Source organism: Ornithorhynchus anatinus, chromosome 9 (assembly GCF_004115215.2).
Source record: "Ornithorhynchus anatinus isolate Pmale09 chromosome 9, mOrnAna1.pri.v4, whole genome shotgun sequence".
Lineage (NCBI taxonomy): Eukaryota > Metazoa > Chordata > Mammalia > Monotremata > Ornithorhynchidae > Ornithorhynchus > Ornithorhynchus anatinus.
The window spans coordinates 5,374,854-5,517,686 of record NC_041736.1 but is presented as its reverse complement, the minus strand read 5'-3'; the positions used below and the strand labels follow the sequence as shown (position 1 = coordinate 5,517,686).

The 142,833-nt window shown below is 50.7% G+C and overlaps 3 protein-coding genes across 16 annotated transcripts in view; 1 reads left to right on the top strand and 2 right to left on the bottom strand.

Moving 5' to 3' along the window:
* The window catches only part of MMADHC (metabolism of cobalamin associated D), a 17,925-nt gene extending 14,701 nt beyond the window's left edge, over positions 1 to 3,224 (top strand). The window contains exon 8 of the mRNA XM_001509955.5: positions 134 to 3,224. Coding sequence (XP_001510005.3) covers positions 134 to 328 — 195 coding nt within the window. The 3' untranslated portion in view covers positions 329 to 3,224. The remainder of the gene's footprint in view (positions 1 to 133) is intronic.
* A 10,868-nt stretch (positions 3,225 to 14,092) lies between these two features.
* Positions 14,093 to 48,837, bottom strand: LYPD6 (LY6/PLAUR domain containing 6). 8 transcript variants are annotated; one of them, XM_039913161.1, is made up of 9 exons: positions 48,755 to 48,829; positions 44,195 to 44,237; positions 43,092 to 43,320; positions 42,718 to 42,916; positions 27,179 to 27,304; positions 25,234 to 25,417; positions 20,038 to 20,136; positions 17,416 to 17,546; positions 14,093 to 16,017 (listed from the first exon to the last, which is right to left on the bottom strand). In XM_039913161.1, the coding sequence occupies exons 6-9, from the start codon at positions 25,349 to 25,351 to the stop codon at positions 15,829 to 15,831; spliced, it is 537 nt and encodes a 178-aa protein (XP_039769095.1). In that variant the 5' UTR covers positions 25,352 to 25,417; positions 27,179 to 27,304; positions 42,718 to 42,916; positions 43,092 to 43,320; positions 44,195 to 44,237; positions 48,755 to 48,829; the 3' UTR covers positions 14,093 to 15,828. The 8 variants fall into 8 exon arrangements, with proteins under 8 accessions (XP_039769095.1, XP_039769096.1, XP_028927374.1 ...); XM_039913162.1 differs by having other exon boundaries at positions 42,718 to 42,890; XM_029071541.2 differs by having other exon boundaries at positions 42,718 to 42,880.
* A 22,220-nt stretch (positions 48,838 to 71,057) lies between these two features.
* Positions 71,058 to 137,152, bottom strand: LYPD6B (LY6/PLAUR domain containing 6B). Of its 7 annotated transcripts, XM_029071528.2 has the most exons (8): positions 113,512 to 113,554; positions 100,702 to 100,797; positions 100,265 to 100,327; positions 80,627 to 80,679; positions 78,394 to 78,546; positions 74,392 to 74,490; positions 72,561 to 72,691; positions 71,058 to 72,097 (listed from the first exon to the last, which is right to left on the bottom strand). In XM_029071528.2, the coding sequence occupies exons 2-8, from the start codon at positions 100,791 to 100,793 to the stop codon at positions 71,933 to 71,935; spliced, it is 756 nt and encodes a 251-aa protein (XP_028927361.1). In that variant the 5' UTR covers positions 100,794 to 100,797; positions 113,512 to 113,554; the 3' UTR covers positions 71,058 to 71,932. The 7 variants fall into 7 exon arrangements, with proteins under 7 accessions (XP_028927361.1, XP_028927370.1, XP_028927364.1 ...); XM_029071537.2 differs by lacking the exon at positions 100,702 to 100,797 and having other exon boundaries at positions 113,512 to 113,610; XM_029071531.2 differs by lacking the exon at positions 72,561 to 72,691 and having other exon boundaries at positions 74,392 to 74,471; positions 113,512 to 113,565.
* Between the last annotated feature and the right edge of the window lie 5,681 nt (positions 137,153 to 142,833).

Here is a 142,833-nt window from a genome sequence, read left to right as displayed (position 1 = left end):
CGTCCGACTCGATTTGCTCGTATCCACCCCAGCGCCTAATACAGTGCCTGGTACGCAGTGAGCGCTCACCAAGCGCCGCAGTCATCAGTCTGGTGGCGAGCGTTGACCCAGCCGCTCTGTCCCTCCCCGGCAGTTCTTCGGACCGTACACCAACACCACCCTCTTCGAGACGGACGAGCGTTACCGGCACCTGGGGTTCTCCGTCGACGACCTCGGCTGCTGCAAAGTGATCCGCCACAGCCTCTGGGGGACCCACGTGCTCGTCGGCAGCATCTTCACCAACGCGGCCCCCGACAGCCAGGTCGTGAAGAAGCTGAGCGGGAAGTAGCCACGCCCCTCGGGATGGAGAAGGCCGCCGGCTGCCTCGTCTGTACTTGACAATTTATCTATAAACCCTGTCGAGAGACTGCAGTTTTTAAAATGCTCATTTATACGGGGGGGAGGCGGGGGAAGACGTGTTATTTGTCTGTCTCTGGATTACACCTTCACCGGTTGCTTGGCATCGTCTCGGTAGGTGACGGCTGTCGTACGTGGGGAAGACACTAGGAGAATGCGGCGATTAACACGCGGTTAATCGATGATCCTGTCATTTGTCTTTACGATTGGGTTGGGGATCTTTTCTGTATTTTGGAAGATTTTTAGGAACACTCTGTCCTTCTAAAAATTCACCCACCGTTCAGCTGTGACAACTGTTTTGTCCCTGGCACCTCTCTGGTAGATGCTAAGGAAACTCAACCCGATCAGATTGCACAGACCTTTATAGATCCGAGTTGAGCTTTCAGTTTGACGTCTTCCCAGTCCAACGTTTACTTGAAGAGCCACGATTTTGTTTTTCCGTGAAGTTTTCTGCTGCGGCTGAGCGCCGATGAAGCGTGACCCTTGGAGAATGGGTGCACGCAGAGAAAAAGAAGTACCGTGAGACATTCGTGGTACTCAGTCTCGTATCCCGAAACCTTAAAAGCCATGACAACCTCGCCGTACCACCCAAGAGGAAGCAGAACGCGGTAGACCGAACCCGGTAGCGTGGCGACTCCCCGCCCCGTCTACTTCTGATGAAATGAAGCGGCCGCTTCCTGCAGGGGAAACCTCGAACCCACCTGCGGTCGGAACCCCGAACCACGACGAGCCCGGTACCGGTCACGCGGTCTAGAGCGGGATCACGCGGCTGTGATCCGAAGGCCCGCCCGGGAACGTGCCCCTTCCGGCAGCGGCGGCCGAGCCGTCGCCCAACAGGAGGGTTGACCGACGCCTGTCAGCGGTCCTAGAGAGAGACGGGCGGCCCCGGCCTACCCCGGGGAAAGCGGCAGAAGCGGAGCTTGGCCGCTCTCTCCGTGGAAATGGGTGCTCCTACTGGTTGGCCCAGAGCCAGGTTTCCTAAGCGCCCCTGCCCCCGGGGGGAAGAGAGAGCCGTTCGACTTGGCCGTCGCTTCCAGGGGGAACGGGGCGGGGATCCGGATTAGCCCGCGCCCGGGGCCCAGCTCCCCTGCCCCGAATCCCCCGGGCGGGTTCGGACCCAGGCAGGACTGAAAAAGCCTGTGATCTTGTCAGGATTCACCAACGGGCCAGGGCCCTGAGCACAGAAGACGCCGAAGTTGCTCTGTTTGGGATCTCTGAAATGGCCGGAGCAGCCGTTCTCGGTGGAAACAAAGATGCCTCTCTCGGGCTCGTTGGTCGCTTGCCTAAAGAGATCGTTTTGCTCCCGTTCCGATCTTTCCCTTTTGCACTGGGGGAGCACCCTTTGGCTCCGGTCTCCCATCTCCCGCCCGTCAGGTGGGCATTTGGCCAGCCACGCAGTTCTTTTGGGATAAGGCAAGGCCTGAGGCACTACCTGGCTTTAGTCGGCATCCCCCAGGTCGACCGGCCCAACGTCTGACCGCTTTCGGTTCCGTCCTTGACTGTCACAGAGACGTTACCCGCGTGATCGAGCCATGGGACGCATCCTTCCTCGAAGTTCCTTTTCCGAAAGAAGCGAAGAGGTCCTTATTTCTCAGGAACACCGCCGATCTATTTCGAACTGGCCCCAGATGCACAGAGCTAGGACGGGCTTACGGATGTTTGACCGCAGCGGCGTGAACCGGAAGAGAATCGGTCGCTCTCCCGTTACCGAGAAGCAGCACGGCGTAGCGGATAGAGCACGGGCCTGGTCAGAAGGTCGAGGATTCTAATCCTGGCTCTGCCACGTGTCTGTGTGACTTTGGGAAAGTCACTTGGCTTCTGTGTGCCTCGGTTACCTCATCTGTAAAATGGAGATTGAGACTGTGAGTCCCACGTGGGACGGGGACTACGTCCAACCCGATTTCCTAGTATCCGCCCCAGCGCTTAGTACAGTGCTTGGCACATAGTAAGCGCTTGTCATGGGTTTGAGTCCCGGCTCTGCCACTTGTCAGCTGTGTGACTGTAGGCAGTCGCTTCACTTCTCTGTGCCTCAGTTACCTCATCTGTAAAATGGGGATTAACTTTGAGCCTCACGTGGGGCAACCTCATGACCCTGTATCCACCCCAGCGCTTAGAACAGTGCTCTGCGCATACTAAGCGCTTAACAAATACCAACATTATTATTATTATTATTAACAAATATCACAATTGTTATTATTAAGATCCTTTTGGGGGGAGTTTTTGTGCGATTTTTTTTTTGGATCTGAAAAGGGGGCGATTTATAAATAAGGCTCATCACATCCTTCGAGGTCGTGGGTCAGCGATTCCGAAAGATCCTTGTATTGCTGAAATCTGCCGTGGTTGTGAGTTTGTGGGTTCCCGAGCATGTCTGTTCAAAGAGTCCCTAAATGCTCATTTTTAAAGGACACTGAGATCACTCTCTCTTCCCTAGAAATTCTGACAGCAGCTGTAGCATTTTACGGGGTGGTAGTAAGTCTTTGAGCCAACTTTTGAACAAGTGCAATAATTACGATAAAGGTGCTGCGATCCGGGGGTCTTCCGCTGCCTCTTCCCTTGGATCTGGGTTGGGATCCTGAGCGGATTTCAACCCCGGAGAAAGCGGACTGCACACTCTCCCTGAGGCCATGCCACTTGCAGAGAGGCCGGGGAGATCCCGAGAAATTGTAACCTTCCCGTTTTGACTTTCCCAAATGCCTACAGCTTGAGGGGTGTTTTGTCTTTTAAACTTAGATCTACACGGTCATGGCTTTTTTGCTTCCCTCATTTGGAAAACGCGGCCTGAGTCATTTCTTCAACACATCAACTAAATAAACTTTTTTTTTAAAGCTTTTAGTTCTCCACCTTCCTAATTCTTAACCTCAGAAGAGAAAGACACCCGGTCCCAAGCGAGCCCGGCAAAGAACTCTGATTTTAAACTACCGGCCGCCGAGTGATGCCGTGTTTACTTGAGCGAGGGGGTCCAGGCCAGATTTTGGAATAGAGCCCCCGGGTTAGCTTCGTTAGCTCAGTGGTATTTACTGAGCGTATAGTGTGTGCAGAGCACCGGGCTAAGCACTTTCTACATGCCAGGCACCGTGCTAAGTGCCGGGGTAGGTACAAGGTAATTAGGTTGGATAGTCTGTGTCCCGCATGGCATTCACAACCTTAATCCCCATTTTACAGATGAGGGAACTGAGGCCCAGAGAAGTTACGTGACTCGCCCAAGGTGACACAGCAGCAAGTGGCAGTGCAGGATCAGAACCCAGGTCTCGATGACCCCACGGGGCCACACCGCTTCCATAGAACCGGTCGACACGATCCGTGCCCGCAAGGAGTTCCCTGGACCGTGAGCTCGTTGTGGGCAGGAAACGTGTCTACCGAGTCCGTCGTCCTCTACCAGGTGTTTGGGACAGTGCCCGCGCCCAGGAAGCATTCCCAAAATACCAGCGACAGCCTGATACTGGAGGAGACTGACGTGAAAGTAAGTTTCAGGTAGGAGACGTAGCAGAGCATAAGGGCATCCGCAAGAGGGCCGGGGCTGCCGGAAGAGGGGAAGTTCCCCGCAGGGGCCGAGACGGGGACGAGAAAGCGGCTTCGCAGCCCGCCAGCCGAGGCCGGACCCAGAGTCTCTCCCCGGCGTGGGGCCTGCTCCATCTTAATCCCGTCGGAGACCCGGGGGAGCACTCGTGCGAGAGAAACGAGCACCGGGGCGTGGCCGGTGACCCGGGAGGGCCGGATGGTCTCACACGGATAAGCACCCGCCCCCCGCCTTTCCCACCCCGTCCCGCTCGCCGCAGGGCCCCGAGTTGAGAGACGTGGAAGGCAGCCCCGTGGGCCCCGTGCCCTCCCGCTAGCCAGCCGACCGCTTGAAGATGACGTCGAGGTGCCGAGGTGTGACGTCGGGAGCTGGGGAAACTAGGAATCGGCGAGCAGATCACATTTTTTTCTAGCGCCGGCCCTTCCCCCGGTCTCGTCTTTTGGTCTCCGTGACCGCAGAGTGCCGGAGCCGGGGAGGGTCCACCGGGTTCGGGGGCAGGTTATTCGGTACTCTGGCCACGTGGCTGGCAGTGACCAGGCCCGTGTTTCTCCCACCCGGGTTTGCTGCAAGATTCGAGTGCTTGGGGCCTTTTGCCCTCCAACTCTTGCCCTCCTATCGGTCCCACCTGGTACCTCCCAGAGAGTAAGCCAGCACTGGCCAAATGGGAGAGATGACGTGCTAACTCCCCCCGACTCAGTTGTATCTGTTGAGCACTTACTGCGTGCGGAGCACCGCTCGGTGAAAAGAGCCCGGACTTGGGAGTCAGAGGTCGTGGTTTCTGATCCTGGCTCCGCCGCTTGGCAGCTGTGTGACGTCGGGCAGGTCACTTCACTTCTCTGTGCCTCGGTTACCTCATCTGGAAAACGGGGATGAAGACTGTGAGCCCCACGTGGGACAACCCGATTACCCTGTGTCTACCCCAGCGCTTAGAACAGTGCTCCGCCCCTAATAAGCGCTTAAGAAATACCACTGTATTAATCACTTGGGAAACTCCTCACCTCTCCACCTCCCCCTCTCATCCCGTTTCTGCCACTTCCTCTTCCCCGGTCCATCCCATCCCCCACTCAGGGCAACTGGAATCTGCTCAGTTCTTCCCGTATCCCTTTCCCCGACGTCACCCCAAAACTCTCCAAGGGTCTCCCGTAACCACTGTGGCAAACTTAGGCTAATCCAGACTCTCTTCTGCCCCTTTCGTTCCGCATGGCAGGTTCTCTAGAGTTTTCTAGCTTAGCAAAGAGCCTAGTGGGAGAGAGCACCGGAAGTCTAAACCGCTCAGATCCAGAGCAGAGCAGCCACTGACTCCATGGGTGGGGGGAGGTGTCCAGAATAATAATAAATCATTAATTATCGAATCCCCATTTTACAGATGGGGAAACAGGCAGCGAGAAGTTGAGTGAGTCGCTCGAGGCCACACAGCGGGCAGCGGCAGAACTAGGAGTAGAACCCGAGGCCTCCGAGGCCCAGGCCCTTTCTCGTCATTTGACCCAGGCTCGGGTTCTCTGCCCATCAACGAGGCTGATGACGTTGCAAGGAAGAAAGACGCAGAAGCCTGCAGTGTGCCCTAGTGGAAGTAAGAACTGTGGTATCTAAGTGGCTTTTTGGGCGTCAAGCACTGTACTAACTGCTGGAGTAGGTACGAGATAATCGGGTCCCACATGGGACTCGTAAATAGGAAGGAGAACAGGTATTGAATCCCCATTTTGCAGACGAGGGAACTGAGGCGCAGAGGAGTGAAGGGACTTGCCCAGGTTCATACAGCAGATAGATGGAAGAGGCAAGATTAGAACTCAGGTCCTCTGACTCCCAGGCCCCTGCTCTTCCACAAGGGAATCAGAGGTCGTGGGTTCTAATCCTGACTCCACCACCTGTCTGTTTTGGGACCTTGGCTTTGTTCCCCCTCAAGCTTCCTCATGTATAAAATGGGAATGTAATTCCTGTCCTCCCTCCCACTTAGACTGCGAGCCCCGTTTGGGTCGGGAACCGTGTCTGCCCTGGTTCCCCTGTACCTACCGCAGTGCTTCGGTACGGTGCTGGGCACAGATTAAGCGCTTAACCAATTCGAGACAACATTCTGCCAGTGAAACGCCACGCCGCAGGGAGGGAAGGTACCACCCAGGGAAGATACCTGGTTCAGTGACTGCAACACGTCTCTGCGTCAAGAGTTCAGCCCACTGTCGCTTGGAAAGATGGCTTCAGCTTCCGGAGCTAGGCCAAAATGAGCAGGGAAAGATCAACTGCAAATAACCTATAAAAAAATAAGAGCAACGCAATCGTTTCTGCTCTGACCAAGTATTGGGGCTTTTAAAGAACCTTGCCTTCTGGGGGAATCAGCCCTCGAGACTGTGAGCTCGTCGTGGGCAGGGATTGTCGCTCTTTATTGCTGTATTGTACTTTTCCCAAGCGCTCAGTACAGTGCTCTGCACACAGTAAGCGCTTAATAAATACGACTGAATGATTGAATGAATAGTAAGCACTAAAACAAATACTATTATCATTATTTTCTCCCTGGTCCTCCTCTCTCCTTCTCCCATCGCCTCCTTCTCCTCAATTCCTTTCATCTCACACCTCCCGCCGTCCCCCATCAGGCCTGCTAAACCTGCATCACCTATGTACCCTTTCAACGCTCGATATGCACGCCACCCTCAGCCGCAGCACTTACGTACGTAGCCGTAATTTATTTTAATGTCTGTCCCCCTCTAGGCTGTAAGCTCCTTGTGGGCAGGGAATACATCTACCAACTCCAAGAACACGGGTAAGTACTCAATAAATACCACTGATTGTCGGATTGACTGATTGAAATACTTACTGGCATCCTGATTGCTCCCCTTTCCACCGGCGAATTTCAGGCTGATGTGAAAAATTCCATCTGCCTCAGGTTTTTCTTTTTCATCGGATGATTTCTTTCCTCACGCGCCGGAGCAGCGTCTGTGAACGGCTCAATCAGAAATGACCAGTGGGGAGGAGGGAGACATTTTAAACCTTTCCTTGAATAAAAGTTTATTATTCATTCATTCATTCAGTAATATTTATTGAGCGCTTACTATGTGCAGAGCACTGTACTAAGCGCTTGGAACGGACAGATCGGTAACAGATAGAGACAATCCCTGCCCCTTGACGGGCTTACGGTCTAATCGGGGGAGACGGACAGACAAGAACAATAGCAATAAATAGAATCAGTATTATCGACGACGCCTCAAGTTTGGTGCCCGTAGACTTCCCAGGACTTAAGGTTCAAGAACTGAAGGAACGGAACCAAAAGGCACCGGTCTTTGGGGCCCGAGACTCTTTTGGGAAGAAAATAAATTTTCGTTTCTTCCAAACTCCAGTGTGAACATCCCGTCTTCGCCAAGCTCTCGGTGACCGGGAAAAGAGTCACGGTCCCCACAGAATTCACAGCCTGAGAGTTCCTCGTAGACGGGGGATATATCCTAAAGAAGAAGAGCGTGGGCCTGGGAGTCAGAGGACCCGGATTCTAAATCCGGCTCCGCTTCTCGTCTACTGTGTGACCTTGGCCAGGTCTCTTCATTTCTCTGTGCCCCAGTTACCTCATCTGTAAAACGGTGGATTGGTCTGTGAGCCCCATGTGGGACAAGGATTGTGTCCAACCCGATTATCTTGTTTCTTCCCCAGTGCTGAGTACAGGGCCTGGTACACAGTACGTGCATAACAAATACCGTTTTCAAAAAAAGGACTTGCCCCTTCTTTCTTTTGTATCTTCTAAGTTTTTAGTACATTACACCCAGCAGACAGTCAGCAAATAGCATGGTGGCTTGAACTTCAAAAGGCCTTACAGCTCAATCTGGCATTCCATTTCGTGGCTTGAAAGAGTTTCTTTTCATTCCGATCAGAATTGCTCAGCCAGCAAGCAAGCCTGGGGGGTGAAGACCGAGCTCCCAGACCACGGGGACGAATAAGGAAAAGCCCACGGAGATTGGTGCCAAATAAACACGGAACAGAACAGGCCGTTGAATTTTCACTTATGACTTCACCTTACTGATAGGAGCTTTGGCCTTCACTGGTGAAAACAATCCAGAAAATATTTTCATTCAGGGAGAAAAAAAACGTGGCCTTTTATGAAGTCAAAAATCTGTCATCATTAGAGGGAACCCGAGTACAAGTTTGGGCTGGAATCACTTGCTTGAGGGGGTGTAGAAAGCCTCACCTGTGGAAAGGAAGCCCGATATTCAATGGCTTGAGAAGCAGCATGGCATAGTGGATAGAGCGCAGGCCCGGGAGTCAGAAAGTCATGGGTTCTAATTCCAGCTGTGCCACTCGTCTGCTGTATGAATTTGGGCAAGTCACTTCGCTTCTCCGGGCCACGGTTACCTCATCTGTAAAATGGGGATTGAGACTGGGAAACCCACATAGTCATATAATAATGTTGGTGTTTGTTAAGCGCTTACTGTGTGCCGAGCACCGTTCTAAGCACTGGGGTGGATACAGGGTAATCGGGTTGTCCCACGTGAGGCTCCTAGTCTGCACCCCCATTTTACAGATGAGGGAACTGAGGCACAGAGAAGTGAAGGGACTTGCCCAAAGTCACACAGCTGACAAGTGGCGGAGCCGGGATTAGAACCCATGACTTCTGAATCCTAAGCCTGTGCTCTATCCACTGAGTCACGCTGCTTCTCTAATATAGTAAGTACATAGTAAGCGCTTAATAATAATTAATAATGGTGGTATTTACTGAGCGCTTACTATGTGTCAAGCACAGTACTAAGCACTAGGGAGGATACAAGGAAATAGGTTTCGACTCAGTCCCTGTCCCACATGAGTCACCGTCTCAATCCCCATTTTATAGATGAGGAAACTGAGGCAAAGAGAAATGAAGTGATTCGCCCAAGGTCACACAGCCGACAAGTGGCAGAGCCAGGATTAAAACCCAGGTCCTTCTGACTTCCAGGCCTGTGCTCAATCCACTAGGTCACGCTGCTTCCCTAGATCTGGATTCTAATCCCGGTTCCTTGTCTGCTGGGACACCTTGGGTAAGTCGCTTCACTTTTCTGTGCCGCAGTTCCCTCATCTGTAAAATAGGGATTTAGACTGTGAGCCCCCATGTGGGACCAGGATCGTGTCCGACCTAATAACCTCGTATCTACCCCCAGTGCGTGGTACAGTGCTTGGCACGTAGCTCTAAATAAGGATCATTTGAAAAAAAAGAAACGGCAGTATCTCTGCGACATTCCATCTTTCCCCACCGACTTTAAAACCGATCTAATTCCTAATTCTGACTTTTTTGTGTTCTGGTGGAAAAGCATTTCCACGCTTTTTCCACAATCCTTCCCCCTCCCCGCTGGCTCCATCCGCCACACCGGATCCTCCTATTCCGTAGACCCGCTGCTAATTTACAGCTCCTATAAACCTCGGCACTTTTCTTAGGAAATCTTCCCATATTGTGTAGCGGCCCTCTCTGACCAGAAATGTGCATTTTCCTTTGGGTCCCTTGAGAACATTTACAGTAATCAGTGAGGTAGGATTCTGGCCAGTACAATTAAGAAAGGTAGACAAGCTACAGAGAGGTCACGGCCCTGGTCCTCCTCCTCGTTGCTCCCCTTCTCCCTGGACCACCCCAGGCCGGTGGCGTGAAATTTCAGTCACGTAATCCCGTTAGCGTCTCGGCCGAGACCGTGATCAGACCGGGCATCTCCCGGAGAGCAGCTAAGTCGCTAGGAGGAAAATAAAAAATAGCCGCTCTCTGCTTTGCGGAGAGTCAGAGGCTTAGGGGGTAGGGAATGGGCTTGTCTGACGGAGATTCCTGAAAAAAATCCCAGACCCTCTTAGACTCTAAGCTCATTATGGGTCGAGAACATGTCCGCTAATTGTCATCCCCTCCCAAGCGCTTAGTCCGGTGCTCCGTGTATGGTAAGCGCTCCGTAAATACCATTGAATGATTGATTGTGATCGTGGTATTTGTTAAGCGTTCGGGCAGGCACCGTACACTAAGCGCTGGGGTGGAAACGAGAAAATCGGGTTGGACACCATCCCTGTCCCTCGTGGGGCTCACAGTCTCAATCCCCATTGCACAGGTGAGGTGACTCACCCGGGGTCACACAGCAGACGAGTGGAAGAGCTGGGATTAGAACCCAGGTCCTCCAGACTCCCAGGCCTGGGCTCCAGCCCGTAGGCCACGCTGCTTCTCTGCTTGCCCTGTGCCACCCTCTACCTTCGGAAGTTAAAGCGGCAGGACCTCTCTGGTTACCTGGGATGGTCCCGGGAACCCGAGGCCCTAGTGGACCCCTGAGAAGGAGCCTCGTGATATTCATTCGATAGTATTCGTTGAGCGCTTACTACGTGCAGAGCACTGTACTAAGCGCTTGGAATGGACAAGTCGGCAACAGATAGAGACCGTCCCCGCCCGTATGACGGGCTCGCCGTCTAATCGGGGGAGGCAGACGGACAAAAACAAGACAACTTAATTACGATCAATAGAATCAAGGGGATGCCCGCCTCATTAACCAAATAAATAGGGGAATAAAAATATAGACAAATGAGCACAGTGCTGAGGGGAGGGAAAGGGAGAGGGGGAGGAGCAGAGGGAAAGGGTCGGGGAGGGGGCTTAGCTGAGGGGAGGTGAAGTGGGGAAGGGGAAGGGTTATCTCAAGTCACCAGAGGAAGCTCCCCCAGACACCAAGGCGTAGAAGGGCCCGAATAAAGACCGCTCCCTCTGGCCAGGGGGCTGCAGTTTTAGCAATTTTGGGGGGGCGGGGGGGGGCATGGGGAACCTTTCTTCTCAAGCCGGTGGCCCCCCATGGACCTACCGGTTGGAGGAGGGTCACAGAGGATCCTTCCCCCTCTCCCCCTACAAAGCAGCTCATCCCTGGGGCTTCCAGGAAACTTTAGTAATAATAATGATAGTGATAATAATAATTGGATCTAAGTGCTTACTATATGCCAAGCCCGGTACTAAGTGGCGGGATAGCTATAAAATAATCAGGTGCTGCCAGGGGCTCACAGTCTAAGTAGGAGGGAGAGCAGGTGTTGAATCCCCTATTTTGCAGAGGAGGCGCAGAGAGGTTCATTCATTCGGCCGATCGTATTTACTGAGCGCTTACCGTGTGCAGAGCACCGTACTAAGCGCTTGGAAGAGTACGATAGAACAATAACAGAGCACGGACCCAGGAGTCAGGAGGTCACTGGTTCTAATTCCGGCTCCTCCACTTGTCCGCCGTGTGACCCTGGGCAAAGCACTTCACTTCTCGGTGCCCCAGTTCCCTCATCTGTAAAATGGGGATGAAGACCGTGAGCCCCACGGGGGACAACCTGATTAGCTTATATCTACCCCAGCGCTTAGAACAGTGTTTAGCACACAGTAAGCGCTTAACACATACCATCGTCACCTGTAAAATGGGGCTTGAGACTGAGAGCCCCGGTTGGAACAGGGACCGTGGCCACCCCATTTGCTTGTGTCCGCCCCAGTGCTGGGTAGGGTGTCTGGCACATAGTAAGCACTTAGGAAATACCACAGTCACTGTAAGCAGGCACATTCCCTGCCCACAACGCACTGACGGTGGAGTGAAGTCGAGTGACTTGCCCAAGGTCACACATTCTTCTCTTCTACGAGCCGTTTCCGGTCGATTCCAGCACCAGACCCCGGGCTGTCCCAACCCGTTGGCCAGCACACGGTAGGACTTTGGTTGCCAGTTTGGACATTTGGTTCTCTGGAGGCCTGAGGTGAGTCCTGATTGGGTTTCGACCTGCACGGTAGAGCGAGTCAAAACAGAGAAGGGCGAGACGCTATTCCTACGAACCTTCGTCTCTCCCGTCCCTTACCTTTTTAGCGCCACCGGTCTTCTCCACTTTCCCAAGTGCAGAGTCCAATGCATTACCCTCAGCGGGCGTTCAGTACGTAGCACCACTGCTAACCCAATGACTAGACCTTCCTCGGCAGGGGAGGGATTGTCGTGCTTTCCGCTCCGGGCTCCTCGACGTCGCACGTTCCGCTGGCTAGGGCCCGCTGCTGGATTCTTGAGCCCAGGCTCGTTTAGGTGACACCAAAGAGAAGCGGTGGGGCCTAGTAGAGAGTACACGGGCCCGGGAATCCGAAGGACCTGGGTTCTATTCCCGCCTTTGCCTCTTCATTCATTTAATCGCATTTATTGAGCGCTACGTGCAGAGTACTGTACTAAGCGCTTGGGAGAGAACGACACAAAAATAAACAGACCCATTCCCTGTCGGCACTTCGCTAGGCCTCGGTTCCCTGATCGGTAAAATGGGGATTAAGACCGGAAGCCTCAAGTGGAACAGGGACGGTGTCCAAAATGTTTGGCTCGTATCTATCCCAGCGTGGCTTAGTGGCAAGAGCCCAGGCTCGGGAGTCAGAGGTCGTGGGTTCTAATCCCGGCTCTGCCACTTATCAGCCGTGTGACTTTGGGCAATTCACTTCATTTCTCTGTGCCTCAGTGACTTCATCTGTAAAATGGGGATTATGACTGTGAGCCCCACATGGGACATGTAACTACCCCAGCGCTTAGAACAGTCCTGGCACATAGTAGGCGCTTAACACCATAAATCAATGAATTAATTACAGTGCCTGGCACATCGTAAGCACTTAGCAAATACCAGAATAAAAAACAAAGCAGCCAAAGCGTCCCCCGAGGTAGCTGCCTCGGGGGTATCCGCTTCTGGCGGTCACTTTTAAGGCGCCCCTTGCCCACCTCCCTTCCCAGGCCCGAACCATCAGGATTCCCCATTTTGGCAGCTGGAGGGGGCAAAGGAGAGGCAGGAAAGAATAGGAAAGTCGGGGGGGTTATAGCTCCATGGGGAAACCCTGTCGGCCGGTCCTTCCTGACCCACTCAGGTCCTGGGAAATCACGGCCCCAACCGGGACATCTCCCGTATTCCGGGCCAGCGGCCAGTGGATAGCCGGCTCGCCCTGGACCGCCCTGTGGGAGGGAACGGCGAGGAGGAACTCACGGGACATTTTCAGACGTCCAATTTTTCGAACCTGGATAAGAGAAATGACCCTTTCACGGTACTTGTAAAGTGCTCACTACGCGTCAAACATCGTTCTAAGCGCCGGGGTAGATACAAGTTAATCAAGTTGCCCACAGTCCCTGTCCCGTACGGGGTTCACGATCTAAGTAGGAAGGAGAACAAGAGAACCGAGCCACAGAGAAGTTAGGTACTTGCCCATGGTCACACAGCAGGTAAGTGGCGGAGCGGGATTAGAACCCGGGTCCTCCGACCCCCCCCCCCCCCAGGACCGTGCTCTTTCCACTAGGCCACACTGCTTCTCAAAGTGCCCAGAACTGTGCTAAACACCGGGGTAGATACAGTATAATCAGATCGGACACGGTCCCCGTCTCCCGGGGGGGGCTCGTCGGCGACGCTCTGGTCTGAGTTTCCTTCCAGAAAACAGAAACGTGAGAGGCAGAGCGACCTGGTGGGAAGAGGAAGGGGCTGGGTGTTAGCAGACTTGGGTTCGAATTCCAGCTCTGCCCGGGCCTGCTGTGTGACCTCAGGCAAGTCGGCTCACCTCTCTGGATCTCTGTTTCCTCATCCGTAAAATGGAGCTAAGCCCCCTACTCCCCTCCCTCAGAGCATGAGCCCTGAGCCGTCCCGATTGCCTGCATCCAGTCCAGTGTTTGGCACGTGATAGGGGCTTAATAAATACTATACCGTCTCGTGCTTGAGGGCAAGAGGAGATGTTAAAGATCAGGCCAAAGGCCGAGGAGGAGGTGGGCGAGGTGGTCTTTCCCTTCCGGACCAGGACAGGGTTCTGGGATATCGCAACTCTGGAGCGGGAATCATTTGCAGACGGCGGAGCTGTAGATCCTTTATTCATCCATGTACAACATGTACAGTATATACAGGGCAGGACAGGGGCGCCGGGAGAGGGGAAGGGGCCGCAGGCTGAGGGAAGGAGGAAAAATAAATAGGGGCAAAGATGGGGGAGGGTCTCTGGATGCCCACCGGGTTCTCCGGGGAGCCTGGTGGGGGGTGTGCCCGAGGGCAGGGACAACATACACATACACTCGCGCATGCATGCAGACCCCTCCTCTGCGGTACTGAGTCATTCATGCGGTCTGCCAAGGAGGGATTGGCGAGAGGTCCGCTTGTCGACTCCGTGACCTTGGGCGAGTCACTTCCCTTCTCTCTGCCTCAGTTCCCTCGTCGGCAAAATGGGGATTAAGACTGTGAGCTCCATGTGGGAGAGAGACTGTGTCCGACCTGATCAGCTTGTACGTACCCCGGCGCTTAGAACCGTGCTCGACGCCTAATAAGCGCTTAACGAATGCCATTATTATCGTCATTAGGCGCTGAAACATTTTGTCACCCAGCCTCCTCGGCACCGAAGTCCCAGATGCTCACCCAGTTTTCCCAGGGGGAGAAGAGTCCATTGCTTTCTCTGGAAATCGTTTCCCTCGAGGAGCCCCTGTAATCCCAGGGCCGGGGCTAAGCCGGGGACGCTGGTGTGGCCAGGCAGTTTTACACGAGCTCTCACAGGTCCCTTCTAACCCAGGGTCAAGATGTTTCTCATCCCCTCTAGTCCAGTCCCAACACCTGAAGCCCCCAACCCGCACGGGATCAAGGCAGGGAATTTATCCCGGGATTGCTGCGGGCAAAATCGCCCAGAAAGCCTGTCCGGGATCAAACCCTGCCCGATCCGCACCACCTACGGAACTCTTTCGTACGGCAAAGCGTCGCACTGCTGATCATTTAGAACAGAGCCAGGTGAACCGGCCGAAACGACTTCTTCCAAAGAAGCGGTTCAATCTGGGTGCGCCGGTCTGAACGGTGGACCGTCTCGCACAGCGTGAGAGTCTCCTCGCACAGCGTGAGAGTCTCCAGCGGCGGTCTACGGAAATCAATATCGCAGGGACGATTTACAAGCAGGGACGAGTCCCTCTAGACTGTAAGCTCCTTGTGGGCAGGGAACGTGCCTGCCGACTCTGTTGTAATGTACTCTTTTAAGCACTTAATACAGTGCTCTGCACATAATAAGCGCCAGTAAATACCACCGATGATGATAATCAGAGCGAAAGCCAAAAGCGGAGACAAGCCGGACCTTATAACCACTCAGATCCACATACTCGCTCGGACCTAACACCTAGGAGACTCAGATTCCCACCTCACCCTCGCAAAGTGCTCCGGCATCCCCTCCCTGCGGGAAACTCTCACTCGGGCCCAGGAAGCCCCCGGGGATTGACCTTCTCAATGCCGGGGGGCTTCCCTTCCCAATAGACGCAGCTAAGCGCCTTGCTGAGCATTAAGGAAAGCTGAATTCCCCTCTGGTTCTCCTCAGCGGGAATTCTCCCTTCCAATAACCCCACGACCCAGAGAGGAGCATTCCTACCTGCTGGAAATAGGAGTGACTTCTTGCAACTGGGGGGAGAGCGTGGGGGGAATACATCCACATCACCCAAGGCAAATCTATTACAGTCCCCCTTCCCGGCCTCCCTTACCCCGAAACACAAGGGGAGAGAAGAATCTGCACCCAGCTGAGCCTCATCCTTGAGTGAAAAAGTCAGTTTTCCTTTGGAAAAAAACCACCCAGCTCCAGGTTGAAGGCGCAAACCCCAGTGCTCAATCAGGAGTCTCCACAAAGACAAATTGGGGGGGCAGAGGGAGGAGATCTTTAACAAAAACAGAAAGATCCAGCAGGCTTTTGGGACCTCCTCCTAAATAACAGATCCAGTTGCTGAGCGTCTGAGACTCTGTCGCTTCCGTGGGTTGCTCCAGGTAGGGGGCTGGCTTGGAAGGGGCTCTGGCCTCCTGAAGACGGTCAGCCTCCGGACTCCTGGAGACCGTTGGCCTCCGGCCTTCTGGAGACAATCGGGCCGCTTCCCCGGGCTCGCGGCATCTCAAGGCAGGGAGCCCGAGCCGAGTCGACCCCAGAACGTCCACTCCACGGCGAGGCTTTTCCCTCTCACCCCGCCTGCTCGGTCGGTGCCCCGCCAGGCGACGCGGCGTCGCTACGACGAAAGCCCCAGCCACGCGCACAGACACGAGGCGATCAGGGCCAGGCCGTGCCCCTGCCGCCCGGTGCGGCCGATGGGGGACGTGGTGGCGAAGGTGGCGTCCGACGCGTTGCGAGGCAGCGGCAGGTTGCAGATGTTGCCCTGGCAGCAGGCGGTGCAGACCTGCAAGGGAGAGCCCGGGGGCTGAAGGCAGAGCCGGGGGGAGGGGGTTTTAGGAGGGAACAACCCCAGCCTGGGGGCGAGGGGGGCGACTCAATAATAATAATAATTATTATGGTATCGGTTAAGCGCTTACTATGTGCCAGGCACAGTACTAAGATCTGGGGTAGATACAAGCTGATCTGGGCGGACACCGTCCCTGTCTCACGTGGGGCACAATCCCTACGAGGTAACAGAGGCACAGAGACGTGGAATGACTTGCCCAAGGTCACAGAGCAGACAAGCGGCAGAGCCGGGATTAGAACCCGTGACCTTCCGCCTCCCAGGCCCGGGCTCTATCCACTATATCACGCCGCTTCCCGGGAGGCCAGGGAGGCCGGGGTTTTCCACCGCGACGACCCTATTCCCCAGCTAACCCACAGCTGTCCGACGTCAACGCCCCATCCGACCAGAACGATCTAATAATGATAATAATTACAACGATGATGGATCTGATGAGCGCTTCCTATGTGTCAAGCTCTGTTCTCAGCGCTGTGGTAGATACAAGCTGCTCGGGTCGGACCGAGTCCACGTTCCCCATGGGACTCAGTCTTAATCCTAGATTGTAAACTCACTGTCGGCGAGGAATGCGTCTGCTACACTGTGGTATCATTCAACCTCGCTGCTTTTCTAAATCACGCCGGTGGTCATATATATCCATAGTAGAAGACTTGGAGTATACGTATATCCATATCTAATTTTCCAAGTGTTGTATTTCACATCCTAATCAGCAAATAGACAGCTTGTGCTCACACAGTAGAGGTGCCGTCATCTAAACTAACCAGCGCGGAAGTGGCCTAGAGGAGAAAGCACAGGCCTGGGAGTCAGAAGTCAGAAAGACCTGGGTTCTAATCCCAACCTCTGCCACTCGTCTGCTCTGTGACCTTGGGCAAGTCATTTCACTTCTCTCTGCCTCAATTCTCCCGTTCTCCACGCGGGACAGGGTCTGGGTCCAACCTTATTAACTTGTCTGTATCCCAGCACTTAGAACGATATCTGACACACAGTCGTCGTTTAACAAATACCATAGAAGAAACCTTACTTTAACATCCACCTCCCGTTCTAGCACGTAAGCTCCCTGTGGGCAGGGAACACATCTTTCAAATCCATCATAATGTCCTCTCCCAAGTGCTTAGTACGGTGCCCTGCACACAGTAAGCGCTCAATAAATAATCGATCGATTGATTCGCCCGTGGCCAGAAGCCGCCACGGAAGCCAAAGGGTGGCTGCGTCGGGAAGCCGACGGCGCTCTAGGATGCAAGCTCGTTGTGAGCAGGGAACGTTTCCTTTTTTTGTTATACTTTACTCCCCCAAGCACTTAGTAAAGTGCTTGGCACACAGTAAGCGCTCAATAAACACGACGGAATGAATAAATCCTCAGACCTTGTGTCCTTCGACCTCCAAGTCTACACATCCGGTGGATAGGCAGTCCTCCAGGGCCACGCAGCGCTTGGTGACCGAGACGCTGTTTCCGGAGGCCGCCATGGTGTGCTGGGTGTAGCAGTAACGGGCCTCTGCCGAGAAGGAAAAACATCTTCGTCGAGGGTGCAAACGGGGGTCGGAGGGCTGGGGAAAGCTGGTCCTTCAGGGAGCTCTCGGCCAAGGAAACCGAAGGGGAAGGGGCTGGGGTAGAGGGTCCCTCTGCCAGAAGAGAGGTCGTTCTCCCAGCCCGCTGGACTTTATTCAGAATGCAAGCACGGGAAGGGCACCGACTCACCGCCTTCTCCATTTCCTCTGGGCACACACTCCCTCCCTTTCCCCCTCCAGTCTGACCTTAGAAGGGGGAGTGGCGGGCTCCATTGAGGATTCAGAGAAGAGCCCGGCCAGGGATGGGCGAGTTGCTGAGGAAACCGAGGGAAGCCTCGGGATGGCCTCGCTCTGAGGCTCGTGCCTAACAAACACAGCATTCGCATGGATGTCGCCATTTGCTTGGAGGCAGGGGCACGGCCTAAGAGACCCCTCAAGACCCTTGCCTCTTCTAAGGTTGTCTGAATTCTCTAAGTGTCCTCCACGAGCTCAACCAATAGTATTTATAGAGCACTTACCAGGTGCACAGTACTTAGCGCTTGGGAGAACCCCCGAGGAATCAGAAAACAATCAGAGACAGGGCTCTGGCAGTGTTACTTTTGGGAAGAGGCAGAATCTTCCTCCACCTCAGGAAGGAGGAATCGGCCTTTGGAAAAGTTCACTGAAGAAGCTGGGAACTTGCATTCTATCACAGAGGAAGCTCTCTTCCTCTGAACCCAGCAGAGCTGCGGCGGCTCGCCTTCGGGTGTTATTTATTGGCCAATAAAGGCAGGCTGCTGGCAGCTGGTGTGCTTTTAGCAGTCAGGTGTGGGAGAGAGGTTCCCAGGGCAATTACCAGCACCACACGCAGACCCCACTGGCTAATAACTGTGGCATTTGTTAAGAGCTTACTAGGTGCCAGACACTGTACTAAGCACCAGGGTGGGCACAAGCATACGAGGTGGGACACAGTCCCCGTCCCACATGGGGCTCAGAGTCGTAATCCCTATTTTACACAGGAAGTAACTTAGGCAAACTTAGAAAATGAACTGACTTGCCCGGGGTCACACAGCAGACAGGTGGCAGAGCTGGGATTAGAACTCGGGTCTTTCTGACGTCCAGGTCTGTGGCCTTTCCGCTAGATCATAATGCTTCTCTGAGTCGTTAAAATGCAGCGGATGGTTAACGAAGTCTGCAGATCTTTCCCCGGACCCAGCTGTCCCCCTCCCACCCACCCACCAGGTGAACCTCGAGGTCAGCCCTTGAGCTACGTGAGAACTCAGCCTGCCGATAACACACTAAAAGGATTCTGGAGCCTTTGTTCTAAAGATTGGGAATGGGTTTGAGTTTCTTCCCCGTCCTGGGCTCCCTAGCCTGAGGTTCAGACCATTCCCACGGAGGGGCAGGGAGTCTCGCCCCCAGCGGAATCGCGTTGGCACCTAGCCGGGGCTGGGCCGGGGGAGGGACCCGGGGAATGGGCTGGAGGGACACAGGCCCCGAAACGGGATTTTCCAGGAGCCAAACAGACCGCGACATCCCATTAGCAACTCTGCTTCTAGCCGGCCTCCAAGTGGGGAAACGTTTCACCCGTCAGAGTCCACCAGTCCGTCTCTCCCCCCAGCCGGCACGCACGCTGTCTTGGACGCCTCCCGTCGGCCACCTGCCTTCCAGGAATAGTGATGGTATCTACTGAGTGCCCCCTGAGTGTAAGGCACCGCAGTAAGTGCCTGGAAAGTACAATAAGGAGAGGGGACACGGTCCCTGTCCGAGGGGAGCTTCCAAAGAGACGTCGAAGGAATCCCTGGCCTCCTCAGGAAAACAAACATTTGCTGCCTACCAAGTTCAGGCAGTTTGGGCTTGCAATCAGGATTTATCATCGTGTCCCCTTCCTTCCTTCCTTCCTTCCTTCCTTCCTTCCTTCCTTCCTTCCTTCCTTCCTTCCTTCCTTCCTTCCTTCCTTCCTTCCTTCCTTCCTTCCTTCCTTCCTTCCTTCCTTCCTTCCTTCCTTCCTTCCTTCCTTCCTTCCTTCCTTCCTTCCTTCCTTCCTTCCTCTAGCGGGCCCCAGAGGGAGGTGAAAGCTTAGCGTCAAATTGAAATAAATAATAGTGATGGGATTGATTCGGTTTTTGGCCAAGCCACCCGCTGTACTAAGCGCAGGGGCAGACGTGAGCCGGTGATGGTCGATTCGGTTCGGGGTTTAGATCCCTGAAAGGGATTTCAGAACTCTGGGGTCACGACGACCCCCACAAATGAATGCTGGGGATCCCGACGCCCCTCTCCGCCAACCCAGAATGCCAAGGATCTTGCCAACCACCACCAAAGCCAGGAATCCCTTTGACCGCCCCCACACCTCCCACCCTGAATGTCAGGAACCAGGATGACCCCCACCAAAGCCAGGCATGTCGACGACCTCCCCCACCGAACGCCAGTGACCACAAAGACCCCCACTGAAGCTAGGGATCCCGGCGAGCCCCCCAACCGTCAGAGATCAGGGCGTACCTCTGGGGCAGTAGACATCGGGGGCCCACCGGTTGCAGTCGTAGTTGTCGGCTGCCTTCTCGCAGGTGAAACACTTAAATCCACCAGGGTAGGGAGTGGCTGAGCAGAGAGAGAGAAATGAGCGGCAGGAATTGATCGCCTTTTCCAAATTCACGTTTCCACTCCAAGCCCTCCTCAACTTAGGCTCCATCCCGCCAGGCCGCGGCCCGGGAGTCTTCATCTCGCGCTTGGGAGGGAATGCGACGGGCCGGTCTTTAAAATCTGACCTTCTCGCGACCAAGTGCCGGGCAATGTTTTAGCTCCAAGGAAATGAAAATCTCCCAAGGCCGCTGGTTCTTCCCTCCACCTCAGCCGGGCTCCGAGCAACAGGCAAATGACCTCAACCTTTTGAGGTGAGGGAGGGGGTCAGGGGTAGGGATGCCAACTGAGAAATAGCCAAAGGGGATTCTTCACTCAAGATCTAATCTACACAAGATGTGGGGCTCTAAGGGCATGTGGCCTGTGTGGGATTGAGTGAGCTGCCACTCACCTTGAGAAACTGGGAAATTAAAACCTAAAGTTTCCATCTGGCATTGTCTGCCAACAATTTTCTCCAACTAAAATTCCTATCTGGCCTCTACAGCTGACTCCCATATGGTCCCGAGTGATGGATTATGCTAGCTTTTAAGAGACCACCCCACCCAGCTTTTTTATTTTTGTTTACATTTTTTTTAATGGTATTTGTTAACTTGTACATACAAGCTAATCGGGTTATTCATTCAATCGTATTTATCGAGTGCTTAGTGTGTACTAATCACTTAGCACTGTAAAGTGCCGTAGGTTAGACACAATCCCTGACCCACAAAGGGCTCCCAGTCTTAATCCCCATTTGACAGACGGGTAAATGAGGCAGAGAGAAGTGAAGTGACTTGCCCAAGGTCACACAGCAGACAAATGGCAGAGCCAAATTAGAATCCAGGTCTTCTGACTCCCAGGCTTGTGCTCTTTCCCCTAGGCCACACTGGCGGGGCCAAATCTCTTCTGAATGGTTTCTCCCTTCGTATCCTTAACCATTCTGACTATCATAAGAAACGGACTGTTCAAATCCTTTTTCCTGAAACCAAGGCCATAGTGTCGGCATCCTCGGCTCGTATACCTCCTCCCCGCTCACGGACCACGTGAAGTCGATAGGAGACAGTCAGTCAATAAAAATGATTTACTGACTGGAGGAGAGGAGGATAGAGGGCTGTGGGATTCAACCTGCCCAGAATTTGGAGTAGGACTTCCTCCTCATTTTACAGATGAGGAAACTGAGGCACAGAGAGGTTAAGTTACTTGTCCAAGGTCACACCGCAGGCAAGTGGTGGAGCCGGGATCAGAACACGGGTCCTCTGACTCCAACATCGGGTCTCTTTCCCGTAGGCCAAGCGGCGGGACCGAGCATACGTTCCAGCCTGGGCCCGGGAGTGGAAGCATTTGCAGTGAGCCAGAGGATGGGAACACGCGTCCCTTTTTCAAAAATAGCCCAAGATGGCCGACCGCGCTCCACGACCTCCAGAGGGTTTGGCCAAACACCCACGTCAGCCCTCCCCTGAGGCAGTGTGCCAGTTGGGAATGGATCATCGGAAAGATTGCAGTGGAAATAAACGCTCCCTCAGCTCCAGGCCCAGGTGATCGTGCCCAATCCCCAGCTAACCGATACTCGATCTGATAAAGAGGAAGCAAGGGTCTCTTAGAGATGCAGGCCATTTTTTTTGCCCATTGTTCCTTCAAAGCATTGCTCGAGCCAGTCGGCTTTCCAACTGGAGTCGCCACAGCTGCGAGCGGATCTCCCCTGGCTCCAGATCACACGGTTAAGAAGCTTAGCGTTCCTTGTTTCGGGCCCCGAGTCCAGGGTCCCTGAAGAGAGGGCGATTGTCCGGGAGACGGGGAAACTCCATCCGGCCTCCTTACTTCCCGTAACAATATCTGCCCGGCAGCTCCCAGGGTGAGCGACGGTCCGCCCGCAACTGATCCATTCGTGGGGATTAAGGCTTCACCAGCCTCTCCCAGACGCCCGGCTGAGCGGTGGGACAAAGTGGCTCTGAGGCGGAAGCATTTCTAAAATGGCAGCCGGGAAGGCAGGTGCAGTGTTTGAATTTTTTCAGAAACGCCCGTGAGAGAGTCTCTCCAGGAAAGGACCGGGTCCGTTTCCAGCACTGACAGCCCCAGAGCGGATAGCGGCCGGGGTTCTCTGCCTCCGTTGCCTCCTCTGAGGGGCATCTAGAAGCAGTGTGTCCTACTGGATAGAGCATGGGCTTGGAAGACAGAAGGACCTGGGTTCTAATCCCAGCTCTTCCCCTTATCTGCTTGGCTTGACTTGACTTCTCCGTGCCTCGGTTACTCGATATGGGAAATGGGGATTAAAACATTGAGCCCCACGTGGGACAGGAACCGTGTCCAACCTGATTTGCTTGTATCTATCCCAGTGCCTGGCGCGTAATAAGCGCTTAACAAATATCATTAAAAACAAAAAAAGAAGAGTCAGCCCAGGATCTATTCGTGCCGTCGACAATCCCGAAATCCTTCCCCAGCACCAACTCCGCATTTCCAATAAGATCCCAGCAAGCTGAGTTTCAAGCTGCATGGAGTATTTGGATAGCGCACGGGCCCGGGAGTCAGAAGGTCATGGGTTCTACTCTCAGCTCCGCCACTTTTCTGCTGTGTGGACTTGGGCAGGTCACTACAGTGCTTGGCACATAGTAAGTGCTTAACGAATACTATTATCATTATAAACTTCGCTGTGCCTCAGTTACCTCATCCGTAACCTGGGGAATGAGACTGTGAGCTCCACGCGAGACAGGAACCGTGTCCAATCCAATTTGCTCGTATCCACCCCAGTGCTCAGTACGGTGCTTGGTACATAATAAGCGCTAAACAAATATCACGGTTATTATTGTATTTCAAGTCGTCGAACACGATCCAGTGGTTAGTGGGGAGGAGGAAGTCCGCCAATCTGTAGAAGCCAGTGAGACTCTGGCAGCTTCCTCCTTGCTGAGAAAAATCTCCCCGTGAAAGGAGGCAGGTTAGGGAGATGAATCAAAGTGCTCTGAGGCCGGATGGAGCCACGACGGCTATAAATACGAGAAATAAACAAACAGAAAGGTGCCCTGGGGGTGCCAACCAGAGGACTCCGCGCTGAGCCAAATAGAAATGACATCTGGGTAGCTTCCAGAGTCAGCAATCTAAACCCAACAAAGCAATTCTGGCATCCATTAGATGACGGGGCACCTCGTTGAAGAGGCGAGGGGCATTCGGAAAGAACGGAGACCCTGAGATCGGGCCAGCCGGGGCGTGGTCGGAGAAGATCCCGAAATACAGAGGAAATAGAGCTGGGGAAGATCGGGAGGCCAGGAGAACGATCAGGAGAAGCAACGTGGCCTGGTAGATAGAGCACAGGCCTGGAAACTAGAAGGACTCGGGTCCCAAACCCGGCTCCGCCACTTGCCTGCTGGGTGACCTTGGGCAAGGCACTTCACTTCTCTGTTCCTCGGTTACCCCTTCTGTCAAACGGGGATTAGTACTCTGAGCCTTTTGTGGGACATGGACTGTGTCCAACCTGACTGACTCGTGTCTATCTACTCCAGTGCTTAGTTCAGTGCCTGGCACATAATTAAGGGCTTAACAAATACCATTAAAAAAAAAAAAAAAAGAAGGCCAGCAGAGGAGACCGCTCAAAAGGAAATGAGGAAGAAAACTGAGAGACTGAGGGAGGGCTGGGAAGACAGCCAGGGACTGAGACTCGTAGAGGTAAATCTCTTCCACTGGACCCTGGAGACTTGGGAGATGGCAGAAGCAAATCTCTTATACTGGTCTCTGGGAACTTGTGGAGCTGAGAGGAGGACAGAATATCTGCTGGAGAGAAATGATCTTTCATTAGCCGAGCTGCCTCCTGAGGGTCCAGCAATCCCCGCTCAGAGAAATGGTTCCTGTCTCATGAGGTAGGAGAGAAGCAGCGTGGCCCAGTGGATAGAGCACTGGCCTGAGAGTTGGAAGGACCTGGGTTCTCATCCCAGCTTCCCCCACTTGTCTGCTGTGTGACTTCGGGCAAATCACTTTACTTCTCTGGGCCTCGGTTACCTCATCTATCAGATTTCGACTGTGAGCCTCAGGTGGGACATGGACAGTGTCCAATCTCATTAGACTGTACCTACCCACGGGCTTAATAATAATAATAGTATTTGTTAAGCGCTCACTATGTGCCAAGCACTGTTCTGAGCGCTGGGGTTGACGCGGGGGAATCAGGTTGTCCCACGTGGGGCTCACAGTCTTCATCCCCATTTTACAGATGAGGTAACTGAGGGACCGAGAAGTGAAGCGACTTGCCCAAAGTCACGCAGCTGACGAGTGGCCGAGCCGGGATACGAACCTATGACCTCTGACTCCAAAGCCCGTGCTCTTTCCACTGAGCCACGCTGCTTCTCTAATACGGTGCTTGGCATTTAGTAAGCGCTTAACAAACACCATAAATAAAAGAGGGTGCAGAGAAAGCAGGCCGTCGCTATGGAAGAAGGCAAAAACAGCCTGTATAGTTGGTCTTAAAAAAAATAAATAACCTTCCCCAAGCCCCACAAAAAACCCTTAACGACTCTACCTCGTTAGCTTGAAAAATAAACTTGAGACTTCCCTGCCTTAAACCTCCTGCTTTTCCCCCAGATCTTTGGCCTGATCAATCAACAGTGTTTACTGAGGGTCTACCCCACTCCCCCTCGTGATCGTAAGCTCGTTGTGGGCAGGGAATGTGTCCGCTAATACTGTTGTACCATACTCTCCCAAGCACTTAGTAGGGTGGTCTACACATAGTAAGTGCCTGATAAATCCCACTACGCTCTGTGCGGAGCACCTTACTAAGTGCCTCGGGGAGTTCAACACTCTCAATCCCTGTACTCAACGGAATTTCCAGTCTGCTTTGTGCCCGGCACCGTACTTAACACCCGGGCATGTACAATCCAGTTCGTGGACTCGATCCTCGCCTTCAAGAGCTTGCGGTCTAGACCCAGTGAACCCGACCCCTCTAGACTGTAAGCTCAATGTGGGCGGGGACCGTGTCTTTTATTTTGTACTCTCCCAAGCGCTCAGTACAGTGCCCTGCAACGCAGTAAGCGCTCGAGAGATACGATTGACGGACTGACCCCCGAGCCCGCGGCGCCCCGGCCCGGAGGCCGACCGGCGGCTTACTTGAGGGGTGAAGGTAGACGATGTCCTTCACGGTGAACTCCTTGGACTGGGCGGCCTTCGAGCCGTCGGCCAGAGGTCCGAGGAGCAGGACCAGGGCCAGGCTGGGCCAGGGCTCCATCGCAGGCTGACCCCTCCTCGCTCATGCAGGATGCCTGGGTCCAGCAGCAGCAGTGGCCACAGACCCCTGAAACCCAAAGGAGACGGAGACGTGGGTCAGTGACCCCCCGAGGTGGCGAGCTCGGCGGGGGCTGGTCATTTCCTGGGCCGGAAGCAGGCACGGGAAGAAGCGGCAGGGGCTAGTGGATAGGGGCTTAGTGGATAGAGCCCTGGGAGTCAGAAAGGCCTGGGTTCTAACGCCGGCTCCGCCACGTGTCTGCTATGGTGACCTCAGGTGAGTCACTTGAAGTCTCTTGGCCTCAGTTACCTCATCTGTAAAACGAGGCTAAGCCCACTGTGGGAAAGGGACTCTGCCCAAACTAATTAGCTTGAATCTACCCCAGCGCATGAGTACAGGGCTTGGCGGACAGTTAGCGCTTAACGAGTACCATTATCATTATTATTATTCTCTGGGCCTCGATTACCTCATCTGTCAAATGGGGATTAAGACTGCAAAGTCTCACTGAGACAGGGACGGTGTCCAACCTAATTAACTTGCATCCACCCCAGCTCTTAGTACAGTGCCTGGCACATAGGAGGTGCTTCACAGATACTATCATTACTAGGGGCCAAAGTCAAGGAACGGCAGCCTTTCCTCTCTTCTCCACTTCCATAATCCCCTAGGCAATCTTAGGGCACCCGCTCAATTCCGGCGCAGAATCTCTCCCTGTCAGTCTCTGAGCCACTCGGTGGAAAAGCCCAGCAGAGACCCGTCGACAGAGATCGCGTCTGAACAGAAACCGGTTGTTTCCCTCAGGAAGCCGGGCCCGAGGCAGCCCAAGAGAGAGGGGATTATGAAGTCGGTAATGAAGGCAGAGGAAAAGGGTCCTGCCTGACTTCAACTGGTGGCCTGAGCCCCAGATCAAAGTCATCTGCGGAGTAAACACAAACTGGTAGGGAGGAGAGGGCAGAGGGTACTAAAAACGATAATAGCTGTGCTACTTGCTAAGCGCTCACTGTGCGTCAAGCATTCATTCATTCAAACATATTTATTGAGCACTTACTGTGTGCAAAGCATTGTACTACGCCCTCGGGAGAGTAAAATAGAACAATAAACAGACATACTCCCTGCCCAATACAGAAGGGCACTGTATTAAGGTAATAATAATAATAATAATAACGTAGGTATTTGTTAAGCGCTTACTATGTGCCGAGCACTCTTCTAAGCGCTGGGGTTGACACAGGGGAATCGGGTTGTCCCACGTGGGGCGCACGGTCTTAATCCCCATTTTACAGATGAGGTAACTGAGGCACCGAGAAGTTAAGTGACTTGCCCAAAGTCACACAGCTGACAAGTGGCCGCGCAGACGCTATTGCACATGGGCCTCACAGTGTAGGAGGGAGGGCAGATGTTGAATTCCCATTTTACGGATGAAGAAGCTGAGGCACAGAGAATTTAAATGGCCTGCCTGAGGTCACCAGCAGGCAAATGCCAGAACCAGGAGGGATCGTGATTACGTTGTTTTGTTTTTGTCCGTCTGACTCCCCCGATTAGCCTGTAAGCCCGTCATTGGGCAGGGATTGTCTCTATTTGTTGCCGAATTGTATATTCCAAGTGCTTAGTACAGTGCTCTGCACATAGTAAGTGCTCAGTAAATACTGTTGAATGAATGAAATGAATTAGAACCTAGGTCCCCTGACTCCCAGGCCCGAGTTCTTTCTACTCTCGTGGTGAGGAACTTTGCAGGATCAGAAAGCACAATGGGCCCTCAAATCCCTCTTACCCAAGGAAAGAAATCAAATCAAGTCAGCCAGTGTTTCAATCCCCTTATCCGATATTTCTACTCACCCCAGGGAGAGGGGGTCTGGCAGTGGTGGGCTTTACAGCTTAATGGGATTTTTTCAAAATATTCTGGGCTCAGGCAAATCCAATCTCCACTCGGGTCCAGATCGGTACACGTCCCTCCAGAGCCACCTGGATTTGAAAAGAAACGCAAGCCCCCAACTTCAGCTCACTTCACTAGAGCCAGAATTGCAATATGGGAGCTACTGCCCACCCGAGTTCTTTCTAATCGGTTTCCCTGCAGAAGGGGATTCCATTCTTCCCGAAGCAAATCCGATAGCTGCCAAGTGTTTTCACGTCTCTCTGAAGCAGAACAGCTTCAAAACTTGACAGAGTGCTTTCCCCGGTCCCAAGGGACTAATGTGCTTTACCGTGATATCGATTTGATAAAAAGACTGTCGGAGCAAACATCGGCACTCAGAGGCCTCCACGATGCCAAAAATAAAGCGGGTCGGGTGAAGACTACAAAGGTTTTCGGGTCAATTCTCCCTCTCCATAGGGAAACCCGCTGTTTGGGGTTTTTATATCTAATGGTATTTGCTAAGTGCTCACTACGAGCCGGGCACTTTTACAAGCCCTGGGGTAGATACGAGCTAATCAGGTTGGACACGGTCCGCGTCCCACAGTCCTAATTTCCATTTTCCAGATAAGTGAACTGAGGCACAGAGAAATGACTTGCCCAAGGTCACACAACACAGTCACAGGTACTTTTATCATCTCCAGGAAGCTTTTCGTGATTCATCTCTCGTCACCCCTCTTCCCTCATCCTATTTTCACCTCTCCCCTTCCCCCTTCAATACTTCATATCACCTATGCACCTGGGCGCTCACCCTCTAACTGTCCCACGTGGGAGAGAGGCTGTATCTGACTTTATCATCCTGTACCTTTCCCAGTGCTTAGAATTCATTCAGTCGTACTTAACGAGCGCTTACCGTGTGCAAAGCACTGTACTACGCACTTGGGAGAATACAACACAACGATAAACGGACACCTTCCCTGCCCACAACGAGCTTACAGTCTAGAAGAGTGTTCAACACATCGTATGGGCTTAACAAATACCGCAGTTACCAAAAAAAGTGTTTGTTGAAAGTCCACCAGGTCCAAAGCATTGTACTAAGTGCTTGGGAAATACACAACAACCAGGCAACACGTCCTCTCAGATGTGAACTAGTTATCCTCCACTAAATGATTTTATTTTACTATCCATAATCTTTTGTTTTCGTTGCTAACCCATGGTCAGCATGAGAGGTGTAAGTTCATTCGGTAGGACCTTCTAAATATCTCATGTAGGCCTCTCCCTGATACAGTCGATTCTCTCTGGGATCAGGGAATTAGTCGCTTCTTGGTATATGCACTGAACCCAGCGGTTGCTTAATAAATCCTCCTGCTGCTATTTCTGCTGGTACCACGGCTTCTGGTATCACTGAGGCTAAGCCCATCCTCTCTGCCTGGCTCCGTTCCCGACAGAACAGGGTTTTTCAGGGGTCGGTACGTCGTCTCCGAACCCAGAGGCCTTAAGACGAATGCAAAATCTGGACTAATTTCCTTCCTCCAAAGGTGGGTGCTAAAAATGCCATCTTGAAGACCTCTGAGGCCAGAATGCACAGTTTGAAGTCTTAAGTCAGCTCTTGTGTTTTTTTTTTAATTAAACATCTGCAGTTACAATGGTTAATTACATGCTCCAGGGAGATTTTCTGACCCGTTGCCAAAATGTATTTACTTGATTTCCGTGCCATACTGCTGCCCTGACCCATGGGACCGTTAATGGTGCATTATACCCAAGGAAAACGATTTCACTGCCAAAACGTCCTAGCGGAAAATCATGCCGGTCTCCCTCCCAGCAGATACTTTCAGATAGCACGTATCTTTTCCCTGCAAGATAATGTCCCTCTCTCTCTCTCCCTTACCCTCACGCCAAAAGGAATTCAGCCTTGACTGGCAGAATACACAGTTCTTTTCGAGTTGTTTTCTGTTGAACTCATTCAGGGAGGAGAAGGAATTTAAATAATGTGGTTTTCTGGGAGCTCCTTGTTTTCTGAGTTTTAGTGGTTTTATTCATATTAATGTCTGTCTCCCCCTCTAGACTGTCAGCTCGTTATGGGCAGGGAGCGTATCTGCTGATTCTGTCATATTTTACTCTCCCGAGCGCTTACTACAGTGCTCTGCACGTAGTAAGTGCTCAATAAATACCATTGATTGATTGATTGATTGCCCTGGCTGGCTTCATTTAGCTCAGGAAAACATAAACAATCCCAAATACTCCCACTGGATTGCCCCCGGTGAAGCTTTTTAACTCTCAAGGCAAGATATTGGTCTAGTATTTCCTCCCTGCAGCGTCTCACATCACGGTGGCCAAGAATTCCGGACGATAGTAATAACACTAATAATAACTGTGGTATTTGTCAGGTGCTTACTACGTGCCAGACACCGTTCTAAGCACTGGGGTAGATACAAGCTATGTGGGTTGGACACAGTGGCTCTCACAGTCTTGATCTCATTTCACAGATGAGGGTATTCAGGCCCAGAGAAGTGAAGTGACTTGCCCGAAGTCACACCGAAGACAAGTGGCGGAGCTGGGATTAGAACCCAGGTCTTTTGGACGCCCAGACCCCTGCTCTAGCCACTAGGCCACACTGCTTTCCAAGCAACAGATGTGCATTTTAAAGCTAAGGGTGTCATCAGGACTTCCCTGGAAAAGTTCTTTGCAGGAAGTCCACAGAACCACCCCCTACGCAGAACTGTTGCTTCTCCTTTCCGCTCCCTGGGGCAGGGGGTGGAGGTTTTAAAGATGAAAATCCCAGACATAAAGGCATCCAGTGCCATGTCCGTGCCGGACAGGAGATAGTCCAGCTAAAAGTCAACGGCATTTATTTATTTTTTAGGGCATTTGTTATGCGCATACTATGTGCCAGGCACCGTACTATACGCCGGGGTAGATTTGAGGTAATCAGATGAGACACAGTCCACGTCCCACGGGGGGCGGCTCACGGTCTTAATCCCCATTTTATAGATGAAGGAACTGAGGCCCAGAGAAGTGAAGCGACCACCCAGAGGTCACCCGGCAGACAAGTGGCGGAGCCGGGATTAGAACCCAGGTCCTTCTGAGTCCCAGGCCCATTCTCTGTCCATTAGGCCACGCTGCTTCTCATTTATTTGTTTGTTAATATATTTTTTTATTGAGAGTTTACTGAGTGCGGAGCATTGTACTAAGCGCTTAGGAGAATACAATACAATAAAACCTTACAAGACTAGAGACTTACAAACTAGAAACATTCCATCTGATAAAAACCAGACAGTCAGCCTTACTAGCTACGTGGCAGGCCCTAGGAATGGAGTCAACCATCAGCTCTGTGCCTCAGAGCCCACACAACCACTATGTCGTCGTCTATTTATTGAGCATCTCCTGAGTGCTAGGCCCTGGGCTAGACGCTTGGGAGAGTACAGCCGCAAGAAGGATAGGTTCCCCTTAAGCAAGACTTGAGCAAACAGGTTTAATAGAGCCATCTGCCCTTCACTTGCTTCACCCCTCCCTGTCCTCTTGGGCACTCATGGAGAAGCAACGTGGCTCAGTGGGTGGAACACAAGCCTGCGAGTCAGAAAGTCATGGGTTCTAATCCCGGCTCTGCCACCTGTCCGCCGTGTGACGTTGGAAAAGTCACTTCATTTCTCTGGGCCTCAGTTACCTCATCTGGAAAATGGGGATTAAGACTGCGAGCCCGATGGGGGACGTGGACCGGGTCCAGCCCAATTACCTTGTGTCAATTACCCCAGTGTCTGACACATAATAATAGAAATAATAATGATTATGGTATTGGTTAAGCGTTTACTATGTGCCAGGCACTGTTCTAAGCACTGGAAAAGAGAAATGGGTTGGACCCAGTTCCTGTCCCACTTAGGACTCCCAGTCTTAATCCCCATTTTACAGATGAAGAAAGCGAGGCCCAGAGAAGTGAAGCGACCCGCCCAAGAGCACACAGCGGACAAGTGGCGGAACTGGGATTCGAACCCATGACCTTCTGACTCTCGAGCCCGTGCTCTATCCGCTAGGGCCTAAGTGCTTAACAGATACCATTACTATTATTAATATTATTATTCCTATAATAATCACATGGCCGTAAAGGACAGAGCATCATCTACGTGAACCCTAAAGGTGAGGGCGGAAGGGGGAAGAGGACGGGAAGAAAACCGGTTTTCTCGACTCACTCGAAAACATTTGCAGATTCAGGATTCCAGAACAATCCCAGCTTTCCGGATCAACTCCAGCAACTGGCGGAGGCCCAGAGTGGACAAGGTATTTTAACCACGTAGGACCTTGATAAATTTGGTCCATTCCGCCCGCTTGTCTAATGGAAAAATCGTCCCCGTGGGCACATATTTTCTTTACTCGTGCATTAATCCGAGGCTCCTTCAACTGTGCAAGCTTTCATCTTGAAACTGCACTTGGGTGCTCTCTCTTCCCCCTCCTCCCCCCCCCCCGCCACCAACCCCCAACCTGACCCCCAAAGTCTCTTTGACGTTTCCGAAGCGAAGGATGTCGAGTTTAATTCTCTGCTACTTTGAGAAAAGGATTAAGAGTCGGTCTGTGTTACAGACCAATCACCCCACGGATCTCAAACCTCCCCGCGAAAGGAAAAAAAAAGAAAGAATTCAGAAGTTGGACGGAGATCATCGAGGAGGAAGAATCCAAGGCCGTGAGGAGATCTCGGATAGGACTGGGATAAAGTACTAAACCCTCGCTAATCCAGTGTCTCCTCTCAGATCTCAGTGGCTTGTGGGCAAGGAATGTGCCTGCTAATTGACGCACTGTACTTTCCCAAGCGTTTAGTACAGCACTCTGCAGACAGTAAGCGCTCAATAAGTACGATTGAATGAATGAACGAATGAATACAAGCTAATCAGTCCGGACACAGTCCCTGTCCCACATAGGACTCACAGTCCTAATCCCCATTTTACTCCTAACTGAGGCCCAGAGAAGCAAAGTGACTTGGCCAAGGTCACACGGCAGACAAGTGGCGGAGCCAGAATCAGAAGCCGGGTCCTCCCGCCTCCCAGGCCCGCGCTCTAGCCGCCGGGCCGCACGGTTTCTCGCCGTCACGGGTTCGATCTGATTTCTTGTCCCCTTCCGCTCCTCGCTTTGGGCGCTTTTTGCCCGCCTACGTCCGTCCGTCTGTCTCTCCCATCAGATCGTCAGATCGTTGAGAGCAGGGCCCAAGCACTCCGCTGTCGCTGTCCTCTCCTGAGCGTTTAGTCCAGCGCTCTGTGCTTGGTGAACACCCCCAGAGGACCGAAGAGCTCCTCCAGAGCCAGAAATCCAGAACGGCCGATGCTGGTGCTTCTCCATCCGAACTCACAGTTTGGCCCACACGTTCTCCTGTCCAGTAGGGGGCAGTCCCCACCCTGTCCAGCAACGAGGATGATAATAATACTAAGAAATAATAATGGTACTTGTTAAGTGCTTACTATGAGCTACGCACCGTTCTAAGCGCTGAGATGGATAAAAGTCAATAGGTTGGATGCAGTCCCTGTCCCACATGGGGCTTCCACTCTTAATCCTCGTTTTACAGGTGGGGGAAACCGAGGCATAGAGCGGTGAAGTGACCTGCCCAAGGTCACCCAGCAGACATGAGGTGGAGCTGGGATTAGAACCCAGGTCCTTCGGACTCCCAGGCATGTGCTCTACCCACTAAGCCACCCTGCCTCTCAAGCAATCAATAGAATTCACTGAGGGCTCATTGTGTGCGGAGCACTGTGCTAAGCACTTGGGAGAGTACAAAACAACAGAATCAGCAGAGACGCTCCCTGCCCATAAGAGGTGTGCGGCCCCCTCCCCGTCCAGCGGGGGACAGCCCGCTTCACCTTTCTGGTCACCCTCATAGCCACTGGCCTGGGACTACTTGCCACCGTAAATAATAATAATGTTGGTATCTGTCAAGCACTTACTACGTGCCGAGCACTGTTCTAAGCGCCGGGATGGATACAGGATAATCAGGTTGCCCCACGCGAGGCTCACAGTCTCAATCCCCATTTTACAGATGAGGTAACCGAGGCACCAAGAAGTTAAGCGACTTGCCCAAAGTCACACAGCTGATGGGTGGAAGAGCCGGGATTAGAACCCATGACCTCTGACTCCGAAACCCGGGCTCTTTCCACTGAGCCACGCTGCACGCACGCTGGCTGGGGGGTGGGCAGTCGCTGTGGCCACCCCAACCTTATGCTATGAAGAAGCAGCGTGGCTCAGTGGAAAGAGCACGGGCTTTGGAGTCAGAGCTCATGAGTTCGAATCCCAGCTCTGCCACTTGTCGGCTGTGTGACTGTGGGCGGGTCACTTCACTTCTCTGGGCCTCAGTTCTCTCATCTGTAAAATGGGGATGAAGACCGTGAGCCCCACGTGGGACAACCTGATTCCCCTGTGTCTACCCCAGCGCTTAGAACAGTGCTCGGCACATAGTAAGCGCTTAACAGATACCAACATTATTATTATTATGCTCCGGGACCATTTGTGGATGACGAGAACGGTCTAACTTCAAATCTTACTCACGGTCCATTTTAAACCAAGCGCTAAGCCCCGGGGGGTACAGCAGGCAGCTTTCTCTGCCATGCTCGTGGCTCAGTGGAAAGAGCCCGGGCTTGGGAGTCAGAGGTCATGGGTTCGAATCCCGGCTCGGCCACTCATCAGCTGGGTGACCGTGGGCGAGTCACTTCGCTTCTCTGTGCCTCAGTTCCCTCATCTGGAAAATGGGGATGAAGACTGTGAAACTCACGTGGGACAACCCGATTACCCTGTACCTACCCCAGCGCTTAGAACGGTGCTCTGCACATAGTAAGCGCTTAACAAATACCAACATTATTATTTAGGCCAGCCTGAATTTCCCTCCAAGCCAGAACACATTCACTGAGAAAACCCCCGAGGAAAAAATCTACGCCGTTGCCGAAAAACTACGGCCTCCCAGCTGCAAAACGGAGCAAAGGCCGCATCTAATAATAATAAGCGGGGCATCCGTTAAGCGCTTATTGCGCGCCATCCACTGGACTAAGCGCTGGAGTGAATACAAGCAAATCAGGTAGGACACAGTCTCTGTCCCACAGGGGGTTCCCAGTGTCATCCCCATTTGTGATAGGTAAAAGTTGACAATTTCAGTAATAATAATTGAGAGACGGGGTCACTGAGGCCCGGAGAAGGGAAACGCGTTGCCCGAGGTCACGTAGCAGACCAGTGGCGGGAATCGGGATTGGAACCCATGACCTCCCGGGCGGGCCCCTACTCTATCCACCGCACCACGCTGCTTCGCTCCGGGGCTTATTTAAAGAACTTCACTGCCAGGCGAGTTGCCGTAATTATGCAGCAGCTGGCTTAATGTTGACAAAATAACTTTTAAGAGCTTGCAGAAGCCTTAAAGGCTAATCAATTAAAAGCCTATGAATAGCGATGTGCATTTTGCCCTTAACGGAGTGATCTGCAGTCAGCGTTTAGACCGAGAGGGTGAAGTCATCGTGAACTGATCGGTTCTAGCTCCCACTGTTAAACTCACCGGGTGAATAAGATTTGAACCGCGGCCAGGTGATGCCCTCCGAGACGAAAGGAAAAGACTCTTTCGAGGCTCCAGAAAAAACATTTCTACACGGGCAAAGGGAAGTGTAGAATTCTGAAACGGCTGCTGCTGGAACCAGGCTGTCGGCTTCCTGAACTGGGGCAGGTGGGGATACGGCGGGGAAATCTTTTTCTGGGCGTTCCCCGATTACTCCGGGGCCTTGCCAAATGTTGTGTCGTCCACTGTCACCCTACAGTGGCTTCAGCCACTCCATTGGCATCGTATTCCCTTATAAGCGGCATTTCTTGAGCCCTCACTACGTACCAGGCACTGTCCTAAGCGCCGGGGTAGATACAAGCTAATCATCGCGGAGCTCACAACATAAAAGTCCCCATTTTACAAGTCGAGGTAACTGAATCACCGAGAGGTGAAGTGACCTGCCTAAGGTCACACAGAGGACAAGTGGCAGAGCCGGGATCAGAACCCAGGTCCTTCTGACTCCCAGGCCCGGTCTCCATCCACCGGGCCATGCTGCTTCTCATCTGTGGCTGCCTAAAAGGAACTTAGAGATTACATTATCGATGAATATTATTTATTCATCATCATCATCGGTATTTATCGAGTACTTCCTCCGCACAGAGCACTGTACTAAGCAGGTGGGAGAGTACAACAGAGTCGGTTCCTTCCCAGCCTGCAAAGAGCTTACTTTTTCACACAAATTGCAAGTCACACTCATCCATCAGCCCTTTAGACCCCCTGCACATATTTATTTACTGATTAGACTGTGAGCCCATCGTTGGGTAGGGATTGTCTCTATCTGTTGCCGAATTGTACATTCCAAGCGCTTAGTACAGTGCTCTGCCCATAGGAAGCCCTCAATAAATACTTCTGAATGAACGACGCCCTCCCTCGGCACTTTCATCTATCCAAAGAGTCCATTTTTATTTAATCGGTACTTACGAAGCACTTGCGGTACTTACGGTAAGTACGTATGGTATTTTCGGTGCCAAGCACCATAATCAGCTGGGCGGTCAACGCACTTATTCCGATTACCCCATTTGCAAATCCTCTCTCGTCCGTCTCCCCCTGAAGAATCGAAGTTCCTCGCGGGCAAGGAATGTCTCGTGCTTCTGTTGTAACACCTTCCCAAGTTCAGAGCGTGGCACCCAGGAGCCATTTAATAAACGATTCCACTATCAATCCGTCAAATTTAAGGAGCGTGGCTCAGTGGACAGAGCAGGGGCTTGGGGGTCAGAGGTCATGGGTTCTAATCCCGGCTCCGCCACTTGTCAGCTGTGTGACTTCGGGCAGGTCACTTCACTTCTCTGGGCCTCAGTTACCTCAACGGAAAATGGGGATGAAGACTGCGAGCCCCATGAGGGACAACCTGGTCATCTTGTCTCCCCCCACAGTAAGCGCTTAACGAATACCAACATTATTATTTATTGAGCGCTTACTATGTGCAGAGCACTGTTCTAAGCGCTGGGGGAGATACAGGGTTATCAGGTTGTCCCATGTGAGGCTCACGGTCTTCATCCATCCCCATTTTACAGATGAGGGAACTGAGGCACCGAGAAGTAAAGTGACTTGCCCACAGTCCCACAGCTGACGAGTGGCAGAGCTGAGATTCGAACCCATGACCTCTGACTCCCAAGCCCGAGCTCTTTTCACTGAGCCGCGCCGCTTCTCTAGGTAGTCAGGTTGTCCCACGTGGGGCTCACAGTCTTAATCCCCATCTTCCAGATGAGGTAACTGAGGCACAGAGAAGATAAGTGACTTGCCCCAACTCACACAGCAGAGCCGGGATTAGAACCCACGACCTCTGACTCCCATGGCCCGGCTCTTTCCACTAAGCCACGCCGCTCCTCCCGCGGAGAGACGGGATTACTTTTACGGAGAGTTCAGAGGTACTTGAGATTCAGCCGGTAATCTCAGCTGGAGTACGAACAATTCTCCCATCGCAAATAAGAGGCTTTTCTCCAAGATGGCCAAGATGTTGCCACTGATATCTGCAGGGCCCTAAAAGCTAGGGAGCGAGATGGAAACTTAATGCTTTCTTTCATTAGCGAGAATTACAGCGAGTCAGATAAATCCTCAGAGCAGGTCATCAGCGGGTAACGATCGTCGTCTAGATCCCGGCAAAATGAGAACTGTTTTTCCCTCCGCGAAGACGACTTGCCCGCTCGCGGGAGACTGGTAAAAACCGATCGGAGCTGGGGAGCGTTGACCGCGAGTGGGGCGGCTGATTTCTCGGGGGGAAGGAAAGATGGGGATGCAGGGTTCTCCATGCACTGCTTCTCCCATTAATTTAATGCTGGCATTGGTTAGGCGCTTACTGTGTGCAGAGCACTGTTCTAAGCGCTGCGGTAGACACAGGGTAATGAGGTTGTCCCAGGCGACGCTCACAGTCTTCATCCCCATTTCACAGCTGAGGTAACTGAGGCCCGGAGAAGTGAAGTGACTCGCCCACAGTCACACAGCTGACGAGCGGCGGAGCCGGGATTCGAACCCATGATCTCTGACTCCCAAGCCCGGGCTCTTTCCACTGAGCCGCGCTGCTTCCCGTTAGAGTATGAGTTCCTTTTGGGGAAGGGCTTGTGTTTCTGTGAGATCTTACTAAGAGCCTAGTAGAGTGTAACTGCACTCAGAAGTTGCTCAACCAACACCGGTGAAATAGCACAGGACTGGGTGAGCCAGGTTTTAGTCCTGACGTTGCCACTTGCCTGCTGTGTGACCTCAGGCAAGTCACTTACCTTCTCTGAGCCTCGTTTCCCTCCACCGTAAAATGGATTAAAAGTACCAGTTAACACTCATTTTGGTACTTAAGAACTTACTACGTGTCAAGGAGTGTTCTAAGCGCCGCCGGGGTAGATACCAATTAGGTTGGACACAGTCCCTGTCCCACACAGGGCCCACAGTCTTAATCCCCATTTTACAGATGAGGGAACTGCAGCACAGAGAAGCTAAGTGGCTTCCTCAAAGTCACACAGCAGAGAGGTGGCGGAGCCGGGATTAGAACCCATGACCTTCTGACTCCCGGGCCCGGTCTTTATCCACTAAGCCCTGCTGCTTCTCCCTCACAGACTGAGAGCCTCACGCAATAATAATAATGGGGCATTTGTTAAGCGCTCACTCTGTGCAAATCACTGTTCTAAGCCCTGGGGGGATACCAGGGGATCAGGTTGTCCCGCTTGGGGCTCACAGTTTTAACCCCCATTTTACAGATGAGGTCACTGAGGCACAGAGAAGTGAAGTGGCTCGCCCAAAGTCACACAGCGGGCAAGCGGCGGAGCCCGGATTAGAACCCGTGACCTCTGACTCCCTAGCCCGGGCTCTTTCCGCTGAGCCACGCTGCTGTGTCTGACTGATGATCCTGTATCTATCCTAGCTCTTAGCACAGTGCCTGGCACACAGTAAGCGCTTAATCAATCGGTGGTATTTATCGACTGCTTACAGAACACTGTACTAAGCATTTGGGAGAATACAGCAGAATCAGAGGTCACATTCCCTGCCCATAATGAGCTTACAGTATAAAGGGAGAGACAGACCTTACTGTAATTAACTGGCAATGTGTAATTTAATGAGAAGTACCTAAATGCTGTGGGTTTGGGGTGGAGCGACTAGCAAGCGTCCAAAGATCACACAGAATCAGAATCTTAAGGCACAGTCCGCGCAGCGCTTAACAACCACTATCGTTACTATTGTCTTATTTAGTGAGTGCCTATTGTGTTGGATTTTGGAGCAAATTAAAGCAAAGTGGTCTTTGGAAGGCCAAATGACTCGATTTAAATTAGCATATTTTGGACACATAATCAGGAGGACTAATTCTCTGGAGAAGACGCTCATTCGAGGAAAAGGACAGGGAAAACGTGGAAGAGAGAGACCGGCAGTTAGACGGATAGGGACCGTAACATCGGTAACGGAAGAACCGTCAGAAAGGTTCATTCGTTCATTCATTCAATAGTGTTTATCGAGCGCTTACCATGTGCAGAGCGCTGTACTAAGCGCTTGGAACGAACAAGTCGGCAACAGATAGAGACGGTCCCTGCCGTCTGACGGGCTCACGGTCTGATCGGGGGAGACGGACGGACGAGGACGGTGGCGATAGATAGAGTCAAGATTGCGGATCATGGCAGAGGACGGGACGTTCTGGAGAAAGTATATCCGTGGAGTGGCCGGGAATTGGAATCGACTCGACGGCACTTAATAATAAATAATAACGGCGACAGAGCAGTGTAGCGTTAGAGGACGGGCCTGGGGGTCAGAAGGTCCTGGGTTCTAAACCCGGCTCTTTCACTTGTCTGTCGTGTGATGTTGGACGGGTCACTTAACACCTCTGTGCCTCAGTTACCTCATCTGTACAATGGGGATTGAGACTGTGAGCCCCCTCTGGGACAAGGACTGAATCCGACCTGATTACCTTGTATCTATGCCAGCGCTTCGAAGAGTGCCTGGCAGACAGTAAGGGCTTAACAAATGCCGTACCCCCCAAAAATCAGATCGGACACACCCCTTTCCCACATGGGGCGCGATCAATCAATCAGTGGTATTTCCTGCGTGCTCGCTGTGTGCAGAGCACTGTACTAAGCACTTGGGAGAGTACAATTCGACGGAGTAGGTAGACATGATCCCTAGGAAGGAACGGGTATCTTACCCCCATTCTGGGGATGAGGAATAGGGACCCAAAGAAGTCAAGTGGCTTACCCCAGGTCACAGAGCAAGCAAGTGATGAATGCTTTTATCTTTTTAGCTTTTATCTTCTAAAGCATTCTCATTTTATAGATCCAAAACCTAAGCAACGTCCTCAGAGTCAGAGAAGATATCGAAAAGGAGGAAAGTCTCCTACAGCAAGATATGTCCTCAGTCAGTCAATCGCATTTGTTGAGCACTTACTGTGTGCAGAGCACTATACTGAGCGCTTGGGAGAGTATACGACAGACACGGTTCCTGCCCACGATGGGCTTATGGTCTAGAGAGGAAAGAAAGGGTTCAAAAGTTCAAAGACTGCATTTCCGAACAAATCTGGCTCAGCACCGCGTCGTATCCCCCGAGACACAGACGTCGTCATTAGAAGATGGCGATGAAAGAATCCAGAACTTGATTCGCCGCCCGCCCCCTCAAAATGGGTGAGGGAAGAGGGAAAACCCAGATTCCCATCTGGCTAGACAAGCGACGATTTTTCTTACCTCACTCAATCAACGGCTCCTCCAGGGCGGGGAGCGTACCTACCACCTCCATCGTAAAGAGATCTCCCAAGCGCTCCGTACCATGCTCCACACACAAGTGAGCGCTCAATAAATACCGCTGATTGACTGACTGATCTTTCCCAACCAGAGGCCCGGGCAAACCTGCCTCCAAACCTGTAAAACCATTAAGGCCCCCGAACCTGCCCGGGGAGGGCCCCGTCAAGGCGGTGACGTTTTTCCCTCGGACCAAAAACCCAGGCTGATTCTTCTCCCACGAGATGTCGGTATTGATAGAGAGAACTTTATGGAAATCCCTCACCCACGGAGGGCCTCGGCATACCGGAGGGAGAATGAACGAACAAGTCGCAACGGATGCTACGACGTGACGGCATTACGGACGAGACTGTGTTACGTTTAGATAGTCCCTCCCCACCTCCAGCAGCGGCTAAACCACACACTGGCCTGGGGAGAATGACCTGGAGCATACATTTAGCTTTACAGGTAGTGAAATTCGACTTATTATTATTATTATTAATGGTACTTGTCATTCGTTCATTCAATCATATTACTCTGTGCGAAGCACTGTACTAAGTGCTTGGGAGAGTACACCGCGACCACAAACAGACACATTCCTGCCCACAACGAGCTCGCCGTCTAAAGGGGGAGACAGATGGGAACATAAAAACGTAAATTACAGATATATGCGGATATAACCGATATATACAGATATAGCACTTGTGAAGTGCTTACTATGTGCCAAGCACCGTTCTAAGCACTGGAGTGGATGCAGGTTTGTCTCTGTTGCTGAATGGTACATGCCAAGTGCTTAGTACAGTGCTCTGCGCGCAGTAAGCGCTCAATAAATATGACTGAATGAATAAATGAACACAATTTAGTCAGGTTGGACACAGCCCCTGTCCCAGATTGGGCTCACATTCTTAATCCCCATTTTCAGATGAGATCACTGAAGCCCAGAGAAGTGAAGTGACTTGTCCAAGGTCACACAGAAGGCAAGTGGCAGAGCCGGGATTAGAACCCAGGTTCTTCCGACTCCCGGACCTGTGTTCTAACCACTGAGCGACGCTGCTACACGGGAAGGAGGTATGGTGCAATGGTTGGACCACGGAACTGGGAGTCAGAAAACCGGAGTTCTAATCTCCACTCTGTCGTTCATTCAGTCGTATTTATTGAGCGCTTACTATGTGCAGAGCACTGTAACAAGCACTTGGGAAGAACAACTCGGGAACAAATAGAGACAATCCCTGCCCACAACGGGCTCACCTGTTGTGAACTAGGGAAGATCCCGATGACCCTGGGCCTCGGTTTCCTCATCTGCTAAAAGAGGATTAAATATCTGCTCTTCCTCCCGCTTAGGCTGAGATCCCTCTGCGGGGGTCTGTCCAACAAACTGATGGCATTATACACACCCCAGTGCTTAGCACATAGTAAGTGCCTAACAGATACTTCGGGCAAGTCACCTCATCTCTCTGTGCCTCAGCTTTCTCATCTGTCAAATGGGGATTACGACTGTGAGATGCGATCCGTGGACCGTGTCCGACCCGACAAGCTCGTATCTACCCCGGCGCTTAGAAATCGGAAGCGCTTAACGCACACTATTAAAAAATCCCACAATTATTGTTCATAGTAGTATTAATTAAGCAAGGAAAGGGAGTAGAAATTGGAGCATCAGTTCAGTCGTGCTCTAGGGTGACATTTAAAGTTCATCTGGAGTCTGGCAGGGATAGAGGCATCAAGATTGATTCCCCAGAGACGAATAAATCACAGGCAACATCTAAACATCCACGATCACCACCACCTTTCCGGGGGGGCGGGGGGGTGGAGGGCTTTTTATCCGCTACTAAGGACTCTACAAAAATGTCCTCTCCCTGCTTGCTGGTATTCACAAGACATACCGATAATTAATATTCGCTCCTCTATTCTCCAGTTAACAATGAATCGTAAATGTTTGGAAAGAGAAAAACTTGACAGAAATATCTGCCATCCCAGTGGATTACACGGGATGGAGGGAGTGGGAGGGAAAGCGGGCTTGGAAAAAGATGCTTAATATCGTACCCTGAAATGGCAGACGAGCTTCGTAAACATGACCGTGAGAGCGGCGTGCAAAATGAACCGAATTTGCTCAAGGAAATCACACCTAATCACCATCAAACGTTCACGATCATGAGAACCCAGCTTGGCGTGCCCAAGGGATTCAGCAGAGAATTACGAGGCTCAGCTATCTAAGGAGACACGTATTAAATACTCATGAGATGGAGAGAGCTTTTTCCGAATCTGTTCACGGTTTTCCCTTCCTCTTCCCGGTGATCTGTTCCTCTCATCGGTTCCAAAGTGTCAGTGTCAATATGGAAGTGGGGGAAGGTGACGAATGACCCTCTTGGGCAATATTTTCCCTCTTCTGAGTTAACGTTGGTTTCTCTACCGCTTAAACAACCGGCTCGTGCTGACAAAGCCCAAGTCAGTAAGTTCGCTATGGGCCGGTAACGCGGGCTAATTCTGTTATACCGTACTCTCCCAAGCGCTTAGAACAGTGCTCCGCACATAGCAAGCGCTCAATAAATACTATTGATTACAATGTCTACCTCTTGTATCATCGCCCTTTCCCCAACACCCTGCACAGCGCTCTGCACACAGTGAGCACTCGGTATATGCTACCGATGGGTTGACCGATTATTTAGGGTGGTTGCCAGAAGTCGAAAACCCACGCTCTCTGAGGCCGAGTTTCTAATCGACGAGGACCGCTTCGATTTAACGCGCTCTGCCCAGTCTTAGAGTGACTCGCTTCCCGCTTCCGCGGAATCTCGATACGTACCCGAACTCGACGTTATCCTCAAGCCGAACGCTAACGGGTGTCGGATCGAGACCCTGGCTTCCTATCGGCAGATCCGGTCGAAGATCTTTTTGACTGACAGGTTCTCGGCACCTGCCAGCTCAAAGACTCATTCCATCTAGTCGGCCCCTCTATCGATTCTGTCCTGAAGGAAGCTGAGTTGATTAGGGGCCACTAAATCCTCCGCGTGCCAACGGAAAGAAGAAAAAAAATCCCCTCTCAGAATCGGGCACAGATGAAATTTCATGCAAGGGAATCGGAATGGAGTTGGACTCATAAAGGCTCTCCTTGTTCGAACGAGAACATTTACATATTATCCGAATCCAAGAATCATAATCGCTTCCCAAATAGCTCACCCCGTCACTCAGTCGGCCTCGGGGAGATCTCATTCCCAACGGCTGAGTGCTGTTCTTCGGAGGAAATTTTGCTCATCTCGGCAACCGGATTCCTTGAGTCAGTGGCAGTTACCCCAGGCGAAGAGGAAATGAGCAGACCGTCCGGATTGGACATTTCCTTGATAGGTCTGATAGAGTCGGAAGGGTTCGAAGAGCGGCACAGAGAACATTAACAGGAGATTGTTAAGTCCTAGAGGAGAAGGGTAATGCTGAGTTTCAGTAAATTAATCCTGGAGAGTCTATGGGATTTTAAGCATCTAATATGACCCCCTAACCGCTGACTGACCCAGCACCTTGACCCCTCCTACCTCATCTCGCGGATCCCCTGCTACAACCCAGCCCTCAAACTTGGCTCCCCGCATGCAGAAGCAGCGTGGCTCAGTGGAAAGGGCCCGGGCTTTGCAGTCAGAGGTCATGGGTTCGAATCCCTGCCCTGCCCCTCGTCAGCTGGGTGACGGTGGGCGAGTCACTTCACTTCTCTGTGCCTCAGTTCCCTCATCTGTAAAATGGGGCTTAAAACTGTGAGCCCCACGTGGGACAACCCGATCACCCTGTATCTCCCCCAGCGCTTAGAACAGTGCTCTGCACATAGTAAGCGCTTTACGAATACCAACATTATTATGCCAGGCCTCCCTCTGGCCTGGAACTCCTTACCCCTTCCTAAATGACCTACCACCACTCTCCCCGCCTTCAAAACCTAGACTGTAAGGTCCCTCTAGACTGGAAGCTCCTCGTGGGCAGGGAACGTGTCTGTTCATCGCTATACTGTACTCTCCCAAGCGGTTAGTACAGTGCTCTGCACACGGTAAGCACTCAGTTAAAAAAAAAAAAAATCACATCTCCTCCAAGAGGCTTTCTCCACATCTCCTCTATCCCCCCTCCCTTCTGCCTCGCATGCACCTCAATCTGTACCCCTGAAGCACTTGATAGTTACCCTAACCCTCAGCCCTTATGGAAAATATCCATCATTTATCCTAACGACGTGTCTTCCAGCTCCGTTAAACGGCACCCTCCCGAGCGTTTAGTACAGTGCACTGTGATGGATTGATCGACCGAGCGATTACCTTCTATCTCTCCCTCTTCCGTTCATGTCTACAGAGATCAATCCTGAAGTGCAGAGAAGTGTGAAAACTCAGACACCGTCATCGATCCAGGGTATTTATTGAGGGCTCACTGTGTGCAGAGCACTGTACTAAGCGCTAATCATCAACCCCCTTCTATAAAACTAATAACAACGGTGGCTGTTAAGCGCTTACTATGTGCCAAGCACTGTTCGAAGCACTGGGCGAGATACAAGGTCATCAGGTTGTCCCACGTGGGGCTCACAGTCTTCATCCCCATTTTACAGACGAAGTAACTGAGGCACAGAGAAGTTAAGTGGCTCGCCCCAGGTCACACAGCAGACAGGTGGCGGAGCCAGGATAAGAACCCGCGTCCTCTGACTCCCAGGCCCGTGCTCTTCCCACTGAGCCACGCTGCTTCTCTGGTGAGCTGTCATAGGCACCTCTGGTGGGGCAAGCACTATTCTAAGCGCTTGGAAGGATATTCAGAAGTATAAGATAGGATCCCTTCCCCGGGAGAGATCGCAGGCTCGCTCAGTGAAAGAAAATGCACCAAAGATGCCCACACGAGAAGCAGCGTGACCTAGTGGTTAGGGCACAGGCCTGGGAGTCAGAAGGTCACGAGTTCTAATCTCCGCTCCGCCACTTGTGTGACCTGGGGCAAGTCGCTTCGTTTCTCTGTGTCTCAGTTACCTCATCTGTCAAATGGGGGTGAAGACTCTGACCCCCATGAGGACGGGACTGGGTCCAACCCGATTTGCTTGTATTTCCCCCCTGCCCCAGCCCTTAGTACGGTGCCTGGCTCATAGTCAGCGGCACAATTATTATTATTACATTTTGTAAGCCACTGAGTGACCTGATCTGGGCTAAGTCCAGAGATAGCTCCAATTCTGAAGAAAATGTGCTACTGGTGATAAATGGAGAATGCACTGACCGGGAACCAAGCAAAATGGTAGCTTGAAAAATAGCAGTGAGAGAAAAATCCACCCACTCAGCTAATAGATAGTCCTTCAAGAGCGAGAAAAAGGGGGATGACCCATCTCACTTCATTTGAGTCACATTTCCGAGCACCCGGAGCAAACAGGATTCTCTGAAACTTCTGGGTCTTGTATCCAATAAGATTCAGCAGTGTCTAGTGTAGTTGCTGGTCTCTTAACAGGCACTTCCCTTGTTTTTTTTTAAAATACCATTTGTTAAGTGTTAACTTCATGCAGGAACTGTATTAAGCGCTGGGGTAGATACAAGCTAATCAAGTTGGACACAATCCATGTCCCACAAGGGGCTCACAGTCTTATACCATCTTTTATTTTTTTGCGGATGAGAACAGTGAGGCATAGAGAAGTGATTTGCCCAAAGTCACGCAGCTGACAAGTGGTGGAGCCAGCATTCGAATCCAGGCCCTTCTGACTTCTGGGGGGTTGGTTTTGAAAGTGGAAAAAAGGAATTACATGGCAAGTTTTTCTTGTCTAGTCTCACTTGCTTGTGAGCCAGTGGTCAGATATTTAAATTCTACCATCAGATCCGCACAATAATAATAATGATGGTGCTTGTTAAGCGCTTACTGTTTGTCGAGCACTGTTCTAAGAGCTGAGTTGGAATCAAGCTAATCAAGTCGGTCACAGTCCCTATCCCACATGGAGCTCACGGTCTTAATCCACATTTTACAATGAGGGAACGGGGGTACCGAGAAGCCAAGTGACTTTCCCAAGGTCACACAGCAGACGTGTGGCGGAGCTGGGATTAGAACCCAGGTCCTTCTGACTCCCGGGCCTGTGCTCTATCCACTCGGCCATACCCAGGCTTAGCTCCCCGTCGAGAAGTTCCCCTAGATTGTAAATTCCTTGAGGTCAGGGACTGTGTCTCCTGATTCTACTGTGCTCTCCCTAGTGCTTATTATAGGGCTCTGCACACCGTAAGCACTTGATAAATACCTCTGCCTCGATAGGGCAGATACACAAAATCCACAGATCACCCCATTTAGCCATGGGTTTCGCCTTTCTCCTTCACCGTTCCGCAGTCAGAACCCCCAGCAACTTGAGACTACGTCAGCTTTATGCTCCCTTCCCGACAAGAGCATAGGCTTGAGAGTCAGGGGACCTGAGTTCGAATCCCACCTCTGCCATTTGCCTGCTGCGTGACCTTAGGCAAGTCGCTTAACTTCTCTGTGCCTCAGTTTCCCTTCTGTACAATGGGAAGTAAATCCCCGTTCTCCCTCCCCTTTTCGACTACGAGCCCCATGTGGAACGGGGACTGTGTCCGATCCACCTATCTTGTATCCACTCCGGTGCTTAGCACGGTGCTTGGCACATAGTGTTTAACAAATATCGCGGTTATTATCAATACCGTTATTAACCCTGCACAAAGCAGAGCAGAGAAATGACTAAACGACGAGGGAGCCGACTGGAGTTTGAACTGCATCCCGGATAATCTACATCCCGGCTGATCCACCCGGGTGTAATTAAGCCTTAACTGTACTGAACTCCCTTCACTGCATGCAGGCAACTCATATGAACTTCTTGGAAACTTGGTGCCCCTGAAGGAATAAATATTCAGAATTTAAGTCCAGAAGCTTCTCACAGAATCACAAAAAGCAAAGCACAAATCTAAAACCAGATGGCCTCGGGGTCTGGAAACAGCATCGCAGTTGTCTGGGGCGGCAGAGAGAGGGAGTAGAATAACGATCAGGTCATCAGGCTGGATTTTTAAAGTCCTGAGCGTATCAATCTCCAGATGTGCCCTGCGGCCAGGGTCGGGAAAGACATCATCCATATCATCTGGGGGCATAAGTGACGACGGCATTTTCTTTAGCGATATAGAAAGTCAGCGAAGAAAGGTTTTTGGAGAAGGTCAGCTCATTAGAAACGACTCCGAGTTATGATTCTCCGAACGTACGGAGAATCAACAAAGGTGAACCGGGTTTTTCTCCCTTAACCTGTGGACACGGAGGCCATTTGCCGTCGGCTCGCTGTGTTGCGCACGGCTCTTTAGGGTTTTCTTTTTCATTCATTTATTAGTATTTTTTGAGAGCCTACCGTGCGCAGGGCACGGTACCAAGCGCTTGGAAAGTACGATTCGGTTCGGTAACAGATAGAGACCACCCTTCCCAACAACGGGCTCACGTAAGCAGGTACCCTGTACACCGAGAAACGTTCCAGGGGGTTATCTGGGAATCCATCCACTCACAGAAACGAATGGGTAACTAGACAATTAAATTTCAAATCGGCAAAATATAAAAAAAAATCTAAACAAATAAGTTAATGTAAATAAGAGCGAGGAAACGTCGAAGGGGTTTGGGGAGGCTATTTTGCCGTTTGGGACGGGAAACTATCATCCCCGGGGCCAGATTTTATACCAAGCAGTACCAGATCCTTGTTAATCCCCGGGAAAAAAATAAATAAAGCTTTTTAAGGGTTCCAGACTTAGCTTCAGAAACCTTCCTAGGACGCAGCGGCATTTTTTCTCCTTGCAAAAAGAGGAATCGGTTTAGGACTTTTTAGCGCACGGAGCCCAAGAGCAGAAATAGAAGGTCCCATTTATATGCGTCAGGCACCCAGGGGCCGCAGAGCCAAACGGGCCGTCAGAGAGCCCCTTCGCTCCTGCGATTTTCCAGACCCTTTCCCGGGGAAAACCGAAGTTTCGCTGGCTCCGGGGCTAACGGGGGGACGGACCCCCGAAAGGGGAGCGCTGCAGCGAAAGGGGCCACCTTGTGCTAAACGCCCGACGATGGCACCGGTACCTTCGCAGGCGCCCTTCTTTGGAGACGCGATGCGCATTTGGAGACGCGATGCGCATCTGGAGACCCGATGCGCATTCGGGAAAGGGCCGGGAGAGTTTTCCAGGGAATCTCCGGAGAAGTACGCACCTCTGCGACGGCCGGCCGGACCAGGAGCGGGGGGCGTCCAGGATGCTCCCCGATATTCCGCCTCAAGGGAGGAAAAGTCTCTTCCCCCAAAGCGTCCCAGAGGGGACCGGCTGCGTTTTGGAGGTCACCCCTGGGGCTCCTCTTCCGCTAGCCGCCCTCGCCGCTCACTTCGGGGGGGGGGGGGGGGGGGGGGGGAGGTCCACCCCGCCGGCTCCCTGGATGGACCGGGAAGGGTCGCGGACCACGTCCGGGGGATCGTCACAGGGGACCGAGGCGTGCGGACGGGATGGAGAGGATGGAGGGGATGGAGAGGATGGAGAGGCACGGTACCTCGACCTCCAGAGGATGCAACACCAAGCGTGAAACGCCCCCGCAGTCCGACAGGCTGACCGACAGGCTGACCGACAGGCTGACCGACAGGCTGACCCCCCCCCACCCCCGGGGGTGGGGGCGCAGAGAGAAGAGGGAGCCCCCTGCCCTCTCCCGCCCCCACCACCCCCGGGGTCACCCGCAGCAACATGTGGCTCCTGTCCTCCCAAGTTGGTCCTTGGTGGCCAGGACCGGCCCGATGCCGGGGGGGGATTCCCTCCCCGCTTGGACCCTTGAGCTTGGGGGGGGGGGGGGGGGGGCCGGTCCTGAGTCCCCCCTCCCCCCCCCCCGGGATGCAGGGGGTGGGGGTGGGATGACGCCCCCTTACTCACCAGGGCTGGGGCTGGGCCGCTGTCCCGGTGCCCCATCCCAGGAGCGCTCTCCCCGCCGATCCTCCCCGGGGGGCGCAGTGCGGACCCCTCCCCACCCCGCACACCCCCGGACCCAGCACCCAGGACCCAGGACCCCGTCCGTCCAGCCACTGCCCACCCCGGGGGGGGGGGGGCGGCGGGGCGGGGGCGGGGCCGGAGGGGAAGGACAGGGGACGGGAGAGGAGGGGAGAGGGAAGGGAAGGGAGGGGAGGGGAGAGGAGGAGAAGGGAGGAGTGAAGAGAGGGGAGGAGAGGGGAAGGGAGGAGAGGGGAGGGGAGGAGAGGGGAAAGCAGGAGAGGAGGAGAGGAGAAGAAAGGAGAGGGGAAGGGAGGAGAAGGGAAGGAAGGAGAGGAGAAGGAAGGAGAGGGGAGGAGAGGGGAAGGAAGGAGAAGGGAAGAGAGGGGAAGGAAGGAGAAGGGAGGAGGGGGAAGGAAGGAGAGGGGAGGAGGGGGGAAGGAAGGAGAAGAGAAGGAAGGAGAGGGGAAGGAAGGAGAGGGGAAGGAAGGAGAGGGGAGGAGAGGAGGAGGGGGGGAGGAGGAGGGAGGAGAGGAGGAGAGAGGAAGGGGAGGAGAGGAGAGGAGAAGGAAGGAGAGGGGAGGGGAGGAGAGGGAAGGAGAAGGGAAGAGGGAGGAGGGAGCGGACGAGAGGAAAGGGGAGGGGAGGGGAGGGGACGGCAGGCCTCTCCCAAGCGCTTAGTACAGTGCTCTCCCTATCGTAAGCGCTCAATAAATACCACCGATCGATTGAGAAATGAGAGGGGAGGGGTGAGCCGAGGAGAAGCCGGCGGTGGATAGCGTACTCTCCCAAGCGCTTACTACCGCGTTCCGTCCATCCTGAGCGCCCAGTAAATAGAACTGATTGATAGATTGACTGATAGATCGATTGAGAGATGGGGGGGGGGCGGAGGAGGGCCAATCACGGAGCGGGGGGAGGGGCTTCCTCGTTGGCTGAGGTCGGGCCTCCCCCCCCCCCCCCCGGGAAATCACACCCCTCCCCCGGGCGGATTGTTCTCTTAATCGTCCTCCTCGTTATCATCGTCCTTATCATCAGCATCGTAATCATCAGAGTGATAATCATGGCATTCGTGAAGCGCCTACTATGTGCCAGGCACTGTACTAAGCGCTGGAGGAGACGCAAGCGGTCCCCGTCCCACGTGGGGCTCTCCATCCCCATTCGACAGATGAGGGAACTGAGGCCCGGAGGAAGTGAAGTGACCTGTGCGAGGTCGCACGGCAGACACGTGGAGGAGCCGGGATTAGAACCCACGACCTTCTGACTCCCAGGCCCGGGCTCTGGCCACTACGCCGTGCTGCCTCTCGACTGCTGTTTCTTAACCGTGATATCGATAATGATAATAATCGAAATAAAAATACTTGTTAAGCACTTACTAAGTGGCAGGCACTGTATCGTGCTCTCCCAGGGGCGATGTGCCGCGCATTCATTCGTTCATCTGTATCTACTGAGCGCTCACTGTGTGCGGTGCGCTGTATTAAACCCTCGGGGGAGTACGACACAACAATAAATAGGCTCGCATTCCCGGCCCACGAGAAGATGCCGGTTCAGAAGGGTGAGCGCTCAGTAAATACTACGGATTGAGTCCTCTGCCTCCGTGAGAATGAAAAGTGGACGGCTCTCGTAGAATCTCTTCGAGGGCGGGTACCTCACCCCATTCATTCATTCGGTAGTATTTATTGAGCGCTTACTATGTGCAGAGCACCTGACCAAGCGCTCGGAACGTACAAATCGGTAACGGGTAGAGACGGGCCCTGCCCTTCGACGGGCTCACGGTCTAATCGATTTTATAATCTGCGGTGTAGCTTTCGTTACACCCTGCACGAGTAGATGCTTGTCGAACAGTAGTGTTTACCGAGTGCTTCCTGCGTGCCGAGCGCTGCGCCGAACGCTTGAGAGAGTACAACTCGACAGAGTTGGTAGGCACGTTCCCTGCACACAGGGATCTTACGGCCTAGACGGGGAGACAGACGTTATTAGAGGCAGCCTGCTTAGCGGAAAGAGCACGGGCTTGGGAGTCGGCGGTTGTGGGTTCAAATCCGGGCTCTGTCACTCGTCACCTTTTCCCTCTACTCCCTCTACCCCCCCTTCACCTCTCCACAGCCAAACCCTCTTTTCCCCCCCATCTCCCTCCGCTCCTCCCCCTCTCCCTTCCCCTCCCCTCGGCGCTGTGCTCGTCCGCTCAACCGTATTTATCTTCATCCCCCTATTTATTTTGTTAATGAGATGCACATCGCCTCGATTCCATTTATTTGCTATTGTTTTAATGAGACGTTCATCCCCTCGATTCTATCTATCGCTATCGTTCTCGTCCGTCCGTCTCCCCCGATTAGACCGTGAGCCCGTCGGAGGGCAGGGACTGGCTCTGTTACCGATTTGTACGTTCCAAGCGCTTAGTGCTCTGCACGTAGTAAGCGCTCAATAAATACTATTGAATAAATGAACTGTGGGCAAATCATTTAACTTCTCTGTGCCTCAGTTACCTCACCGGTAAAATGGGGACTAAGACCGTGAGCCCCACACGGGACAACCTGATAACCTTGTATCTACCCCAGTGCTTAGAGCAGTGCTTGGCACATAGTAAGCACTTAACAAATACCATTGTTATTACTATAAATTTAAAAAAATTAGGGCAAATGCAAAGAGTTTTCTCAGAAGAAACATGAGACCATGGACTTTGCCTTTACTGGGTCCAAATAGAGAGGGAGCATGGCCTAGGGAAAAGAGCAACAGCCTGGGAGTCAGCTGACCTGGGTTTTAATGCCAACTCTGTCACTTGCACTGTGCGACCTTGAGCAAGTCACTTAACAGCTCCGTGCCCGTTACCGCACCTATAAACTGGGGGTTACGACTGAGCCCTACGTGGGACGGGCACTGCGTCCAACACGATTATCTTCTATCTACCCTAGCACTTAGTACAGCGCCTGGCACGTAGTAAGCGCTTAGTAAGGCGCCTGACACTTGTAAGCATTTAATGCATACTATTGAAAAAAAAAAAATTAGAGGCTCGTCCAGCTCTAAGTGGTGCCGGTATAGTGGATTGTTCCCAGCGGTACCGGGAAAGCAGTTATTTTCCTTGTGCTTGGATCCGACCGCTCCTTCGCTGACTCCCTAGACAGTCGTAGAGCATTCGAGATGATGCGCTATTTTTATAGTGGGCAAAACTGCTTTTTTGTTCAGTATTGCATTTCCTTTCCTCTCACATTCAATCTATTTCCTCTCCCCCTCAAGTGCCAGTTCCTCCCTTCTGGTTCACACCTACCGGGGTTCGAAGCTGCGAAGCCCCCCTGGCAAAGACTAGGTCTAATTCTATTCCAGGTGCAGTCCTGGTATTTGATAAAAAATCACAGCTCCCGTTTGTGGCTTTTCAATTCAGAGGGCTCTTCCCATGAATTTGTGGACCGAGTACAGCTGCCTGCGTGAACCTACTCTTCAATATTTCAGGGCATCTTCATCAGTTCTTTTACCTTCTTCATGTGCATGCAAAGCACGCTTAGCTTCTTTTGAAGAAAGTCTCCACGCAGATTCAAATGCACGCATTAGATGTTAACCAAATGCTTCCCGGATCGGGGTGTTAGCGTAGGCCAAGAGTTAGGGCTGTCTTCATATTAAAACCTTACCTAATGTGGGAAGCTTTTGGGTCCAAAAATGGAACTGTCTAAAAGCTGAAAGTAGGTTGTGCTCTCTGGAGAAAAGGCACGGAGTGCTTAATATAGTGCTCGCGAGGTGCTCGGCGCACTGTCAGCGTTCAATAAGTAACACACTGATTGCAGTCAGAGGCTTCAATAGTCAAGTTGAGGAGGTAGAAAGAACAGCTGCCTCCTTGGTGAAGCTGAGAGAGGCTTCACTTCATCCTCAACGGTGCGACATCAGATGACTTCGAGTAAGCATGCCTGCTTTTTTTCTATCAGGCTTTCCTGGGAAGGGGCCGGGCGTTTCACAGACTTGACTTAACATGTGTAGTTTATTGTCCCGGGATCAGCCGCTTAAGGGCGTGATTTCTGTTTTATTTTTAATACCCCTATGATAGGAGCTTTGTGAAACATTACACACATTCATTTCCCTCAAAATATTCATTTGTCAATGAATGGATTTTTTTTTCCCCTCGTAAATCGCTCTCTGATGAGGTTATTTTTGCTTTGTGAAGTAGTCAAGCGCGAGGGCCTATTTTATCTCTTTCCATCATCGTCGCAGTGGAAGCTGAGCATCTTTTGTGTACTGAGCTTTATATGAGACACGTGGGGAACAAATAGAAGTTAACCACTTGAATGTAAACTCCTGGGAGGTAGCTACATCATAATTGGACACCATCCTTGCCTTGCTCTGGGCTCACGGCCTAAGAGTTAAGAGGGGAGGCATTTTAAAGATGAGAAAATGGAGGTCCACAGAGGATAAGTGATTTGCCCAAGGTGAGGCCCCTGAGGGACAGGGATGTGTCTAATTCCCACCTGCGTATTCTCTCCTAGCACTTAGAACAATGGTCTGCACATAATAGGTGCTTAATAAATACTATTACTACTATATAGCAGCCAGTCGCACCGCCTGTATGGAAAGGAGATATTTCTCAAGCTTCTAATGTGCTTTCCCAGACACTCAGATGCTCGTTGCGGGCAGGGAAAGTGTCTGTTTATGGTTCTATTTTACTCTCCCACGCGCTTAGTACAGTGCTCTGCAGACAGTAAGCACTCAAGGAATAAAATTGAATGAATGAAGTACACTATACCTGGGGAGTGCTGGGAGGGTGTTCAGTAAATACATTATTTGTACCTCTCCTACCCTCAAAGAGCTTGCAGTGTAGCAGGGGAACCGGACACTGAAATAAATTGCAGGAAGAGAAATTGAGGCCCAGAAATGATGGCTTCCCTCCTGGGAGTCATTCATTCATTCAATATTCATTCAATAGTATTTATTGAGCGCTTACTATGCGCAGAGCACTGGACTAAGCGCTTGGAATGTACATTTGGGCAACAGATAGAGACAATCCCTGCCCATTGATGGGCTTACAATCTAATAGGGTGAGACTGACAGACAGAAACAATAGCAATAAATAGAATCAAGGGGATGTACATCTCATTAACAAAATAAATAGGGTAATTAAAATATATACAAATGAGCAGTCAGTCAGTTGTATTTATTGAGCACTTACCGTGTGCACAGCACTTGGGAGGGTACAATAGAACAATGAACAGATACCTTCCCTATCCACAATGAGCGGGGCTCGAGGGAATGGATATTGTACCTGTGATGCCCATATACCTTTTACGGTATCCGTTAAGTCCTTACTACTTGTCAAATAGTGTTTTAAGCACAGAGGTAGATATAAATTAATTAGGTTGGACACAGTCCTTGATCCGCTTAGTACAGTCTAACTAGAAGAACTGAGTCACTTTGGACAAGTCATTTAACTTCTCTGTGCCTCAGTTACCTCATCTGTAAAATGGGGATTAAGACTATTGGAGAAGCAGCGTGGCTCAGTGGAAAGAGCACGGGCTTTGGAGTCAGGGCTCATGAGTTCGAATCCCAGCTCTGCCACTTGTCGGCTGGGTGACTGTGGGCAAGTCACTTAACTTCTCTGTGCCTCAGTTCCCTCATCTGTAAAATGGGGATTAAGACTGTGAGCCCCACGTGGGACAACCTGATTCCCCTGTGTCTACCCCAGCGCTTAGAACAGTGCTCGGCACATAGTAAGCGCTTAATAAATACCAACATTATTATTATTATTATTAGTTCTACTGACACAACCTGATCGTCCTGTATCCCCCCAGCGCTTAGAACAGTGCTTTGCATATACTAAGCGCTTAACAAATAACACCATTATTATTATTATTATTATTAGAAGTGAAGCGACCCTCCCAGGGTCACCCTGCAAGCATTTGGCGGAGCGGGGATTAGAATCCACGTTCTCTGACCTCCAGGTCCATGCTCTTTTCACCGGGCCGCGCCGATTCTAACCTAATCTACGTCCCTCTAGATTATGTTCCAAACTCAGGTCAGTTTGCCAGACTGCCGCAGTCGAGAGAGAGCATTTCAAGGTCCGGTGATATCGTGACAATATCGACACAGCCCCTATCAGGGGAACCCACACGCCCGTCTTTGCCCTACCGTCACCATTCATCGCGGGAAAGGTGAACAACTCATCAAAAGAGAATTAGTGTCAGGTATTTTATGGGCTCTCGGTTCAGAGATGTTAATACATTTAGGAATTTCCTTCCTAAGGTGAGAAGGAATAAATCCTGCTTCCTTTGGAGTGAATTGGATCACGCATTGAAATTAAAAGGCATCCGCACAACTTCGTTAAATTCCCCTATGTAGCTCAAAATCTCTTCCCACAGATAAATAGAACATGGCCTAGTAGAAAGAGCACAGGCCTGAGAGTCAGAGGATCTGGGTTCTAGTCCCGGCTCTGCCATTTGCCTGCTGCGTGACCTTGGGAGAGGCACTTAACTTCTCTGTGTTTCAGTTTCCTCATCTGTAAAATGAGGATTGAATTGTACTCCCCTCCTCCTTAGACCGAAAGCTCCATGGGGCACAGGGACTGCGTCCAACCCGATTATCCTGCATCAACCTCAGTACTTAGTACAGCACAGCCTCACGGACACATTCACCCACACAGATACATAAACTCCCACACGTACACACACCTCACCCTTGATTCACCCACACAAACGTGGACCCCAAACTCCACAAACCCACACATTTTCTCCTCACGAATCTGGGTGGCAGCAGAAATCTCCGAAGCTCAAACTGTCAAAGAGGCCCAATTGAGCCAGCCGGTGATCCCGCTCACTGAGCCGATGCACAGAATCAGGATTGTTCCCAAGGGCATATCTGTGGGACGCCCTAAACCCTAGACTGTAAGCTCACTGTGGGCAGGGAACAATCTACCAACTCTGTTACATTGTACTCTCCCAAGCGCTTAGTACAATGCTCTGTACACAGTAAGTACTCAATAAATATATTCGATTGATCGCTCGCTCACCAGAAACCGTTTTCCCCAAAACAAATGCCTCGCACAAGCTCTTCCTCAACTTCCAGCCACTCTCCCGTTGGATATTTTATGAAAGTGAAACATATAGCCCCGCACATCGTAATGCCTTTCCCATTTGACTTTGCAAAAGCCATGAATCTCCATTGGCAGAATCTCCAACAGTCAAGAATCCACTGGATGTTCCATTTTAACTCATCTATGGGGGGATTTCATGAATAAAAATACTCCCACCAAGCTTTGCCTTGGGCCCACGTAATTCCCATTGTTTGGCTAAATGCTGGGTGAACCCATCCTTAACCGGACACCTCCAACTCATATCGATTCACAGGCTATAGTCTGGGATTTTCCTTCTATTCCCTCATCCCAGGAATAATGCTGCCTTTATTCAAAGCAGGAGAAGGATGGAAATTACTCCTGACATCCATCATCTCCCCATAGCAACTCCACTGACAGATTATGTATCTGTCGATCTAAATGGATCTACAATTATAATTACTGTAGTACTTGTTAAGCACTTACTAAATGCCAAGCACTGCACTAAGCACTGGGGTAGAAACAAGATAATCAGGTTGGACGCAGCGTCTGATCCACAAGAGGTTCACGATCTAAGTAGGGGAAGCAGCGTGGCTAAATGAATAGACCACAGTCCTGGAAGTCAGAGGACTTGGGTTCCAATCCCACCTCTGTCACTTGTCCGCTGTGTGACCTTGGGCCGATCACTTAGCTTCTTCGTGCCTCAGTTACCTCATCTGTAAAATGGAAATTAAGACTGTGAGCTCCATGTGGGACAGAGACTGTCCAATCTGATTTGCTTGTATTTACCCCGGTGCTTATTACAGTTCCTGGCACAGGGTATGTACTTAAATAATACCATTTAAAAAAAAAAGTGGCAGAGCCAGAATTGGGACCGGGTCCTCTGACTCCCAGGCCCGTGATTTTTCCATATGCTGGTATTTGGAATTTGGTACTTGGGTAATCTGTATTCCTCTCAGTCAATCCACAGTGGGAGGAAACCAGTGGTGAAATGCTTATTTTTTCTGGCTGTAAATCAAGCCTTCTTTGAAATGGTTATAATGTGGCAGAAATTCCGCATCAACTTCCAGCCCCCCCCCCCTTTTTTTTTGGACTAGTTGGTAACTTGATACAACCCTTAAGCGGGGTCAAAGGTGCTTACCTACCCAGAAATCCTGCAGGTCTTCTTTCAAAAAAGAACTTGGTTATATTTGCCAGATTTGGGGTGTTGGCTTGAAAATATTTCAATCCATGACTAATCCCTGCCGTTTTAGAGATCTGATTTCCTCCAAATAAATTAGACGCACTTTCAGGTTTTCATTCCTTCGAGTTCATTATGACTACAAAAATAGCTTTGAAATGGTACAAATTCTCTGGGTTAATGTTTTCCACTTAAAATGTCAGTAAAGTGCCAATCCTGGGTTCTAATCCAGGCTCTACCACTCGTGTGCCTGGTGACCTTGGGCAGATCACTTCACTTCTCCGTGCCTCAATTTCCTCATCCGCAAAATGGGGGCTCAACACCTGTTCTCCTTCCTCCTCAGACTGTGAGCCCCATGTGGCACCTGATTATCTTCTATTCTCGTATCTATTCTGGTGCTCAATACAGTACTTGGTATATAGTAAACTCAATTATTATTATTTTTAGAGCAATGAATAGAGCCGAGTGCTCAGGGACCAAAATGGAGAGGAACATGAAGTCAAAGGAGTGGAAAAGCTGAATTTCAGAAAAAAAGAAAGAAGGATGAAAACGAAAGGGGAACTCCTGTTTTGGCTTATTATGTGGGTTGCTTCTAAATCCCCGGGGGATTTATGATCTTCGTTGGAAAGTCACACTTTATCCTCACTCCGAGACCTCCTCCCACAGACCCCAGTGGGCCAACGAGCTTCTGTTTGGGTGTGGGCCAGAGGGAGGAAAATGAGGTAGCGTGTTCCAAGAGGGGATTGAGGCGGCAGGTAATCCTGGTGAGATTCAGAGGGCGGAGTACGTCGAGATTAATTTAAAAACCTTGGAAGAATTACAGAGGGCCTATTCAGATCTCCAACTTTGTTGTCCTCTGCTCCGGCGCTAAGTGGATTTCGCAACAGTTAAGGAGGATCCCTAATGCATGAGAAAGCATTAAGAAACCACAGAGTTTAGGGATGGAAAACCCAAAATGGGGCCAATTGCTGCTCAGTCGGGGCTGACAAGGAGCAGAGGAGGCGGAAGACTCCTCAGGAGAAAGCAGCTCAGCTCCTCACACCCCCAGCCAGAGGTTGCTAGTGAAGCAGTGTGGCCTAATGGATAGAGCACAGGCCTGGAAGTCAGGAGGACCTGGTTTCTAGTCCCAGGACCACAACTTGCCTGCTGTGTGACCTTGGGGAAGTTACTTCACTTGTCGGAACCTCAGTTACCTCATCTGTAAAATGGGGATTAAGACTGTGGGACATGGACTGTGTCCAACCTGATTAGCTTGTGTCTGACCCAGAGCTTAGCACAGTCCCTGACATACAGTGAGTGCTCAACAAATACCATAAAAAAGAAGAAAAGATGAAAAAGACAAAAGGAAGAAAGGCTCACTTCCATCCTTCAGTCACCTCCCCAAGAGGCTAAAAAGGCAGTCCACTGAGTCTGCTCACCAGGCCCAAGGATTTTCCAGGTGTGAGGGCAGTTAACTGTGAAATGAGAGCAGGAACCATACATAAATCACACCTCGAGCAAGATCTCTCCAGCAGAAAACAGATGTTCTCTGGCTCTCTACGCAAAATCCAGACCACGACTGGGCCTTCCCTTCATCCTCTTCAGGGGGTCACTCCTTTCCACAGAAAGCCCACCAAAACCCTTGGGTTTAGAGGGGTGGGAAATACCCTGAGAACTCGGCTGGGCCGGAGAGAGAGAGGTGAAAGGATTTAGAATGGGGTAGGACCTCCCTTGTTTTTCCTGTCGAAAGCTGGAGGCTCCCAAGGGTTCCTCCGAGAATTCCTAAAAATAGCTGGACCAGGTAGATAAATCTATCCATAATAATGATATTAATAACTGTGGTATTTGTTAAGCGCTTTCTATGTGTCAAGTATTGTATTAAGTTTCGGAGTAAATGCAATAAATGTAGATCGGGCACAGTTCCTGCCCCACATGGGGCTCTCGGTCTAAGTAGGATGGAGAACAGGTGTTGAATCCCCATTTTAGATATGAGGAAACTGAGGCACAGGGAAGAGAAGTGACTTGGACAAGGTCACACAGCAGGCGAGTGGTAGATCTGGGATTAGAACCCAGGCTTAGTGGAGGAACTGAATAAAGGGATCAATTAAGGTGATGCAGAAAAAGTGGGAGAAGAGGAAAGGGGAAGCTTAGTCAGGGAGGGCCTCTTGGAGGAGATGTCCCTTCAATAAAGCTTTGAAGGAGGGGAGAGTAATCATCTTTTCAATCTGAGGAGGGAGGGTGTTCCAAGTCAGAGGCAGGACTTGGACGAGAGGTCGGAGGCGAGATAGATGAGACCGAGGTACAGTGAGAAGGTTGGCATTGGAGGAGTTAAGGGTGCAGGCTGGATTGTAATAGCAGAGTAGCGAGGTGTGGCAGGAGGGGGCAAGGTGATGGATGCTTTAAAGAACGCAGGTGTCACGAATTCCAGTCCCATGCTCTTTTCACTAGGCCCCGCTGCTTCCCTGAAGCCTTTGCACGAAGCCCCTAACAGTTCTGGCGCACCCGGAGAGAGCTGGGCGGCGACAGGAAGGCCAGAGAAAACAGAGCCAAAAGCCTATTTTTTGCCACCCAACAGAATCAGGGCACACCTTCTCCTGGAATCTGCCCTCCAGCAGAGAAAATGGAATAACAATAACGATTACTCAGAGTCCCAAGGGGCCAGAGGGGTGGAGGAGGGGAGACACACTGAGAATCAGGCATCAAGTCAGCTGCTTGCTGAGTTGTTCCCACAGATAAACACCAAGGCTGAGGCATTGCCCGCTTCCCCCATCCTGCTCTCCCATTCGCCACCGGCCTGGCCTCTCTTAATCAATCAATTAATCAATCAATGGTACTTACTGAGCACACACCGTGTGCTTAACACTCGGGAGAGTACAATATAACAGAATCGGTAGATACTTTCCCTGCCTACGATGAGCTCACAGTCAAAAGGAACGGAGGAGGTGGGTAGTAAGAGGCAGAGAGAACTAGCAAGGGAGAGGCTCCCTTCTCATCACCCACTGAAATCCTAATAATTATGATTGCAATATAATTGTGTTATTTGTTAAGCACTTATTATGTGTCAGGCACTGTACTAAGATCTGGGGTTGATACAAGCAAATCAGGTTGGACACAGTCCCTGTCCCACCGTTGTAATCCCTATTTTGCAGATGAGGTGATTGAGGCCCAGAGAAGACAAGTGACTTGCCCAAGGTCACACAGCAAACACGTGGCAGAGCTGGGATTAGAACCCCGGTCCTTCTGACTCCCAGGCCCATTCTTTATCCGCTAGACCATGCTGCTTCTCTAGCAGTGTTCCCCAGCTTTTCCCTACAGTGGCTCCTTGGAATTCCTGGCCATCTCAGGCTGGAGACAAGATGGCCAGATTAGGGGACAGGAGATGATTGTTTCTGAATTCATCTGTCAGGAAGTTCTCCTTTCATTCATTCAATCATATTTATTGAGTGCTAACTGTGTGCAGAGCACTGTACTAAGCGCTTGGAAAGTACAATTCGGCAACAGATAGAGACAATACCCAACAACGGGCTCGCAGTCTCCAGCCTCTGGCCTTTAGCAGCCCTGCTCAGTGAGCAGAGTTTCCTTTCTTCTCTTGGTGAAAAGAGCCCGGGTGTAGGAGTCAGAGAACCTGGGTTCTAATCCCAGCTCGGCCATTTGTCTGCTGGGTGACCTTGGGCAAGTCACTTCACTTCTCTGGGTCTCAGTTTCCTCATCTGCCAAATGGGGATTCAGTAGCCGTTCTCCCTCCTACTTACACTGTGAGTCCCATGTGAGACCTCATTATCTTTCTATCTACACCAACGCTTAGTCCAGTGCTTGGCACATAGTAAGCCCTGAACAAATACCACAGTTATTGTGATTATTCCCTCCCCTGGGTGGGGTGTAATTTTGTCTCCCCTTTCCCTTCAGTGAGGCCCTCTTGCCCTCACTTCGGCTAGTTCATCTTCTCCAAAAGCTCCTCCTCCCAGAAGTACCCCCTAATTTCACCTTCTCTCCCTTTTCCAGGCACTTCAGCTCTCTGAGACCTACCTGTTTATTGATAATATTAAGAAAAATAATAATAACTGCAGTATTTGTTAAGTGCTTAATATGTGCCAAGCACTATTCTAAGCACTGGGATAGATACAAAGAAATCGGGTAACCAGGTTGGACACCCATATGGGGCTCACAGTCCTAATCCCCATTTCATAGATAAGGTAACTGAAGCTCAGAGAAATTACCCGCCCAAGGTCACACAGCAGACATGTGGCAGAGTGGGGATTATTGATCTACGTAGGCATTGGCATTTCACATTCATATTAAGCTCGCGCTCTCTGTGGTGTTTACCACATGTTCTGCTTGCCTTTTTTTGAACGGTATTTGTTAATCGCTTACTGTAGGGCGGGCACTGTTCTAAACGCTAGGATAGATACAAGGTAACCAGGCTGGACACCGTTTATGTCTCCCTCACAGTCTTAATCCCCATTTTACAGATGCGGTGACTGAAACACAGAGAAGCGAAGCGATTTCCCCAAGATCGTACAGCAGACGAGTGGCGGAGCCGGGATTAGAACCCAGGTCCTTCTGACTCCCAGGCCCGGGCTCTATTTGCTAGACCATTCTGCTTCTATAGGTCTTTCCGTGAGTCCCCGGGAAGTCCTTCAAGGGCAGGAACTGTGTCCCCTTCCGACCCTTCTTCTATTCCCGCACTGTGCTGTCTGTGCTTGGAACGCTTGAGGTAATAAGACTCAGTGGATTTTGCTGCTGCTGCTGCTGATTCTCTGGAAAACGGCTGCCCCCTAAAACCACTGAACATGGTTCAAAAGACTGCGAGCCCGTTGTTGGGTAGGAATTGTCTCTGTTGCCGAAATATACTTTCAAAGCGCTTAGTATGGTGCTATGCACACAGTAAGCGCTCAATAAACACGATTGAATGAATCACCCTCCTCGGCACTTCGGTGTAGAGAGTGGAACAGGGAGAACGGAAGTAGGAGGGCTGGGAGAGTGTGGGAGGATGAGGGAGAAGGAGATAAAAAGTGGGGATGAAAGAGAGTGCGAGGGAAAGAGATCAGGAGAGCGTGGAAGAGGTGAGGTTTCTGACCCCTTTGCCTGCGCCCAGTCTCCCTTCCAATCAATCGATCGCATTTATTGATCGTTTACTGTGTGCAGAGCACTGTGCTAAGCGCTTGGGAGAGTACAGTACAACAGAACTGGTTCCCTGCTTCCCTCCCCTGCTACCCTATCAGAACCATCACTTTGGCGAAACGGAAACAAAACAGCATCTTCCAGGCGCGACATCTTTCCAGAACGCACGCATTGCATTCAGGATACGGAGTACAGGTGGGTTGGCCGCCCTCCCCGTTGGCAAAGCCACCACGTGGCTTCAAATAGCTGTTTACTCTTCACAGATAACATAATTAAATACCCAAACACTATATTTAAAGAAAATTAAAGATCTGCCAGAAGCTGGGAAATTCCAAATATAGAGGCGGGGCACCTAAAACCAAGTGCCGTGCCAAACGGTTTCTCGTCAAGGACGGCAAGAAAGAGTGGAGAGAAGGATGGGGTTCTAGAAGCGAGATCTTCCGTGGCCAGCAGAAAGCAGTCGGTGAGGGCTCCGTGGGTTTTGCGTCCTGCCCAGAGTGAACAGTGGGGTACGGCTTTAGCTGACTGATTGCGATGGGGTTCAGCTCCCACACGAAGGACGTCGGCTAAGAATTTGTGACTTTGTTGTGGGTATCAGGCTGGTGTGCTGGTGTGTGTTTGTGTGTACGTATATAAGCATAGTGTTATGTAATAACCTCAAACCGAATGCTGTCTGGGTACGCCCGGCATAACACAGTAAGCTCACAGGGAATGCTGCGCCTATATACGCGTGGTGCAACCTTGTGACCTCATTCGGAACGGCGTTTGTGAGTGTGCATCCCACAATATAACACCAATGAAACTCTGAGTGTGTGTGTGTGCACCACGTGACACAATAACCACCCGTGGGGCACGGCACGTGCGTGTGTGGAGTGAAATAATACCCTCCCGCAGAATGCTGTGCACGTGCTCAGTAGCCTCAGTTCCCTCAACCATAAAACGGGAATTAAGACTGTGAGACCCACGTCTTGGCACATAGGAAGAACTTAATAAATACTGAAAAAAAAAAAATGGCAGGAACAGTAGGGATAAGGATAGGCTGCTGGGAGAACCAGATCTATGGAGCTGTGGGGTCACAATCCCAACATCTTCTCTGCGCTTGGATTCCATTACAGGACTGAAGAGATGGTGGGTCACTCTGCTGTCCATCACCTTGGGGAAGCCTCAGTTTACGCTTCTTCCAGCTCTCTCGGGGAGGCCGGAGACGTCTCAGAACCAGAAGGTGCCGTCTGAACCGCGGCGGGGGTGATCCCAACCGGCGGGAGACAGCGAGATGGCCAGCCGTGGCGGACGTCTGCGAGCGTCCACGGAGCCCGCAGAGCCAAACGACATCTCCCGGCTCCCAAGAGCTTCTGTAGGATCGAACGGATCTATCGGGAAGCGGAGCGCTGTTCCTGATGCACGCCTACGTTCTTTGCAGCGGGCGAACCTCTCCACCCGATACTGTTGATGAACAGATTGGCTGAGGGCAGTCATCGAATTACCGCTTAATCCCAGATTGTCGTGGGTATCAAAGGATTTAAATCTCAGCTCCTGCATGGGGGCTCCAGGCGGTAGAGTGGAAAGGTATCGGCAGGCAATTAACTGTAATGAGTCTGGAGCGTTTAAGCATCTGATGGATCCGACACCAGCCGTGCAAACATGACTCGAGCCAGTTGAGTGTTTCTCATCTATAGATCCGGCTGCTCTCTTCGCAAAGGCCTTATCTGCGGCTAGATTGTAAATTCATTATGGGCAGAGACTGTGTTTGCCGTCTGTCTTATGCTGTACTCTCCCAAGTGCTTAGTACAGTGCTCTGCACACAGTAAGTGCTCAATAAATACCTTTGACTGGAGGTTTTCTGAATTATGCAGGGGGAGCCATTTGATCAATCCATCTGTGGAATTTGTTGAGAGTTTAGTTTGTGCAGTGTACTATATTGAGTGTTAAGCGCTTAGTACAGTGCTCTGCACACAGTAAGCGCCTAATAAATAGAATAGAATTGAATGAATAGGTGAGTACAATACAAAGGCGTAGGGATAGGTGATCCCTGCCCAGTGGGAGATTACAGACTAGGGATATGGTGCAGCCTAGTGGAAAGAGTGTGGGCCTGGAAATCAGGGGATCTGGGTTCTAATCCCAGTTCCCCCACTTACCTGCTGTGACTTTGGACGTCACCTAACTTCTCCTGGCCTCAGTTTCCTCATGTTTAAAATGGGGATTCAAAATCTGTTTTCCTTCCAATTTATACCATGAGCCCCATGTGGGTCAGTGACACAATCGATCCAATATGACCGACTGATTACAAAGAAGCAGCATGACTTAGTGGAAAGAGCACAGGCTTGGGAGTCAGAGATCGTGGGTTCTAATTCTGGCTCTGCCACTTACCAGCTGTGTGACTTTGGGCAAGTCACTTAACTAGTCTGTGCCTCACTAACCTCATCTGTAAAATGGGGATTAAGACTGTGAGCCCCACGTGGGACCATCCGATTACCTTTTGTCTACCTTAGAGCTTAGAACAGTGCTTGGCACATAGTAAGCGCTTCACACAATGCCACAATTATTAATAATCATCACCAGAAGGGCAAACAGACATTCAAATAAATTCCAGATGGATATGTCCATAAACGGATCCAACGCAGGGGGCCGTTTCACTTTCTCCCCACTCCAGTTTAACCAATCCCCCAATCTGCAGCTCAAAGGAGCTGCCTGTCTGGCGGGAGTAGAGTCAGGAGCCTGTGCCCTGGAAACTTTGCTTTTCCCCGACTAAGAAAGCCATAGTTGGCAAAATTCAGTCCTCTAGACCGTAAACTCATTATGAGCCGGGGATGTGTCTGTTTATTGTTATACTGTACTGTCCCACACACTTAGTATAGTGCTTAGCACACAGTAAGTGCTCAACAAATACAATTAAATGAATGAATGAATGGGTGGGCCATCCTACGGTAGAGAGGCCCAAGGAATCCCTGAAATGAGCAATTAATCCTCCTCAATCACCCTGATGTGTCCATGCTGTTTGCTTATTTGCTACTGATGCATTTACAGTAAGAATAATGGCTCGTTCAAGAGACGAACCATCCCCCCCCCCCCACCCATACACACACCCTCCCTTGCGAGGGAAGAGCTGCCTTACACACCTCATTCTGCTAAAGCTGTGTTTGCACAAGAGACTGTGCAAAGAAGCCTTCCAAGCCTATACTGGCCACAAGCCCCACTAGGGCCCCGAGGAGCTCTGACCGCCCAAACGAGGAACCTCAAATGGTTTTCGGATGTCTCCTCTCAGCCCCCTGTGGCTCCCGAGGTAAAGCCCCAAGACAGTGTATAGTTTTAAGCCCAAGGAAGAGAGAAAGGTTTCTTTCCCCTTTTGAATAGCTAAGCCAGCATCATTTTATTCTCAAAGCATAGGACGAAGGATCACGTCTGCTGGCTCTATGGTATTCTTCCAGGCGCTTGGGTCAGTGCTCCGCACACGGCAAAAGCTTCATAAATACCATTAAGTGGTTGTTTGGGCTCTGCACGGGGGGGGTACGGGAGGGGGGTTAAAAGTGGATTCCCCTTTGTGTCAAGTGATATGCGTTTAGACCCTAATGTTCCCTTGGGGAGGGGAGGAATCGGAATATGGTTGAATGCAATGTTTCATTTTCGATTAGGTTGAGAGCTGGCAACCCCGGTTACAGACCCTAAAAGACGACAGGCTCTTCGGTATGACTCACCCTCCCCTTCCCCCTCCCGCCCCTTTCAGAGGGCTAATCTTTCAAGCCTTTGCAGACAACCTGTAATTCCGCTCCCTTACCCTCTCTCCGCTGATCTGAGCGATGTCTGCCTTTCAGGAAGATTTACTGGGGGTAATGGCAAGTAGCATCCAAGGTCAGTTTCAAAAGCTTTGAGATTGCCTTCCCGGGGAATGTGAATTCCCGAAGCGTCTCGGCAGGGGCAAGGATAATGACCGGTTTGCATAGCCCGTTGACAGACAAACTACCTGCCTGAGCAAAGGATTCGGGGTACGTCCCAGGCAGAGGCCTTCTTACCTCTCTCACCTCGTGATATTTATTTGGACCTTCCTAAGTGCCAGGAGCCATGCTAAGCACTTTTTTTTTTCTTTTCAGTGGAAGCTGGTCAGTGTTTACTGTGTGCCGACCTCTGTACTGAGCACTGGGGTACATACAAGGTCATCAGCTTGGACCCAATCCCTGTCTCACACAGCACTCACAGTCTAAAAGAGAGGGAGAACTGGGATTTTACCCCTATTGTACGGATGAGGAAACTGAGGGGCAGATAAGCTAAATGCCTTGCCCCGAGGTCACCCAGCAGGCCAATAGCAGCACTAGGATTAGGACGTACTGGGACATGCTGCTCCCCTTAAAAACGTACGCTCACCCGGTAGTCGACTTAAATCAAGGAAGAAGAGAGCAACCTTAGAGTTTTCCTTTAAGGGGTACGTGTCAGGTTTAATTCTCAATTCCTCTCTCTCCCCCCACCGGGGCTGGGAAACCCATTGACCTTCTGTCAGCTTCAAGTGAAAGATTTACATCTCAATCACAGGTTAGTGGTAGTGCGGGGTCAGCTCCAGCACAAACCCTATGGATTTTGCCTCGGGAAAGGGAACACTCTCCCTTTAAGCACGGCTCTTTCTACTCATTCCTTCATTCATTCATTCAACCGTATTTATTGAGCGCTTACTGTGTGCACAGCACTGTACTAAACTCTTGGAACGTACAGTTGGGCAACAGATAGAGACAATCCCTGCCCCACAACAGGCTCACAGTCTAAACTCCAGCTGGAGATGGTGTGCAAGGCACCCACTATTCTCCCCACCTACTTCACCCCCTGTGTACGTGAGTCCTTTTCTAGACCGAGGCTCGTTTTGGGCAGGGACCGCGTCTTATGTTGTCATCCTGTCCCAAGTCCTTAGCACGGTGCTTTGCATACAGTAAGGGCTCAATAAATCCGATTGATTGGATCGCCCCATAACCGCTGAGGTACTTACCCCTTTTCCCTTACCTACGTAGCGTTCGATTGGGCTGTTCCCCCTACCTGTAATTTAAGCAGCATGGCATAGCGGATAGACCACGGGCCTGGGAGTCAGGAGGTCATGAGTTCTAATCCCTAGGTAGTACGGGAACTGGTTCCCATCTGATTACCAGATAGCTACTCCAGTGCTCACCCCCTCAGGGTCGCACCTGGAGACTCTTAGTACTCAGTCTTGGGGAGAGTCGAGCAGTTGCCTACCCCTTCCATTCCTAGCTTGGCCAGTGGCTAGAAAGGGGAAGGCCAACTGCTACAAGTTAAAATTCACCTATGCTGAGCAGCAGCAGCACCACGGGAAAGAGTTGAGGGCGAAGACTCAAGTTTACTGCGCAGAAGAAAGTAATGGTAAACCGCTTCTGTCTTTTTACCAAGAAAATTCTGTGGATACACTACCAGAACAATTACAGAGGGAGGTGAGACGTTCTGGGAGAGATGTGTCCAAGGTGTCGCTGTGGGTCAGAGACGACCAGACAGCATAAGACAAGACCCCACTTCTTAGCACAGTGCTCGGCCCAGAGGTTGTTCCGGATAAATGCTTACAGTGCTCTGCACACAGTAAGCGCTCAATAAATACGATTGAATGAATGAATGATAAACATCACGCTCCTGTGAGAGGTCTGGGAGCAGTCTCCCAGAAGCCGGGCCCTAACGCCCTGTCCCGCGAGGCTGCGGCTCAGACGCCGACGGGAAGGTCCCGGGACCAGAGGGAAGACAGGCCGAGCATTCACGGGCTCCCTTCCGGATGTGCCCAGCACTGACCCGGTCCACCTCGGGGTTTCTGGCCGGCCTCAGAGACACAGTGGCCATTGTGCCTCGGCCGGCAGCAGCCTCAATGCTCTCTGTGTCCTGTGTCTGGCTGGCCTGACTGCTTTCACTTCAGCCAACGGCGCCCCGCCATTTCCGTCCAGCCCCCCGCCGGCCAATAGGGTGTCCTGCCCGCCCCGACTGGAGGGTTTAGGGAGTTCCTTTCAGAGCAGGACAGCTGTTTCCTTACCCTCTGTCATCCCTTACCCCTGTTTCCTCTCAGTGTCTCTTCCCTGACATTTAACGTGCACCTATTCCGCCGTCTCAGCGTCCCTGTAAAACTGGAAGGGGTAGAGATTCTCATGGCTCCCGCACTTGGCTAGAGTGTGAGGCTCCCTGGGGAGACTAAGCCCAAGGTAGATTCATCCCAGCCCTTCACTCGACACTTCCCGCCGGTTGGAAATTGATTCCGTATGGTTTCACTGAAGCAGCATTTTAAGAGCACCTTTGGTTTCGCATTCGGCAGGGTTCTCTGGAGGGTTTAATCGAGTAACAGCCTGCCAAAACTATTAGCAAGCTGGGATGTGTTCCTATTTTATACTTGTACCAGTAGTATCTGTAGACTGTAAGCCCGTTCTGGGCAGGGATTGTCTCAATTGCTTTATTGCACTTTCCAAGTGCTTAGTACAGTGATCTTCTGCACACAGTAAGCCCTCAATAAATACAACTGAATGAATGAGTGCACTCTACAGAGCAGGTGAGCGGTTCTAAACAAGCAGGCCCATATTCCCTGCTCACCAGGAACTAGAGAAGCAGCGTGGCTCAGTGGAAAGAGCACGGGCTTTGGAGTCAGAGGTCATGAGTTCGAATCCCAGGTCTGCCACTTGTCAGCTGTGTGACTGTGGGCAAGTCACTTCACTTCTCTGTGCCTCAGTTACCTCATCTGTAAAATGGGGATTAAGACTGTGAGCCCCACGTGGGACATCCTGATTCCCCTGTGTCTACCCCAGCGCTTAGAACATAGTAAGCGCTTAACAAATACCAACATTATTATTATTACTGGAATAAAGATGGCATTCATTAAAAACTTACACTTTGCCGAGCACTGTGCTAAGCTGTAGGGCGTTTGTTTTTTAAGCACTTACTCTGTGCCAGGCACCATACTAAGCACTGGGCTAGATACCATCTAGTTAGGTTGGACACAATCCCTGTCCCACAGGGGGCTCACAATCTTAATCCCCATTTTACAGATGAGGTGACTGAGGCACAGAGTCAGGCAAGGTCACCTACCAGACAAAAAGCCGAGCCAGGATTAAAACCCAGGTCATTCTGATTTCCAGGCCGAGCTGGGTCAGAACTCTGCCTCCCTGCTGACCTCCCCTCTTGTCTCTCCCCATTCCAGTCCAAACTTCACTCTGCTTCCCAGATCATTTTTCTACAAAAAGATTGAGTCCACATTCCTCCATTCCTCAAGAACCTCCCGTGGTTGCCCATCCACCTCCGCATCAAACAGAAACTCTTTACCATGGACTTTAAAACACTCAATCACCTCGACCTCTCCTATCTTAACTTCCCTCATTTCCTACACCACCCCAACCCGCACACTTCACTCCTCTAATGCCTCCCGCCTCTAATGGACGAGAGGTCAGCAGCAAGATAGACAAGATGGAGGTACAGCGCTCTCTCCACTCCAGCATGCTGCTTCTCACTGAATGCTTACTGTGTGCAGAGCACTAGACTAAATGCTTGGGAGGGTGCAACGGAACGGAGTTGGTAGACACATTCCCTGGCCACGAGGAGCTTAGAGAACGATGGTCAGGGAAAACGATGCTCAGAAAGGTTTTAAGTTACTTGCCTGAGGTCACACAGCAAGCAAAGCCAGGACTAGAACCCAGTCTCCTGACTCCTAGTTAGGACTCCTAAAACAGAGAAGCAACACGATGTAGCGGACAGAGCCCGGGCCTGAAATTCAGAAGGTCACGGGCTCTAATTCCGGCTCCACTGCTTCATTTCATTCAATCATATTTACTGAACGCTTACTTTGTCCGCTTGTCTGCTGTGTGACCTTGGGCAAGTTGTTTCATTAATCTCTGACTCAGTAATCCAGTCTGTAAAATGGGGATTAAGACTGTTTGAGCCCCACAGAGGACAGGGACTGCGTCCGACTCAATTAGCTTATATCCACTACAGTGCCTGGCACATAGTAAGTGCTTAACAAATACCATCATTATTATTGGTCCTGGGCTCTTTCCATTAAGCTTCACTATCGTCCGGGGTTGTAAGCATCCCGGCTCACACCATCTGAGAAGGAATATCTGAGTCCACCCCTCAACCCACCCGGTTTTAGTTTGCCGTTCTTTCAGGGTCAGAGGGAAAAGGGGTCTCCGATCAACCTCCCAGGAATGAAGGTCCCGTAACGATGCTCATGGTGACCTTGGGAGTGTCCGCCATGCCCAGCCCTTTTGGCCCGTGAGGGCTGTCTTGCAGAGGGCCACAGTGAAGGAAACTGGCACCGCCCTCACCCCTCCACCCAAGCCACCTTTCCGCACAGGCATCACTCAGGCTGCATATACATGGGCACATTTTCAGATACTCTTTCTGCCTTCATGCAGAGGGAACACACAGATCTGGGCAAGACTGAGAACCTTTGGAGACAAATGGATTTTTTTTTAAATGTAATTTGTTAAGCACTGTGTGTCAGGAATTGTTCTAGGCCCTGGGGTAAAGAGAAAATAGTCCCACATGGGGCTCGCATTCTAAGCAGGAGGGAGGACAGGAACGAAACCCGCAGTTTTGCACATGGGAGAACTGAGACACGGAAGTGAAATGACTCGCCCACGGTCACCCAGTAGACCTGTGGCAGAGTCAAGACTAGAACTCAGGTCTTGACTCCAAGGCCCAGGGTTTTTCCACTAGGTCCCACTACTTGTGGGGGTCCCTGTGGCTACAGGAAGCACTAGGTCAGAAGCCATCAGCCGAAACCCCACCTAACTACGATAGGCAGTGGGCTTAGGGGAGAGAAAGAGAGACCAACCAAGGAAGAGTAAAAGTTAAGGAGGGGGACAATTATGATATCCACCAGCCAGCCCTCTTGAGGCAATATTGATGTTTCTGTGTTATACTGGTCAAATTACAGGTACACTGCTTGCCGCCACTTAGCCCTCACCTCCACAGTACATAACTACACTGGGACGCTTTGGCAGTCGATGGTATTTATTGAGTGCTTACTGTGTGCAGGACACTAACTAAGCACTTGGGAGTGGACAACAATACAACAGATACATTCCCTGCCCACAAAAAACTTAGTCTGGAGGCCTGGTAGATATCTGGTATCTAGGGGCGTCCTTTCACAACGCCACTCGATCCGTTAATCGACCAACCATTGGTATTCGAGCATTTACAAAGTGCAGGGCTCTATACCGAGTTCTTGGGAGAATACAAGACAGCATTTGGTAGATAGGATCCCCGCTTTCGTGGAGGAATGGCTTGTCTTTTCCAGGTCCTCGATGGGACGCGGAATTCTTTCTGGGGAAAGGTAAGTGCACTGAGAGTTGTGGTCTTCGCGAAGCAAGCTGCAGGCTGAGAGCGTGGCAAAGACCCTTCACTGGTAGCCGGGCCACACGTCTGCGTGCCCGGAGAACGCGTCCCATGCGGCATTTCGGCAGAGTCAAAATGGCTGGGTAACGAGAGGCCCGGCCCTCGTGTCCGATGGCCCCGATGACAACACCCGACGGGCGGAGAAGGCAAAGAGGAGGCTTCAGATGAGAACTCGAGGGGTGAATGGGGAAGGGCCTGACCGCCCCCTCCCCCATAGCCATGGCAGCAGAATCGCCTGCAAAAAACACGTTTCCCTTCCCTCCCACCCGGAGTCCCAAGAGTCATATCTCATCCTTCATGGGCCACCTCTCCATCACCTGTCGCCATTCGTCAGCAGGTTGGGCAAGCCACTAACCCGCGCCGTCCGTCTCCCACCGGCCCTGGCCAAGGTCCCCCGCGGAGAATCACCTCCCCGAGCCGGGTCAATCCACGGCCGTCCTGCAGCGTCCCGGCTTGGCCGCCCAGGGCGACGGTGGTGTCAGAGCCAGCGGGCGGCGAGCCCCAAGGCCAGCATGGACAGGCCCGGAGTCCTGGCTGCGCCGGAAGATGCCCTGAGGGCGGGCAGGACCACCAACACGGCGTTTGTGTGGTTGGTCGGGACTTCGATGTTGCAGATCATCCCTTCGCAGCAGGATCTACACTCCTGAGGGGGCAAGGAAAGGGAAGACAAAAATAAAGGAAGTAAGGGGGGGAAAGATAGAAAAGAGGTTATTAGGGAGGCTCTCAGGAGGCTCATGGTATCACTGATGACCAACTGCGTCAAGGCCTATTAATAATAATAATAATAATAATAATAATAATAGTTGTGGGAAGGGAATGTATGTTTATTGTTGTATTGTACTCTCCCAAGCACTTAGTACAGTGCTCTGCACCTAGTAAGCACCATTAACTGGCCCTCTACTTGGGCAACCGTCCCGACATAAAACAAACGTACCCATCACGTAACGGATTCCCAAAGGTGCAATATTTGAGGGCCTTTTTTTTCCCCATAAAGCCTAAAAAGACTCCAACATTATCAGCCTCCTTGCCCACATATTGGCCTTCCATCCTTAGCCCTAAGTTGTCCCTGAAAGAACATTTTCCTATCTCGAAAGATGGATGCTTACAGTCCGCCCGGACTCTTGGTGGTGCTGACAGCCAACAAAATGGCAGTCACTCTTGGAAGCGCATTTCTTGGTGACGGAAGTGCTTCTCCCATGGTTCGTGAAGTGATGGACCGTCATGCAATACTGGGCACCTAGGCAGGGAAACCGACACCGTCAAGCAGTACTTAAAACATGTCCGGCCCACAGAGGAAAGCTGTGCTCAAAGGCGGGAAAGCCATGAACATCGACTCCCTAATGGTTACCATCTAGTGCTTCATGAAGGGAGAGGGGGGGATTTTTTTTTTTTTTTAAAAGGATCAAAACTCAGTCTGTTGGGAAATGAAACTAGATATCATTGGAGAACTTAATTCTGACTTTAAGGTTCTTGAGTTGATGAATCTGGGTGAATCAAGGATGAATCAAGGGTGCTTTCGTTCCTGGCCTCACCTCTCAGATTGTCTTCGTATGCTTCTTCTGTCTCCTGGACCCAGCCCCACCTCCGTCCAAGATGCGGGACTTAACCCTGTGCAACTATTCAGATTTTTCATCTTGACATCCTCAAGCTACGAGCTCTTCTATCCTTATTCTTCCTCCCATTTACTATGTGCCAGGCACTGTACTAGATGCTGAGGCAGAAACAAGTTAATCAGATTGGACACAATCCCTGTCCCATCAAGGGCTCACGGTCTTAATCTCCATTTTACAGGTGAGGTAACTGAGGCACAGAGAAGGTAAGTGACTTGACCAAGGTCACACTGGAGACAAAAGGCAGAGGAAGGATTAGAACCCAGGTTCTCTGCCTCCCAGATCTGTAATCTACCCAATAGGCCAAGCTGCTTCTCACTGTTTGTAAATGGTTTATTTACCCAGAGGTTGCAAGCTCCTTGAGGGCAGAACACAGGTGCCTTTCATTAATTCAATCATATTTATCGAGCACTTACTATGTGCAGAGCCTTGCTTCTGGAGTACTCTGAGAGCTGAGAACGGTGCTCGGCACTCAATAGGTGCCCAGTCAATCCCAGTGATTGACTTGGATATGGTCAAAGAGTGAGAAAAGGAAATGAAGTTCAAACTGAAAGGAAACTTGGATAAGGCTAGACAACCCAACACAACCCAAAGACACAAAAGTTTAAATGCCTCTTCCTGAATTCAAAACAGAAACCAAAAGATGCTGGACACACATCTTTGTAGCACACATGCCATTTTGGTTAGTCAGAGAATAAAATCAAAGGCAGAAAAGTAGGGTGGAAGTGGAAGAAGAAATATTGTTCATGTTTTTAGACTGTAAGCCCCTTGAGGGTTAGCCTGCTTCTCTAAGTCCCTCTGGCAGCCATTTCTTCTCCAGGGTCAATATAATAATAATGATGATAATGATAACGTTGGTATTCATTAAGCGCTTACAATGCGCAGAGCACTGTTCTAAGCGCTGGGGTAGATACAGGGTAATCAGGGTGTCCCACATGAGGCTCACAGTTAATCCCCATTTTACAGATGAAGTCACTGAGGCACAGAGAAGTTAAGTGACTTGCCCACAGTCACACAGCTGACAAGTGGCAGAGCCGGGATTTGAACCCATGACCTCTGACTCCTAAGCCCGGGCTCTTTCCACTGAGCCAGGCTGCTATCCCTGCTTCCCTTTAACCTTGTGCATCTCAATCTTTTCTTGACCCCCTCTAGACTGCATGCTCATTGTGGGCAGGGGATGCATCTGCTTATTGTCGTACCGTACTCTCCCCAGCGCTTAGTAGAGTGCGCTGCACCCAGTAAGCGCTCAATAAATCCAACTGAATGAATGCTCTGCACGCGGTAGTACAAGTCATCGAGTGACAAGCCGCCCTCCCAGCTGACTTACTCGGCGGACACCACTTATCCTCAGCCCAGCGGTTGCAGTTGTAGTTATCCGCGGCTCTGTCGCAGGTGAAGCACTTGAAGCTGTTTGGAAACGGGGTGGCTTTAAAGAAACGATTTCAAACGTCAGTGCGGGGGGCGGTGACCGAAGCGGGGAAGGCATCCACTGGGGCCGGAGAGACAGGGTCCGTGGTTTCTTCCCCCCATGAGAAAATACGAGCCTGATCCGTTTGGTCCCAAGAGCCTTCTTTTCCCTCTGCTCCACCCATCCGGATTCGCTTTGATTCTATTTAGTCGCCATTGTTTTTACGAGATGTTCTTCCCCTCGACTCTATTTATCGCCATCGTTCTCGTCTGTCCGTCTCCCCCGATCAGACCGTAAGCCCGTCAGACGGCAGGGACCGTCTCTATCTGTTGCCGACTTGTTCATTCCAAGCGCTTAGTACGGTGCTCTGCACATAGTAAGCGCTCAATAAATACTATTGAATGAATGAATCCGGATACCACCCTCACGTAGGCAGTTGGTGACAGACCCCTCAACAAGCTTCCCGGCTCAGATGTGGGGAGGCCGGAGAGCGCAAGATCCCTCCTACTCTGGGTCGGGTTGTGGGGGCGGCGGGTGGAAAGAGAGGAGGGAGGAGGGTCCAAGTTGGAAAAGGTCATTTTCCACATACCCTTTTAGTTTACGGCCTTAACTTGGCCACAGGAGATAAATGAGGTACGTCACATCTTGCTTTATTCCCCCCCCACCTCCTCTCGTCCCCGTGTTTTATTTCTTAAAGCAGTCCCTCTTGAACACCTAAAACTCTCAAGGCACAACAGCCTAAACCCAAGGCTGGTGTTAACTATACTTCCCGTATAAGCTTGGAAAAGCATAATATAACAGAGATGGTAGGTACACTTCCTCCCCACAAGAAGCTTAGGGTCTAGAGGATAACACACACCTTTATTATTATTATTATTATTGTTAGATGATCTGGGAGACTGTCATCTACCCCCTCTAGGCTGTAAGCTCGTTGCGTGCAAGGAATGTGTCTGCTAATTCTGTCGTACTGTACTCTCCCTAGCACTTAGAACAGTGCTCTGCACGTAGTGAGTGCTCATTAAATTCCACTGATTAATGGAAAGCCTTTAGGGGATGAGGGAGGAGGAGTCTCTTCCCTCGAGATTTATCCAGAGATGGAAAACTCTAAAACAAGGTCAAGTTCTCAAGAACTAAAGCAGAGACCAAGGCCAAACCGTAGATTCCCATGTACTGTCTGAACTAGGCAAAAAGTTTCTCAGCAGGGTTGACTCCTTGACCTCTGAATTCTGAGCTTTGACCTTTCGGTCCTTATGACCAAACTAGAAAAATATCAGCCCTCTTGCCTAAAGAACTCTGTCTTTAAAATATCCTCCCAGGAACACTCAGAGAGAGGGCTGGTCTGTATCCAGCTTTCTCTGCCTCAAATTAACAATAATGATGATTATGATATTTATTAAGCATCTTCTCCATGCCAAGGACTGAGCTAAGTACCAGGGAGATACGAAATAATCTGATCGGACACGGTCCCGGTCCCACGCCTGGTTCGCCATCTAAGAGGAAAGGAGATCAGATATCTCGGCCCCATTTTTCAGAGGAAGAAACGAAGGCCACAAAGTGACTTGGCCAAGGTCACACAGCAGACTAGTGGCAGAATTAGACCTAGAAACCAGGATTCCCACCCTCTAGACCGTAAGCTTCTTGTGGGCAGGGAGTGCGTCCGTTATACTATACTCTCCCAAGAGCTTAGTTAAGTGCTCTGCACACAGTAAGTACTCAATAGATACGATTGACTGCTTTTAGTCCCAGGTTTTCTCCACTAGAACCTTCCCAAAATAAGGACCTTAAAGCAAGCTAGAAAGTCAGCCAGCAACTGATCCAGGATTGGAAAGTTTTCATAGGGAGAATTTTTAGCTCAGAACTCTACCAACTATTGCCCTTCAGTCGTTTTTTTTCTTTTTAACGGTTTTTATTAAGCCCTAATTATGTGACAGGCACTGTTCTAAACGCTGGGTTAGATACAAATTAATCAGGTTGGACACGGTCCATGTCCCTTATGGGGCTCACAGCCTTAATCCCCATTTTACAGGTGAGGTAACTGAAGCCCAAAGAAGATGTCAGTTGCCCAAGGTCACAGATCAGACAAGTGGTGGAGCAAGGATTAGAACCCAGGTCCTTCTGACTCCCAGGCCTGTGCTCTATCCACTAGGCTACATTATTCAAGATATATTGCTTTCCTCTCTGTGAGATAAAAGACCAAAAATTAAATGGGCAGATTGGCCTGATGCTTGAGTGTTAGCAGTTTTTAGTATAGTATTCATTAAACCCGCTGTTAGGCAGGGATTGTCTATCTGTTGCTGAATTGTACATTCCAAGCACTTAGTACAGTGCTCTGCACACAGTAAGCGCTCAATAAATACGATTGAATGAATTGAATGAATGAATTAAGCACTTACTGTGTCCAGAGCACTGTACTAAGCACTTGGAATAGATACAAGTTAATCAGGCCAGACACAGTCCCTGTCCTGCATGTCCCACAGTGTAAGTAGGAAGGAGAATAGGCATTGAATCCCCATTTTATCGATGAGGAAACTGAGGCCCAGAGAAATTAAGTGACTTGCTCAAGGCCACCCAGCAGACAACCGAGAGAGCCGGCATTAGAACCCAGATCCTCTCACTCCCAGGCCCATGCTCTTTCCACTAGCCAGTACTCTTTGATTACACTGTCCAAGGACAGCACCTCTTTAACTGCTCAATATCAAATATGACTACCCAGTACTACATGCTTAATCTGTTTGTAAGATACCAGTCGCAGCAGGGCAAGTATCGATGGAGTGAATGAAACGGACCATGAAATCTCAATTGTTTTGGGACCCTGGTATTCCCAGTTCTGGCAAAATGTAGGTTTTCACACCACCTTTTGGATAGCATACCACGGCAGAATTAGAAAAAGTGCTTCTAAAGACACAACTTTCTGCATACAGCGTAACATGGGGTCAGAATCAATGATTTTTATGAAATTTTGCAGAACACTGTACTGAGCGCTTACGTGAGTACAAGTTATAGTCAGGACCCCTGCCCACAGTGAAACTCAATCTGGTGAGGGGACAGACAAATTACAGCCAGAGGAATTAGCAGAGTATGGGGCACATGTATAAATTTTGTGGGGTTGGGATGAGTATCAAAATGCTTAGTGGGTATAGATCCAAGAGACAGGAGCCCCATTTTACAGATGAGGTAGCTGAGGCACAGAGAAGTGAGATGACTTGCCCAAGGCCCCACAGCAGATGAGTGGCAGTGCCGGGATTAGAACCCAGATCCTTCTGACTCCCACTAGGCGATACTGCTCATTGGAGGTGTGATTTTAGTCAGAAGAAACTTGTGGGCAGCGATGGACACAGGGAGAGTGCTGCAGCATTTGACTTTTCAATTAGGTGTTCTCACTCCTGCCTCCCACAGCGATTAATAACAACGATATTTGTTAAGCACTTACTATATGCCAGGCACTGTACTAAGCACTGGGGTGGATACAAGCAAACAGGATTGGACACAATCCCTGTCCCACGTGGGGCTCAGTCTCAACCCCCATTTTACAGATGAGTTAACAGGCACAGAGAAGTGAAGTGACTTGCCCAAGGTCACAGCAGACAAGTGGTGGAGCCAGGATTTTACGCACATACCTCTTCATACTCTACTACTTCATCCTGACAGGGTCCTTCCTTCCCCCGGTCTTTTCCTCCACCCAAGCACAAATAGAAGAGAAAGTAATTGAAACCCCACAATCGTGGTTTTATTTAATTCCTTTTTTCCCCCCCAAGTCAGATAAAACGAGAAGCCGTACTAGCCACCAAGAACAAATTTGAGACGAGAGAATTTCTCTTCTAATCTGCTCAGTTTTGCACATGAACTCCTTTTCTCTTCCCATTAATCCCTGTAACGTAGCCGCCCCAGCACGAAAGCCCCAGGTAGCCACCGGCTACTTACGGTCTAGAGGAGGCTTCACGCTGTAGAAGTTGATGTTCTTGGCTAGAGCCCAGTTTTCGGCAAAGACGAAGATCTGAAGGAAAGCCATGGCTAACACACGGCACCGAGATGGCATGCCGCCTCCTAGCCTGGGCGTGCCCCAAGCCCGGTGACCTGTGGGGGAATAGAGAGGCCCCAAATCATTCCAAAAGGATAAGCAAGGAGCAGTGGAGACATACATTGGATTGAGCTTCTGGATTGGCCATCACTAAGTGTTGTTCATATTGCCAGGGCCTGTGAGCTTGCTCACTGAAACTCTATCGGCTCAAAAATAAGCCAGGACCGTCTTCTCCTGGGCAACCTTCATCTCCCCTCTCCGCTCCTCGTGAGGCTAAGAACCAGCCACTGAAAGGAGGACTCGGGAGATTTAACAATCGAGTTTTAAACTGTCCATGCTGACAGGATGGGCTGAAATTATAAAATAATAATAATGGCATGTTAAGCGTTTCCTATGTGCCAGGCACTGTACTAACTGCTGGGGTAGATACAAGCAGATCAGGTTTGACCCAATCTCTGCCCCACGTGGGGCTCACAGTCTCAATCCCCATTTTACAGATGAGCTAACAGACACAGAGATGTGACTTGCCCAAGGTCATACAGCAGACTAGTAACAGAGTCAGGATTAGAATCCATGATCTTCAGACTCCTAGGCCCGTGCTCTACCCACTATACTATACTGCTTCTAATATCAATGCCTTTTGGCCCCAGAAGGAAACTGAAGGAAAAATAAATAAATAAATAAATAAATAATAATAATAAATAATAATAAATAAAAGAGACTCTAGTCTCTTGCTCGCGACAGTGAGGATGTTGCTCTGTTTGGCCAATAGAGTCAATCAGTCGAGTTTCTAGTCAAAGAAGAGATTTCTATGCACAAGTGTAAGTGCCTTGTGGGCGGAGAACATCTTTTCTACTTCTGTTGTACTTCCCAGGTGCTTAATACGGTGCGGTGCACCGAGTAGGTGCTCAAAAAATACCTACCAGCACCACTGCTAGTTAGCCTAGAAAACGCTGTTTACCCAGACCCAGAAATATCATCATGCAATCTCCTCTCTGCCTGATGGCTCAACTTTGTACCGTGAACCCCATTGTTCTGGAAGTCCCAAATCCCAAACTTTAATTATAGGCATTGGAGGTCATATAAAATAAGCCTATATTTTACAGCGCTAAGCAGATTCCAGAAAGGGCGGCTGGTGAATTATTCCTTCAGGTAGCATGTTGGAACAAAATAAATGTGGTGCCAGCTAAGTCCTCCGGGTAAATGCAGAAGCCAGGGCAGCTAATGTAAGAAAACCTCTGGAAGTCTTCAGGAGAGTCAGCAAAAGGCAACTGTAAAAAGATTCTTATCAATCTGTGGAGGTAACAAAATTACAGTGTGTCACTTGGGCCTATCAATCACAATTACTACCTCTGGAAACCGAAAACTTTACCTCTTCAAAACTCCACGTGCAGGGTGAAACTCACCGAAGGACTGGAAGAAGTGGATGATGATAAAGGTGGTTATTTTATTTTATTTTTTTTTAAGTGCTTACTGTGAGTCAAACACTGTACTACTAAGCACTGAGGTGAATACATGATAATCAGGTAGGACACAGTTCCTGCCCTACAGGGAGCTCACAATCTTAAGAGGAAGAACAGCTACTGAACCTCCATTTTGCAGAGGAGGAAACTGAGGGCCAGAGAAACTAAGGGACTTGTCCCGGGTCACACAGCAGGCACGTGGCGGAGCTGGGATTAGAACTCGGGTCCTCCGACTCTCAGGCCCGCGCTCCTTCTACTAGGCCACGAGTGTATTAAACGGTTCTCTGACAGCAACTCGAAAGCGACTTCTAAGCCATACGTTGGAATAGCCAGAACACTTAAAGTAGAATTCAAAATAGCCACAGAGCGAAACTCAATGAGAGGGAATTTATCATATCTTCCCCGCCAGAGAACCGGGGCAAAGTCTAACTATGATCAATATAAATATTTCCAAGTCCTCAGCTGGATAACACTGGCTAAATACTCTCATCCAGAGGCTTAAATCAAGATGTACTATATATCACTTTTGAACTAGATGTTATAAAATGAGACACGCCGTGTGTGAGACTGAGTCACGTTAAATAAATAGAGCATACTGGCACTGCAGCTCTGGGAAAAAGAATCTTGTGCCTGTGAAGAAATGAGAATAATGATTCCCATATTGATATATTACCTTTCTCCTGAAGCTCTGCCATGTGTATCATCTCACTTGTTCTCACGGCATCCCTGGGAAGTAGGCAGGAAACAATCATTAGTAAAAGAGCAAGCTGCCTTTAGTCACCTCTCCTTAAGCCAGTGGCTCTTCCTCTTTTGCACCGTAGTTAGCGGAATCTACGTTTTCTTGGAAGACCATATAAGAGTCAGAGACTTGTTCAGGACACCGGTGGTATCCAAATGACAACAATAATCACGGAAAGATTTTTTTTTTTAAGGTTATTTGTTAAACACTATGAGCCAGGCACTGTTCTAAGCCCTGAGGTACACATAAGGTCATCAGGTTGGACACAGTCCCTGTTCTATCTACATGGGGCTCACAATCAACCCCTATTTTACAGCTGAAGTAACTGAGGAACAGAGAAGCAAAGTGACTTGTCCAAGGTCACACAGTGGGCAAGTGGCAGAGCCGGGATTAGAACCCTGGTCCTTCTGATTCCCAGGCCCGTGCTCTATCCACTAAGCCACACTCCTCATTCCAGAGACTGTGGCTGGAGCCTCTTCCCAGCCGAGAAAAGAGCAGGAAAATACATCTTTCCAAGTCGTGCAAGTCATGAGGATATCACAGAATGTTCTCCTTCTTAGAAAACCCTTAGTGCTTCCTTCTTTTGCTGCCCCACTCTTCCTTCTCATACATTCATTCACCAGCATTCATTGAGCACCTACAGTGAGCACAGCACCGTACTAAGAGCTTGGGAGCATACCTCCAAATAAGAAACAGGATAACCGCCCTATCGGAACTAAAGATAAGGACAGTGTTTCTATGGAGCTTAATTTCCACCTCCTCAAACTTAGCTCATCATCCTTCAATCCATCATATTTACTGGGCCCTAATTGTGTGCAGAGCACTGAAATAAGCACTTGGGTACAATAACACAATAAAACAGAGTTGGTAGGCATATTCCCTACCCACAGCAAGCTTACAGCCTAAAAGGGGAGGCGGACATTAATATAAATTACAGATATGTACATCAGTGCTAAAGGGCCGAGGGGGGTGATGAATAAAGGGAGAAAATCGGGGTGATACAGAAGGGAATGGGATCCTCCCCGTGAATCTGATGTTCCTAAGATGTCTGAGCTGCTTTGCGATGAGAAGCAGTGCAGCCTAGTAGAAATAGCACAGGCTTGGGAGCAGGGAGGTAGAGTCCCAGCAGAGATACCATTCCTAAATTCAGGAGCAGTTTAGATGCTCTATCCCCCTGCCTCAGATCCAAGAACAGATCTATGTTTCCCAGGTGCCTTGGTGGGAATGATGGGGGGTGGAGAAGGAGAAGGGCAGACCCCTCTCGAGCAGAGGGAATCAAGCTCTGATTCTGAAACTCAGGCTCTTCACCAGCACAGTTTCCATCTTCAAAGCATTTTCCCACCGTTAACTAATTTCACCTTCACCACCTGCCTGTGAGATAAGTCTTGGGTGATTATCCCTCCTTTCCAGGTGAGGAAGCAAAGATATTATGACCAGTGCCAAGAGGCAATTAAGAATGTCTGGGATTTCACCCCTGTAGCCGATGAAACGCCCAGCTCTGTCTATGGCAACGGGCTCCTCCAACTCAGACCATCTCAACCCATCTTGACCAGGGCCATCCTCATCCCCTGAGCCAATTGGACACCACAGCAGCTACCCCACATGAAAAGGCACTCGGATTACTTCTGATCACTTATAACCTCTCATAGAATTGGCTAGTAAAATGTTTTACTCAAATCCCACAGACAATTACTCTCCCCACCTTCAAAGCCTTATTGGAGGAAGGCCTCTTGGAAAAAGAGATGTGATTTAAATAGGACTGTGAAGATGGGGAAAACGGCAATCCATGGATGTGGAGGAGTGAATTAGTTCCAGGCAGGTAGGTGAGCAAGGGTCCACGGTGAGAGATATGAGAGAGGCCCAATGAGTAGCCTGGTGAGAGAGGAGCCAATAAAAAAGTTCTAAAGTCTGCAGAAAAATCCCTTTCTCCCACCTGCCCTTTGACCCCAGTCTTGGGGAGCTGGTACTTGAACTTTAATGATGTTAGCTTCCCCCCACCAGACAAGGGACCACAAATTGCAGCCCCTCAGGGGCACCCTAAGCAGGTTATTCACAAAGCAGCTCTTCGGACCAGACCTAGTCCTCCTTGGCCTCACTCTTGCCCCTCTCCTGGAGGATTAAACTAAGCTGCTTTGCTGAAAACTAAAGTGTCGTGTCAGCCCCAGCAGCTGAAACACACTGTGGTTTTGCCCCAAAACCTCATCTCCTCTCCAGCCAAACCAAAGTAAAAGAGTCAACGGGCATTTTTGACAAGGGTATTCATTAATCCACATCTGACCCGAAGTCCAGAGACAGATAGAATCAGGCCTTTTTGTGTCAATGCCGGCAGAGGTGTTCAAACATTAATAATGATAATGGTATTTGTTAGGCACTTACTATGTGCCGAGCACTGTTCTAAGTGCTGGGATAGATATACAGTAATCAGGTTGGACACAGTCCTTGTCCCACATGGGGCTCCCAAACTTAATCACCATTTTACACAAGGTAACTGAGGCCCATAGAAGTTAAGTGACTAACCCAAAATGGCACAGCAGCTAAGTGGTGGAGCCAGAATTAGAACCCACATCCTCTAACTCCCAAGCCCTTGCTATTGTCACTAGGCCACGCCGCTTCTGATCAATTTGCTTTATTTTTGCTACTTGCCTTTAGCACCAGTTCCCCTGGGATCTGCAGGTTAGAAAATCAAAGTTGAAAACAGGGCTCATTTGGCTAATGGATCCAAGGCCAAGGAACAGATCTTTAGGAAGCAACATGGCCTACTGGATAGAGACCGGGTCCTGGGAGTCAGAAAGACCTGTGTCTAATCCCAGTTCTGCCACTCGTCTGCTGCGGGACCCTGGGCAAGTCACTTCACTTCTCTGGGCCACAGTAACTTCTGTATAATGGGGATTAAAGTTGTGAACCCCACGTGGGACATGGACTGTGTCCATCCTGATTGCCTTGTATCTACCCCAGCACTTAGCACATAGTAAGGGCTTAATAAATACCATGATAAAGAAAAAAAAATCTACCCAAAGAGGGCCCCCTGATTTACCATCAGCTTTCTTTGGGGTGAACGAGAGTCTCCCTCTCCCACAACCTAAAAAGCTGCCTGCCCCGCACCAGATCCTTTTATTTCCACCTGGTCACTAACCTCACCACATGACACCCTCCTCCCTCCTCTGCCAGCTGCAAACCCTCAGCATTGATCCTGGGAAGGGAAAGTGGGAATCTCAGCTAGCTCATCCCATTCACTCTCCTCCAACCCCCGGGGTAGACTGATGAGCCAATTCCCCAGAGGTTTGCTGAAACAGACTCATCTTTACTCTAACAAGGGGGATTGCCTGTGTGGCAGAAAGCAGAATTGTCTGGCCTAAGCCCCGTAAGGAATCCTCCCCGCGAATCTGATGTTCCTAAGATGTCTGAGCTGCTTTGCAGTGAGAAGCAGTACAGCCTAGTAGAAATAGCACAGGTTTGGGAGCCAGAGGACCTGGATTCTAATCTCAGCCATTTGCCTGCTGGGTGACCTTGAATAATTCCCTTAGTTTCTTCGGGCCTTCATTTCTTCATCTGCAAAATGGGGTTAAGATAGGCGTTCTCCCCCGACCCCCTTCAGCTTTGAACCCCATGTGGAACAGGGACTGTGTCCAAATGGCCTAATGGATAGAGCGCAGGTCTGGGAGTCAGAAGGTCATAGGTTCTAATCCCGGCTCTGCCACTTGTCTGCTGTTCATTCATTCGATCATATTTATTGAGCACTTACTGTGTGTAAAGCACTGTACTAAATCCTTGGGAGAGTACAATATAACAGGCACATTCCCTGTCACCGTTGTGACCTTGGTCCTCTGTTCTTCCTCCCCTCCCCATCACCCCTACTCCCTCTCTGTGCTCTAACCCCCCTCCCTGCCCCACAGCACTTGTATTTATTTTATTAATGTTGTATATATATCTATAATTCTATTCATTTATATTGATGCTATTGATACCTGTCCACTTGTTTTGTTGTCTGTCTTTCCCCTCCGAGACTGTGAGCCGGTTGGGTAGGAACTGTCTCTGTTGCCGACTAGTACAGTGCTTTGCACACAGTAAGCATTCAATAAATACGATCGAATGAATGAATGAACTTGACTTCCCTGTGCCTCATTTTCCTCAACTGTAAAATGGGGATTCATTAGCCGTTCTCCCTCCTACTTAGACCGTGAGCCCCATGTGGGACAGGGACTGTCTCCAACCTGATTGACTGGACTCATCTTCAATGCTTAGAACAGAGTTTGACTCATAGTAAGCGCTTAGCCAATATAATAATAATAATAATAATAATAATAATGATGATGTTACTTAAACCTTTTCCAAGACATTCTGACATCCATAACTTGACAGGCTAATGACCCGTGGTATGAGCTTTCCTTTCAAAAATGACTCCAAACTTTTCTTCAACTTGTTGCTATGTCCTGGCTGGACAATTTGCTGAGATTACCAAAGAGTCTCTCTTTTCTGAACTGCTCAGATCTCTCACCACACATACACACTGAGATCTAGGGTCCCAGTAGATGCTAAATTCCCTAAGGGCAGGATCACATCTTCATTTCTAGTACAGGCCCAAAAGCATCCATCTAGTAGATGACCACACAGTACGTGCTCAATAAATATGATTGAAGGAATGAATGAAGATTGAATACTATAAGGCAAGTTCTTATTAACCAATCAGTGGTATTCATTGAGGTATTTACTGTGTGCAGAGCACTGACTAAGTGCTTGAGAGAAAACAATATAGGAATATAACAGTCATATTCCCTGCCCACAAAGGCTTACAGTCCAGAGGTACAGTCTATTGAACTGTAATATTAAACTGTGATAGACTGTAGTCTATTAAAAAAGCAGCTTGGTTGCTACCTGGGAGATTGCCACTTGTTTCATTTCTAAGTGGAAGCAGGGGTGGGGAGGGAGTTGGGGGGCAGGGGAAGGTAAAGGGGATTCTGAGTTCAGAGGATGTGATGTGTGAATCTTGGCTGAACCGGGATTACAGGCTGGCTGCACATCAGGAAAAACACAAATAACGCCAGCCAGGCAGGTAGGGATGATTCAGTTGTGAAATTACCCCTGAAGGGAAGTGCTAAGAAATTGGGACACTGAAAACTCTACAGCAATAAACACCCGTGCACTGGAGCCCAGGAAACTTGAGACTTTCCATATCCGATTCCTTGGGAGCAAATCTACAAACTTTATTGCAGTCTGGAAACAAAGTGAATTCCAGGAGGGAGAATTACATGGGAGTGTAACCATGGAGCAGTGCCATTCCTGGGTCATACCAGTGGTCCTCCCAGCTCAGGATCCTGTCTCCATGGCAAGAGCATGATGATTGCATCCTAGACACCCAGTAGGATTCCCCTTGTCTCCCTTGGGATATTCTGTTTGGATTCCCTTCTGGTGTACCCTCCCAAGTGCTTAATATAGTGCTCTGCATCCAGAAGTTGCTCAATAAATAGCATTGATGATGGAGGATGACATGTGTCATGAAATGTCCTGGGTCTTTGAAAGCAGCTTACATTCTCTGTGTCTCGATCTCGCCTGTCTCACCACCAACCCCCAGCCCACATCCTGCCTCTGGCCTGCAACGCCCTCCCTCCTCAATCTGACAAGACAATTCCTCTCCCCCACATCAAAGCCTTATTGAAGGCACATCTCCTCCAAGAAGCCTTCCCAGACTAAGTCCCCACTTTTCCTCATCTCCCATTCCCTTCTGCATCGCCCTGGCTTGCTCGCTTTGCTCTTCCCTGCTCCCAGCCCCACAGCACCTGTGTACATATCTGTCATTTTGTTTATTTGTATCGATGTCTGTCTCCCTCACTTTAGACTGTGAGCTCATTATGGGCAGGGAATGTCACTGTTTATCGCTGTGGTGTACTCTCCCAAGCGCTTAGAGATTGATTGAATGAATGAACAAATGAATGATTTGCCCTTTTTGATCATTCCACTCTTCCACCTAATAGTATTATGTGCACTTCATCACGTTTTGCATCCTTGTCCCCGCATAGTCGCTCAGGGCACTCCATGGCCCAGTGGCAATACAGCAGATGGGATAAAAGAGAACGTGGGTGGAGCATCACAAATCACTAGCACTAGAATCAATTCCTTCACACAGGCCCTCAGTCCTGCAGACTCAGGATCTTTGCTTCTCAAGGCATTTTTGAGGGGACTTTCTGAGCACTTTCAACAGAACAAGCCAAGACATGTTCTTCTCTAGTTTCCCCCTGCTAGGTCCATCCTCCAACTTTGATCTACTTCCCCCATCCTTCGCCATCAGGTTCTGTTCACGACCCACTCTGTTCTCCCACCTCGAACCATCGCCCTGTGGTCTCTCAGATGTGAAGAGGGAGGTTGGTTGGGTGAGAGAAGAGAAAGAAAAGAAATATTAATCGCCCCCTCACGCTCCGAGCAAAAGATCCAATAAGGTCCTCTGCAAGGGCAGACTTGAGGAAATTTGGCAAATTTCAGCAGTAGCCCAATGCCACGTTTATAATCCTGGCTTCCATTTGTTGGAGCAGTGACACTGGGGCTCAGACTGTGAGGGTGTGGTATGTACTGGCAGGGCTGGATCTCCCAGACTCCTCCAGGGCTGAAGTATTAATCCCAATTAACCTCTGAAAATGATGATTTGTTATTAGAGCAACTTAAAGAAACTAGGCTCTTTTATGGTATTTGTTAAGCACTTACTGTGTGCCAGGCACTGTACTAAGCGCTGGTGTAGATCCAAGCTAATCAGGTTGGATACGGTCCCTGTCCCACAAGGGGCTCACAGTCTTAATCCCCATTTTACAGATGATTCCGTACCTCAGATGTTACCTCATCTGTAAAATGGGGATTAACTGTGAGCCTCACTTGGGACAACCTGGTCACGCTGCATCTACCCCAGCACTTAGAACAGTGCTCTGCACATAGTAAGCACTTAACAAACACCAACATTATTATCATCATTATTATAAAGACATAGAAGTCCATATGACACCCCCACCCCAAAAAGCCTAAGGTGTTCCTTTGCGGTGATCTCTGGCTCCCCAACTTCCTCCAGGGCCAGAGTGTTGCCCTATTGGCATTTCTGACTCGGATTGGGCGCTTTCACACTGCTTCTCCAGTGTTTCAGTGGATAGAGCACGGGCCTGGGAGTCAGAAAGACCTGGGTTCTAATCCAGATTCTGCCTCGTTCACTTATTCAATCGTATTTATTGAGCACGTACTGTGTACAGAGCACTGTACTAAGCGCTTTGGAGAGTACAATAGAACCGTAAACGGACACACTCCCTGCCACAACGAGTCTGCGGCGTGACCTTGGCCAAATCACTTCACTTCTCTGGGTCTCCGTCACCTCATCCATAAAATGGGGATTCGGAGTGTGAGTCCCATGGGGGACAGGGACTGGGTCCAATCCAATTTGCTCAGTACAGTGCCTGACACCTAGTAGGCGCTTAACGAATACGATAATTATCATTAATTATTATTCACATTGTTCACCCCCGCACCCCCACCTGAGAGCACGCCCCGAGGCAGTCGCCTGGCTTGCTTACTGTCTGACACCGCGCCCGGCCAATAGGATGTTATTTATTGAATCAATAAGTGGTATCCTAGTGCCCGAGAGAAGGAATGCCCGCAGGGAATCGCCGATTCACTGGCAGAATCTGACTCGAGTCATTGTTGGCTGAGGGGAGTTTTCCTTTTTCTGCTGACACAAATGAAAGATTTGGAGACGGGCATAAGGTAATTGGTCCACAGACGTTTTTCTCATTTGTTAACTTCAACCCTATGTAGCGTTGCATTTTCTTCACCTCTATTGCTTCATTTAGCTCCTGCTAAAACAGGAGCGTTCGAGGTTAATAAACGGATGCAGCGTGACTTAGTGGAAAGAGCACAGGCTTGGGAGTCAGAGGTCGCGGGTTTTAATCCCGGCTCCGCCGCTTGTCAGCTGTGTGACTTTGGGCAAGTCACTTAGCTTCTCTGTGCCTCAGTTACCTCGTCTATAAAATGGGGATCGAATCTGTGAGACCCACGTGGGACAGGGACTGTGTTCAACACAACTTGCTTGCCTCCTCCCCAGTTCTTAGTTCCATGCCTTGCATATAGTAAGTGCTTAATAAATACCATAATTTTTTAAAAAAGGAAAATGGGCATTGAAGTTTGGGCATCCCAATTGCCAACAAGAAGGGAGTAGCTCTCCGAGCAACAATGTTGTGTGGCGAGACAGAGAGGCAAAAGAGAAAGCAGCACCAGGCTGTGCAGATATCATGTGTAATAATAACAACACAACAAGGGTGTTCTCAATGACTGAGATTTTAGATACCTACGTTGGCCTTTTCAGTCGGTCAATTGTATTTACTGAGCGCTTACTGTGTGCTTTGCACTAAACACTTGGGAGACTGTGAGTTCGTTGTGGGCAGGGACTGTGTCTGTTGTTGTATTGAACTCTTTCAAGGGCTTAGTACAGTGTTTTGCACACAGTAGGCATTCAATAAGTCCGAATGAATGAATGAACAATGCAACAATATAAGAGATACATTCCCTGTCCGCAACGAGCCTACAGTCAGCCACTCACCCATTCATGAGTGAACTTCACCATCAGTGGTGACTTATTTGAGTGCACAGGACTTAGTCGATTAACCGATCACGTTTATTGAGTGCGTTCTGTGTGCAGAGCACTGTTCCAAGCTCTTGGAAGAGTTGCCGTTGTCTTAGGCTGTCGAGTCGTGTCCGACCCATAGCGACGCCATAGACACAACTCTCCCAGAACGCCACACCTCCGTCTGCAATCGTTCTGGTAGTGGATCCATAGAGTTTTCTTGGAAAAATACAGAAGTGGTTTTCCATTGCCTCCTTCCGCACAGTAAACGAGTCTCTGCCCTCGACTCTCTCTCGTGCAGTTGCTGAATAGCACGGGTGAGTTTTGACTTGTAGTAGATTGTCTTTCATTTTCTAGCCACTGGCCAAGCTAAGAATGGAATGGTTACAGCTCTGCTTGACTCTTCCTCCCATAGTTGAGACTGGTAGAGTCCTGGAAACTCTTCACGTGCAACCCTGAGAGGGGTTTGGAAGAGTACAATATAATAATATAAGAGGCTCATTCCCTGCTCAAAATGAACTTACAGTCTAGGTGGGGAGACAGACATTACTATAAATAAGCTATGGAAATGCGCATAAGTGCTGCGGGGCTAGGAGGTGAATAAAGGGAGCAAATCAGGGCAACGCATAAGGGAGTGGGAGAAGAAATGAGGGCTCTGTCAGGGAAGACCTCTTGGAGGAGATGGGTCTTCAATAAGATTTTGAAGGTGGGGAGAGTCATTGTCAGATATGAAGAGGGAGAGTGTTCCAGGCCAGAGGCAGGACGTGGTCCAGAGGTCGGCGGGGAGAAAGGCAGAATGAGATACAGTGAGTAGGTTGGCATTAGAGAAGTACAATTCTGAAGCAGGATGGATGGTGGTGCTGTCTACAATGATGGGAAAGTCAGGGAAAGACACAACTATATTTCTATATATATAATGGCTGTTCCTCGCAAGGTATTCTTCCCTTTATTGAGCTCTTTATTTTTATAATGTTATTTGCTAAGCACCTTTCTATGTGTCAAGCACTGTACTAAGCAACGGGGTAGTTAATCAGACCCGACACGTTCCCTGTACCGCCTGAGGCACACAGTCAAAGTAGGAGGGAGAACAGGCACTGAATCCCCATTTTGCAGTGGGGGAAACGGAGGCACGGAGAAGTTAAGTGACCTGCCCAAGGTCACACAGCAGGCAAGTGGTGGAGTCGGGATTTTGTAGCAGTATCAGAAGAAACCAGAATGCCCGTTTGAAGAGAGTCGTGACCTTGAACCTGAAAACAGAGTTCTCTCTCCACCTGCCTCTAACCTTCTCCTGTCTTGGACACCCGATCCTTTCCTAGCCCATCACGACCCCGGCTGTGGACTAGCTCCCCCCTCCCACTAATTGCCACTTTCCAGAACCACCCCCTGCCAACCTCTGCCCTGTCAGACATATGGGTGTTTCCGAGTGACAGAGTAAGGCACGGGGCTAGTCCAGTTCTCAGACGCAGGGGAGAGGAGACAGGCTTCTTACCCCTGCTGCGAAAAATCAAAACCCCCGAATGGTACTATCGCTCGGTTAAGAAAAATAAAAAATAAAAAAATAAGACCCCGATAGATGCAGTGAAGATGGAAAAAGTCATCTGGTCTGCCCGGTGGGTGATAAAACATTTTATTTGCTTCGCAGTTGCAAAAAGGGGGAAGAAAAAGGAACCAAATCAGAGGAACAACTGCCTGAGCGCCTCAAGGCAAAGAGCATAAATTCACGTTCTGAGACTTAGTCATGAGCCAGGATGAGAGATCGGGAAAGAGAGAGCCCCAGTGCCTTCTGGAGGCGATTCTCCCTGGTACATTCCAGAAATCCAGGACGGATGGGCTCAATTAATGAGTCTCTCTTGGTGGGTGTCTCGGGGAAGGGAGGGGTCGGAGGTCTTAGCGAGGCCTAGTTGCAACTTGCTCTCGGTGTCCGGCCTTTCCAAGCCTGAGTCTGAGCCACGCCAAAGAGGCCGGAGGTGAGGGTGTACGTGCGGGTTGGGAGGGGGCACGAGGCCCGCCATTCTGCCCCAGTTGAGGCCTTTTTCCAATGCCAACTAGAGGTTGAAGAGGGCACCAGGCCCTGAGGGCTAGAACATTCCCTTCCCCTTCAACATTCCCTTCTCACTCTTTGTTCTGCTTCCCATTCCTGTTCACTGTAAACACTTTCTGTCCATCCATCTCCCCCGTTAGACTGGAAGCTCCCTGAGGGCTGGGGTTCGGGGGTCCCCTCCCATGCACTTAGTACAATACTTCACACGCAGGAGGTGCTCAATAAGTACCACGGACTGAATCCTCTCTGAATGCTGTCCCTCTCGAGCCCTCAATGTCCTTAGACCGTGAACCTCCAGAGGGACAAAGACTATGTCCAATTTGATTATCTTCTGTCTACCCTAGTGCTTAACACGCAGTAAATGCTTAACCAATAAAACAGTTATTAATATCGTCTTGTTGTCGATCTAACTACTTCCACTCGCTTCTCAGTGTCCCCATGACAGCACCCCCCCCCCCCCCGGCCCAAACACCAAAGCAGGATCAACTCAGCCTTAGATTTTCCACCGCAATTTAGTCAGAAAACAGCTTTGCTGCCCTGTGGGTAATGGTCATGACCAATTCAGTCATGACCAATTCAGAGAAGCAGCATGGCTCAGTGGAAAGAGCACGGGCTTTGGAGTCAGAGGTCATGGGTTCGAATTCCGGCTCGGCCACTTGTCAGCTGTGTGACTTTGGGCAAGTCACTTAACTTCTCGGTGCCTCAGTTACCTCATCTGTAAAATGGGGATTAAGACTGGGAGCCCCACATGGGACGACCTGATTCCCCTGTGTCTACCCCAGCGCTTAGAACGGTGCTCGGCACATAGTAAGCGCTTAACAAATACCAACATTATTATTACTATTCGTTGCTGAACTATACTTTCCAAGCGTTTAGTACAGTGCACTGCACACAGTAAGCGCTCAATAAATACGGCTGAATGAATGCAGTCAAATCCAGACGATCTTTAGAGAACTATACCTCTATGTCCCCTCTGTGGGACCTGATTATCTTGCATCTACCCCGGCATTTAGAATAGTAATGATGTCATTTGTTAAGCGCTTACTATGTCCCGAGCACTGTTCTAAGCACTGAGGCGTTTCCTCCCGGTCGGAAGTGAGAAGCAGCATGGCCTACTGGATAGAGCACTGACCTGGGAGTCAGAAGGACCTGGGTTCTAACCCCAGTCCTGCCACTCGTCTGCTGCGTGACCTGGGGCAAGTCACTTAACTTCTCTGGGCCTCAGTTACCTCATCTGTAAAATGAGGATTAAGATTATGAGGCCCTTGTGAGACATGGATTGTGTTCAAGTTGATTAGCTTGAAACTACTCCAGCGCTTAGTACAGTGATTGGCAAATAGTAAGCAATTAAAAAAAATACCCCCCTCCCCAAATAGTAAGTGCTTAATAAATATTGTAATTAATCAAATAGCTGAATTGACTGGACCATTACCTCATCTGCACATGGACTGTGTTCAACCTGATTAGCCTATATCTACCCCAGCACTTACTAAACTGCTAGCACATAGTAAGTGCTTATTGAATACCTTTTAAAAAAACCCCATCATCTGCTTAAATTTATTTTTTGGAGCCACCTTCGAACATATGGGTTCGACCACGAGCCTGATCAGCATTTGGCCACAGCCCAGAGAGAGCAGTTTAGCCCACCCGGTGCTCTGCAGGAGTTTTGACAGTGCACTTTCCCTCTGATTCTAAATGTGACATGCCAACAGCGTGGCTGAAAGCCCACCTTTGCAGAAAGCACAGCAACAAACCAACAGCACACCCTAACAAACCAACCTGGCACTGAGAAACAATGGATCCGAGCCCTTCGAAAAACATTCCCAGCCTCAGCTGTCAGCCCGGAACAGGTATTTGGGGTTTTGGGGTTGAGTTGTTGTTTTATTTTTTTCCCCCACTATTAAGCAACAGGATTTGCTCCTGAAATCAGGGAGGGGTTGATACAAACCCATCCCAATTGTCTCCCTGAAACGCTGGTTATAAAACCAGGGAGAACAGGACAAAGGCAGGCAATATAAAAGGCCTGAAAGAGCTAGGTCGTCAAATGCAGTCTGAGGAAGGCATAAATACCTTAGCCTCTCACAGGTGCCTGATAGCCACTGAGCAAATTAACAACTTCCTGAGCAAAATTTGTGTGTGCCTGCGAAAGCACCAGTCTCTCCCTGCCTTCCCGACCCCTCTCACACAAACACAAGATTTATTGCCCTCCTGGAGCTTCTCCAGGTAGTGTTTTCGAGCCCAGAGCAAGAGGCCCAAATCTTTGGAATGATAAAAAAAAACCTCTCCAGGGTCCTGGGGGTATACGATTAGCAACACTCTTCTGGCCTTCTGGGCCTCAGAGATTGTTTTTCCCAGAAGGACACACCCAGGGTTGGATCTGGGTAGTTTGTTCTTTAAATTTTATTCTTCTGAGAGGCTCGAAGAACGTGCTGTGCTACTCTGTTCCCCTTGAATTTGGCCCTGGCAGGGTTGGGGGACATATTAGGACTCTCGGCTCCCAGACAAAGGTGGTGGAAGCAGTTAAGTTTATAACAGGAAAAGCCCATGAGGGTTCAGCAGTTTGATCAGGAATGGATTCCATCTGAGGCGAGACCACACGGAGCACAGAGTCTAAGTTAAAAGGGAGAAGCAGCGTTAGCTAGTGGATAGAGCCCGGGCCTGGGAATCAAAAGGACCTGGGTTCTAATCCCGGCTCCGACGCTTGTCTGCTGTGTGACCTTGGGCAAGTGTCTTCACTTCTCTGGGCTTCAGTTACCTGATCTGTAAATGGGGGTTTGACCGTTGAGCCCCATGTGGGACAGGAACTGGGTCCAACCTGATTAGCTTGTACCTACCCCAGTGCTTAGAACTGGGCTTTATGCGTAGTAAGTGTTTAACAGATGCCATCATTATAAAGATCATTATTATTCTCCTCCCTCCGGGTGTCCTGGATACCTGCTTCTCCACTAAGGGAGGACAAGCCCAGGAACGATGTTTAACAATATTAATAATAATAATAATGGCCTTTGTTAGTGCTTACTAAGGAGAAGCGGTATGGCTTAGTGGAAATAGCCTGGGCTCGAGAGTCAGGGGTCGTGGGTTCTACCCCAGGCTCCGCCACTTGTCAGCTGGGTGACTTTGGGCAAGTCACTTAACTTCTCTGGGCCTCCGCTACCTCATCTGTAAAGTGGGGATGAAGACTGTGAGCCCCACCTGGGACAACCCGATCACCTTGTCTCTACCCCAGTGCTTAGAACAGTGCTTGGCACATAATAAGCCCTTAACAGATACCATCATTATTATTATTACTAAGCACTGAGGTGAATACAAGTTAATCGGGTTGGACGCGGTCCCCTCTCCCACATGGGGATCACAGTCTCAAAACCCATTTTACAGATGAGGTCACTGAGGCCCAGAGGAGTGAAGTGACTTGCCCGAGGACACACAGCCGACAAGTTGCAGCACCGGGATGAGAACCCATGACCTTCTGACTCCCAGGCCCGTGTTCCATCCACTACGCCATGCTGGGATACCTTGGCTCAAATCAGTGGATCATTCATATTTATGGAGACCCCGCCGGGTGCAGAACACTGTTCTAAACGCTTAAGACAGTACAATTCCACAGAGCTGGTAGACAGGAGAGCAAACCCTTCTGGGAAGCGTGGTAAAGTCAGCCTGGCCGATAAGGAGAATCCAAGGTTGCCAGCACACCCACCCGCCCTCCCTCCAGGCAACTGACATCGTTTATCAAATGAAATCAGCATTCTTTCCTTCCCCGCCTCCCCATCCTGGACCAAGTTATTACTGGCCTCCGGCATGTAGGCCCGAGTGGCTAGCTAGGCCGCCGACACAGAGGCTATTGTCTCTGGGAGCAGACTTCCTTCCCCGTCAGACAAGATGAGCCTGGAGCAAGTGAGGGCACCCCTGGAGACAATCGTATTTCATTCCATCATAGTTATTGAGCGCTTACTGTGTACAGAGCACTGTACTACGCGCTCCTCAAACAGACAGCTGACATTGGAGTCCACCTCTTTCACAAAGGTGGCACAGCAGAGCCCTTAAGTAACAGCAGACTTCTCCTGCTCTCTCCTCCCTAATGAAGTGTTAACCTGAGGACTCCCAGCTCTCCAGGAAAAAGAGATTCAGAGAGATGTCAGGCGGTCTTTTTTTCTTTTTTATAGTATTTAATAATGACGGTGTTTGTTTAGTGCTTACTATGTGTCGGGCACCATTCTAAGCGCTGGGGTAGATACAAGTTCATCAGGTTGTCCCACTTGGGGCTCACAGTCTTCATCCCTAGTTTACAGATGAGGGAACTGAGGCACAGAACAATAATAATAATAATAATAATGTCGGTATTTGTTAAGCGCTTACAATGTGCCAAGCACTGTTCTAAGCACTGGGGTAGACACAAGGTAATCAGGTGGTCCCACTTGGGGCTCGCAGTCTGCAACCCCATTTTACAGATGAGGTAACTGAGGCCCAGAGAAGATGTGACTTGCCCAAGGTCACACAGCACACAAGAGCTGAAAGCAAGAGTAGAACCTTCTGACTTCCAAGCCTGTGCTTTTCCCATTAGGCCCCGCTGCTTCTCTAAGCCGCCAGTCTCGGTCCAGAGAGACACCGAGGGCCAGTGAATAATAATAATGATGGTATTTGTTAAGCACTTACTATGTGCCAAGCACTGTTCTAAGCACTGGACAACAGTGAGGGGCATTGAAGAGTAGAGGACAGAATGGCCTAGTGGATAAAGCACAAGCCTAGGAGCAAGAGAACCCGGGTTCTAATTCCAGCTCCACCGCTTGCCTGCTGCGTGACCTGGAGCAAGACGCTTCACTTCTCTGTGCCTCAGTTACCTCAACTGCAAAATGGGGATTCGATGCCTTCTGCATCCTATTTAGACTGGGCGTCCCATGTGGGTCAGGGACCGGGTCCAACCTGATAGCTTGTATCCACCCCAGCACTTAGAACAGTGCTTGACGCAAAGTCGATGCTTAAAAGATACCATTAAAAGAAAGAAGACAGTGGTGCAGTGAGGGACAGTGCAACCCACCCACTCCCTGTCCCCCATATCTGAGCAGCAGCAAACCTGATTCCCCCCCACTTCTCCTAGGCCTTAACCCCAGAGGGGCCTCAAAGTCAAGCAACCTGGAGACAGAAGCCGTTCCCCCATTCTAGGGGACTCCAGATGGATCCCGTGATCCTGGATTCTATTGACCTCCTGTCTGACATAGCTCCAATCCAAACATGGCACGTTGTATCTAGCACATCAAACCCTTAACAATAATAATAATAATAATAATGATGGCATTTGTTAAGTGCTTACTATGTACCGAGCATTGTTCTAAGCGCTGGGGGAGATACAAGATTATAACAATAATAATAATTATTATTATTGTTCCCACCTGCCGGGACCTCCAAGGCAGGACAGAGAGAAGTCACACCCAGGATAAACTCAGAGATTAAAACAGTAGTCAAATGTGAGGCTCCCAGCCATCCCTCCACTCTAAACACCAGTAAAATGGATAGGGGTGGTGGTAAGGACTCCTTTTTAAGGTTGGGCTTTCTACCACAACCCCACGGTTTCCCAGAGCATGGAGTGATGACAAAACCCTGCTTTTTAGAGATAACCTACTCCAGCCAAGCCCTCTGCCCAAACCCGTGACTCCACTGGACCTGGGCAGCTGGTAGGGCTGCTTTTTAAAAAAATGGGATTTGTTAAGCACCTTACTATGGGCCAAGCACCATTCTAAGTGCTGGGGTAGATACAAGTTAATCAGGTTGTCTCACTTGGGGCTCAGAGTTCATTCATTCATTCAATAGTATTTATTGAGCGCTTACTCTGTGCAGAGCACTGTACTGAGCGCTTGGAATGTACAATTCGGCAACAGATAGAGACAATCCCTGCCCATTGAAGGGCTTACAGTCTAATCGGGGGAGAGTCTTCATCCCCATTGTACAGATGAGGTAACTGAGGCACAGAAAAGTCAAGTGACGCACCCAAGGTCACCCAGCACACAAGAGGCAAAAGCAAGAGTAGAACGAGGAGAGGCGTGGCTCAGTGGAAAGAGCACGGGCTTTGGAGTCAGAGGTCATGAGTTCGAATCCCAGCTCTGCCACTTGTCAGCTGTGTGACTGTGGGCAAGTCACTTCACTTCTCTGTGCCTCAGTTACCTCATCTGTAAAATGGGGATGAAGACTGTGAGCCCCATGTGGGACAACCCGATTCCCCTGTGTCTACCCCAGCGCTTAGAACAGTGCTCTGCACATAGTAAGCGCTTAACAAATACCAACATTATTATTATTATTATTAACCCAGGTCCTTCCGGCCCTAGGCCCGTGCTCTACCCACTAGGCCACGCTGCGAAACAAGCCCTTCTTTGGAGCTGGATTCAGAGTGCCGGATAGACTGATAGCGTTGGGGCGATGACAACTTTCAAATTGGAGGCTGGGACAACCTGCATTCAGACAAAGCCTTTTTTACCTATGCATACCTGGGTTCAAGAGAAGTGAGGTGGAAAGCTTACATTTCGTTAGTTGTGGGCTAAGCACCTGGGGTACTAAGCATCTGGGGAAGTAAGCACCTGGGGTATTAAGCACGAGGTACTAAGTGCCGGCAATGAAGAGAATGGCTGAAGAGAGCTGTTGCAAATAGCCCCGAGGAAAATTGCAAAAATTCCGCAGGAATGGAGACACAAAGATTAGACTTCTGAGGCAAAAGTGGAGAAAGCTATTAAAAAAAAAACCCATCTATGAAAATCTGCAGTATGTTTAAGTCTCTAGCTGGAGGCTACACCTTCAAAATCAGACAACTCCCCTCCTCTCCCCTCCCTCAGTTGTAATTTGCAAAAACCCGGCTAGCTTGAGGGGCATTGAATTTTCTCCCTCCCCCTATTCTGGAAATATGCTAAGTGATTCTGCCTGGAAAGAGGACGGGGGTATTTTATTTAGGCACCCGCCTATACCCGCACGCAGAGCAGTACGATATTGATTTTTCTGTCTGCAGCCAAATGGCAGCTCAAATCATTCTCTCCGTCTTTCTGCCGCGCACCATCTTTTCTTCTCTTGCGCATGCAAACGGCCTTGACTACACTGCTCTCACTTGCAAGGGAGCAGAGGTCCCAGAGTGGTCGGAATAGAAAACAACTCACACCATCGGTCTCGGCAAAACAGATGGTGGTGAAGAATCGTGGGCACCCCCATGAATTTAATAATAATAATGATGGCATTTGTTAAGCGCTTGGGGGGATAAAAGGTGATCAGGTTGCCGCGTGTGGGGCTCACAGTCTTAATCCCCATTTTACAGATGAGGTAACTGAGGCACAGAGAAGTGAAGTGACTTGCCCAAAGTCACATGGCTGACGAGTGGCGGAGCTGGGATTAGAATCCATGACCTCTGACCCCTAAGCCGGTGCTCTTTCCACTGAGCCACGCTGTTTCTCTGACGGCTCAGCCGGAGTCACGGAAAGACATCCAGGGAAGCAGCATGTCCTATTGGATGGAGCCCGGGTCTGGGAGTCGGGGAAACCTGGGTTCTAATCCTAGCTCTGCCACTTTTCTGCTGTGTGACCTTGGACAAGTCTCTTCACTTCTCTGTGCCTCAGTTCCCTCATCTGTAAAACAGGGATTGAGTCTGTGAGCCCCGTGTGGGACAGGGACTGTGTCCACCTAATATCTACCCCAGCACTTAGAACTGTGCTTTGCAATAGAAAGCACTTAACAAGTACCCTAATTAGTAGTAGTGATAATAATGTTGGTATTTGCTAAGCGCTTACTACGTGCAGAGCACTGTTCTAAGCGCTGAGGTAGATACAGGGGAATGAGGTTGTTCCATGTGAGGCTCACAATCTTCATCCCCATTTTACAGATGAGGGAACTGAGGCACAGAGAAGTGAAGCGACTTGCCCACAGTCACACAGTTGACAAGGGACAGAGTCGGGATAGTGGTAGTATTGAAGGATTAAACCCAGTTAGTGTTTCAAAGGGCGAAATGAGCCAATTTTCCATGGAACCATGCTGCATCCTAGTTCCTGGGGGTCCCTATCCCACCTCACCCGCGACCCACAGCTCCTTCAGCTGAAGAAATCCTCGATGTGCCCAGCCACTGAGGCACTGCCCTTCGGGCGGCGTTTTCTCCATCGCTTTTGTCTTTAAGATTTTATTTATTTTTTTAATTTTTTTGCCCTGTAGATGGCTCCCGTTCCAGGGCGGTGCACGAAGCCACCGCAGAGAAAGGGGGCCGGCTGGTTGGCGGGGGGCAGGAAAAGCAGGTTTTCCTTACCTACCTCAGAGGAGGAGGAGGAGGAGGAGAGAGGCCCATGTGCTATGTCTCCACAACTCCGTTTTGTGTTTCCATCCCCTCGTTTGGGAAATTCGTTGCGGGCAGGGATTGTCTTTGTTGCTGAATTGCACTTTCCAAGCGCTTAGTACAGTGCTCTGCACACAGCAAGCGCTCAATAAATACGATTGAATGAATGAGTAAAAAGACACTGACATGAACACACATCATTTGGGCATCTGCACTAAGCTCATGTCATCGAATCACTCAGGGATCTGTCAGAAAAGACTTCGGGCTGGGCTGGGGGGTAGTTCAGGAGCCAGCGGGCAGGGAGAAGTTAGACCACAAATCCTCTCTCTACTTCGGGCTCGGGGCCGGTGGTGCCGAGTAAAATCTCTCCCCAACAACCCACCCACAAACCCACTCCCACCAGGCTCAGTGACTCCGCACAGGAGGAAGCCGTGTGTCCTAAGCAGCCTCCTCCTCCACCTCCCCAGCAAACCCCACCAGTGCCGTGAGACCCTGGAGGTCCCGGTTTTGAAGTTATCCTTTCTTCTAGGAAGTCGCCTCGACAAGTAAAATTCACATAGGGGTGAGCTGTCAATACACTTTGCCTCTCCTGGGTCTGGCAAACAAAATCCCCTGCTGCCCCACCAGCTTGGCAAACAAAGAACTTTTCAGGCTCACCTAGGCTGAGGTCTGGGCCTCTTTGTTCCACAAGGAGTTGGAGCAGCTGAAGTACGTTCCCACCTGCAGGTCACACACCCAGGGTAAACTCAGAGATAAGAAGGGTAGTCAAAAGTGAGGCTCCCAGCCGCCCCCCCCACTCCAAGCACCAGTAAAATCGATAGGGATGGTGGTGGGAAGGACTCCTTTTCAAGGCTGGTCTTTCAACCCCAACCCAGTGGTTTCCCGGAGCCCGGAGTGACGACAAAACCCTGCTATTTAGAGATAACCTACTCCAGCCGAGTAGTACCTGGAACCGGGACGAGGTCACTGACCTCTGACCTTCACAGGAGCACATCTTTCCCTGGGCGCCCGGACTCCTGGGGGAGCTTCGTGGCCACTCAAAAAAGCACAGGCTTTCAAACATGGCTTTAGACGTTGGCTGGTCTTTCCCTCACCTTGAGGATGGGCGTCCAGGAGGGCGGTAATCACACGGTTCCTCCGAGCATCCTGTTGTCATGGAGACGGAATCCTGGACCGGAGGGACCATTCATCTAATCGAATAATGACGGGGCATCCGGCCTTAAGCTCTCAAATTCAGACCTGTCATGTCCGACTCTCGTAGGCAGCAGACCGAAGGAACGAGAGGGTTTGGGGTAAAAAACGGAGCCCTCTGAAGAGACGATATCAAGATTCGGTCTTCTGTCTGGTCTCCTATTAGAGTGGAAGTTCTCCGTGGGAACGCAATGTGTCTTTTGCTCCTGTTTGTACTTTTCGTGGTCGTAGTAGAAATGGGATTTATGGAGCACCTATTTTGTGCACAGCACTGCACTGAGCCCAAGGGGAAAAAGAAGTCTAAGGATCAGAATTAGGAAGGGCTCCAGGACCTCAGGAGCACAAAATCATCAGTAAAACGGGGATTAAGACCTGTGAGCGCCATGTGGGGCATGGACTGTGTCCAACTTGATCAGCTTGTATTTAATCCAGCACTTACTAAGTGCCTGGCACACAGTAAGCGCTTAACGCTTAACAAATATCACAAAAAACAATTTGAAAAAGGAGAGGGAGAGAGAACAGGTGACGTATCTACGATAAGGATGAAGCAAGAAAAACATAAACCTAATAGAAATGACAGGCACAATGCTAAATAAGCAAGAGGGATGAGGCATAAACGACAGGTCAGTGACAGACACAAGAGGAATGAGGCACTGTTGCTGGAAGAGCCGAGTTTGGGGCTGCTTGGCTCGGAGTTCAGAGGTCACCGCTGTGGCCGTAGCCTCAGTCAAGGCCCCCGTGACGTTCTGCAAGTTGAGAGGCTCTGACCGTCGCTGCCCCGGTTTCCTCGGTCCCTTTATGTACCGCTCGAAATCCCTTTTCATGACTTTTCTCCGGGCGGTTCCAGTCAGCTGGGTGGGTAGTATTAACCAGCCCCTCTTCCTTCCTTGACATTTATACCTGTCATCATCGCTTCATGGTTCTTCCCCCCGCACCCTACCCTCAGCAGGGAGTGCTTGGCTATGAGGCGCATCTCATTCTTTTAATCTCCTCTCTGCCCCTCCCCGCCAGCATTTAATCGCCTTTACAGCTCGCCGCCGAAACTCCCTCCAATTTGTCCAAACCCCCGCCGCGGGATCCCGGAAGGCACGGACCCGCATCCGAGAACACGAAGCCGTTCTCCGGGGCTTTCGTTCACTCATTCAGTCGTATTTATTGAGCGCTTACCGTGTGAAGAGCACTGAACTGAGCACTTGGAAGAGTACGATACAACAATAATCAGACACATTTCCTGCCCACGGCGAGCTTACAGTCTAGAGGGGCTGTCTAATGTGGGGCTCACGGTCTCAACTTCTTTTTCACAGATGAGGTAACTGAGGTCTAGAGAAGTCAAATCACCCGCCCGAGGTCCCCCAGCAGACAAGTAGCGGAGACAGGATTAGAACTCAGGTCCCCCGACTACAAGGCTCTATCCACTAGGCCACGCTGCATCCTGCTTTCCTTTGCCCCCATCACGTGATTCAACAATCTGATGGGCTTTGGAAAACCATCCTGCATCATCCAAGAATCTTGTGGGTCGGGGGGCGGGGAAGGAGATAAAGAGAAACCACAGAAGTCACGGTCTTCTTGTAACCGTGGCGCCTGCCTCTGTTTAACCTTCTCCCCACTTCCGCTACCAGTGGACTGGCCTCAAAATGTCTTCGGCTCTAGGAGCGTTCCAAGAAGGGGCAGGGGCGGGGAGTGGGGGTCACCCTCTGAAGATCAGTCCAGCCAAACTCCGCTCTCATCCAGCCCGGGATCCCACCCTGTCCCGGCCCCTACCACCACTGCCCTAGTGCTAACAGGACCACTAGAAACCAGGCTCGCCGGCCTGGGATGATGGCCCTAGAAGCTGGCCCGGGGGAGACGGGGTGGGACAGGCCTCCTGGCTCCGTTCTAATAATAACTGTGGTATTCGTTAAGCACTTACTCTGTGCCCAGCACTGGGGTGGATACGTGCAAATCGGGTGGGACGCAGACCCTGTCCCACATGGGGATCACAGTCTTTATAACCATTTTACACATGAGGGAACTGAGGCACAGAGAAGTGAAGTGGCATGCCCCAGATCACACAGCAAAGTGGCAGAGCTGGGATTAGAACCTAGATCCTTCTGATTCCCAGGCCCGTGCTCTAACCACTAAGTCATACTGTTTCTCTGCACTGGAGTTGAGTCTGCTTCCCGCCAAATGCCAACTGGAAGCAGCCTGGCCTAGTGGAAAGAGTTCGGGCCTGGGAGTCAAGGGACCTGACTTCTGATCCCGGCTCTGCCACTTGCCTACTGGTTGACTTTGGGAAAGTCACTTAACTTCCCCAGGCCTCAGTTTCCTCATCAGTAAAATGGGGATTAAATCCCTGTTCTCTCTCCCCCATGCTCTGTGAGCCCTGTTTGAGACAGGGACTGTGTCAGACAAATTATCCTGTATCTACCCTAAGGCTTAATACAGTGTTCGACATATATTAAGAGCTCAACAAATACCACAGTTATTAGCATTACTATGCCGGAGACATTTTTTGATGTCACTCGTTTAGGAAAAATGAAGTTGCCATTCCTCTGGAGACCTGTGTTGTGGTAGGAAATCAAGGAATTTGGTCACGGACCCCTCAGAGGTTATACCTGCTCTATCTTGGGGGGAAACAGGGAAAAATAGACCTTTTTCCAAACTGCCATTCAAACCGATTCAGCAAGTCTAACTACTTTATGACGACAATTTCCATTCCGAAGGCACATAATTGCCAAGTTTATCATTGTGGCCACAACTAGTTTACATTCATTTCATAATTCCGCCATAGAATTTAGAGCGACGACTCTTCCGGCATTGGAAATGCCTTAGGAGACGAGGGTCTTATTGGAGTTTTGGGAAGGTCTTTTTTTTAAGGCAGATCTCAGCAGGAACGTAAACTAGAAATGCAAAAGCTGATATTTTCAGAATAATTATTGATAACGATTATGGCATTTAATAGGCGCTTCCTACATCCAGATAGTGGGACCGATACAATCCATCGTATTTGCTGAGCACTTACGGTTTGCAGAGCGCTGTAGTAAGTGCTCGGGAGAGAATTTTGTACATATCTACAAATGATTCATTTATACTAATGTCTGTCTCCCCATCTGATAATAATAATACTATTGATGGTATTTGTAAAGCACTTACTATGTGCCTAGCACTGTTCTAAGCGCTGGGGTAGATATGAGGTAATCAGGCTGTCCCGCCTGGGGCTCACAGTCTTAATCCCCATTTTACAGATAAGGGAACTGAGGCACAGAGAAGCGAAGCGACTTGCCCAAAGTCACACAGCTGACAAGTGGCGGAGCCGGGTTTAGAACTCCCGACTTCTGACTCCCAAGCCCGTGCTCTTCCCACTAAGCCACGCTGCTTCTCTAGACTGTGAGCTCACTGTGGGCAGGGAACATGTCCTCCAACTCTGCTGTATTGTGCTCTCCCAAGAGCTCAGTACAGTGCTCTACACAAAGTGAGTGCTCAATAAGTACATGCAAAATGAGCTTACAGCCTACAGAGGGAGACAGATATTAATTTAAATAGATAATCTACAGAAGAGAGTCAGATCAGATCCAGTCGCAGTCCCACATGGGGCTGACCATCTGAGGAGAGAGAGCGGGTGGCTTAATCCCAATTTGAAGATGAGGAAACTGAGGCGCCCTGAGGGTGACTTGCTCAAGGACCGAAGCACAGAAAGGTTAAGTGTCTTGCTCAACATCACCCAGCAGAGTTGGCACCGAGGCCTGGTTCTTTCGGAGCCTAATCAGGACCGGGAGTCAGGATACCTGGGTTCTAATCCCGGCTCCGCCACCGGCCCGCTCTGTGACCTTGAACAAGTCTTTTAACTTCCCCTTGCCTTGGTTTTGTCATCTAACCAAAGAGAGTTCAATAGGTGTTCTCCCTCCCCCTTAGGTTGTGACCCCCAAGTGGGACAGGGATTGTATGCCGCTTTATTATCTTGGATCTTGCCCAGAGCTTGGCACAAATTAAGCACTTAAATTCCAGTCAATCGATGGTATTTGGTGAACACTTAAACAATTATTATTATTACTATTATTCATTCATTTAATCGTATTTATTGAGCACTTCCCATGTGTAAAGCACTGTACTAAGCAGTTGGGAGAATACAATAGAACAATAGACACATTCCCTGCCCACAGCGAGCTCACAGTCTAGAGGGGGAGACAGATGTTAAAATAAATAGATATTTATATCCAAATAAATAAATTACAGACATATACATAAATGTCATGGGGTGCTCTTATTAGTATTATTATCATTATTAACAAAGGAATAAGTCCCGCCGGCCCAGCAACGTGAGAAACACCAAGTCGACCTGCTGTTAAGCCGAAGAAGCTCCCTGAGCAGAGATCTGTGTCGCAACCCAAATATCCTCCCCTCCGCAGACGCTCGGGAACGTCATCCAAGCAACGCCCAGGCGATCAACGAAAGTCAACCTGTCCGACACGGTGCCCGAGACAACCAGAAGCGCGGCCCGGCGGAACGAAGGAGCGTGGAAACGTATCATTATTCCTGCAGCGGGGAGGGAAAGCTCCACGACCCGCTAGCAGCTGCGGAGACGGTGACCTTCCCTGGCCTCGGGGTAACAGCATCCTCCGGCATCCTCATGGGATGCTCACCCCCAGTCCGTGGTCTCCATAATAATAATGATAATAATGATAATAATAATAGTGTCTGTTAAGCGCTTACTATGTGCCGAGCATTGTTCTAAGTGCTGGGGTAGATACAAGGTAATCAGGTTGTCCCACGTGGGGCTATATCCCCATTTACATAAAAATTACGATGATTTAAGTCTTAATGCCCATTTTACAGATGAGGCAACTGAGGCACAGAGAAGTTAAGCGAATTGCCCAAAGTCAACCGGCTGACAAGTGGCGGAGTCGGGATTAGAACTCATGACCTCTGACTCCCAAGTCCGTGCTCTTTCCACTAAGCCACACTGCTTAATGATCATAATTATTAAGCACTTACTATGTGCCAGGCACTGTACTAAGCACTGGGGTAGATATAGAGAAGCAGCGTGGCTTAGTGGAAAAAGCACGGGCTTGCGAGTCGGAAGTTGTGAGTTCTATTCCCGCCTCCGCCACTTGTCAGCTGTGTGACTTTGGTCAAGTCACTTATCTGGACCTCAGTTACCTCATCTGTAAAATGGGGATTAAGACTGTGACCCTCACGTGGGACAATCTGATAACCTCATATCTACCCCGGCTCTTAGAACAGTGCCTGGCACTTAGTAAACTCTTAACAAATACAATTGTTATTATTATATAAGCAAATTGAGCTGGACACAACCCCTGTCATTCATTCATCCAATCGTATTTATTGAGCACTTACTGTACTAGACGCTTGGGAGAGCATAATACAACAATGAACAGACACGGTCCCTGCCCACAACGAGCTTAGAGTCTAGAGGGGCTGTCCCATGGGGGGCTCACGGTCTCAACCCCCCTTTCTACAGATGAGGTAACTGAGGTGTAGAGCAGGGAAGTGACCTGCCAGCAGACGTGGCGGAGACAGGATTAGAACCCATGACCCTCTGAATCCCAGGCCCCTGCTCTATCCACTATGTCACGCTGCTTCTGGTCCACCATCCCTCCACGCACCCGCACCTGAGCTCCTGGCAGCCCCTGCTCACTCCGTTTGGACCAGGACACTTGGGAGCACCTTAATAATAATGATGATGGCGTCTGTTAAGCGCTTACTATGTGCCAAGCACTGTAGTAACCTGCGTTTTAGAGAAGATCAGCAGGCTCTGACAGATTGAAGATCATCAGGCTCTGACAGATTGAAGATCATCAGACCCTGACGGATTGAAGCAGTGTAGCCTAGCGGAAAGCATCCGGGGCTGAGAGTCAAGGGATCTGGATTCAATTCTCCGCTCTGCTATTTGCCTGCCGTGTGACCTCGGCATTTAACTCGACTTCTCTGTGCCTCAGTTGCCTAGTCTGTAAAATGGGGTTGGAATACTTGTTCTCCCTTCCCCTTAACGATAATTATAGTATCTGTTAAGCGGATACCATGTGCCAGGCGCCGTACTGAGCGCTGGGGTGGATACGAGCAAATCGGGTTGGACGCAGTCCCCGTCCCACGTGGGGCTCACGGTCTCAATCCCCATTTTTACAGATGAGGGAACTGAGGCAAGTCTGTTTACCGTTTTACTGTCCTCTCCCAAACGCTTAGTACAGAGCTCTGCACGCAGTAAGCACTCAATAAACACGGTTGAATGCATGAATGACCAACCGGGGGTTCTCCATCCACTCGGCCTCTCCCACCCCACCTAGAGAAATCCTAGCCTCTTCCCCGACCCCCAGAGAGGCGACATACTTTGGGTTTTGAAGCTGTGGTTTTAGCATCCTAAGTAGATCCTTCCACAAAGAGAAGGATTTTCCGAAGTCGAAACAGAGAGGAAGACTTGTGAAACCCTCTGTCACGCCGCCGGCCTACATTCCTCACCAGAGAGAATGGATTTAGATCCTACCAAAGGGGTTTCCCAACTCTCCGCAAATAAAATCCCCACACCCAGACCAAAGCCACCCTCGTAAAAGGCCAAGGGGCATGGGCTAGCCCACCCCGCCCAGCTGTCTCCATAACACTCGTGAGGTAAGTAAGCCTCCGGTGCCCCTACGCCCACCTCTCCCCAGAACCACAGGACTCTCTCCCACCTTCGTGAAGCGAGCACACACCCCACCCGACCCTGCCCTCGGGCCGAGAATCCAGAACTGGGTCAGACAAACCGCTGGACTCTAAAGACAATGACTCTCCCCGACTTCAAAGCCTTATTGAAGGCCCATCTCCTCCAAGAGGCCTTCCCTCGATCCTCCTTTCCTCTTCTCCCGCTCCCTTCCGCATCACTCTGTCTTGCTCCCTTTATTCATCCCCCCTTCCCAGCCCCGTGGCACTTATACCCATGTCTGTCATTTGTTTATTTCTATTAATGTCCGCCTCCCGCTCTAGCCGGGAAGCTCACTGTGGGCGGGGAATGTGTCCGTTTATTCATTCATTCAATAGTATTTATTGAGCGCTGACTATGTGCAGAGCACTGTACTAAGCTCTTGGAATGGACAGTTTTGGCAACAGAGAGAGACCATCCCTGCCCAGTGACGGGCTCACAGTCCAATCGGGGGAGACAGACGGCAGAGGGAAACAGAACGAAAGAGAAACAGGACAACATTATCACGATAAATAGAATCCAGGGGATGTACACCTCATTAGAGTGTAGTCTCCCAAGTGCTCAGTACAGTGCCCTGCGGGCAGTAAGCGCTCAATAAATACAATTAAATGAATGATCTAATGAATGGTCTCCCCAGACTCGTGGCTCAGAGCAGGGACACAGAGCAGGCTCTGTCCATCACTTCGCCCCCGAGACCCTTTGCGTGAGAGGGACAGACTCGGGTTCCACGTGGCCCCGGAACCTCCCTCGGACCGGGGGACCCCCTTCCCACAGTTCCCCAGCCGGGATCCTCACAGTGAGTTTCCAGCATTCCCATTTTGCCCTCTGAGTCCCTTTCCTCCATCTCCTTTTGGCTTTGGAGTCAGAGGTCATGAGTTCGAATCCCAGCTCTGCCACTTGTCATCTGTGTGACTGTGGGCAAGTCACTTAACTTCTCTGTGCCTCAGTGACCTCATCTGTAAAATGGGGATTAAGACCGTGAGCCCCACGTGGGACAACCCGATTCCCCCGTGTCTACCCCAGCGCTTAGAACAGTGCTCGGCACATAGTTAGCGCTTAACAAATACCAACATTATTATCATTATTATCTCCAGGAAAGAAAGGGAACGTAATTCAAGCACCTTGATCCCCAAGAGAGTCAGCTGCTGCCCAGGATTCGGAATGCAAGAATTTTCCCTCCCTCCACCGGCAGACCTTCCTGAGCCCACAGCAACCCCTTCTCCTGCCCCAACACCTCTCTCCGGCCCACAGCAGGCCCTCAAAACAGTTAATACTAATTGTGGTATTTGTTAAGCCTCTACTATGTGTCAAGGGAAGAATTGTCCCTATCTGTTGCCGTATTGTACTCTCCAAGTGCTCAGTACGGTGCTCTGCACACAGTATGCGCTCAATAAATGCGATGGAATGAATGAATACAAGATCATCAGGGCGGACTGGGTCCCTGTCCCACCCTGGGCTCACCATCTAAGTAGGAGGGAGAACAGACAGTGAATCCCCATTTACAGATGAGCTAACTGAGGCCCAGAGAAGTCAAGTGACTTGCCCAAGCTCACACAGCAGACAGCGTGGTGGTCAGGATTAGAACCCGGGTCCTCTGACTCCCAGGTCACGCTCTTGTCAATCGGTCATGCTACTCCTCATCCCAGCCTCTTCCTGCCTCAACCCTCTTGAGTATCAGGTCTTTCCCTCCCCCCTTAAACCACATCCCTCCCTTCTGGCAAGACCATTCCAAAACCTCACCTCCTCCAGGAGGCAATCCCTAATTCATCCCTCCTCCTCTTCCCAGACCCCTCAATCCTCTTACACGTTTATCTAAATAGTCTTGATACCTACTTTTCTATCCTTTTAACTAGAGGTGCTTCATTAACCAAGATCTGCTGGTCTTTCCCATATGAATGTAAGCTTCTTGAAGGCAGGGTTTAGGTCTAGTTTTTTTTTTTTTTCATTTTTTGGAGGGTTTTTTTGTGTGTGCGTGTGGCGCTTGTTAAGCGCTTACTGTGTACCAGGCACTGTACTAAACTCTGGATTGGATACAGGCCAATTGGGTTGGACGCAGTCCCTAAGTATGGCTCACAGTCTTAATCCTCATTTTCCAGATGCGGGAACTGAGGCCCAGAGAAGGAAATCGACTTGCCCAAGGTCACACGGCACATACGTGGCAGAGCCGGGATTAGAACCCAGGTCCTTCTGACTCCCGGGCTCGTGCTCTATCCACTGACCCACACCGCTCCTCCAAATCTTTCCGCGGTCCGGCTTCCGGGACCCGCGGCCCGACTCCCCACCCCCTCCGCACTCCAAGGGGCACGGAGTAACCGGAGCGTAGTGTTGCCGGGGCGACCGTCTCACCATTTTCCCATCTAACAGCTTTGTAGCGGTGTTCCAGAAACCCGACGCTTTCAATTAAAAAGCTATTAAGGTGCACGGTCTCACCCGGGGTCTTTGTCTGATTTCTCCCCCGGCCCCCCTTCTTCGAAAAAATGTTTCATGTGCCTCCTTCGAGAGATCGTTATCTGCCGGGGTGATAATAGATTGACGGCCATGGCCGGTCTTTCTAAATGGAATCGGCGTTGGGGCTGCTGGCTTCGGAGGGCGGGAAGCCAAAGGGATGTAATCGAGCTTTATCCGCTCCCAACCTCCAGACGATCATCTGGATTCCCCGCTCTAACCTCACACGCAAAATCCGGCCCGACACATAGGCTAAGAGAAAGAGTTTTTCTGCCTCGAGATCTGTCGTCACCAGGCTGACAGAAGTCCTCTCGCCCAGAGGTTTCTTGGCGATGTACTTCACGTCTCACTGACAGGCAGATTCCACGATCTGACGCGCGGAAGGGTCTGAAGGCTGCTTCTCTCGGAACATCTCCTCTCCCAAACGCTTTTTACAGTGCTCTGCACCCATTAAGCGCTCAATAAATTCGACTGGTTGATCTCCATCCGCAATGGCCCAGTGGGTGATCGTTTTCCACAGCGCTGCATTAATTCCAGTAGCGATCCCTGAATGGGCATTCGTTCATTCAGTGGTATTTATTCAGCGCTTACTGTGTGCAGAGCAATGTACTAAGCGCTTGGAATGGACAATTAGGCAACAGATGGAGACAATCCCTGCCCGATAACGGGCTTGACGGGCCCAGGGCCGCACACCCGGAAAGGGGCAGAGCCGGGATTAGAACTCCCCTCCTTGACTGTAAGCTTGTTGTGGACAGGAAATGAGTCTGTTATATTGTTGTATCGTACTCTCCTAAGCACTGACTACATAGCTCCGCACACAGTAAGCGCTTAATAGATACCATTGACTGGCAAGTCCTCAGACTCCCAAGCCCAGACTCTTCCCACTAGGCCACACTGTTTATAAATTATATCGGTTGCTGCCTCCCCTTTAGATTGTAACTTTCTTGAGTGTAGGGATCATGTTTATTATATTATACTCTACCAGGGGCTCGGTGGGCTTTCAGGGTAGCGGCTTAATGAAAAGAGCACAGGTTTGGGAGTCAGAGGTCGTGGGTTCTAATCCCGCCTCTGCCACTTGTCAGCCGTGTGATTTGGGGCAAGATACTTAACTTCTCTGGGCCTCAGTGACCTCATCTGTAAAATGGCGATTAAGGCCTCAAGACCGTGTCTGACCTGCTTAGCTGGTATCGACCCCAGTGTTTGGCACATAGTGTGTGCTTAACAAATGCCATTAACAAATAACAAATACAAGTGGTTAGTTCGGTGCTCTGCACACAGTAAGCGCTGAAATACTATTAAAAAACAACAATCTGCTCTGGGCCTCGGTCATCTCATCCACAGAATGGGGACGGAGATTGTGAGTCCCACATGGAACATGAACTGTGTCCAACCTGATTAACTTGATCTACCCCAGAGTTTAGCGTAGTGTCTACCGCATAGTAAGTACTTATGTTGTGAGCAGGGAATGTACCTACCAACTCAGTTATATTGTACTCCCTCAAGCCCTTAGCACAGTGCTCTGCACACCGTACGCACTCGGTAAATATGAATAATGGATTAACAAATACCATTATAAAAAAGAGACAGGGGAACGACACTAAAACGCTAAGCCCGCTCTTCCGCTCAATCGCAAGCTCTTTGAAGGGAAGGACCAACTCAACTGCACTCTCCCAGACGTTTAGTACAGCGCTACGAGCCCTGAAGGTGCTCAATAAATACTCATTTGCCAGTGGTTGATCAAAACCACTTCTTGCATGCCGAGCCTTGATTCCACGTTCCACAACAGAGGAAACTGTCCTACACAAGCCATCCTCTCCCAAGCACTCGGTGGAGTTCCCCGCACATAGTAAGCACTCAATAGATACCGTTGATGGTGATGGTCGGTCGTGATCTGACTTTGACTTTTAGTTCTTCCTTTAGGTCTTCAAACAAAACAAGTCAATCTTCAAGAATGGAGGAAAAAGCCAAAAGAGCAAAGAGGCAGATTGGGAGGAGACGTCTTTCTGATGGACAGGGTGTAGTCAAGGAGGGAGAATGGGATATGGAGAGAAGCCCTGGAGGCAGAGGAGAGAGAGCACTGGACAGTGGTCAAGAGGGCACTCGGGGTGGTCGAGAGAGCAAGGGGTGGCGGTCGGGAGTACAGCGGGGAGCGGCGGAGAGAACCCCGGGGAGCGGTCGAGAGCGCAGTGGAGAGCAGCTGAGAGAGCACCGGAGAGCGGTTGAGAGAGCATCGGGGAGGGGTTGAGGGAACAGTCGAGAGAGCACCGGGGGACCAGTCGAGAGAGCATCGCAGGCAGTCGAGTGAGCACCGGGGAACGGGAGAGGGAGAGGGGTGAGAGAATAGAATAGACAAAGGGCACTCCCTGCATCCATTTTCCTTCCAGGGCTCGCCCTCTCCCCTCCTCACCCAACCGCAACGGAGCCGAGCCCAGGTGCCCGGCACATTTTTCTGCAAAGCGAGAGAACGTGTTTGGTCAAGTAGGCCGTGTTGAGGAAGCAGGCGCTTTTCCCTCCCGCCTCCCGCTGCGGGGCGGGAACCCTTCCGCCCAGTGATCCCCATGGGGACAACCCGCTCAAGGCACCACTGGGAGAAGCCGCGTGGGCAGAGGAGGCAAAACCATCTCCGGCCCCCGCCCGGCCCGGGCCCGGCGATGGCTATAACCCTTCACCGCCCGGGACGCCCACGGCCGGGGGGGGTGGGACGAAGGCCCCGTCCCAAGCGGGAAGGATAAAAGCGTGGCCTAGTGGCGAGAGCCCGGGCCTGGGAGTCGAAGGACCTGGGTTCTAATCCCGGCTCCGCCACTTGCCCGCTGTGTGACCTTGGGCCAGTCACTTCACTTCCCTGGGCCTCAGTTACCTGGTCTGTAAAATAGGGATTAAAACTGTGAGCTCCTTATGGGGCAGGTACCTGATTAGCTTGGATCTACCCCAGTGCTGAGAACAGTGCTTGGCACCTAGTAAATGCTTAACAATTCCGTTGTTATCATTATTATTATAATGATGAAGGCTTCACACAGGGCTCCTCTTCCCCCGACCCGATGAGGATCCTCGACGAGGCCGCCCGTCCCGAGGGGCAGGGAGGACGGAGGGCAGCGTGGCCACTGGATAAGACCCGGGCCTGGGAGTCAGAAGGACCCGGGCTCTAATCCCGGCTCCGCCACTTGTCTGCGGTGTGACCTTGGGCAAATCGCTTCACGTCTCTGGGCCTCAGTTACCTCATCTGTAAAATGAGGATTAAAACTGCGAGCCCCACATGGGACAGGGACTGCGTCTAACCCGATTACCTGGTTCCCACCCCAGCGCTTAATACAGTGCCTGGTAGATAGTAAGTGCTTAACAAGTACCACGGTTACTATCATCATCATTATTAGCCGACAGATTTGCGTCAAGTGGACAGCCCCGAGCTCTCAGTTCCCCAAGCAGCAGCTCACGCCTGTCTCTCCCCCGCAGCCCATCCAGACAACTCCGGTTTGCGAATAGGAAACAACTAAGAAAGCAGATCAAATACGGAAACGAGAGCCAGCACCCTCCAGGAAACGAGCCTTTCGCCAGTCACCGGGGAAGCGCTTTTTCGAAGGCCGTTAGCGTAATTACTTACTGATTGAGTCTGCTATGGCACCAGTCCGCCTCCATTTCCCCCTCTGCATCACGCAAGGATGAGGTCAGCTTCGAGAAGCTGGGTCGGAGCTGGAAATCATGCCCTAAAGAGAACACAGAACAGTTTCACCCCAGGCGGAGGATCTCTTAGACTCCTTCCAAGTAACCCACGTTCACCAATCACTAAGGGTTAGAGCAGCAACGTGGCTTAGAAAAAAGAGCAAGGGACTGGGAGTCAGAGGATCTGGGTTCTAATTCTGGCTCTGCCAATTTCTTGTTGGGTGACCTGGGGGAGGTCATTTTACTTCTCTGGGCCACGGTTCCCTCAACTATAATATGGGGATTAAATGAACGGGGATTAAATAAACGCTCTGTACACGGTAAGCGCTCAATAAATATGATTGAATGAAATACTCTACTTAGACTGTAATCTCCATGCGGGACAGGACCTGTGTGATCTAATTCACTTGTAACTACGCCAGCGCTTAGTACAGTGGCCGGCATGTAGTAAGCGCTTCACAAATACCACAGTTATTATTATTACTATTTGGCAGAGGCAGGACTCTCTCCGGCCTGAGGGAGGAGTTTGAAGGAGGAAGTATAGCAGTTACTGTCCCCATTCTGTCCCTTCAGTGCATCCTGCCGTCACATCACTTCCCTGAGCCCCCAAGAGAGACTGTGGCCGGGCCGTCTTAAAACCCTCCTCTTGGCCTCTCAGCCTGCTCTCTCCCTTCTGTCAAAACTGACTCTTGATCTATTGATTTGAAATTACAGGCCGGCCCACCAGTTCTTGTTGAAACAGGGAAAAAATGTTTCGCTTTAGCTACCCGCCGCCGTCGTTCTGCATACGCACACCCCACGTCGCCCGCACCGCGCGCAGCCCCCGACCAACTGCGGAAAATAAGCCAAACTCTTTGGATCGTTGAACAAGATGGAGGTTTTATTTCCAGGGTTGATAGAGAAGGGTCGTGACTGCTGTGCCGGGGATGGAATCAGCTGTTCACCGGTCTATCCTGTGAATATCCCACTCTTCTCCCCTTCCTGCCCCACCTCTTTAACTCTCCTCCTGGCTCCAGCCCACTCCACCCCAGCCAACACCGCTCTGCCCAAACGAGAGGCAGTGTAGTCCACTGGGTAGAGCCCGGGCCGGGGCGTCAAGAGACCCAAATTCTAATCCCAGTTCTGCCACGGGCCTGCGGTGCGACCTTGGGCAACTCACTCCCCTTCTCTGTTTGTTTTATGGTATGTGTTAAGTGCTCACGTCAAACACTGTACTAAGAGTTGGGGTAGATAAGTTAACGGCCCCTGTTCCACACAGGGCTCACAGTCTAAATAGGAGGAAGAACAGTTATTTCATCCCCATTTTACAGTCAAGGAAACTGAGGCACAGAGAAATTAAATGACTTGCTGAAATTCGCACAGCAGGCAAGTGGCAGAGCCAGGATTACAACCCAGATCCTCTGACTTCCAGGCCCATGCTTTTTCCACTAGGCCATGCTGTTTATTCGGTACACAGTAAGCACTTAATAAATATCACAATCATTATTAACCGATGTCATGATTAAGTGATAATAATATAGATAACAATCGTTCCTGACTCTGGAAAGAATGACAAGGTGGGTAGGGTTATGTACCTGGAGAAGGAAGGAAGGGTCTCACTCGGTCAAACCTGTGGGTATCATGCCCACGTTGCAGATGGGGAAAGGAGACATTCCGTGTGAGTACAGGTCAGGCACAGGGGTTCAATATTGTACTTCTTTCTGTCTCCGACAAACCAATGACTAAACGGTATTTTTTTTAAATGGCAATTGTTAAGCTCCTATTATGTGCCAGGCACTATACTAAGTGGTTCATTCAAAAGTATTTATTGAGCGCTTACTATGTGCAGAGCACCGTACTAAGCGCTTGGAATGTACAATTCGACAACAGATAGAGACAATCCCTGCCCAATGACGGGCTCACGGTCTAAACGGGGGAGACAGACAGCAAAGCAAAACAGAACAAAATAAGACAACGTCATCGAGATGAATAGAATCAAGGAGATATACGCCTCATTAACAAAACAAATAGGGTAATAAATAATATATACAGATGAGCACAGTGCTGAGGGGAGGGGAAGGGGAAAGAGCAAAGGGTAGCGGTGAGGGGTGGGGAAGGAGAGGGAAAGGGGGGGCTCAGTCTGGGAAGGCCTCCTGGAGGAGGTGAGCTCTCAGTAGAGTGGTAGAGTAGATACAAGGTAATCAGGTTGGACACAGTCCCTGTCCCACATGAGGCTCACAGTCTTAATCCCCATTTTACAAATGAGGTAACTGAGGCCCAGAGAAGTTAAGTGACTTGCCCGAGGTCATGCAGCAGACAGGTGGAAGAGCCGGAAGTGGAACCCAGATCTTTCTGACTCCCAGTCCCGTGCTCTATCCGCTAGGCCGCACTGCTTCTCTAGTTAATAGAGTGGGGTCAGTCCCACGGGAGTGCTGACTCTAGAAAGGGCAGTCCGGTTTGCGAGTGGTCTGACTCCTGTCCTGTACAGAGAAGCCCCTCAGGTCTTTATGTCCGGGATTTTTATTTCAACACCCAGCCTCAGCTCCTGCCGCCGAGTGCAGTGGCTCAGACATGGCGCCCGGGTCCAAAGGGATCTGGGAAGGGAACGCAAAGGCCGAGGAGCGAGCGGGAAGGGTTGTGGGTCCGGCAAACTCAGTGTATGTCACAAGATGGTTTACATGCTCAGGGGAGCATGTGTGTTGCTCTCCCACCCTCATTCATCCCAGCTCTCTGACAAGACCTAAAAGTTTCCCCCTTCCTGTCTGGAGAGATCCGAAATGGCGGCTCTCGGTCCCGGGAGCGTTTTGAAATCTGTTTATTCCCAGGCCCCATTCCCCCCGACGATCTCTGCCCTTTTTAGACCCTCCTCTCACCGTGAAAAGCCGGTACTTGTGGTCAAGAGTGAGAAGAAGGCATGAATCAAAGCCAAGGGGTCAAGCCACGACTGCTGAGGCGAATGAGGGCATGACATATCTGGGAAGATGGAGGAGACCCAAGAATGTGGGCCCAAAGTGGAGCCCTGATAAAAATTGCCCCAATCAGCACCCCAAGGTGCAAGAGGAAGTGGCCCAGGTCACCTCAGGGCCACCAATTCTCAATCCGGAGGGCTCTTGAATACGATCGACTGCCTCCAGGACGTCTCCACCTGGATGTCGGCCCGCCACCTAAAACTCAACATGAGCGAGACTGAGCTCCTCATCTTCCCTCCCAAACCCGGTCCTCTCCCAGACTTCTCTATCACCGTCGATGGCACGACCGTCCTTCCCGTCTCTCGGGCCCGCGATCTCGGTGTCATCCTCGACTCGTCTCTCTCGTTCACCCCACGCATCCTATCCGTTACCGAGACCTGCCGGTTTCACCTCTACGATATCGCCGAGATCCGCCCTTTCCTCTCCACCCAGACGGCTACCTTACCGTTACGGGCTCTCGTTATATCCCGGCTAGACTACCGTGTCGGCCTTCTCTCTGACCTCCCTTCCTCCTCTCTCGCCCCGCTCCGGTCTATTCTTCACTCCGCCGCCCGGCTCATCTTCCTGCAGAAACGGTCTGGGCATGTCACTCCCCTTCTTAAACAACTCCAGTGGTTGCCCATCGACCTCCGCTCCAAACAAAAACTCCTCACTCTAGGCTTCGAGGCTCTCCATCACCTCGCCCCTTCCTACCTCTCCTCCCTTCTCTCTTTCTACCACCCACCCCGCACGCTCCGCTACTCCGCCACCCACCTCCTCACCGTCCCTCGGTCTCGCCCGTCCCGCCGTCGACCCCCGGGCCGCGTCCTCCCGCGGTCCCGGAACGCCCTCCCTCCTCACCTCCTCCAAACTGATTCTCTTTCCCTCTTCAAAACCCTACTTAAAACTCACCTCCTCCGAGAGGCCTTCCCAGACTGAGCTCCCCTTCTCCCTCTACTCCCTCTGCCACCCCCCTTTACCTCTCCGCAGCTAAACCCTCTTTTTCCCCCTTTCCCTCTGCTCCTCCACCTCTCCCTTCCCATCCCCACGGCACCGTACTCGTCCGCTCGACTGTCTGTATTTTCATTACCCTATTTATTTTGTTAATGAATTGTACATCGCCTCGATTCTATTTAGTTGCCATCGGTTTTTACGAGATGTTCTTCCCCTTGATTCTATTTATTGCCATTGTTCTTGTCCGAACATCTCCCCCCGATTAGACTGTAAGCCCATCAAACGGCAGGGACCGTCTCTATCTGTTGCCGACTTGTTCATCCCAAGCGCTTAGTACAGTGCTCTGCACATAGTAAGCGCTCAATAAATACTATTGAATGAATGAATGAATGATCACTGTGGTGCCAATGCGGTGCCCACTGTTCATAAAACAGGCAAGGACTGGGCTGGGAAACCTGAGATCTGGAAGCACATCTCCCACCCCGGGATAAATCCCTGGGAAAAAATCATCATCAAATAAATTGCAAATTCCTTGAGAACAACCGCCGGCATGAGTTCATCAGGAACAAGTCTGGTCAGATTCACCTCAGCAAGGTAGATGGGATGGGTAGGCTAAGGCCAGGCAATAGCTGTCCTTTTCCCTCTCGTTCTTTAACCAGGTTGTTGATTCCCGCACCGGGTAACTGTCACTGGTAACCTGGGTAAATACAGCCTCGTCCTGAGCTTCTAAAAGAATGCCCCAGAGGAATGCCAAGGGAGTGCCACGCTGACCCTCAAGAATGTGGCACTCGGCCATCTCCACCTCATGGGAAATATCACAAACGGAAGGCCAGCCCAAGCGGCTGTACCTGCCGGGGGCCAAAATCCCCCAGCCCAAGAAGGCCAAATGTGAGTCCCCATGAAAAACGCCGTGGCCGAGTCTAGAGAGCCCAAGATTGGAAGTCAGGGGACCAGGGTTCTAATCCCGGCTCTGGCCCTGGCCCGCTGAGAAACCTTGGGCAAGTCACTAATTTCTCTGGGCCTCACTCTCCTCATCCGTTAAATGGGGATTAAAAACCTACATTCCTTCCCACTTCAACTGTGAGTCCCCTGAGGGACAAGGACCGCGTCCATTCTGTTTATCTTGTATTCATCTCAGTGCTTAGTATAGTGCTTGGCACATACGAAGTGCTTAAGAATGACCACAGTTATTGTTATCATCCTAGCCAACCCCAGTTTCTCTGCCCCAGTCCAGCAGGCTGCTGTTCACCCAAGCCAAAGTCCATCCGCCGACACCTCAGGGTGCCACATTCCACCCGGCCTGCTTCCACTGCTCAGAGGGAGAGGTTTTCCTGAGAGTTGAGCCTCCATTTCTGAAGGTCAAATTTAGGTTTCAGCCCCTTCATCCAAATCAGTTTCCTGCCCAAACTCTTCCTCGGGCCCATTCACAGCCTGCCTGCCGACCGCTCGACCCAAACCTCTCCGTCCTCTGCTCCGGGGGAATCAGCAGAAGGCCCGACTCTGGCCTTTGGCCTAGCGGTAGACCCCGGGCTTCAGTAATCAAAGGTTCCCCTCACAAGCAGGCACACCTGCACCACAGCCTGCGGGAGAATTCCTTCCCAAACCACCCAACATACTTGCCCGCTAGTCCCCCAGTGGGCTCTGGGACCGTTCTGGGTCCCAGTTTCCTCATTTCCTCCACTCAATGAGGCAGAAAGCAGGGCTTGAGTTATGGCCTGCCTCGGCCTCGGTGAGCTGGTGCGCTTTTCCGGTCACCTGAATCCGGGGTGATTATTAACCACCGTACAATGCTTTCACCCATCACACACCCCAAATTCTCCTCCCGGGCATGGCTGGGATCAAAGCTGTGGTGAAAATCGTAAACGCCGCCTCTCCGCACACCGCTGGCCTTTAGTAGATGGCTTAAACCTGTCCCATCTGTGGGGCCCCATTATACAGGAACCACTGACCCGAAAATGAAGAGGAAGAGAGGTAGCTGTCTTTACCTTCCTCCGTTCTGCTGCCCCAACAGCCTCTCAGCTAGGTGGGCAAGGGCATCCCTCACCGGATGAGGTCACGTGCTACACAGATCTTGAGGCATCATCTCAAGCACTATTTTGGAGGAACTCTAAACTGGGGTGATCCCAGAGCATCCTGACCCTTTCCCAACTTGCTCCAGAGCCCTCTCTGGCCAGAGTGGAATCTGGCCCCGTGTCCAAGCTGGGAGAGTTGGCAGCAGGAACCGTGGCTTGGCACAGAAAACAAACCAGGTTCCGGATGGGACACTGGTCAGCTGAAAACTGGACAACCGGACCCCTTGCTCTCAGATCCAGGGATCCGCACAAGGCCAAGCATTTCCTCGGGATGTTCCTCTAGCCCTCCCACTTCCTCACTCCTCTTCGCCTGTTACAGTGGCTTTCCAGGTGCCCAAGCAGAAGCCTTCTGTCCTCAGAGATACTGAAGGATCCTTTAAGAAAAATCTCCTCCTCCCTCCCCTGTTTCTAAATCATGGGGATCTCACACCAGGAGCAGGAAGACAGCCACAAATCAAAGAAGGAACTCAGCTATTCCAGGCAGGAAAACCTGTCTGCTCTTCCAACAGAATGGGGAAGGTGTGAATTTAGTGGTGTGTCAAAGCATGATGAAAGTGACCCCGGTATTTTTGATCTATTCAGCACTGGTTCCTCTTCCCCACTCTGACTGTTAATACCCAGGAGTGAGAGCTGAGATATTGAACACCCTCCCATCCCCAGGGAGAAAAGGGATTAATGCCAAATTATCCACTCTGTAGCCAAGCCGGTGAAGAACTCGGCAATTAGGAATTCGACATAGACCCTGCCCATTGGAGCATAATTCACTCCAGAAATGTTGGCGTGGATCATCTCAAAAATAGAGGTAAATAAATGACCTTCCAGTCTCCCCTTGCTGAGTATCTCCGAGCTTTCCAGGATCCAACTCTCTTCCCGATTCCTGGGAAAATAAGCAGGCACATCGCGAGTGCCACCGGATGAGACCAGTATTAGTTCATCGCTGAAGCTAGGCAGTGAAAAAAAATCAGAGGAAACAGGTCTATCAGTGGGGGCATAGGGATGTTATGATAATAATAATAATAAAAATAATAACAATAGGATTCATTAAGCACATACTATAGGCTAAGCACTTGACTAAATGCAAGGTTATCATATCAGACACAGCCCCTCATGATGCTCACGACCTATCTTATCCCAGTTTTACAGATGAGGAAACTGAACCCCAGAGAGGTTAGGTGACTTTCCCAGGGTCACACAGCAGGCCAGAAGCAGAGGCAGGGCTGGAATTTGGGTCTCTTGATTCCCAGGCCGGTGCTCTTTCCACTAGCCCACAGTCTGTATCGATCACTTCCTTGTCTCTGCAGGATTGGGAGTCAGAAAACTTGGGTTCGTACAGAGCTAAACACTGAGCACAGTGCTCTGCAAAGAGAAAGTGCTCAATAAATACCACCGATTGATTGATTGGGATCTAATCCCGGCTCCACCACTTGCCTGTTGTGAGATCTTGAATAAGTCACTTAACTTCTCTAGGTCTAAGGGGATTAAATAATACTAATAATAATGTTGGTATTTGTTAAGCGCTTACTATGTGCCGAGCACTGTTCTAAGCGCTGGGGGAGATACAGGGTAATCAGGTTGTCCCACGTGAGGCTCACAGTTAATCCCCATTTTACAGATGAGGTAACTGAGGCACAGAGAAGTGAAGTGACTCGCCCACAGTCACACAGCTGCCAAGTGGCTGAGCAGGGATTCAAACCCATAACCTCTGACTCCCAAGCCCAGGCTCTTTCCACTGAGCCACGCTGCTTCTCTTACCTGTTCTCCCTCCCCTTATACTATAAGCCCTATGTTGGCAGGAGCTGTGTCAGATCTGATTGTATTGTATTCACCCCAGTACTTAGCACAGTGCTTGGCACATAGGAAACAGAGCTCGTTGTGGGCAGGGAAGTGTGTCTATCACTGGGAAGCAGCATGGCTTAGTGGCAAGAGCACGGGCTTGGGAGTCAGAGGATGTGAGTTCTAATCCCTGCTCTTCCACTTGTATGCTGTGTGACCCTGGGAAAGTCATTTCACTTCTCTGGGCCTCAGAGAAGTATTTACCTCAGTGCTTAATACAGTATTTGGCATATATTAAGCGCTTAAGAATGACCACGGTTATTATCATCATCCTGCCCAATCCCAGTAAAATGGGGATTAAGACTGTAATGTCCAAACTGATTACCTTGTATATTCCCCAGTGCTTAGAACAGGGCTTGGCACATAATATGTGCTTAACAAATACCATTATTATTATTATTATTGTTATTAACAACTCTGTTACATTGTACTCTCTCAAGTATTTACTACAGTGCTCTGCACACATGAATAAGTGTTCAATAAATACCGTTGATAGATTGACTAATAGATACTACAATTACTATTATTATTGATTGGTGTTTCTAAATCTCTTTCAGGGTTTTTTTTTCCCCTCTCATCACTTATATTTACGCTGATTTGTCAGACTGTAAATTCCCTGAGGACTGGGACCAGTATTGAGTTACAGTGTCTTATACACCGTTCTGCTCCATCAAGACTTTGCTGGAGGAAGAAGCAGCCAAATATCAAGAAGCAGTGTGGCTTGGTGGAAAGAGCACGGGCCTGAGAGTCAGAGGTTGTGGGTTCTAATCTCGACTCCGCCACTTGTCAGCTGTGTGATTTTGGGCAAGCCCCCCTGTTCCTCAGCTCTCCCTGCCCTCCCCATCGCCCCTACTCGCTCCCTTTGCTCTACCTCCCCCCGTCTCAGAGCACTTGTGTATATATATACATATCTGTAATTCTATTTATTTATATTAATGCTTCTTTACTTGTTTTGATGTGTACATATCTACAATTCTATTTATTCATATTGATGCTCCTGATGCCTGTTTACTCGTTTGGATGTCTGTCTCCCCCCTTCTAGACCGTAAGCCCGTTGTAATCAGGGATTGTCTCTCTTTATTGCTGAATCATACTTTCCAAGCGCTTAGTACAGTGCCCTGCACACAGTAAGCGCTCAATAAATACGATCGAACGAATGGACTTAACTTCTCCGTGCCTCAGTTACCTCATCTGTAAAATGAGGATTAAGACTGTGAGCCCCACGTGCGACAACCTGATTACCTTGTATCTACCCCAGCGCTTAGAACAGTGCATGGCGCATAGTAAGCGTTTAGCAAATACCATCATTATTAATATTCGATTGGAAACTCCTTAAGGGTAGGAATCGTGTCTTACTGCTCCTGCAGGTCCCTCCCCGGCAAGCTCCTGGCATTCATTCATTCAATCAATCGTATTCATCAAGTTCTCAGTGCTTCACACACACAGAAGGCAACCAAGATGAGCATATGGGATGATAATAATAATAATTATGGGGGTTTGGGTTTTTTTTTATGGAATTTATTAAGTGCTTACTATGTGCCAGACACTGAACTAAGCACTTGGGTACACACAAGTTAATCGGGATGGGCACCTGTACTCCCTCTTATTTATACTGTGAGCCCCACGTGGGGCAGAGACGGTGTCTGACTTGATTATCTTGTATCTACCCCAGGGCTCGGTACAGTGCTTGGCACAGAGTAAGCGCTTAAATGCAATTATTATTATCATTATTATTCTTATCACTGCCTAGTCAACACACAAACATCCCCGGTTAGACATTAGCACCTGCAATCTACCTGCTTAATTCAGGACCAACCTCTGCAAACTCAATTTGTGGGGAGCTCTGGGCTGAGTGAGTCACTCCCACTGGGTGAATTTTGTGTTTATTTTCTTTGGTTTCATTGGTGGGTGGCAGCTACTCCAACTCCCTGAACAAACACGCGGCAGACACCCTCTGACCTCGCTTTTAACGAAAAAGGGGAGGGAGATCAGAGAGGCGGTGGGGTGATTCACGGCTACCTGTCTGGTTGGGATTCAGACAGAGCAGCACACAGATTTCCTCTCCTGCCAGTCCAGAAACACGCCCTGTCTGTCCTTTTCAGAACAGGTGTCTGATTCTTCCCGCCACACCCCTGTACCCCGACCAGGTTGGCCCCGGCCCTCGGTCCCAGCTCCTCTCCCGCATCACCACCGCCGCCAACATTCGGGACGTCACAGCGACGGAGGGTTAAATATCTCAGATTGGAATCCCCACGACTCTAGACCGTAAACTCTAGACCGTAAACTCGTCGTGGGCAGGGAATGGGTCGTTTATATCGTACTCTCGCAAGCGCTTACTTGCTCCGCACGCAGTAAACGCTCAATAAATACGATCGATTGACTCACTGCCCCAGAGCATGTGCGTCGACCATTTTCAAAGTGTCCCACGAGGAGCAGTGTGGCCTGGGGGACAGAGTTTGGGCTTAAGAATCAGAAGGACCTGGATTCTAGTCCTGGTTCTGCCACTTGTCTGCTGGGAGACCTTGCTTCGCTTCACTGGGCCTCAGTATCCTCAACCGCGGACTGGGTATTGAGATCGTAAGCCCCACGTGGGACAGGGACCGCGTCCTTCGTGATTTGCTTGCGTCCACCGCAGGGCTGAGTACAGTGCCTGGCGTACAGTAAGCGCTTAATACCGCAGTTATTATTATTACATGCTCACATCCTCAATTCCAAAGTCCGTTCTTCAGGGCAAGGCAGGGGCGCGGCCCATCCTCTGTCTTTGAGGAGGTCCCGGACCCTCACAGGATGGCAGATGCCCTCTCTCAAGCCCCCGCCCTCTCCCCCCCGCCGACCCAAAATCTGCATCCCACAAGGAAAGCGGTTACACGGCGACCCGGTTTCAGCTCCCACGCTTCGGCCACGGGGAGGGTGGAGGGGGAAGTGGCAAGCTAACCTGGTGAGACCATCAACCTCCACCCCAAAGCATGAGGCTTGATGCTTATCATCCTTCTTCATTTGCATGCCCATAACGATGGAAGCCTCATTATCCCCCTCCAGCTCTGACTCAACACCAGCTCAGCCAGGGCACCGCTGCATCGGGAATTGAGTAGTAACACGTCTGTTCTTGCAGAAACCCTTTTCGGTTTGCCGGTTTTTTCTTTCCCTTCCCCCAGATGTAACCACTTTTAAAACCAGAGGAAGAGTTTGGGGTTGTCCTGGGCTCTCCACCGGGCGTGTTTCCTGGTTTGTTTCGGTGTCGGTTTTCTGTAGGGAGTGGAGCGGGCAGACGCATATCCAGGATCAGGACAACACGAAATGCTTCCTCTTCTAGGTACGCTGGCACCTGCGTTTGAATCGCAATGTTGGGTTGCTCTCCCCACCCCCCGCAATCAACCCTGCACCCTTGTCTTGAGGCTGACGGTGGGGAAGGTGGGCCAGATCCAAAGGAAATAATAATAAGGTTGGTATTTGTTAAGCGCTTACTATGTGCAGAGCACTGTTCTAAGCGCTGAGGTAGATACAGGGTAATCAGGTTGTCCCACGCGAGGCTCACAGTCTTAATCCCCAATTTACAGATGAGGTGACTGAGGCACAGAGAAGTGAAGTGACTTGCCCACAGTCACACAGCCGACAAGTGGCAGAGCCGGGATTTGAACCCATGACCTCTGACTCCCAAACCCGTGCTCTTTCCACTGAGCGGACCCCTACTGTACTAAGCACTTGGGAGAGTACAAGCAAAAGTCACGTTCCCTGTCCACAAGGTGCTTATGTAATTTTTGTGATGATTCAAGATTACTTTCCATCAATATATCATTCAATATATTATTATAATTATTAATAACAGCATAAATAGTAATGTGCCAAGCACTGAATTAGATACCGGGGTAAAGGATCACCAGATCTGCCCGTCGCAGGGCTCACGGTCTAAGGGGGAAGGGGGTCAAGTTTTTCATTCCCATTTTCCAGATGAGGAAATGGAGGTCCAGAGAAGTTCAGTGATTTGCCCAAGTTCGCCCAGCAGCAAATTCCAAAGCTGGGATTAGAATCCAGGTCCCCTGATTCCCAGCCCAGGGGTCTTTCCGCTAGGCCATGCTGCTCCTCAACCTGTACTAAGAAACTAAGAGAGAGAGAGAGAGAGAGAGAGAGAGAGTGTGTGTGTGTGTGTGTGTGTGTGTGTGTGTGTGTGTGTGTTTTCAGGGGGAAGGGGAAAGAGGAAGGGTGTCAGCAGAAGATGGAGGTAAAGAGAGAGAGACGAAACGCCCCCTGCAAGCAACATTGGGAATGATTGGAATCACTGGGAATCGACTTCAGGACAGAAAACTTGGGTGGAGGAATTGATTATAGTACTAGTGGTTTGCATGGCGCCACTGACCCCCTGTCAACAGCTGGAGGGCAAACAGCTTGACTAGGAAAACAGAAATGGCGGTGTTATTCCCTTCCCCTAATCAGGCTCCGACCCATCCCCCAGCTCCAGAGCTGCGAAAGTGGGAGGGCAATTTACTCTTCCTAACCACCCCTGTTCCCCCAAAACACTTCTTCTCCCCTCATTTCGGAAGCCTTCAATCCACCCACTTCTCTCAGAGAGGCACGGTGCCCACGAAGGCAAGTTCCCCTTGCTGCTCGGTCCCTTTGGTCCCTGGAATGAAGGATCATAGGTAATGTCACTCCTTTGATTTCCTGCGTGGGGCTCTGCTTGCCCGGGGTTTGAAAACGTTACGTGCCCGGGAACTAGGTGAAATTGAAGAACCCCCGTAAAAACCGAAGCCAACGGTGGAGTGTGGGAAACCAGAGATGACTGAACAAACAGCCTAACCTGCACAAACACAGCGGTCCCTTTTCTGTTTCCCCTGCGATTCAATTAACCGAAGGAGCAAAAGCCAACAAAATCAAATAAAAATGTACTAATAAATTATAAATAGGTACATAAATTCTGTGGGGCTAAGGGTGGGGTGACTAAAGGGTGAAAATCCCAAGTGCAAGAAAAATGTAGAAGGGAGTGGGAGAAAAAAGTGAAGCTTTAATCAGGGAACGCCTCTTGGAGAGATGTGCTTTTAATAGGGTTTTGTAGGTGGGGAGACTGATCCTTGTCAGATATGAAAGGGGAGGAAGTACCAGGCCATAGGCAGGAAGTGGGCGAGGGGTCGAGGGTGAGATAATTGTGATGGAAATACGGTGGCAATAGAGGAGAGAAGTGTGATGGTTGGGTTGTAGTAGGATAGCAGCGGGGTGAGGTAGGACGGGGTGAGGGAATTGAGTGTTTGAAAGCCGATGGTGAGGAGTTTGGGTTTGCAACCCTGCTATCGTGCAGAGTGGCCACTGACAACTCTCAAAGATGAGGGACAACAAGACCCTCGGGATGTCCCAGGTTTGCAGGGGTATCATAAGCACTAATAAGTGGCAGTCCACCGAGGCACCCCCAAACCTAGACCGTGGGGATCCCTCTGTGGGGATCCCTGACCTCTCACCTTTCTTCCCACCCCTCATTACTTCAGGGCCTGTGCGTTCCCCTCTCAGGTCCCCCTGAGCGATGAGTATCGCTTCCGAGACGTGGAACTCTATCAATCAGTCGGCGGTATATATGGCAAGCACTGTACTAAGTGCTTGGGAGAGCCAATACCATTCCGAGGCGTCCTGCTGCCTCTCGACCCCTATGAAGAAACAGCCGGGGGGGGGGGGGCTAAAGGGGGAGATTTGAACGCGTAACCTGCTACCTCCAAGATGGCTGACAGCAGTTTCTACGAAATGAGGTTCCCTCCACACAGCTTTTCTTGTTGAAACTGAGTTTTCCCTTCCAAAAGAGACTACAGTTCACCCCCCTACGGCAACCTTCTCACCATACCGCCATCTCATCCGTCTCGCTGCCGAGCCCTTGCCAACATCCTCCCTCACCCTTCAGGGGGAGAAGGGAATATGTGGAGTATGTGCCAGGCACTGTACTAAGCGCTGGGATGGATACAAGCAAATCAAGTAGGGCAGTCCCCATCCCCCATGGGGCTCACAGTTTTAATCCCTCTTTTAGAAATGAGGTAACTGAAATACAGAGAAGTAAAGTGACTTGCCCAAGATCACAGGGCACACAGATGGCAGAGGCAGGGTTAGAACACGGGTCCTTCTGACTCCCGGGCCTATCCAGTAGGCCATGCTGTTTCTCCTCTTGGACTCCCTCACAGTGAGCTTACGGTCTAGATATCCTCTGGCCAATGTCGGGGAGGACGCTGAGGCATCCGATCAAGCAGGGGGCCCCTAAATTTCTCTTGGCGTGGATGTGCGCTGTCAAGTTAGGTTAGGGGAGTTGCTGAAAAGCCACCGCAGGATGGCGGGTAGAGAACGGCAAATAAGGAAGACAAATTATTTCGGAGAAAGGCTGGACCAGTCTACCAATGTAATCAGTCGATGGCATTTACGGAACCCTTACTGTGCGCAGAGCACAGCTTGGGAGAATATGAGAGTTGGTGGAGATGATGCTAATTTGCATTCTTAGCTGACGAGGCTGATTTAGCCTGACGTAGCAGTGAGAGTGACAGAGGGCGTCATCGGCTGCCAGAAATGATAGCAATGATGTTCAATATTAAGCATGTACTCGCTGGCTGGTGCTGTGCTAAGCATTGGGAAAGTGATGGGATAATCAGACGTGATCCCTGACCCGCATTGGGCTCACAGTCAAAGAAGGTGGGAGAATAACCCACCTTCAAAGCCTTATTAAAGGTATATCTATTCCAAAAGGCCTTGTCTGACTAGTCTTCATTTCCTCTTCTCCCACTCCCTCTTTCAGTCAGTCAGCTGTATTTATTGAGCACTTACTATGTGCAGAGCACAAGCTCTTGGAAGAGTACAATATAACAATGAATAGACCTATTACCTGCACACAGTGGGTTTGGATCCGTACCCTTTATTCACCCCCTCTCAGCCCTGCAGCACTTACGTGTAGATCCATAATTTATTTATTTATATTAACGCCTATCTCTCCTCCTAGACTCTAAGCTCCTTGTGGGCAGGGAGTATGTCTACGAACCGTGTTATACTGTACTCCCCCAAGCACAGCAAGTGCTCAATAGATACCATTGGTTGAACGACTGATCAGGTCACTTACCCCATTTTACAGTTGAAAAGGGAAGGTCGGAAATGATTTGCCCAAGGTCACACAGCAGGCCTGTAGCAGGGCTGGGATTAGAACCCGGGTCAGTTGAGTTCCATCAACTGTATTGATTGAGCACCCGCCTGAGATCTCACTAGGGAGTATTACAATAGAACTAGAAGACAGAATTCCTCTTCTCTAGGAGCTTATAATCTGGGAGGAGACGCTGCAATCATTCCGAGACCAGTGCTTCGCATATAGTAAGCTCTTAACAGATATCATCATCATTATTATTATTATTCTGAGCCAGATGCCGGGGAAGGAGTTCTAAAGAGAAACTCTAGGGCAATTTCCACTCCAAGAGAGACTGTTCCATTTCTGACTTCTCTCCCTCCACGCTCGGCTCGGTCCCCTCTCCTCTCTCCCTGCTTTCACTTCGGTCACAGCGCACCAGTCACGAGCCTCCAGGGCAGAGGAAACAGAGTTTGTTTTGTTTTGTTTCATGGTATTTGTTTAAGGTGTACTATGGGTCAAGCACTGTTCTAAGCACTGGGTTACATGCGAGGTTATCAGGTCGGACACAGTCCACACGTGGGTCTCAGAGACTAAATGAGAGTCCAAGGGGAGCTCAGCGTGGCCGGGCCGAGGAGTCTTGGATCCACGTCCAGGCCCCGTCTATGTCACCCTTCCAGGAGGGCACCGCGAGCATCCGCCACCTGACCCGTTTGGTTGCTGGGACTTCGGAGTCTCGGCAGCCTCGCCGGGACAACCGCACCCTGTGACTTCCTGGCAGCCTGGAAGGAGATGCCCAGCAGAACAGTGAGGTGCCCAAATCCAGCAAGTTTTTCTGTTCGTTTCCTTTTTTACGGCGTTTGTTAAGGGCTTACTAGGTGCCGGGCACAGTTCTAAAGGCTGGGGTAGATACGAGGTAATCAGGTTGGACACAGTCCGTGTCTCACATGGGGCTCCCATTCTGAATCTCCACTTTACGGATGAGGGAACTGAGGCACAGAAAAGGGAAGTGACTGGTCCAAGGTCACGGAGCAGAGAAGTGGGGGGGGGGGCCGGGATTAGAACCCAGATTCTTCTGACTCCCAGGCCCGAGCTCTATCTACTAGGCCACACGGATTCATTCATTCATTCAAGCGTATTTATTGAGCACTTACTGTGTGCAGAGCACTGTACCAAGCGCTTGCGAAGTACAATTCGGCAACAAATAGAGACAATCCCTGCCCACAACGGGCTCACACGGATGCCCGAGCGCTTCCCTCGGGCTCACCTAAGTTCACACTGGGCAAGAACGCAAAGCAACCACTGACTAGATATCTGCATTTGGTGCCCACCTGGACTACTTCTGAATACGGGCAATCAATCAATCGTATTTAATAATGATGGTGTTTGTTAAGCGCTTACTATGTGCCAAGCACTGTTCTAAGCACTGGGGTAGATACAAGATAATCAGCTTGTCCCACGTGGGGCTCACAATCTTAATCCCCATTTTACAGATGAGGTAGAGCGCTTACTGTGTTCAGAGGACTGTACTAAGCACTTGAGAGAGCACAATATACCACAGTTGGTAGATTCATTCATTCAATCGTATTTATTGAGCGCGTACTATGTGCAGAGCACTGTACTAAGCGCTTGGAATGGACGATTCAGCAACAGATAGAGACAATCCCTACCCAATGACGGGCGGTAGATATGTTCCCTGCCCACACTGGACTTACACCTAGACTGGAAGCCCCACAGGGGACAGGGACCGTGACCACCCTGATTAGCTTGTAACTACCCCATACTTATTCCAGCGTCTGGCACATAGTAATACCATTAAAAAAAAATCATCTGCATTCAGCAACTTCTCCATGCCTCAGTTCCCTCATCTGTAAATTGGGAATTCAATACCTGTTCCCCCTCTTACTTAGACTCCGAACTCCACGCGGGTCCTGATTATCTGTATCTACCCCAGCCCTTAACAATAATAATAATGTTGGTATCTGTTAAAGCGCTTACTATGTGCCAAGCTCTGTTCTAAGCGCTGGGGTACTATGTGCCAAGCGCAGGTCGTCCCACGTAGGGCTCACAGTCTCCATCCCCACTTTAAGATGAGGGAAGAGGCACAGAGAAGCTGTGACTCGCCCAAGGTCACCCAGCTGACAAGCGGCGGAGCCGGGATTAGATCCCGTGACCTCTGACTTCCCAGCCCGGGCTCTTTCCGCTAAGCCAGGCTGTAATGCCGGGCCTAGAATAAGCACTTAACAAATACCAGAATTATGATTATCATTAGATCCCAGCCGCAGATAATCAGCGCAACATGCAATCCGCACCCACACCCACTTCTCCTCCTTCAATCTCAGCTCCAATCTCCTTCCCGGTGCCTACCCACCCTAACCTAGCCCAGCCCCGGACCTGCGTGGCAGCTGACTAAGGCTCGGAGAGGGGGCAGGGAGAAAGCCACAGAGCAGTCACTCGGATCCTGAAGGGCGGAGAGCCTGAGAAAGAGTATGGCACCACTGCACAGCAGCAGCAAGAACGACACTGGGAGAGAAGAGAAGACGGCAGCCCGAAGCGAGGATCCAATCATCCCATCGTATCTACTGAGCACTTACTCTGTGCGGAGCACCGTTCTCAGCGCTCGGGAGAGTACGGTACCCCAGTGGGTTCGAATCCCGGCCCTGCCACTTGGCAGCTGTGTGACTGTGGGCAGGTCACTTCACTTCTCTGTCACCTCATCTGTAAAATGGGGATTAACCGTGAGCCTCACGTGGGACAACCCGATTACCCTGTATCTACCCCAGCGCTTCGAACAGTGCTCTGCACATAGTAAGCGCTTAACAACTACCAACAGAAAAAAAACACAATAAAACGGACACATTCCATGCCCACATCGAGCTTACAGTCCAGAGGGGGAGTCAGACAGAGGACGGGGCAGAGACTTTCCTTGAGACATAGCTGGGTGGCACCCCGAGAATACCCAGCAGGAAAACCTCTCTGAACTCAGCGTGGATAATCCGGTGTGGAAAATCGAGAGCCGACTGTAAAAACCATTAGCAAAGCAGCGTGGCCCAGTGGAGAGGGCACGGGCCTGGGAGTCAGAGGACCTGGGTTCTAATCCCAACCCCACCTGCTGTGCGACCCTGGCCGAGGCACTTCGCTTCTCTGGTCCCCGGTTCACTCATCTGTAAAATGGGGATTTAAAACCTGTTCTCCCTCCTACTTAGACGGAAGTCCCCTATGGGGACCCGATTATATTGTATTTTCATACCTCAGTTATTATTACTATCAGAAGACACTTACTCGGGGGAAATTTGTTAAATCCTTTTTAGAAGCCCTGCTACCAGGTCTGATTTTTGTAAGTAAACTGTGAGTTCCTTGCGGGCGAGAAATATGTCCGGTGCTTCTACTGGGCTTTCCCAAGCACCCGATAAAGTGTGCTACATTCAACCGGTACTCCATCAATCGATCAATGGTATCTATTGAGTGCTTGCTGTGTGCCGAGCACTGTACCGAGCGCTTGAGACAGTCCGACACAGTGGCGTTGGTATATATGCTTACTGCCCACGAGGAACTTACGGTGGAGAGAGGGAGACAGATACTATGTACTAGAAGCAGCGTGGCTTAGTGGAAAGAGAATGGGCTTGGGAGTCTGAGGTCGTGGGTTCGAATCCCAGCTCCAGCACTCGTCAGCTGTGTGACTTTGGGCAAATCACTCAACTTCTCTGTGCCTCAGTTCTCTTTTCTGTAAAATGGGGGCTAAGACTGTGAACCCCACGTGGGATAACCTGATCAACTTGTATCTACCCCAGCGCTTTGCTCGGCACATAGTAAGCGCTTAACAAATACCATCATCGTCATTATTATTATTATGATGTATATAAGTGCGATGGGGCTGAGAGTGGGGTAAATATCAAGTGCTTAAAGGGTTCAGATTCAAGTGCTAATACAACACCGAGGGTGAGGGGTGATTTCACTTTTACTCCTAGCAAAAAGTCCCAATCTTTAAAAAAGAAATGAACAGTACGATTGGATATGAAAAGTCCCAGGCCGGGGGTGGAGAGTCATGGAAAAAACAACTTAGCCACTCTGACTCAGTTGCTCCATCTGCTAAATGGGGACATAATCCCCCTCCTATCCCTCCCCTGGAAGGGCTAAAGGGTCACTGAGATGCCTCTAAACAAGGAAGACTTGACAGCAGAAAATCTCTGGGAGTTTCCCCGCCCTTAAACTTGCTTTCCTTTAAAATTCCTTCTCTCCTAGGTCTTCCAAAGGCTGCTCTTAATGGTGGTATTTGTTAAAGGCTTAGAATATTCCAATCGGTCAATGGAATGCTTACTGTGTGCAAAGCACTGTACTAAATAAACATTTGAGAGATTACAACATAAAAGAGAGGTTGACACAACACTTGCCCACATGGAGACTGCAGGCTAGAAAGGGAGTCAAAGACATTAAGATAAATTACAGGGGGGGAGGGAATGGCCGATTTGAAGCGTAATAATAATAATAATCAGAATGATGGTATTTGTTAAGCGCTTATTATATATCAAGCACTGTTCTAAGCGCTGGGGTAGATGCAAGGCAATCAGGCTGTCCCATGTGGGGCTCACAGTCTTCATCCCCATTTTTACAGATGAGGTAACTGAGGCACAGAGAAGTTAAGTGATTTCATTCATTCAAAAGTATTTATTGAGCGCTTACTATGTGCAGAGCACTGTACTAAGCATTTGGAATGCCCAAGGCCACACAGCAGATATGTGGCAGAGCCGGGATTAGAACCTACGACCTCTGACTCCCAAGCCCGGGCTCCTTCCACTGAACCACGCTGCTTCTCAAGGATGTGTTCATAAGTGTTATGGGGCTGGGGGTGGTGTGACTATCAAGTGTTTAAAGGGTAGAGATAATAACAATAATGATAATTATGGTATTTGTTCATTCATTCATTCACTCAATCATATTTATTGAGCGCTTACTGTGTGCAGAGCACTGTACTAAGCACTTGGAAAGTACAGTTAAGTGATTACTATGTACCAAGCACTGTCCTAAGCACTGGGATAGATACCGGGTAATCAGGTTGTCCCACGTGTCTCAATCCCCACTGAACAGATGAGTTAACTGAGGCCCAGAGAAATAAAGTGACTTGCCCAAGGTGGCAGAGCAGACAAGTGGCGGAGCCGGGATTAGAACCCACGACCTCCGACTCCCAAGCCCGGGCTCTTTCCACTAAGTCACACTGCTTCTCCAGCTGATGCGGAAGAGAGGGTGAGGAGGGAAAATGAGGGCTTAATCACGGAGGCCTTCTTAGAGGAGATGTGATTTTTAGGATGGCTTTGAAGGTGTGGAGAGTTGGGGGGGGGGTCTGTCGGATACGAGCAGGGAGGGAGTTCAAGCACTCTAATAATAATAATGTTGGTATCTGTTAAGCGCTTACTATGTGCCGAGCACCGTCCTAAGCGCTGGGGTAGATACAGGGTAATCAGGTTGTCCAACGTGAGGCTCACAGTCTTAATCCCCATTTTACAGATGAGGTAACAGACACGGAGAAGTGAAGTGACTTGCCCAAAGTCACACAGCTGGCAGGTGGAGGAGCCGGCATTAGAACCCACGACCTCTGACTCCTAAACCCTTGCTCTTTCCACTGAGCCACGCTGCTTCTCTAAGCACTGGGCAGACGAAAGATAATCAGATCGAGTCATTCAGTCGTATTTATTGAGCGCTCACTGTGTGCAGAGCACTGGACTAAGATCAATCACAGTCTCTGTCCCACATGGGTCTCACAATCAAGAGAAGCAGCTGGGCAAACTAAGTTCTAATCCCAGCTCCGCCACCCTTGGGCAAATTACTTAAGTTCTCTGTGCCTCGGTTTCCTCATCTGTAAAATGGGGCTTCAATACCTCTTCTGTCTCCCCCTCTTGAGACTGTAAGCCCCACGTGGGACAGGGACCGTGTCTGATCTGACTGAAATGTTTCTAAACCAGTGTGACTACAGACCTCGGCACATAGTAAGCGCTTAACCCATACTATTATCTTTCAAGATATTTTTACTGAATCCCAGACTTACCGCCCTAACTAATCCATCCCAAATGAGTGCCGAACATTTAAAATCCAGAGAGTTTGAATGCCCCTACTCACCGAGCCCCGGCCAGAGGACCCCAGCCTGGGACCAACTAAGACCCCGGAGAAGATCCTAGACGAGCCTAGTGGATGAGGCGCGGGCCTGGGAATCAGAAGGACCGGAGTTCTGATCCCGGCTCTGCGGTGTGACTTTGGGCAAGTGGCTTAACTTCTCTGTGCCTCGGTTCCCTCATCTGTAAAATGGGGATCAACACCGTGAGCCCCATAAGGTACACGGACTGTGTCCAATTGGACTGTCTCCTATCTACCGCGGCGTTCAGTACGGTGCCCGGCACCCAGCCGGCGCTTAACAGATGCCATAACAAAAAGGCGGCCAGCTGGAGCGTCTCTGGAGACATTCACTGACTCAGGCACTGGGGAAGGCCGGGGAAATGGGGAGGGGATGGTGAAAAAAGGGAGGGATACAAGATGAACCACGTGCCTGGACATGGCAGGGGCAGCTGCCTAGATAATTCCTATTATTATGTTATTTGTGAAACACTTACTACGTGCCAAGCGCTGTTCTAAGCGCTGGAGCAGATCCAAGGTGATCAGGTTGTCCCACGTGAGGCTCACAGTCTTCATCCCCATTTTCCAGAGGAGGTCACTGAGGCCCAGAGAAGTGAAGCGACTCACCCAAGGTCACACAGCGAATGGCGGAGTTGGGATTCGAACCCAGGTCCTTCTGACTCCCCAACCCGGGCTTCGCACGTTACCACTAGAGAAGCAGCGGTGGCTCAGTGGAAAGAGCCCGGGCTCGGGAGTCAGAGGTGGTGGGTTCTAATCCCGCCCCTGCTACTCGTCTGCTGGGTGACTTTGGGAAGTCACTCATCTTCTCTGGGTCTCGGCGACCTCCTCCGGAAAATGGGGACGAAGACTGTGAACCTCCCGTGGGACAACCCGATCACCCCGTATCTATCCCAGCGCTTAGACCAGTGCTCGGCACATAGTAAATGTTTTGATGACTACTACAATTCTTTTCATCCATTCATTCACTCGATCGTATTTATTGAGCGCTTACTGCGCGTGGCTTCATGGAAAGAGCCCCGGCTCGGGAGTCAGAGGTCGTGGGTTCTGATCCCGCCTCCTCCCCTTGTCAGCTGCGTGACCTCGGGCAAGCCACTTCACTTCTCTGGGCCTCAGTGACCTCCTCTGTCAAATGGGGTCGAAGGCCGTGAGCCCTTCGTGGGCCCTCCCGATGACCTCGTATCTTGAGGAGCAGCGTGGCTCGGTGGAAAGAGCCCGGGCTTGGGAGTCAGAGGTCGTGGGTTCAAGACCCGGCTCTGCCACTTGGCAGCTGTGTGACCGTGGGCGAGTCACTTCACTTCTCTGGGCCTCAGTGACCTCCTCGGTCAAATGGGGATGAAGCCTGTGAGCCTCCCTGCATCTCCCCCAGCGCTTAGAACAGCGCTCCGCACACAGTAAGCGCTTAGCAAATCCCAACATCATCATTATTACCCGCAGAGCTTAGCACTGTGCTTGGCGCATAGGAAGCGCTCAACAAATCCCAACCTTACCATCACTGTGTGAGGGCTCACCTCCTCCAAGAGGCCTTCCCGGACTGAGCTTCCCCTTTTCCCTCTGCTCTCTCCCCTTTGTCCCCCTTCCCCTCCCCTCAGCACTCTGCTCATTTGTCTGGATTTTTTATTACCCTATTTATTTTGCTAATGAGGCTTCCTTCCCCTCGATTCTATTTATGGTGATTAGGGGGTCTCGTTTCCGTCCGCCCGTCTCCCCCGCTTAGACCGTGAGCCCGTCCTGGGGCAGGGATGGTCTCTATCTGTCGCCGGCCTGTCCCTTCCAAGCGCTTGGTAATAATAATGTTAGTATTTGTTAAGCGCCTACTATGTGCGGAGCACCGTTCAAAGCGCTGGGGGAGATACGGGGTCATCAGGTGGTCCCACGTGAGGCTCACAGTCTTCAGCCCCATTTTACAGATGAGGTCACTGAGGCCCGGAGATGTGAAGTGACTCGCCCACCGTCACCCAGCTGACCAGGGGCGGAGCCGGGATTCGAACCCATGACCGCGGACTCCCAAGCCCGGGCTCTTTCCACTGAGCTAGTACGGTGCTCTGCACAGAGTCGGCGCTCAGTAAATAATAATAACGTTGGTATTCGTTAAGCGCTTACCAGGTGCCGAGCGCCGTTCTGAGCGCTGGGGTGGACACAGGGAGGCGCCCCGTCTTCATCCCCATTTTACAGACGAGGGAACCGAGGCACCGAGAGGCCAAGTGAGTCGCCCACCGTCCCCCAGCCGCCAGGTGACGGAGCCGGGATCAGAACCCAAGCCCTCCGACTCCCAAGTCCGGGCTCTCTCCACCGAGCCTCGCTGCTTCTCGGCTAGGGAATGGATGCGGAGCGCTGTACTGAGCGCTTGCGAAAAGTACAGCCGGACATCCCGGCCCAGCGAGGGGCTCGGAGGGTGAAAGTGGGGAGAGAGAGAGAGAGAGAGGACGAAAGAGATGGGACGGAGGGGGGTCCGGCCCGGCCCGGCCCGGGGGCACTGACCCTCGCCCCCCTCCCCTCCCTCCGGACCCCCCTCCTCTCCCCCCCCCCAGATGCCCCCCGGCCCCCCGCCGACGTCCACGCTCACTCACCTGCAGCCTCCCGGAGCGGGACGGGGCTGGGGGGGGGGGGGGGGGCCGGGGGGCGGGGATGGGGAAGGGGACGGGGGAGAGGGATGGGGAGGGGGAGCGCGCCGGCCGGTCGGGACGGGCTCTGCCGGCCGCCGGACGGCCCTCCGCCTCCCCGGCCGAGCCCACGGAGAAGGCGGGGCCCGGGGAGCCGGGGGGTGGGCGTTGGGGAAAGGGGAGGGGCCCGGGAAATCCGAGGGATCATCCGGAGCGGAGTCCGCCTCCCTCCCCTCCCCATCACCTCCACCCCTTCCCTCCCCGGCCTGGAGACGATCCGGCCCTGCCTCCCGCCCCCTGGGGTGCCCGGCCCGGGATACCAACTCCGGGGGACCTGGGCCGGGATGCCCGGTTCGGGATGCCTGGCCCTGGATACCAATTCCGGGGGACCCGGTCCGGGATGCCCGGTCCGGGTCCGGGGGGGCTGGGCCGGGATGCCCAGTCCGGGATGCCCGGTCTAGGACGCCCGGTCCAGATCCGGGGGGGGGGCCGGTCCGGGATGCCCGGTCTGGGATGCCCGGTCCAGAGGCCTGGTCTGCGATGCCCGGTCCGGGATGCCCGGTCCAGGGGGCCTGGTCCTGGATGCCCGATGGAAGGGGCCCGGTCCAGGGTGCCCAGTTCATTCATCTATTCAATCGTATTTGTACTAAGCACTATTCTAAGCACTTGGGAAAGTACAGATGGCCAGACCATAATACAATCTTTCCCAGGCTTGGTTGTCCCAGGTGGAAAGCTTAGTACGGTGCCTGGCGCGTGGTAAGCACCTGACGGATGCCAAATTTTTTGGGGGGGGGGGGGCGGGGGGGATGGGGGTTGAGACTCAGAGCCAAGAGCCAATAGCCGTTAGCTTCCATGCGATCCAGGCCGACTCGGGCCTGAGACTCCCTCCCTCTCCCTCTCCTTTTCATTTTTTTAATCGTCAAAGTGACGGAAACAGGGCTCGGAGTCCTGGCCCGTTTCCTGAGGTGGGGATTAAGGGAGGGCAGAAGAGCTCTTTGAAGAGAGGACAGAACGTTCACTGCCACACCCCGCCTCCACCATCCGCTCCTGCCCAGGGCCCTGGGAAGATAATCCCGGCCCAGTCGTCCCAATTCCCCAGCCCCGACTCCAAACTGACCCCCACGGGCCTCTGGCCTGGTTCGGCCTCCAGTTCCGAATCTGCCAGTCGGTCGGTGAGAGGTAATGAGCGCTTACCTCCAGACTGTCCGCTCGTTGTGGGCGGGGAGTGTGTCCGTTTATTGTTGTATTGTGCTCTCCCAAGCGTGTGGTACAGCGCTCTGCGCACAGTAAGCGCTCAGTAGATACAAATGGCCGAGTGACTGTCGAGCATGGTACTTCGAAAAATGTATAATACGGTTGGTAGACCCGATCCCTGCCCTCAGAGGGTTGGCAGCCTAGCAGAGGAGCTTACACCTTCAAGAAGCAGCGGGGCTTAGCGGCAAGAGCCCGGGCTTGGGTGAGTCCGGTACGACGGAACTGGTCGACACTTCTCTGCCTCTAACGAGTTTATGGTCTAGAGGGGGAGGTCGTTACTATAAATGAATAAATTACAATATATGAGGCCATCAGAGACACACACTCCCAGTAGCCTTGTCGATGCTCGACAATGATCCGAATTCAGATCCCCACCACGCTTTTTGGATCGACTACTCTAACGATGTCTGATACTCTAAGAATACTCTGAGGAAATCTGAAACAGCCAAAGATCACATCTGCAGTGTTGCCTAGTGGGAAAAGCAGGGGCCTGGGAATCGGGGGGCCCGAGTCTTCATCCTGGTTCTACCACTTGACTGCTATGTGATCTTGAGCAAGTCACTTAACTTCTCTGTCCTTCTCAGTCACCTCATCCGGAAAAAAGGGGATTCGATACCTATCCTCCCTCTCCTTGACACTATTAGCTCCACGAGGGAGAGGGGTTGCAGCTGATTGTATTTTCTCTACCACAGTGCTTGGTTGACTTCTGGTTGGCGTGTGTCTGTTTATCGTTCTATTGTCCTCTCCCAAACGCTTAGTGCAGTGCGCTGCACAGGGTGAGCCCTCGGTAAATACGGTGGATTGAACGAATGAATGTCAGCATAGCCTAGGGATGCAGGGGAGGGTTAATTTGGGGTGTCGGATGGTCCATCGATATCCCTGAGGATGGATTGTCCGGGGGTGGGGGTCGCCAGTACGCAGTTCTTCCAAGGTTCCCGGTGTCGCCCTTGGAGACTGAACTCGGGGCCAGGTTCCCCTCAGAGATAACGGTTGAAAAGGGTGTCGCTTCCGAGCCGTGAGACTCAGCGTCAGGAGCGGGGGCAGAGGGAGACTAGGCACCGGAAATGGAAATACTCATCGTTAGAGGCGTCCGGAGATGTAGCCCTCGGGAGAGGCCGGCTGAAACACAGACCGTCCGGGGCCAAACCGGACGAGTGGCCGCCCTAAAAGAGGTCCTTCTCTGCCCCAGTGGCCCCTTCTCCCTCCCCGCTCCCAGAGGGCTGTTCTAAGTGTCTGTGGATGGCCCCTGACTTTATGTAGAGTTTCTGCTGCCTCTAGGCCCGGGTGCATGATTCACCACAATGGGGCTCTGGGGTGAGGGAGCGGACAGCCAGGATTATTCCAGGTTTCGAGCCGGAGAAACAGGCCTAGGCAGCTGAGGTCACTTTCTCCTTGTCTCAGTAATAATAATGTTGGTATTTGTTAAGCGCTTGCTATGTGCCGAGCACTGTTCTAAGCGCTGGGGTAGACACAGGGGAATCAGGTTGTCCCACGTGGGGCTCACAGTCTTAATCCCCATTTTACAGATGAGGGAACTGAGGCACAGAGAAGTTAAGTGACTCGCCCGCAGTCACACGGCCTACAAGTGGCAGAGCTGGGATTCGAACTCATGAGCCCCGACTCCAAAGCCCGTGCTCTTTCCACTGAGCCACGCTGCTTCTCAAGAGGCGGAAGCGGAGCCTGGTCCCTTTCCCGGCAACCTTTGCCCCAGATCTTGGGTGTGAGTCAGTTGTGACCTTAACCTCTTCCATCCTGGGGGAGGGCTCAGCTGAGGGGGGCTGGAGGGGTGTGGGAGAGTGGAGAAAGAGCAGAATCTAAGGAAAGAGCGTACGGAAAGAGCGTAAGAATGAGAGCCAGGGGAACTTGGTGCTAATCCCAGCTTCACTGCGTTCCTGCAGTGTGACCTTAGGTGAGTCACTTAACTTCCCTGTGCCTCAGTTTTCTCATCTTTTAAAATGGGGTTAAGATACCTATTCTCCGCCTACCCCCTTAAACTGTGAGCCCCATGTGGGACAGGGACTGTGTCTGACCTGATTCATTCATATCTACTCCAGCACTTAAAACAGTGCTTGACACATAGAAAGCACTTAACTAATAATAATAATAATCTCTTCCACTGCTTAACACAGTGTGTGGAGCACAGTAAGTGCTTAACAAATACTACAAATATTAGATAGAGGCATACTTGGGCAGGGAAGTGTCTATTATACTCTCCCAAGTGCTTAGTGCAGTCCTCTGGGCACAGTAAGCGCTCAATAAATGCGATTGGCTGACTGGCCTTGATCAATAAATCGTATTTATTAAGCACTTACTGTGTAGTAAGTGCTTAGGAGAGTACAAAATAACATTCCCTGCCCACGGCTTCTGGGCGTCTTAAAATATCTCACCGCTCACCAGGCTGTCACTCGCAGGATCACTCGCAGGATGCATTTTCATGGTAATCCATTAGCCGCTGAGTGCACACCTGGGGAAGTCATGGGGGCACCTTCAAATCCCACATGCAAACACACCTGCATCTGACAGATAGCAAATGCAGAAAAACTTCATCACCAGAAGATGTGAGGGGTCGAACTCCTAACCGGTTGGAGGAGAGTTGGTTAAAATCAACCCGATGAGGTCCACAGTGGGTGATTTGGAGGGGACGGTGCGGGCTGTTGGATGGTCCTTCCTTAAGCAATAAGGATGGATTTCCAGGATTTTCACGTGGTTCTTCCAAGCATCCTGTCGCCATCGAGACATGAGCCTGGGAGTCAGAAGGTCATGGGTTCTAATGTCGGCTCCACCGCTTGTCCGCTGGGCGACCTTAGGCAAGTCACTTCACTTCTCTGGAGCTCAGTTACCTCATCTGTAAAATGGGGATTGCGACGGTGAACCCCATGTGGGACAGGGACTGCGTCCAACCCGATTTTCTTGTATCCACCCCAGCGCTTAGCACGGTTCCCGATGCGTAGTAAGCGCTTAACAAATAGCACAGTATTATTATTATTAGAATCACTGGCCGGGTAGACCATTGGTTCGACCCAAGGAATGGTACCGCTCACGGTCTGATGATAACGAAGAATCAAGGGAGGGAAGCTTCGGTGTGGCTTTGTTGGTGGGTGGAGGAGAGGCATAAAGACCCAGTTCCTGCTGAGGGAGAATATTACCAGGGTTACCCCTCATCCTCCACTCCCTTTAAACAGCAGACGGGCCCCAGACTCGGGCGTCGGGAGATGTCCCCACCCGAAGTTTCGACGAGGGAACGGATGTCAGGGGATGGTGATGTCACTCACCCCAGAGTATTCTGAAACTATTTGGATTATCGGGGCAGAAACAGGAGCAGGAAAGCTCCCAGGACGTTAAGGGACCTTGCTGGGGATCAGAGAACCTAGGATTCAAATCCCATCTCTGCCTTTTTCCTGCTGTGTGATCTCGGGCAAGTCACAACTTATCCAGGCCTGTTTCCTCATCTGTACAATGGGGATTCAGTGCTTGTTTTCTCTCCTACTTAGACTGTGAGCCTCGTGTGGCATAGGGGCCGTGTTCAACTTGATTGTCTAGTAGCTATCCCAGGTCTTGGTATTCATTCATTCATCCAATCGTACTTATTAAACGCTTATTCTGTGCAGAGCACTGTATTAAGCGCTGGGGGAAGTACAATACAAAAAAGAAGAGTGACAATCCCTGCCCACAATGATATCGGTGACATTTGTTAGGTGCTCACTCCGTGTCAAGCACTGTACTAAGTACTAGGGTAGATACAAGATAACCAGGTCCCACATGGGGCTCACAGTCTAAGTAGGAGGGGGAAGGGGTATTGAATCCCCATTTTGCAGATTAGGGAAGCAAAGCACAGAGAAGTAAAGTGACTAGCCCAAGGCCACCCAGCAGAGAGATGGCAGAGCTGGGATTAGAACCCAGGTCCTCTGACTCCCAAGCCCTTTCCACTAGGTCACACTTTAAAAAGAGGTGCTTCATGGATCCCACACCCTTCCACCGCCAACTCAGCTCTGCCCCTAGTTGGGCTGATCTGCTCATAGAAGAGGTCACAGGACCCGGTGGTCTGTCCTGGCTGCCTTCCAGGAGCTGACAGGCTAAAATATATTACGAGTAGGAGCAAACACTAGAATATAAAGATATGACCATAAGTGCTAATCAGAGGTGCGAGTACTGACTAAGCCCTCCATTCCTCTTCTCCCACTCCCTTCTGCTCCACCTTGACTTGGTCTTTTTATTGATCTCCCCCCCGTCCCGGCCCCACAGCGCTTATGTTATAATATTAACGTCTGTAGCTCTAATATTATAATATTATAACATTCCCTGCCCACGGCTTCTGGGCGTCTTAAAATATCTCACCGCTCACCAGGCTGTCACTCACAGGATCACTCGCAGGATGCATATCATACCATATATTACCATGAAAATATAAAACATATTATAATCTGTTATAAT

Excerpts from the sequence above, each read along its gene's own strand:
- LYPD6 (XM_029071542.2), bottom strand. The coding sequence starts at position 25,351 with ATGGAGCCCTGGCCCAGCCTGGCCCTGGTCCTGCTCCTCGGACCTCTG. Across the intron at positions 20,137-25,233 it reads CGTCTACCTTCACCCCTCAA|CCACTCCCTACCCTGGTGGA; the intron begins GTAAGCCGCCGG and ends CTCTCTGCTCAG. Across the intron at positions 16,018-17,415 it reads TGGAGGTCGAAGGACACAAG|CCCCCGGGCTCTCCCTTGCA; the intron begins GTCTGAGGATTT and ends CTCTGCCTTCAG.
- LYPD6B (XM_029071528.2), bottom strand. The coding sequence starts at position 100,793 with ATGGTCCCTCCGGTCCAGGATTCCGTCTCCATGACAACAGGATGCTCG. Across the intron at positions 100,328-100,701 it reads CCTGGACGCCCATCCTCAAG|GTGGGAACGTACTTCAGCTG; the intron begins GTGAGGGAAAGA and ends TGTGACCTGCAG. Across the intron at positions 72,692-74,391 it reads GGATAAGTGGTGTCCGCCGA|GTGCCCAGTATTGCATGACG; the intron begins GTAAGTCAGCTG and ends TTCCCTGCCTAG.